The following is a 144,179-nucleotide window of genomic DNA, read 5'->3' as shown; positions in this document are numbered from 1 at the left end:
ATAATTTTATTTTAGGCTAATATAATTTTAATTCAAGTGATCGCCAATAATAGATTTGTTTGTGCATTAATATTCAACCAACATAGATTAAACAGGTTTAGGGTTAATATAATGATTGTATGTTAGTTAGAAAGCGCACATGAATATGAGAAGAATAAAGTAGAGGCCTATTTTAAGGGCAAGTTCAATCTATTTTAGGTTGGATTTTTACCTTCATCCCCTAATATCCAGTCATGGTTCCAGACCACTATGGAGTTAACGATCTATAGGATCGTGAAAGGGTGTAACCTTTACCCTGTGAAAGGTTTACAAGTTCCTAAAACTTGTTGGCAACTCTTTTTCTCTGGCTTCCTTCCCTTTGGACGCCACCATACATATGTGTATGATCACAGTGGGGCTCAAGTGTGGGATGCTTGAAAATATTCCCTACATTAGGGTATTTCATACACTATGGTTTTTATATACTATTACACTATTAATGTTAACTGCACTATCTTGCCACATATCATATCTTTATTTTAGACTTATCTTTATTTTGGAACCGATCATACAACCCATACTTCAGGTGTAGTAATTCAAGTATAATTAGCAAGATTTTATTTCAATGTATACACATAATATAACCAAAATGTATCTTCAACGCTATGCATCATGAGTCATAACTGAATACAAATCAAATCATAAATGTGCAACATATCTTGATAATATATAGACAAAAGTTGGCGTATAACTTTTCAAACTACCATTATAGGGATCATCAATTTATTTATTTATTTATTTTTAATTTTTTTTTCGATATTTCCAACTTTTGTTGATTCTTCTCCCCCTAAGTTGGTAAAATATCTCATTTTTAGGGGCATCTAATTCTATACCACCTTAGTATATAAATTTTCATTAAAATTCATTTCAAATTTATCTCTTAGAATATTTGTATCAAACAAGATTTATCTCTTATGGAGAACAATTTCAATGAAGAATCATTTCTTCATTAACTTTACATTGCATGTGTATTTATTATTACATTCCATAATATGTTCTCTTCTGGAGAACAATGTTTATGGGAAGACATGTGTTGTACAGTTGTACGTTTTTCCTTCTTCTCCTATTTCTTATGTGCTGACATATAATAGCCTCAATCAAAAGAATTGGTATACAAGCGTAAATCACTTGCTTGTAATTCTACTAGGTGGTGATCTTCTGGATCTGTGAAGACTTAAATTGTGTATTTGGTGAGCTTCTGGTCACCTAATACTTGACAATAATATATAAGTTATTCTGGTGAACTTCTAGTCACCTATTACTCTTTCATATATATAAAAATCAAAACTTATAAATTCTTTGAAATTTTCATCAACACAAATTATTATAGCTCAATCTCAATGTTATGTCTTGCCATTTAATTCATTTCATATATCTAACATTGAGATAGCGTCAGCACATTATCAAATAAAACTTCAAGTTTCTATAACGGGTAATTATTAAACCCGGATGGCCTAATTTAATTATCACATCCAATCACTTTTCTAAATTTGAACTCTGGTCAGTTTTCCAACACTAGTGATCACTTTATTAAAGTTATTTTATGCATATCTATGAATATGATGTGATATTAGAAGACCAATATGTGTTTCTTTATACAATTTGCAAGACGATCCACTAATATTTTATCAAATAATTACTCATACTCTGCTGGAGTTTTGACTATAATCTTAATACATGTTAACCTTGTTGGACATTTCATACTCTTCTAGAGTTTCTTATATAATCATGACACATGAATTTTACTAAAAGTGATTTCTTCATTGGATTTATCACTTCCTCAAATTTGTCATTGTCAATAGTGACTCCTTTTCTTTTCGAACATACTTAAATATCTTTATAACATATTGATCTATCACACTTCAAGCACGCTATAGATTTATCAGCAATTGGTGTTGTCCTTCGAGGACATCAATTTTAATTAGAGCATTTACAATTAGTAGCATTTACAATTAGTATATGATCAATGACATTTATTTATATCCATCTTCGGGATGGTGTCATTTCAAAATATTTAATTAATATGTTGCCATTTCTATCAAATAAATCGTTGATTTTTAAGTTAATGTATATACCAAACTGACCATCAATATATATATATATTATTATTTATGTGCAAGGATTACATAAAATAATGGAATGAATACAATCTCCCCCTAATCCTTGCATATGGGGCATAAAATGAATCCAACATTAAATCTCATCCAAATTTTAAGGCATAAATTCTTTTAGCAATGCATGTATCAAGCATAATAAAATTACTCTTATAATCTCAACTCGTAACTCTTGCCCAATTACATTAATCTCTTATAATTATGGGCATAATAAATATATTTTGTGAGTAAGTTGCTCATAATGTCATGATTAATTTCTTGAACTCATAACACTATTTCTTGTTCAAATAGATATTCTTATGAATTTTTCCATTAATAATATAATTAATTAAAAGAACATCATGCAAACATGCTTATTAGTTTTCTTTCAATCATGCAATTTCTCATTCACTTCTGGGAATGAGTTAGTGAGTCTAGTTAGCTATCATTCATCAATTTGATCTCACACAGAGTTTGCTATTAAAAATATTCAACTAAAAGAAAGATACACTCCTTAAAAACTTTATTTATATATTTTAACATGATGGATAATCTAGTCAGTATATTTTAGAAACTATTAGTTATTTTTAGGTTATATATATGTTATTGTATTATTCTTGAGGGTCTTTGACCATTGCCTTCATAAATTTATGTAACTTCGGGTCCATATATACAAGAATTAAATGTTCAAATAAATTCATCATTCCAATAATTCAATTTTACGTAGACATATAATATCAAATACTGTTGAATTCAATCACGCATCAAAATCATGACAATATATTTTATAATAATACTATCAATCAACTTAAATAATAATATGATCATGATACTAAGTTCAATTCAATTGTAATTATAATATATGTACATGAACAAAATCTAAAAATTCTAATAGGAGAATAATGAAAAGATGTATAATACAACCTGTTGTGATACCATGAAAGAGTTGGGGAATGATAATACTTTCAACAATCAAAGGAAACGTATTTCTAATACAAGCAAAGGCTAAGTCTGACTAGATATATTAAAGCTAATAATACAAAAGATAGCTAGATATACGCTATAATAGAAAATAAGATATGCACATAGATTCTTATACTTACAACGAACAGCTAGCAATAGGATTAGGATAGAGTTGAATAATTCATCTCTTATCGTTTAGAGTCTGCATGCAATATATTATAGATTACACTAGATTCCAAATTACTAGCAGTACATCATATATCTTTACCCACTTTGTTAAAAAGTAGACTGTAGTCATTATTATCAATTTATCATCACAATTATAATTTATTAATTAACTACTGATTATACATCATAATTTCCTATCAACAGATTAAAGCATCCACAAGGTCAACTAATTTAATTATGACATCACATATAAAAAAATATGTTACAAAAATAGTGCAAAGAATTTTAATCATGGTAGCATAAAAATATCACAAATTAGTCGCAAATACTTGTAATCCGCTATCAAATAATCAGCATATATAATATCTTGAAAAAATCGAATTATATAAAAAGATGTAATGATAAACCAATGTAAAATACAAGCTAGGAGTTTGACACAAAATATGCTAATTACTTCCCTGAATATACAGGATGTATATTGATTATCCTAAAAGGCTAACTAACAGCTAGTATTATGGTAAGTATACATTGACCAAAGATATATACAATAGATATGATAATTATAGAATAGTATATGGTAAATATATCCTAAATTCCTAACAGTAAGGTATGATTACATAGTCGTATCAACAATGGCTTATTAACTAATAAGAAGAGCATAATTCTTAGACCAAAAGTAATCCGATATTTACCTAACCCAGCTTCAATATGGCTTATTAACTAGTAGCCTATTTCTTAGGCCACAAAGCAATAATAAGCATTGTTAACTCCAAATTAATCTAAATAGTTTTACATAATCGGAGATTTGAAAATTAAAATAAAACCAAATCAATCATCCTACAATTATTCAGCTTGATGGCAGATATATTAAACGTAACGAGACATCTTGCTCAAAAATTAATATGCCCGAAAATCCATTATGATAGACCAGACGCATATTAATCAAATACTTTGACCGTGGTTGATTTCTCATGGAGCGTATTACATGATATTCCTATGATCTATCAATCCAAGAAGCAAAATATATCTATGTAATATTCCTATCATATATAAAGGCATAAAGTATGAAAGCATATATAACAAATTAATAAAAACAATCATCATTAAAGGACAATTGAAAAAGGAGATTTTTTTTTTCTTTTCTTAATATGACACAAATCACTCAATACATAATGTTAGATACATATATCAAAAATACAGTAGAATATAATAATAACAACCACAATACTCCATATCAAAATAAGTCTTCATCAAAATGCTTAATTAGAATATATACAACAAATATATACATGTCGATATGTTGAAGTATGTAAAATTATTCACCTAATAATTCGATAATAACAAAGTTTAGGCGTACCTTGGATTGTCGTTTTAAATCAGTCAATTATGGTGTTGTAAAATTGCTATTGAAATCAATCTAGAGTTATGGTGCTGATAACGTGTTGTGAAACAAGGACAAATATGAGAGATTGAGAGAGGATTAATCTGTATATTCTACTTGTATTTCATATGATAGAAGTATACATATACATATATATATATATATATATTAGAATTAATAGGGTTTGATGGGAGAATAATAAATCCTAAAATCTAGAAAGTTCCGGAATGATACAAGAGTATAATGGGCATCCACAAATATTTTTCATAACAATATATAAATAAATTTATTCATTTTAATCATATAAAACATATAAATGCAAGTGCATAATAACTTTATCCCATTACATGAGACAAATTACAATGCATGGTTCCTACACCCAGCATGGTACACTTGCAATGAACATAAGGCAAAAAGAACGTGTTATTTACAGAGAAAATATTTCAAATATAGTAAAGGTAATTACGGACTATTTTTTTACCCAAAAATAATGTGTAGATCAGATTTCAAAAATATTTACTTTCATCTCAATCATTTCCTTTTTTTTTTCCAAAAAACAAAGGTTCCACATTAGAATAATTGTCACTCTCTAAAATTATTTTCTCCCAAATATAATTTAAGATTTTCTTTTTAAAATTCAAAACTATGATTCAAAATTCAAAATTTAAAATTTTATTTTCAAAATTTTATTATCATGTATATTATTACTTGTGATGTTTTTTATATGATTTAATATTGTTTTTTTTATCTGAAAACATGACGTATCATAAATATTTTTATTTTTTTTTTGTGGAATACTTTATACTACGTATTTGTTAGTGATGTATAATTAATTATTAACATCATGTTATTTCATATGTAGTAATCATAATGATTATAATGATCATTATTATATCTTTGTAATAAACTATTTTATATGTTAATGTTCTTTATGGTCACATAATGTTCATTTTTTATTGTAAATGTTATTTGAATGTTGTCTTTGAATCAAGATGGGGTAAATATACATAATGTGCATAACATAATATAATCATGTTCTTCATTAATATAACGAATGTTCTTTATCACTAGAGAAGGTCCCAAAAGAATATCGTTATCAATCTTCGATCATAATCCTGATTTCAAAAATTCAATCATAATCCTAATTTCATAAAAAAAATAAAAATAAATAAAAAAAACTATTAGATGATTATAAGCACTCCCTCCATCCCATAATATAGTTCCTGTTTTCCTATTTTAGAGTGACAAAATCTTGTTCCTGTTTCTATTTTTGGATAAATATAAAGACCATTATACCCTCATTTTTTTTAACTTTATTCATTGTACTTCCTACATAACCTTTAAATTTTGCACATGACTCGTACTTTTTTCCACTTTCTCTCTCTAACTTTTCTCTATAATTATACTTTTCTCTTTTATTAATATACTTCATCCACTTTTTCCTCATATACCTTAAATACCGTGAAAAACACAAACAGAAATTATATTATGGGACCCAGGGAATATACAAAATAATACATATTAACAAATGAGAGTGAGAGATAGCTCAAGTGGTTAAAGTTTCTCCTGATAATCAAAACGAATATCATAATAATTAAAATTGTCATCTAAATCACTTGAATATAAGGGTCAAGTTCAACTAACATAAGACATAAATTAAGGAAAAACTATCATAAACTACTAGATTAACAAGTCAATTTGTGAACTACTCGCTAAAAAATTTTATCGAAAAAAACTACCCCTCAAATTTAAACACATTGGGTAGTACTACCTTTTTTCATCTTGCAACAACTAATTCTGGTGAGTGGGGCCTATTCATTATTTTTCCTCCAGAAAAAAACATAGTCACCCTCGTGTATATAAACCAACACTCCTTTTTTTTTTTTGTTGCAAAAACTCAATCTAAAAAACCAAATCTTTGTGAAAATTGCCAATTAACGAAAGAAAAACGAGTTGGTTTTCACAAAAAATTGGTTATTTGTGTTGAAATTTTGCAGAGTATAGGAGGGTTGGTTAATATATACGAGGACGAGAATGTTTTTTTTGGAGGGAAAATAACCAATAGACCCCATTCGCCAGAATTAATTGCCTAACATGAAAAAGGGTAATACTACTCAAACTTTTTAAATTTGGGAGGTCGTTTTTTTTTTTGTATAACTTTTTTAGCGAGTAATTGTTAACAAATTGACTTGTTAAGCGAGAAGTTCTTGACAATAATTCCATAAATTAATTCAAAGAACGTAGGCGTTAAAAGCTCATAAAGTTTTAAAAAAGATTATTTTAATCTACATACCTTGAATAATATAATTTGTAATGTAAAGAACATATAGTTTAGACCCATATAACATATTGATCAAACTTAAAAAACATACTCATTAAAAATATAAAAATTATATATATATATATATATATATAATTAAAAAAGAACATTCATCATAATCCAAAAACATCATCTTCAACCTCCGAAAAATAACACAAATTCAGAAGAAGAAAAAAAAATGTTAAAACTAACAATAATTGAAAATTAAAATCAAATTGATTCACATGATCTAAATTCCCAAAAAAAAATAACAAAAAAAAAAACCTAAATACGTAAATATATAAAAATTACCATCTCCCTTGAATTCAAACTCAACAAAATCACCATCATCATAAAAAAAATAATAAAATAAAATCTTCCTCGGGATCATCCATTGCAAATTGACAATCCTAATAATGGTGATTTTCATCCCGTACCGCCATTTCGATCTGTTATTAACCTTCTACTTCTCTCTCTAAATATTCAATTTCTCTCTCTACAATTTTCCTCTATGTTTTTAAAATTCAAAAATAAATGAATGTAGAAAATCTAATTTGAAAAAGTATAAATATGGAAGAGAATAACATGATAATTTAATTAAGGAATTAGTTATATTTTTTTAATAATAAAAAATAAAACTAAAATAAAAAACTGTTGGGTGCAGATTTACACAGGGTGCATGATTGAATTTTTAGACAAATTACATTAAAATTATTTATGTATTAAAAAATTACATGAAACTAGTTATGTTACACATTTTTTAAAAAAAATATAAATAGTGTAAATTACTTTATTGCTTTGAACTAAACTCCGCCACTAGTTACATAATCTGAATGTTCATCCTTATAGTGTAATTTATTAACATTTTTTTTCCCTTTTACCAAATACTAAGTTTTAATCCAATCCACCGTTTCACCCCATTTTACTTTAAACGATTTACCTATTTTTCTAGAAATTAATTGTAATACCCCGTATTTTGATGATACGTATTTTCTAAATTAAATAATTAATTATTATTTTCTACAAAGGGTATTTTAGTAATTTAATTTACTATTTGAATTTTGGAGCCAAAATTATATTAGATTTTGGATAAGATTTATCATCCATTTATTCTATTTTAAAAACCAGATTATTTATGTATTTCAAATATTTTAATTAAATAAAATTACAATTTATTATGTAAAATTGGAGGTCCAAAAGTTCCTATTAATTGGCTATTAATTTCGGATTTTACTAGTGTAGAAAATATGATCTTCTTAACTAAAGTAATTAGTGAATAACTGGAAGCTTTTTAATTAATTATTTTATACAATAAATATTATTTACACAATTATTTTTAAGACTTAAATCTAGCAAAATATTTTCCTAAACACTACTAATATGGTTAGAAAATTTGGAGCTATGGGAGCTCAAAATTTTCGGCCAGGCCACTTTGGTTGGATTTTAGGTGATTTATTTTGAAAATTGTATTTTAATTATCTCCTTAAAATCTTTTATTTTCCATCTCCTAAATATTTAATCATCTTATATTCCTACCTTATATCTTCCTTTATTATTCCCCAAATAATCTCTTTTGCCATATTATTTTCATAACACATTTTCCTTAATTTTATTATCCTTAATCACCTTAATATCAAAACTTTCCATATATTTTTATTCTCTTTACTAAGTAATTCCTTAAATCTTTTTACCATAATTCTTCCTACATTTTCCTACCATAATTCAAGCATGAGCTAGTCTATGAATACCCATTGATTCATGGCTAAATACTCACACCAATTTTCCTAATTTTCTCTTAATTCTCTTCTCTTTTTCTTTTCTTTTCTTTTCTTGCATCAACAACCACCACCAAATACCACCTTCCACCCCCGGTGCCACATGCCGCCGACGCCGGCCACTAGCCGTCAGCCCCCTTGACGCCACCTCTCTTAACCTTTTTCTTCAGTTTTCTATCTTTTCTTCTTCTCTTCTCCTTATTTAATTAATTATATTATTATGGGGGATTTATAAAAATTATTATGAGTAGTTTTAATTAAATAAAACCAAATTTTTATTCTTGTTTATGAGAAAATAATTTAAAAGGTTCATGTACATATAGTTGAGGTTTTAAATTTAATTGTTGTGATTATTTGTTAACCTTATATTAATTAAGGTTATATTTATTTGGAGGGTGTGTTTGACAAGAGTTTTTGAAGTTTCTTTGTGTAATACCCAAAATTTTTGAGTTATTAGTCAACGATTTTTCTATTATAAAGTGTTTAATCTATAATTATTTTCAAAGTTATATATTAGGGGAAAAAAGAGTAAATTTGTAATTATTATTTTTTATTTTCGGATTTAATTAAAAAAATGATTTCCTAGAATTGGTTTTATTGGATTGAAACCAACAACAAACTTGATTTGAAAGTCAATTCTTATCTTGTAGACCTTCTGGATAAATCCACCTTCACAACACTAAATTTATAAATTCCCAATCCCACCCTAATTGCTGTGAGAAACACTAGTTTCACGAAGTTTTTTTTTTCCTCAAACATATTCTTCTTTAAATTGTATCATCTGCTACAATACCAACCATAATTGATTGAGTATACTGGTAAGTCATGGTTATTCTTCACCTTCACCCTTCTTTATATTACTGTCAGCCAACCCACTACAAACTACGCCTTCTTTCATTTACCTTGAGTTATATTTCTATGGCTTCTTTCAATTCATAGTTTAAGGAGTATGGTTTTTTTAAAAAAAAAAAAATTAAAAAAATGGTATTTGTTTCTGGTTTTCCGTAACTGTAAGATGATTCTTACAATTACATATAAATGGTTATGCAAGCAAACAATGGTGGGAAAGATGAGTAATTATTTTAGGAAATTTTGTCAGAAAAAACCTTTTAAAGCAACTACTTTGTCAGGAAAAACCTTATAAAAATTTTTTGGCAAGGAGAAACCAGATTATAAAATTTTTTTGTTGAAGAAGACCAAAGGTGAGAATCCGGCATTGACTTAGTGTTTTCCGACGTTGACCTAACACGTGCCGGTCACGTGCTCGTTTTTTTACTAATTCCACCCAATTACTCCTAATTCCCCCCCACTAATTTCCCTCTAAACCTCACGTTTTTATTTACCCCCTTATTTCTTCTTATCTCCATTCTTCTTCTCTCTCCTCTCTCACTCTCTGAGATCTGCTATCTCCTCCCTCTAATCCCATAAATAATCTTGTTCAATTAAAGTCGAGCAAGTATACAGTGAATAAGGTGTTTAATTGTTGCCTAGTTCTTCGAATTTGCAGGTGTTTGAAAAATTAGGTCTTTTCCCCTCTTTTGTAATTTTCCCTAATTGATCTCAAATTCACAGCGTTCATGGCTCCATTGAAGGATATCAGATGTTGTTGTGGTTTTCCTGTTGCGAAAAGGACATCTTGGACCCACGACAATCCTGGTAGGAAATTCATTGCGTGCAAGCTCTACAACCATGAAACAGGGCAAAGGGGTTGTGATAAATTTGAGTGGGTTGATGATGGTATTGTTGACTGGCAGAGAGATGTAACTAATTTACTGGTAGCAGAGAAGCACCGGCTTGGCACTGATCTAAGCATTATGAGAACAAGGCTGGCTTGTGTTGAGCATGAAAAGGAAAGACTAGAAAAAGAAGTTGAGAAGATGAACATCAAAATTGGGAGAAGGAACACTGCAGCTGGGTTGAAAAAGGGGGGTGGGGTTAAGTATGGACACTTAATTTGTATTCATGTTATTATATCTGTTGTTTTGAGTTTCATATTTGTGAAACTCTTTGGCTAGAATTGGTTACTATTTGAGTTAGTTAGTTAGGTAGTTATGGAAGTTGACTACATGTATTGTCTAATTTTCATTAGACGTTTCAGAAAATGAAATGCAAGTTGCAGTTTGCCTACTATTGATTATATGTTTTAATTGTTATAACAAATGTAGCAATAACAACTGCATATAACAATAAAATAAGCACTATATTAAAGGTGCTAAATGTATTTAATAGGCTTACAAACAAGGATTTAGTTCACAAAAAGTAAGCTCACAAAAGAATATAGACTTAAGTAATAAGTTCATGTAGCAAAATACAGAGCAATGGACTTATAAATCATGGATGACTGCTCTGAGTAGGCTGTTCTTGGGACTGTGTAACTGGTGGATGTCCACTTGCAGAGGTTGTACTTTGTGATGCTTGACCAAGTTCAGCAAGAAGGACAAGTCTTCTCTTCTTCTTACACACAGGCTTTGTTGCAACTGTCTTTTTTTGTTTTGGTGCAGCAGCAGGGACATGATCCTTCCCCTTTGTCTTGGTAGTTGTAGCAGCAACTGTTTTCCCCTTTGCCTGAGTTCTGGTTTGGGGAGCTGTGACAGCAGCAGGAACATGATGAGCAAGAGAGGTGGCAGGCTCTGTTGGTGCAGCTTGAGAACCTGAAGCCTCAGGAAAAGCATCAGCATTTCTTCCCTTTCCCTTAGGCATTTTTTGCATGAGTGGATTGAAGCATTTAGTCTTGTAATGACCAAGACCACCACATCTCCCACACCTATTTTGCTTCTTTGCCCTCTTCAAATTTTTCCTCTCTTGATCCTCCCCGGGTTCCTTTACTCTCTTCTTCTTGCTAGGTCTGCCAGGCATAACTCTATGTGGAGGGGGCAATGGTTTTGGGTAAGCTGTGACTTCCCATTGAGATTGTCCTGGCATGGCTTTAAAGGCAGGGGCATAGGTTTTGGCATATGTTTGTACATGGTATGCAGGGTGGATGTAATCTTCATAGTTCAACCTTCTCAGTTGGATGCATGCAAGTGCATGCCAACAAGGTATACCCATAAGTGTCCACCTATAACAGCCACATGTCTTATTCTCCAAGTTGACCACAAAAGTATCATCTTCATGGTCAACCTCAAATTCATTTAGGTCTGCTTGATTAACTCTCATACCACTAGCTTCTTTCAAACCCCTATGCACCATTTTCAGAACACTAGGCATTATGTGACCCTCAAAGTGTTTTAACCCCTCCCTTTTAGCAAGACACCTCTGCATAACATACCGCCTAATCCACTCCATTAGTTGTAAAATAGGTTTTGACCTAGCCTCTCTTAACACATTGTTAAAACTCTCACAACAATTATTAAGAAGCATACCAGATTTACTAGCAGAAGTGAAAGCATGCCTAGACTAGTGTACAGCTGGAATTTCACTTAAGTACTTGAAGGCATCCTCATTGATTTTCTTAATTGCTGCCATATGTATATTGAAATGGTGTTGTATTGGAATTATTAATCAAGTTAATAAGGTAAATAAGGCCATAAATCAAAAAGAACACCCAACATATTTCAAAGGATATGCTGCTTACCAAAGTTGAAGATCTAGCAGCCTTCCAGAAGTGTTCTTTGTAGATTACACCTGGGAATTTGCCCTTAAAATTTGTCCAAATGTGTCTATAGCAGTATCTTGTATCTGCATTTGGCATGGTTGTCTTGAAAGCATCAATCAAACCCTGAAATGTACAGTAAGTTACAATATGTAATCAATTAAGTCATTCAAGAACAATCAAAATTGTAGCAAATTCAAAAAAGGGTTAGGCACATACTTTTTGCCTGTCTGACATATATGTTAGATCTTCCTTCTCATGCACCCATGTAACAGCTTCAGCAACCGACCCAAGGTCTTCTTTCAACAATGTCAAAAACCAAGTCCAGGTCTCTGAGTTTTCAGTCTCCACCACTGCCCAAGCAACAGGAAAGATGTTTTGATTCCCATCTTTACCTACTACTGTCAATAAGATACCAGGGTATGGACCTCTAAGGTGTGCCCCATCAACCCCAAGAATTGGCCTGCACCCCGCCATGAACCCCTCCTTACAAGCTTGTAAGCAGATATACAACCTCTGAAATAGAGGTGGTGGATTCTCTATCCCTGTCACCTTAACCTTTGCAGTAGAACCTGGGTTGTATTTTATGATTGTAGCAGCATAATCCCATACCCTACTGTACTCCACATTTGCATCTCCAAATATCATTTTGAAAGCCTTAGCTCTAGCATAGTATGCCATGTAGTACCTATCTCAACCCCAATCTCTCTTCTTGCTCTTTTCATAAAAGCTTGCAGCTTCATAGAAGGATCATCCCTCCAGTCCTCCAAATATCTTTCAGCCAAATATTGTGAGGATAGCTTGGTGTTATGGATCTGATGGCTGCATATGTGCTTCAATCTTAAACTCTTAATCTGTCATGTATCTTCATCTTTTAACTTACAAGCATACACCTTGAACCTGCACTTTCTTCTATCCTTACACTTACACTCTAAAATCCTAGCTCTCTTCCAAGGGCAACTACATCTCTTTGCACAAAAAACAGTGACCCTACTCCTATTATTATGCAAATAATAATAGTCATAACCATTTTCAATAGCATGGTGTCTAAGAGCCTTTCTGAATATGTTGTTAGAAGGGAACTTTAAGCCTTTACTGAGCTCAATCCTACCCCTGAAATCAGTCTGGGGGTTAAACACTGGATAATCAGGACCCTCCTCATCATCTGATCCAACTATGCTAACCACTTCACTGTCATTAAGCACAACATCATCCTGCAACTCAATACCATTATCATTATCATCCTCTTCATCTATCTCATCTGCATGTTGTTCACCTATACCACATACACTCCTAGTCACTCTCTCTGATATTTCACCATCTATGTACTGCTGGAACAAATCAGCAGCATCTATATCATCATAATCCTCATCAGTCAGATATGGGGTATCCTCACTGTCAGATCTGTCTTCATCACTTAGTACCCCATCCTCCCCTATAGGTTTCTCAGCAGCTTCTGCAAGCTAAGCTCATGTACATGCTCCTCACTTCCTTGTTTACTACACTCAACCTCTCTTTGTGTCAAGGTTTTTTTCTGGGCTGGTACAACTGGCAGCTTCTGCCTTATACCATCAATAATACAGCAGGTGTTGGCTATGAAAGAAGATTGTTTTAAAAGTGAAGGTGTATCTGAGTGAGGCTGTGTTTGAATGTTATTTAAGTTAGTTGGGAAATTGGTTAGGGAGGCTGTATTTGAGGTATCACTTGAGATAAGGATAATGCTTTGAGTTTCAGATCTAGGGTTTGTGTGGGCCCCATTTGAAGTGCTTGCTGACTCACCACCCTTGACCCCACTCTCAGCCAAGTCACTAGATACCCTACCTTCTGTCTTAGAATCTGTATACACCCCAACCCCTGGTCTATAAGCTGATGTGTCATAAGTCTCCTTCATAGTTTGGACCAAGTAAAGGTGGTACCACCCATCCTTTTCTGGTGCTTGCAGAAACTCGGGAATCTCCACATCACTCTTGATCTGTTTCCTACTACTAAACAAACTACACCCACGCTTCCTAAATCAAATTTCACCCACTTCCTTATATCCTAACTCACTCTTTATCCAGTGAGCAAACTCAAAATAACACACCTCACCTACATTAGGATGAAGTGAAACACCATAATAATCACTTTTCCCCTTTTCATAAGTAGTTTTCCTGTTCTTTGTCACAAATTCCCCACCATAGTAAAACCTAATACTAATGGCCTCCATTAATTTATACCAAGGATTAAAAATGTTATCTCTACCGTTAAACCTGATCCAATTAAAAACAAACCAATAATAATTTCAGATTCAACAACTAAGCACATGCAAAAGGAATTTCATATTATATCCAACACACCAAACAAAGCAAACATGCAAAACGAATTTCATATTATATCCAACACACCAAACAAAGAAAATTGTAGTCTGAGTTTCATGTTCCCAATTTTCAATTACTTTACTTTAATGAAAGATAATTAATTTATTATATAACCCTAACAATACCAATTGTTTAATAAGCAACCCGCAATTCCGAGGTGAGAAAGCGTACCTGGGTTTATAAATAACTTTGTAATTGGTTCCTTTTAGCTTGTTCGAACAAGACGCAACTCCAGCAATTCCCCCTTTCGTTGCTTTGTTCTTCACCATTGTAGACCAGAGTAAGAAAAAAAATCAGAACAATATGTTGCCCAAAAAAGGAAACCCAATTCAATTAAAACAAAGCATTTAGTGAACTTACTGTTAAAGGTGGGTGGAATTTAAGTTGTTTGACTGATTTCTTGCTAGAGGAGTGATGCCATGGCAGTAGGCGCAGATCAAATAATTACCTCGACAAAGGAGAGAGGAGAGAGAAGAAGAATGGAGATAAGAAGAAATAAGGGGGTAAATTAAAAGGAGAGGTTTAGAGGGAAATTAGTGGGGGGATTTAGGAGTAATTGGGTGGAGTTAGTAAAAAAACGACCATGTGACCGGCACATGTTGGGTCAACGTCGGAAAACACTAAGTCAATGTCGGATTCTCGCCTTTGGTCTTCTTCAACAAAAAAAATTTTATAATCTGGTTTCTCCTTGCCAAAAAATTTTTATAAGGTTTTTCCTGACAAAATAGTTGCTTTAAATGGTTTTTTCTGACAAAATTTCCAGTATTTTATAAAGTTACAAACAGTTGGCAGATGTCTTTTAATTAAAAAAATTTACCTTCTTTTTTACGTAATGATGCATTATTAATGAGCATCAAGTATTAATAATGTTGCCTAACTATTTCGATTAGTACACTAAGACTATTGTAGACCCGTTTATTTGTAGACGAAGGCTACTAGATGAATGTTTCAGAGGTTAATTGCCTTGAACTTTTACGCACGATCAAAATAATTTTCAATGTCCATCATCTTTAGAATCCCGTTAGGAAATTATTTTAAATTATTGTGTGCCAACTATGTGCTTATGTGATTATATGTGATGGGTGTGTTATCGTATGATATTATGGAATTATATCTTATACTAGTTTTCTATATTTTGTGTACTCTAGTATAGGTATTTTCGAAAATCTGATTGATTAGTATCGTATGAGTTTTTAATTAATATGATTAAGGTCTTAGGAATTGGATGATTAATTATATGTGATTGATGGTCTCCAAGGCCTATTGGGAAACGAGTTCTAATTGGTATGTCATGTAGAATGACTACATTCTAACAATACTGAAATTGAATTATTGTTACTTGAGATTAAATTGATTTGTGTATTACTTGTGTGCAATGTGATCGAGCAATTTAACCTATTAAAATGCACAATTAATTTAAGAAGAGAAATGAAACCCGAAAGGGTGAAGAACAGGCTGCCCACTAGTAGTTATGGTTGCTAATAGATGGTTTAAATTATTGTATATTGTTGTTAGTCTTCCTCCTAATCAATGGGTATTAGTGAGGGGTGTGCACATTAGGGACATTCTATTTTATTATATGGCCATTTGGGGTTACGCAAGACCCTCTGTAACGTAAGTGGTGACAGGGACTAGTCCCGGCTTATTGGCGTTCTCTTTCCCTTTCTTAAATAAAGTAATAAAGTGTTATGTAACAATTTGATTTTGGCTTAATATTATTATGTCAATGAAACTGTATTACGTATAAAATGTTTTCAACTAAAATTATTTATTTTACAGGATGAAGTTGGAATTACTCAATTTATCTGATTTTGGGAGTTTTCTCTCTTTTCTTGTTTCTGATTTATTTTGCAGGTTGTAAGAGGGTACTCGGTTACGTGTGAGGAGACGTTAGAATAATCACGTAGATGAGACAATTTAGTTTATTTCCGAATTTATTTATTTCCTTTTAACTATTTTTTTAAAAATAATTTGTAGTTTTGATGTAATGACTATTTTATTATGCCACCACTTAGACCACTTAGCTTATTACATTGTATTTCGTTTTGCTTTGCATTTATTTTCTACGGAAAATAAGTGTAGCAGTAACACTCCCAGGATTCGATGATTGGATTTGAAAGTTTAAAAGGTTACTCTTATTGCTTTAAAAGACTCGAATTTTGTGGGTGTTACACTTTGTGTGTGCTAAGCAAGGATCAAAGGTATGTTTAGGTGGCTAGATACCTTTGAAAGTTATTGGTTTGAATAACATGTTTTATATGATTTTATTGGTGATTGAATAATAATTGTTTAAATTATGATTTATGACATAATTTATGTTTGGAGGTATTGATTTTAGTATTTATTTTAATAAATGTACTTTTGAAGGATTGATTTTCATATCATGTTTTGAATGGTTTGAATTACTTATCATGTTTGAATAAAGAAATTGATTTGAAAAGTTTGATAAATTAAATAAAAAGTTTTTCAAAGGAAGAGTTATTGATTTTGAAAAGTTATTTCTATGAAATTTAATTCTCAAGTATTTATTAAAAGGTTGATCTTGAAAGTGTGTTGAATTAAATAAAAAGGAGTTTTGAATTAACCTGGTATAAAGGTTGATTTTATTCAAAGAGGAATTTTATGAGGATTTATTGAAATATTTATTAAAAAGCTTTACAAGCATGATTATTATATTAATCCCACTATGCGGATTCATTGAAGACTATGCACTTTGTATGACCTAGTCTTTCTCCAAGAATAGCCTTGAAATAGTAGGAGACTAGGTTGGGGGGTGTGCACACTTAGAGAGGAGATTGTTTTTGAAAATAATTAATTTTATTAATCATTATTATTGAGTTATTGGAATTGTTTGATGATATTGAGAATTGGTTTTGAATCATGAGTTATGGAATTGATATAATTATTGGAATTGGTTTTGAAAGCATGTTTGCTAATAAATTGAGTTTAATTATCTTGCACTTATCGTAGTTAGCATATTTTGCTAATCCGTATTTCTTATTTGTTTTGGTTCGCCCTACTTGCCTTAATGGTAAGCAGTGTTGACTAATTTAGGTGGAGTCAAGTATATGAGCATATGGAGTCCCAAGATTGTCTTCACCTAGATTAGGAATGTAGGTCTTTGTTTTTATCTATGAGTACTCATGATAATGGTTACTATTTATGGTTTTTATTAATAAAGAAAAAGTACTGAATTTTTCCGCTGCAAAGTATTTGTTTTCATTAGTAAGTTTGAGTAGCCTTGGGTAATCACGTGGCGGTAATAGGCCTAAGTCTATCTCTACGGTATAATCATACGTATTATACTATTATTTCCGTAGAGGGAGATTTGGGGGTGTTACAAAGTGGTATCCGTTTTTCCGATCCTAAAAAGATTAAAATTGGGATAATATAAAATTTGTGGGTAGACTTAAGAGGGCATATAGGATAGAAAGAGTTTCGCATTTGTGTGTGAAAGTCAAAAGCTTTATTTTACATAAAAAAAATTATTTCCCTATTTGTGGAAAGATGAATTAGAAAAGGATTCTCGAGTTCTCTACGGAGGCCTATAATGGGCACAACTCTCTATCTAAGAAAGACTCGCCTCGACGTTGTAGGTAACTTTCCTAGGAGACGCGGGCTTGACCATCCTACATCATGACTCAAGTACATTACTATTATTTTTCGAAAATTAAAAGAATTGAAATTATTTGAAACTTGAGTGTGTGATTATGTGTGCATTAGAGTTGGTGTTAAAACACCTTATTCTATGGTCTAGAGGTCTGAAATTTTTGGAGTTATTACCCATGGTTGGGTAATCTTGAGTTATACTTGGTTGATTGAGTTATGAATTGCTTATTGCAAATGGATTTGGAATTGAATTATTTATGTGATCTAGCATTGAATTGATTGTTTTGCCTGTGTATGTGAAACAAATGGAAAGAATTGATGATCTGAGAAAGAATTACTTTAACTTGCATTACTTGAAAGATGATGGAGTCACAGTTACTGAGTTCATAACTGGAATTGTTACTTTGGCTTTAACCCTTTATGAGAAGTATAATCTGGAAGTCTTAACCCAACCACCTTGGATGGTTCTTTTGGCCTTAACCCATCTACCTAGAGTCCCCAAATATCAACCTCTCTTTGACAAGTATGGGGATGTGATTAAGAAGAATGATTTGTGGAATGAAATACACCATCATGAAGGGAAGTGGTTAACAAGAATGTCTAGCCTTAAGAGAGACTTGCACTATGTGGAGCGTAAGTATGAACCTAGGAAGAGAATTGTAAAACTCCCAAAAAACACTACAATGAGAGAAGATGAGCAAATGTACTACTTGAATTAGGGGTGATCACGGATCGGATATCCGATCCGAAATTGGATTTCGGATCGGATATCCGAATCCGAAAATTCCTAAATCTAATATCCGTATCCGATCCGAAATTTTCGGATATCCGAGATCCGGATATCCGAAAGTTTTCGGATCGAATAGTTTGGATATCGAATACCCGATCATTTCTTAAAAGGTAATAACAGTGAACAAGATTAATTGAGAGTTGAGACCAAGAAAATACAGTAGGAATAATAATAAAAAATAAATAAATAATAAGTCGATGTTAGATTATCATCAAACCAAGATTAAAACGACAGTTCTTAAGCCAATTAGAACGGCCAACTGCTCATCAAATTATTTACAAATTGAATCAAAAAGCAATCCTAACTTTTAAGTAAAATCAAAACACAACAAAATTACAACCAGCAATAATAAATTAACAATGATACACTAAATCTCTAAAGTAGATTAATTGGGAAAAAAAAAACTGCTACTCAAAAAGTTCGAGAAAAGTAAACTGATTGAAGCCCCGCTCGTAATTTGCTATGAGGAGGAGAGAGGGAAGCCGCCGTGAGGAGATCTGAGAGGAGAGAGTCGATTGTCGGTGAGGAGGGAAGCCGCCGTGAGGAGATCTGACAGAAGGACTACCCGTGAGTATGAGCTCTGAAATGAGGAGAGAGAGTTAGAGAGAGATGGGAAGGAAGAGTGAAAGAAAGTGGCTGAGGGAGTGAATTGTTTTGTTTATATTTTAGGGTTTGGGTTGGTATTGGGCCTATTGGGCTGTTGGGCATCAGGTATGTGTTACGAAGTGATTAATAAAGTAGTTGTATATTTCGGATTTCGGATCGGATATCCGATCCGATATCCGATATCTGACTTTTTTTCGGATATTCGGATATCCGAAATCAGAAATTCCAATATCCGATATCCGATCCGATATCCGAAATTTACGGATCGGATATCCGATCCGAAAATTATTTCGGATCGGTTACCCTAAATTTTTGGATCGGATGCGGATCGGATTATCGGATTTTCGGATTATCAGATAGTTTTGCTCAGCCCTAACTTGAATGCCAAACTCCCTTTTTCATACCACAAAGACCCTCATGAATTTGTGGAATCTAGTGCCACCTCTTGGTAGGATCAAGAATTACCCCTCCTACTCGTACTCCAAGCTATGAACCTCCAAGACGTCTTAGCCCAAAAGTCCACTTCCATGTTACAAAAAGGCCCATAACTCATGCCCTAGTTTCTAAAGAGAAATCCTCAAGTCCAAAAGTACAAAAGCCCAATGCTTCTTCAAGCCAACCTCATGGTAATGTGAGCCCAGTCAAAAACCCAAGTTACACTCCAAGCCCGGACGGTAACCTAAGTGAATCTGGGTCAAGTTCATCAGGCCTTACTCCAAGCTATAGTGGCTATAACCCAACTTTCATGGCTAAACCAAGTGATAAGCGAGACGATCCTAACTATGATCCAATTGAAGATGGCTATGCTGAAAGTGTTGCTTGAATAATTGAACTATGATTATGTTTATTGCTTTCAATAATTGCCTTAGATGGCAAAGTTGTAATTTTATTTGACTATTTATGAAATGAAGTAATTTTATTGAAATTTTCTCTACGTTACTAAGTGAATTAAATGTTTATGTGAGTAGAACTTGTCTTAATTTTCAAAGTATGATAATTATACCCAGGAAGTATGTTTGCAAGAATATGAGACCACGTGAGAAGTAAGCGCACTGGTTCCAAAGCAAGAAAGGTGCTTAGAAAGTTAACCTACATCACTGAAAACATTACGAAAGTGGTGAACAAGGTAAACCAAAATCCTGACTTTGACTCTTACAGTGAAGTTTTTAAGAGAGTTGCTGCAACCAAAACACTTGTTTACTTGGGAAATGAAGACCCAGCCAGCCTTGAAAACTTGATTAGGGAGTTTGACAAGCTGTTTGATGCAATTAATTGCCCAAGTGGGCTAAGGGTGAACAATGGTGTTTACTACTTGAGGGAGGAAGCTTACTTATGGTGGGCCCAAAGATAGGTTGAGTTGTTGAAGAGACCAAACTTTGGGTGGGATGAGTTTAAGGAAGCCTTAAGGGAGAAGTTTTACCCTTCTTATCTAAAGAAGCAGAAATGCATGGAGTTTACCAACCTAAGAATGGGGAACATGTCTACCAATAATACTATAACAAGTTCATTGAGTTCATGAGATTTGCCTCAGAAGTAATCCCTACCGAAACCATCAAAGCTTAGAGATTTAAGCAAGGCCTAACCTTAACCCTCCAAGGGAAGCAAGGAGGGGTAATCTTTGAGACCCCAGATGAAGTTTATGGTCGTGCAACCCACCTGTACGGAATCAAGGGGAGGGAGATGGAGCATGTTATTGAAAAAAGGAAGAAACCGGATTCTTTTCACCGGGGTGAAAGAGCCATAAGGCCAATGGTAACTACCAAGGGAATTTTGGAGATAGGAGGAACAACAAGGGAAACTTTGGGAAAGGGAATGGAGGCCAATCGACCAAAAATAGGGGGAATGGGAACCAAAGGAATGAGAAGCCTTAGAGAAAGTATTTCTACAAGCGGTGTAAGAAAGACCACCTAGGGAAGGACTATGAGGGAAAGCCAGTAATGTCGTTACTGTTAGAAGTTGGGACACTGTGAGTATGAGTGTTACAAGAAGGAGGCTAACGTTAAGTCAGGGAAGGTGAAAGAGTTTAGTGTTCTTAATAAACCACCCCAGTCTAGTGGACCTACACCCAAGGTTAGAACCAGTAGCGATAGAGGAGGTGCTCTAAAAGGTCGTGTGTTCGTGATGAACAGCCGTGAGTCTGAGTCTGCTAATGATGTGGTAATTGGTGTTTTCCTTATAAGTTCTTTGGCTGTGAAAGTCTTGGTTGATTTGAGGGCATCCCATTCCTTTATTTCTAAGAGATTAGTTGGAAGTCTCAAGTTAGAAAGTCCTGAGTCGGTTTCTCTAGATGTGTTTATTCCGTTTGGGGAAGTGAGGAGTTGTTCCAAGTTGTTTATGAGTGTGCCTATTTCCATTTTAGGGGTAGATTTTCCGTCGGATTTGATCGAGTTTGATTTAAAGGATCTCGATGTAATTCTAGGTATGGATTGGTTGGGAAGGTATGAAGCAAATATTGATTGCCCAATTGAAAAGTTGACATTGACTAGCCCAAGTAAGGCTAGAGTGGTGTATAAAAAGGAAAGGAAAAGTTTAGGGTTGAGAATTGGTTCTGCAATGCAACTTCAGAAGCTGGTTAAGAAGAGTTGTCCTCTGTTTTTGTGTAGTGTTCAAGAGATTGGAAGTGAGAAAAAGAAGGGTGATGGAAGTATTCCTATTGTAGAAAAGTTGCTGAATGTGTTTCCAGATGAGATTCTTGGTATGCCACCAGTAAGGGATGTTGAGCTCACTATCGACCTAGTGCTTGGTACTGGACCTAATTCTAAAGCTCCATACAGGATGGCTCCAGCTGAGGTGAAGGAGTTGAAGACTCAGTTGGATGATTTGTTGGAAAAAGGTTACATTCGACCTAGTTCCTCGCCTTGAGGAGCTCTAGTGTTGTTTATAAAGAAAAAGGATGGAAGTATGAGGTTGTGTATTGATTATCGAGAGTTTAATAAGGTGACAGTGAAGAATAAGTCTCCATTGCCATGGATTGAAGATTTTTTCGACCAGTTGAAAGGAACAAGACTATTTTCAAAAATAGATTTGAGATCAGGTTATCACCGGTTGAGAATTGCAAAGCAAGATATTGCAAAGAGTGCTTTTATGACTCGTTATGGTCATTATGAGTTCACAGTTATGCCGTTTGGTTTAACCAATGCACTAGCAGTGTTCATGGACTTGATGCATAGGAATTTCAGGCAATACTTAAACAAGTTTCTAATGGTCGTGGGCATCGTTTGAAGTGCGCCTACGTTAAGCATGTGTGAATATGCTTGGCACTCACAGGAAGTGGGAATTGACGTATACGATTAGGGACAAATAAAGTAAGGAGTCGCCAACAAGTTTTTAAGGAACTTGTAAACCGTTCGCGGATCATAAAAGGGAACCACGATTAAGGGACAATGATATGCAACAACGATTGACCCGTGAAAGTTACACCCCATTCATAATCCATGAGATTACTAACTCCATATGGTTCGGAACCACGAAAGGAGGATCGGGGATGATGGCACGAAGTGAGTCATGGAGTCACATTCGCCCGTATTGGCCTGTACTCGATTCTTATAGTGAAAAGTGATTCCTGCGATCTCAAAGGCATGCAAACAAAGATTCAATTTGCTCCAAACTATTAAGAAGCTAAATTGGTTGAATATTAATGCAACATATAATTCTAAAATATCGTGATCACTTGATTTAATTAACAACAAGATTAAAAAGGAACCTAAACTGGTCGTCCAAATTATCTTATTAGGCGTGATTTTCAATTACATATTCTCTTTAAACATGCAATATGGTGATTAATAAATATATAATAGAATAAACATTAATATCGGAAGTAATTTAACAATAAATTGTTAGTCAAATCAAATATAAATTAACCTAATCATGATACTAGCAATATAAAAATAAAATAAGTAATTAAAATAATTAGTTACTCACATTACGCGTATTCCTTAAAATTGCTACATCATGAATAGATCGTTAGTAACTTCAATAAAAATGTAAATTAAATTGAATTAAAAATAGAGTTGCTTTGATCCAAACCCTCAGTTAATTATACCTTTCACGCCTTGGTTTAAGGACGGAACCTCGGGTGTTGTATGGACTCCTTGGAGTGCTTAGGGGAAGTATTATGGAAGAATAAGATGGCTAGGGTTAAGGCTAAAGCAAGAGAGAAAGAGAGAAGAGAATGATTGTTGGTGTAGAGGGAGAGAGAATGATTTTTAGTGCCCCGAACTGTAGAAAGGAGGGGGGTATTTATAGAGAAAATGAGTAGAGGGAACACACGGAACCCTAAAAAGATAAAACCCTAGTTTTGGGGTGCCGTGCCACGGCAGAGGTTGTCGCGACACGGCAAAGTCTGCCATGACACGGGACATAATACCGCGTCGCGGTGAAATAACGACCCTAAAAAAGATAAAACGAGTTCAGGTTTACAAAACACGGGAAATTCCCGTGTCACGACATGTGTACCGTGACACGGCAGAAAATGCCATGACGCGACAAAGTTCACCGTGGCACGGCACGTGACGCCGTGTCACGGTGTACTGTTTTTTTTTTAAAAGCGGCGGAAAATACACAAAAAAAAATCACCGTGACACGGTGTAGAATACCATGTCACTGCAATATGCACCGTGCCACGTCAGCCTTTGCCACGTCGCGGCATTTTAGCTATTGCGTAGTAATTCCAGTCTTTTACGTGTTTTTAAAACTACGATAACTTTTGATCAGTAACTCGGAATAAGACATATAATATATCATTGGAAATCTTATCAATTCTACTTTCCAACCCAATTGAAATCAGGTCAAAATCATTTTTTTATTTTAAGATATGGCCGCTTTAGTTAAAGGGTGTCGGTTTTGGGCCGAGTTTAGTATTTTGCTCATATCTTCTTCGTTTTAAATTGGAATTGGGCTTATGATATATTTTTGGAAAGCTTATTGAAAGGCCTATCCAACCAAATAATAATTGGATCAAAATTATTGGACCAAAAAATCAGGTTCTCTCGGTTTTGTGATGTGGACACGAAAAGTGGAAAGTAAGTTATGGTTTAGGGAAATGAGCTAGGAATTGGATTGGTTTATGAAATGTTTTGAATGGAAACATGGATTTAAGCACTCCAAAATTAAATACTCAACCCGACCAATAATGACGGTGAAAGGTTGTTCATCATCGGGTTTGGTTTTGGGGAGACATTTTTAGGTGTCTACAGAAGCCCCCACTTTGACTGAGTTTGTAGAAACGTCAATTTCGAAAACAATAGTCAAAGTAATCGATAGGGTCGTAGAATGATTTAAGATGTTCTGCGATCCTAAATCACTCTTTATACGCTGATACCTGCAGAAAAATGTTAGTTCCACAGATAAAAGAGTAAAGATAGGATGCTTATCTGTCACCAGTGTATCGGTGGCAAAAAAGTTTGGTAGTTTTCTATGCTTGAAGAAATCCACCGGATGATGTTTTTTGAGATACTTTCCATGCTTGAGGAAATTCGACAGATGATATAATCGCTTACTTCTTCGCCTTAAGAGTTGGCAACGACCGACAATTTTCCATGCTTGAGGAAAAACTTGTCTGATAATGAAATTGCAAGTCTATGTATATCGAGAACCTTACGCCGTGAATCGTCTTTGCTTGGGAGATGATCACTAAAATGATCATGGTTCGATTGTCCCCGAACGTGGGCTGTAGTTGGTTCGATTGTCCCCGAACGTGGGCTGTAGTTGGTTCGATTGTCCCCGAACGTGGGCTGTAGTTGGTTCGATTGTCCCCGAACGTGGGCTGTAGATGGTTCGTTTGTCCCCGAACATGGGCTATAGATGGTTCGCTTGTCCCCGAACGTGGGATATAGATGGTTCGCTTGTCCCCGAACGTGGGCTATAGATGGTTCGCTTGTCCTCAAACTTGGGTTGTAGATGGTTCGCTTATCCCCAAACGTGGGCTGTAGGTGAGACCTGCAAAATAAAATTTGCCAAAGGACCCGTATAGACTGCGATTGACTTAACCAACTAACTTGACCAAACTTGACTTGACATGACATGACATGTGTATGACTTGTGCGTGTGTATGTATGTGTATGATATGAGTGTGTGTGCAGACACAAGCAAACGAAGATGCAAAAGCAAAAATTTTCCGTCATTTTTTTTGTCAAGTGGAGGCTACCGACTTTCTCCTGAAAATGAAAGACGTGAAAAAAAAAGTTTTGTTTTTTACTTTCCCTCGATGAAAAAATTTTGAAAAAGTTTTTGAACTTCCTCAAAAGAAAAAGATGAAAAAAGGAAGAAGTTTTGAACTTCCTCGTTGAGCAAGACGAAATGAATCGTATGGATTGAATTTCTTGTCTTGAAAATAATGTATGCATAATGCATGTTCTTAGGCCAGGAGGCTAAGGAAAATTACATCATGTGACACAATAGATGAATGAACTTAGGTCCTGGAGCTAAGCATCATATATGGTGTAAAGAAACGATCTTGAACGTCACTTAGGTCTGGAAGCTAAGCACATATATAGATGAAGTGATTATTGCATAATGAACGTTGCTTAGGTCAAGGAGCTAAGCACGATATGCTTTGTATGATTACAAATCATTGATATATAAATGTTGCTTAGCACATTATGCGATGCGTGAAACAATGAATGTTGCTCAGGTCAGGAAGCTAAGCAAGTATATAATGTTTCTTCTAATGAATGTTGTCTTGAAAGATGATGAAGCATGCGCGGTAGGGAAACAAGATTTCATGATAAAGGGTTCCTAAGAGAAAGATGATATGGCTATGTATGTGTGAAAGAAGTGTGTGAAAGTGATACTAAGGTGAGGCTGCAAAGGCTATGGTGATGGAAAGAGATGTGAGAAAAGTCAAAATGGTGACTCTTTAGGCTAGGTAGGCTAAATGATGTGGGTTCAAGCCCCTAAATCTAGCTCTAGATGGATAGGGTCATAGGGATAAGCATTGGATATTCTTTGACTCAATCATGCATATGAATGTGGTCGCACCTCAATGTGAGGTTGCCTACGTATCCGTTAGGAATCAGGCCGAGCGTAGCTCTAACCGAACTTTGCACAAGTGTGTGTACACCTCAAGAGGTCTTTCAAGGGTTGTAATGTTTAAGCTGATGGTTTAAGGAGGAAAGGGGTCAAAGGCTCAAGACCCGAGAGAAGCCCCTTAGATATGCAATTATGTACTGGACTTTGCAAGTTTTATTTTTCTTATATTTTTTTGTTTTGAATTTCTTTTCTTTTTTTTCATTCTTTTAAATCAATGTAAGCAATCTCAGATCATGCGGTCCATCACTCACTTAGCAATCATGTTTCTCAAGCACGGTACTAAGCACTCGATGAGAGACGCAATTTGAGACGTGTTCATATCGAAGACATTGGAACACTTCCCTTTAGACATTGTTTTTTTTATTTACTTTTTTTTATTATTTGAACTTGCTTTCTGACTATTACACAAATTGCACACCTTCCCATTCTGGGGTTAAGTGAATGTGGGTTGAACAAATACAGTCAATCGTTAGACGAGTCTCAAAGTGGTTGACGAAGAAATGAACATGTGATTGAATGGTTAATAAGGAATGACAGGGTTGCAAAGGTGCTTCAAGTCATTGGTGTACCTCGTGTTTAGTTCGGTTATTGATTTTTTTTTTTTGTGAAAATGATCGAGATGTAAAGAATGATGAAAATGATGAATAAGCTAACAAAATTATCAAATTATAAAAAGGGAAATCTATGCTAGACTTGAATTGGGGAAAGGGAAACTAATAAAAATAAGAAATCATGAAATCTCGCGCGAAGGGCTCGCCGTGCGCCTTGTCTTCATTGCTGCTTGTCACTTCTTACCACCTGGAGGGACGGGAAGTTTGTTGGCATCTACTAAGTCTTGAATGGCGTCCTTCAAATTCCAGCATTATTCGGTAGAGTGACCTCTTCCTTGATGGTACTTGCAATGGGCATTGGGATTCCATTTGGCGCTCCTTTATTCAGGTTTTGGCTCTATAAATGGCCCAATAGGTGTGATCAAGCCTTGACCGTAGAGGCGATCAAAGGCCGCATCATAAGTCATTCCTAAAGGAGTGTAAGTTCTCTTTTTCTTGGGCAATGGAGAATCAAGAGCTAACACTTCATTGAGATCAACTTGGCTTATATTGTTGGTAGTATTTTCGTGCTCAGAAAACGAAGAAGAAGGAAGGTCGTTCTTCTTGTTTTTCCAAGTGTTATTATTGTTACTACCAGCAGTCTTTATTAGCTCATCCTCGATATTGATGTCGATGTCCAATACAGCTTCGAAAGTGTTCAGTGGAAGAAATTTGAGATGTTCCCTATACTTGTGAGTCAGATTTTGGATGAAGACGCGAAGCATCTCTCTTTATTTAGGAGGATCTACCAAGAGTGAAGTCGTTTCCCTCCACCTTTTCAGATAAGTGGTGAAGCCTTCGTTCTCTTTCTGTTTGAGAATGGAGAGTTCACGTTCAGAAGTTTTGGTTTGAATGTTACACTTGTAACGATTCATGAAACTGTCGGTGACATCTTGCCAAGTCGTAGTACGCTTGGCATCTAGGGAATAAAACCATTGTTGGCAAGCATGCTCTAAGGAGAGAGGGAACACCGTAGGGAAGAGTGTTACGTCCAATCCCTTGAGAGTCATGGTTGCAGAGAACGCCTTCAAATGGAATATTGGATTGTCAGTAGGCTTGAACTTTGGAATATCAGTAGTGGAGAACTTTTCAGGGAGCCTGTCTTTCACACCCAAAGGAGTGGGAGGTTGTTCCACATAAGTGAAATCCTCAGAAATCTTACTCATCTGTTCCTTCAATTTGTCAAGGGTAGAAACAGTGACCTTGTTTTGTTCCATGGTAGTGACCCTAGTGGTAAGGGTTTTCATCATGGAAGATAGTGCCTCTATGGATTTGTTGATGTTCTCAATATCTTCCTTAGTGGCCATTGGAACAAACTGAAAATAGTTTGAAGGTGAACGCCTCTTAGATCTAAGATATTTTTGCGGTGATGACTCGAACCGTATTAATGTACCCCTGCTCCTTGACCAAGTACTGAAATAAAACAATTCACTTAATTGTTTGACTCATTGCTCAAGATAGGAAAGGAAGGGGAAAAAATGGACATTTAAAAACATGTGAGAAAAAAAAACTCCACTCGTTTTTTTTATTATGACGAAAAAAAAGGGTGCATGAACCTAGTATACGATCATAAAGGACATGATTCACGACTCGAGTCGGAAAATAAAGAAAGTGTGTGGACTATACTTGAATCGTGAGTGATTAAGTTATGTTATAAGACTCGTGCTATGATCGTATGGCTAGACATGTGAACAATAACCAAAATGACTTATGCGAGGACCAAATTAGCACGGAAGACTAAAAAAAAGCTGACTGGACTTATTCCCTGGGCATCGTGACACGGCGAACTGTACCGTGTCGAGGTAAAACATGCCGTGACACGGCACTAATTGCCGTGACGCGGCATTTTTTCCGTGGCGCAGTGATCAGTTCCGAGGGTTTTTGTGTTTTTTTCAGTTTTATTTTATTTTAGTGTTTGCGCTAATTACTAAGTGAGTACGGTCCATTGGCATTATTAAGTCATAAAATAAACCACCATAGACAAAGAAAACTCGTTAAGGTTAAAATTAAAACGATCACACATAGGGCACGTAGGCACAATGATGCAAAGAAGAGTTCGCAACCTAAGGTCAAGTTCTATGTTACACTATGGTCAAGTTTATTTTGTGTCAAAAGGGTACCATGGTTAAGAGTTTAGACGCGTTGGCAAGGCAGCCTCCCTTGAGGGTGTATGCCAACGGACGGCTCCGCAAGTTCGTGATTAAATCGAACTTAACTCCATGGTTTGGTTGGATTTAATAACTCGGATGAACCCTTATTGCCATAAGCGTTTTTGGGTTGATAGAGCTTAAATCCCTCGGGGCTAAGACATATGTAGAACACACACATTTTTTCTGAAAAATTGAAGGAAGCTAACTGTGATAAGAGAAATAAGGCCACTGGAAAGATTTCAGGACTGCCGCAATACAGAAGAATCTATCGTGTCACGGTGCTGGACACCGCGTCACGGTGCCCTGCGCCGTGACACGGCAAGCTCTGCCATGACGCGGTAGTCAGGAAATCTGACTGGTACCCCTATTTTCTTCGTTCACGACCAGGTTATCCAATTTTTCCTACGGGACAGACCTGAAATACGACGTTAAAACGTCTATGCATATGCAAAAATGCCAATTTAATCAGGAATATTTTCAAGAATCTTTCAAGTCTTATCCACTCATCTTAATTAAATACCAATCACTCAAATCGATAAATAACCAAGAATCCTCCCCAGTGGAGTCGCCAAATTGTGGGCGTCGTTCGAAGTGCGCCTATGTTAACATGTGTGAATATGCTTGGTACTCATAGGAAGTGGGAATTGACGTATACGATTAGGGACAAATAAAGTAGGGAGCCTCCAATAAGTTTTTAAGGAACTTGTAAACCGTTCGCAGATCATAAAAGGCAACCACGATTAAGGGACAACGATAGGCAACAACGATTGACCCGTGAAGGTTACACCCCATTCATAATCTATGAGATTACTAACTCCATATGGTTCGGAACCACGAAAGGAGGATCGGGGATGATGGTACGAAGTGAGTTATGGAGTCACATTCGCCCGTATTGGCCTCTACTCGATTCTTATAGTGAAAAGTGATTCCTGCGATCTCAAAGGCATGCAAACGAAGATTCAATTTGCTCCAAACTATTATTAAGCTAAATTGATTGAATATTAATGCAACATATAATTATAAAATATCGTGATCACTTGATTTAATTAACAACAAGATTAAAAAGGAACCTAAACTGGTCGTCCAAATTATCTTTTTAGGCGTGATTTTCAATTACATATTCCCTTTAAACATGCAATATGGTGATCAATAAATATATAATAAAATAAACATTAATATCGGAAGTAATTTAACAATAAATTGTTAGTCAAATCAAATATAAATTAACCTAATCATGATACTAGCAATATAAAAATAAAATAAGTAATTAAAATAATTAATTACTCACATTACGCGCGTCCCTTAAAATTGCTACATCATGAATAAATCGTTAGTAACTTCAATAAAAATGTAAATACGGAAATTAAATTAAATTAAAAATATAGTTGATTTGATCCAAACCCTCAGTTAATTATACCTTTCACGCCTTGGTTTAAGGACGGAACCTCGGGTGTTGTATGGACTCCTTGGAGTGCTTAGGGGAAGTATTATGGAAGAATAAGGTGGCTAGGGTTTAGGCTAAAGCAAGAGAGAAAGAGAGAAGAGAATGATTGTTGGTGTAAAGGGAGAGAGAATGATTTTTGTTCCCCGAACTGTAGAAAGGAGGGGGATATTTATAGAGAAAATGAGTAGAGGGAACACACGGAACCCTAAAAAGATAAAACCCTAGTTTTGGGGCGCCGTGACACGGCAAAGTCTGCCATGACACGGGACATAATACCGCGTCGCGGTGAAATAACGGCCCTAAAAAAGATAAAACGCGTTCAGGTTTACAAAACACAGGAAATTCCCGTGTCACGGCATGTGTACCGTGACACGGCAAAAAATGCCGTGACGCGGCAAAGTCCACCGTGGCGCGGCACGTGACGCCGTGTCATAGTGTACTGTTTTTTTCGAAAAGCGGCGGAAAATACACAAAAAAAGCAACATGACACGGTGTAGAATACCATGTCACGGCAACATGCACCATGCCACATCAGCCTTTGCCGCGTCGCGGCATTTTAGCTGCTGCACAGTAATTCCAGTTTTTTACGCGTTTTTAAAACTACGATAACTTTTGATCCGTGACTCGGAATAAGGCACATAATATATAATTGGAAAGCTTATCAAGTCTACTTTCCAACCCAATTAAAATCAGGTCAAATTTTTTTTTTTTTTTAAGATATGGCTGTTTTAGTGAAAGGGTGTCGGTTTTGGGCCGAGTTTAGTATTTTGCTCATATCTTCTTCGTTTTAAATCAGAATAGGGCTTATGATATATGTTGGAAAGATTATTGAAAGGCCTATCCAAAAAAATAATAATTGGATCAAAATTATTGGACCACAAAATCTGTTTCTCTCGGTTTTGTGATGTGAACACGAAAAGTGGAAAGTAAGTTATGGTTTAGGGAAATGGGCTAGGAATTGGATTGGTTTACGAAATGTATTGAATGGAAACATGGATTTAAGCACTCCAAAATTAAATACTCAACCCGACCAATAATGACGGTGAAAGGTTGTTCATCATTGGGTTTGGTTTTGGGGAGACATTTTTAGGTGTCTACAATGGTGTTTATTGATGATATTTTCATTTATTCAAGGATAAAGAGGAGCATAAGGAGAATTTGAGACAAGTGTTATCATGTTTATGGGAGCACCAGTTGTATGCCAAGCTGTCAAAGTGTGAGTTTTGGTTCGAAAAGGTAGCATTTTTGGGCCATGTGATTTCCAAGGAAGGAGTTTTAGTGGACCCAAGCAAGATTCGAGCTGTCAGTGATTAGCCTACCCCAATAAATGTGTCGGATGTGAGAAGTTTCTTGGATTTGGTAGGCTATTATATAAAGTTTGTGAAAGATTTTTCAAGGATTGCAAAGCCCATGACAAGTTTGATGAAAAAGGAGCATAAGTTCTCATGGACTCAGGAGTGTGAAGAGGCGTTCAAGACCTTAAAAGAAAGGTTAACCACAGCACCTGTGATGGCTTTGCCGAATGGAAGTGATCTATATGATATGTATAGTGATGCATCAAGGTTTAGACTGGGATGTGTTTTGATGCAAAGTCGAAGGGTGATGACGTATGCTTCAAGGCAGTTGAAACCTCACAAAGGGAATTATCCAACCCATGATTTGGAGTTAGCTGTGATAGTGTTTGCTTTGAAGATTTGGAGGCATTATTTGTATGGGGTGACTTGTAGGATTTTCATGAATCATAAGAGTTTGAAGTACATTTTCACCCCAAAAGCATTTGAATGGGAGGCAAAGGAGATGGTTGGAATTTCTAAAGTGATTATACGTTGGATATTCAATACCAAGAAGGAAAGGCTAATGTAGTGGCAGATGCTTTAAGCAGGAAGTCAGAACATTCAATGAATGTGATGGTAGTGCCAGATCAATTATGTGTGAAATTTCAGAAGTTGAACTTGGAAGTGATGGAGCATGGTGAAGTGACTAAGATGTTGAATGCTTTGGTGATTCAACCATCAATTTATGATGAGATTAGGGAAATTCAACCGGAAGATGAGAAGTTAAAGGCGATTAAGAAGAAGATCAATGAATGTCAGTTACTGGATTTCACCATTGGTGATGAAGAAAGTATTCGTTTCAAGGGAAGATGGTGTGTACCACAGATTCGTGGAGATTTGAAGCAGATATTGACGGAAGAAGCCCATAATTCTCCTTATTCAATGCATCCTAGAGGGGATAAGTTGTATAAGGACATGAAGAAGACTTTTTGGTGGCCCAATATGAAGAGAGATGTAGCTGAATTTGTGGCCAAGTGTTTGACATGTCAGAAAGTGAAGATTGAACATCATAGGCCCCAAGGAAAGGTCCGATCCTTGGAGGTACCCAAGTCGAAGTGGGATTCGATTTCTATGGATTTTGTTGGAGCCTTGCCAAAGACCAAGTCAGGGAATAACACTATTTGGGTAATAGTGGACAGGTCGACGAATTCAGCAGCATTTGTATCCATGAGAAGTACTTGGACCATGGATCAGTTGGAAAGGGCTTATGTGAAGTTTGTGGTGAAGTACCATGGGGTACCCACGGATATCATTTCGGATAGAGATTCAAGATTCCTGTCTAATTTCTGGCAAAGTTTGCAAAAGGTGATGGGAACAAAGTTGTTGATGAGCACAGCATTTTATCCTGCAACATATGGCCAGACTGATAGGACAACTCAAATATTGGAGGATATGTTAAGAGCTTGTGTGATGGAGTATCAAGGGACTTGGGAAGACCACTTGGATTTGATAGGGTTTTCTTACAACAACAGCTATCATGCAAGCATTAGAATGGCATCGTTTGAAGTTGTGTATGGTCGAAAGTGTAGAAGCCCAGTTTGTTGGAATGATATAAGTGAGACAATGGTACTTGGGTTTGAGATGATTGAAGATATGGTGAAACAAGTAAAGTTGATCAAAGAAAAGATAAAGGCAGCCCAAGATCGACAAAAAAGTTATGTTGATCTAAAAAGGAGGGAGGAGGAATATGAAGTGAGAGAGAAAGTTTTGTTGAAAATTTCACCCATGAAAGGTATGATGAGGTTTGGAAACAAGGGTAAGCTAAGCACAAAGTACATCAGGCCATATGAGATCATTCCAAAAGTGAGAAAAGTGGCATATAAGTTAGATTTGCCCAACGAGCTAGAAAGGGTTCACAATGTGTTCCATGTGAGTCAAATTCGAAAGTATATTCCTGATGTGACCCATGTGTTGCAACCAGAAACCATTGAGATGGATGAGAATTTGACCTATGAAAAAAGACCAGTGAAGATTTTGGATTCTAAAGTGAGAAGTACAAGGAACAACGATGTGAATATTGTCAAAATGTTGTGGTCGAATCAGAAAACTGAGGAGGCTACATGGGAAGCTGAGGTTGAAATGAGAAAACGTTGCCCTCAGTTGTTTGCCTAAGGTTAGCGGTCGAGTTACGGGGGTGTAATTCCTTTTAAGGAGGGTAGAGGGAGATAAAGTTTCGCGCATTTGCTTTTCGAGCCATTTTTTAGTGATTTCAAGTCTTTCTTGAGTTTGGTTGGAGTCTTGAGTCAAGTTAGGATGTGCATGAATCAAAAATTTAAAATGATTTTCGTTTCTCTTTTACGTTGTGTTTGGATAGATTTTTTGGAAGGAAAGGGAAGGGAAGGAAGATGAAGGAAGGGGAGGGGTGAAGAAAACAAAATCCCTCTTTTGGATAACAAAGAAAATGTAGGAAGAGAGAGTGAGGGAATTTGCTTGTTCTTGTTAAATTTACCAATGACTGAATTCATTTTTTTGTTCTCGAGATAATATGAATTGAATTTTTTTTTTCAAAATCAATAATTCACATATCAAAATTTCAAAATATAAAATTCTTGAAATATAAATTTTCAAAAATTAAAAAAAAAAAAAAAAAAAAATGGAAATCAATTCCCTGTCAATTATTAAAACGAAATTTTTAGAAAATTGATTTTTGAAAATTAAAACCAAAGTTTCAGAAAATTGATTTTCGAAAATCAAAACAAAATCTTTTGAATGCTGGATTTAGAAAAAGAACACATTTTCTAAAAATATACTTCGTATTTCCTTATATGATTATATCAAAACCTTTTTTATCCTAGAAAATCTATTTTTGAAGAACCAAAATTCTTTTTTGAAACTTGATAATGAAAATAAAAATCGCTTTTTTTTACCGGAAATTTGTGTCTCAAGTTCTAACATTTGAAATTTTTATACTTAAAAAACAAATTCAGAAAACAAAATTTCTTAAGATTGAATGTGGCGGTGAATGGCGGTGGACATGGCGGCGGCTTGTGGTGGAGGCGTCAAACAATAGATGTTGAAGGAAGCAGAGTTTTCCTTCCAAATCTTCTATAATTTGGAAAGATTAGTTTCTTAATTGTGGAAGGAAATAATTTCCTTCCATTTCTCTTCCTCCCAATTCCCTCACCTCCAATTTTTGCTATCCAAATGGAGGAAAACTCATCTCTTCCTTTCCCTCCCCTTCCCTTCCCTCCATTACTCTCCATCCAAACAAGCTATTAGTTAAGTTTCGGGTCAAAACTTCTTTTAAGGGGGTAGACTGTAATACCCCACATTTTGATACGTATTTTCTAAATTAATTAATTAATTATTATTTCCTAAAAAGGGTATTTTAGTAATTTAATTTACAATTTGAATTTTGGAGCCAAAATGATATTTGAATTTTGGCGCCAAAAGTATTTTGAAAACCTAATTATTATTTTTAGATTTTGAATAAGATTTATCATCCATTTATTCTATTTTAAAAACCGGATTATTTATATATATTTCGGATATTTTAATTACAATTTATTATTTAAAATAGGAGGTCCGAAAATTCCTATTAATTGGCTATTAATTTTGGATTTTCCTAGTGTGGAAAATATGATATTCTTAGCTAAATTAATTAGTGAATAATTGAAATCTTTTGTATTAATTATTTTATACAATAAATAATATTTACACAATTATTTTTAAGCCTTAAATCTAGTAAAATAGTTTCCTAAACACTACTAATATGGTCTGAAAATTTGGAGCTCTGGAAGCTCAAAATTTTCGGCCACTTTGGTTGAATTTTGGGTGATTTATTTTGAAAAATTGTATTTTTATATATCCCCTTAAAATCTCTTAAATCCTTTATTTTATTTTTCCATCTTTTAAATATTTAATCATCTAATTTTCCTACCTTATATCTATCTTGATTATTCCCCAAGTAATCTCTTTTGCCATATTATTTTCATGACAACATACTTTCCTTAATTTTATTATCCTTAATCACCTTAATATCAAAACTTTCCATACTTCTTTATTCTCTTCTCTAAGTAATTCCTTAACTCTTTTTACCATAATTCTTCCTATATTTTCCTACCATAATTCATGCATGAGATAGCCTATAAATACCCATTGATTCATGGCTAAACACTCACACCAATTTCCCTAATTTTCTCTTAATTCTCTTTTTCTTTTATTTTCTTACGCCAACCACCACCACCACCACCACCAAACACCGCCTTCCACCCCAGGAACCACCTGCCATCGACGCCAGCCACCAGCCTCCATAACCAGCCGTCGGCCACCAACCGCCAGCCCCTTTGCCGCCACCTCTCTTCTCTTTTTTCTTCGGTTTTCTATCTTTTCTTCTTCTCTTCTCTTAATTAATTAATTATTATTACTGTGGGGGATTTATAAAAAATTATTATGAGTAATTTTAATTAAATAAAATCAAATTTTTATTCATGTTTATGAGAAAATAATTTAAAAGGTTCATGTACATATAGTTTGGAGTTTTTAATTTACTACCTCTAGATCGTATTATATGCAACTTTGGGGTATTATTTGTGAGATATAAAAAATTACAAAGTTGCATATAATACGATACGGAGGTAGTAATTGTTGTGATTATTTGTTAACCTTATATTAATTAAGGTTATATTTATTTGTAGGTTGTGTTTGACAAGAGTTCTTTAAGTTTCTTTGTGTATGCTAAGCAAGGATCAAAGGTACATTTAGGTGGCTAGATACCTTTGAAAGTGATTGGATTAAATAACATGTTTTATATGATTTTATTGGTGATTGAATAATATTGGTTTGAATTATTATGATTTACGAAATAAATTATGTTTGGAGGTATTGATTTTAGTATTTGTTTTAATAAATGTACTTTTGAAGGATTGATTTTCATATCATGTTTTGAATGGTTTGAAATAATTATCACGTTTGAATGAAGAAATTGATTTGAAAAGTTTGATGAATTAAATAAAAGGTTTTTCAAAGGAAGAGTTATTGATTTTGAAAATTTATTTATATGAGATTTAATTCTCAGGTATTTTTTAACACATTGATTTTGAAAGCATGTTGAATTAAATAAAAAGGAGTTTTGAGTTAACCTATTATAAAGGTTGATTTTATTCAAAGAGGAATTTTATGAGGATTTATTGAAATATTTATTAAAAAGCTTTACAAGCATGATTATTATATTAATCCCACTATGTGGATTCATTGAAGACTATGGACTTTATATGACCTAGTCTTTCACTGAGAATAGCTTTGAAATAGTAGGAGACTAGCTTGGGGGTGTGCACGCTTAGAGAGGAGATTGAGTTTTTGAAAATAATTGATTTTATTAATCATTATTATTGAGTTATTGGAATTGTTTGAGAATATTGAGAATCGGTTTTGAATCATGAGTTTTGGAATTGATTGGAATTGGTTTTGAAAGCATGTTTGCTAATAAATTAAGTTTAATTATCTTGCACTTATAGTAGTTAGCATATTTTGCTAATCCATATTTCTTATTTGTTTTGGTTCGCCCTGTTTGCCTTATGAAGGATTTATGTTTTCGTTAAGTGCAATTACTAGATATATAATGGATCAAATTATGGAGATAATTAAATTCGTTCTTTTGGGTCGTCATTATCTGTTACTAGACGTGATCAATGATCTTTGGGCTAGGCAAATAGTCTAAAGACCATAGAATGGATCATATAAGGTCACACAAAAGGGTGATGGATTGAACAAAAGAAAGAAGCCCATTATTGGGCCTCATGGAGTGGCCGGCCATATGGGATTGAAGAGGGAATAGTTTGGCCTTGGTTTGGACTCTAATTATACATATGATGTAAAAATAGAGGCCTTGCCTAGGGTTTGACATACAACACAATTAGCAGTCAATTGAGAATAGACTTGCTAGCAACCAAACCCTAATGCCTCACGCACATACTCTCTCCTCTTCTCTCATGACCGCACACGCTGGTGGTGCGTGTGGTGCACGGTGGTGGTCGTGGTTGTTCGTGGCTCGGTTTTCTCCTCCCCTCTCCGCAGAAGGTGGTTTGAAGTGTTCGTGCCCAACTACCTAGCAATAATGGAGGTTCAATCCTATCTCGTAGACTAAGTAGAGGAGCAACGCTTAGGGCTCTATTATCTTCCTAATTGACAGTCAATCGCTTGTGGAAATCACGCGTCAAAAGTATGTATTATGTGATTCTTTATGTGTTATGCTTGTAGATCCTGTTTAGGTGCGAATGAATAAGATTCGTGAAATTCCGCATTATAGTACCTAAAATTCTATACCTTAATGGTAAGCAGTGTTAACTAATTTCAGGTGGAGTCAAGTATATGAGCATATGGAGTCCCGGGATTGTCTTCACCTAGATTAGGAATGTTGGTCTTTGTTTTTATTTATGAGTACTCATGACAATGGTTACTATTTATGATTTTTACTAATAAAGAAAGAGTATTGAAGTTTTCTGCTGTAAAGTATTGGTTTTAATTAGTAAGTTTGAGTAGCCTTGCGTAATCACGCAACGGTAATATGCTTAAGTCTATCCATACAGTATAATTATACGTATTATACTAGTATTTTCATAGAGGGAGATTTAATTTGGGAGTGTTACATTAATTCCATCTTTATTTTCTCCGGCAATCATCTTGGACATTCTTAAAGTGAAACCAATCAATCATACCTATTAAACACAACAACCCTTACAAAATTATTCTTTAACTTAATCATATCGACTCCATCTCTCCTTGCACACAATAGCATTAATTACGGTAATCCTCATCAGTTTTCATCATAAGCATACCGAAAATCACCATTAATTGGTAATGTATTATTATCTAATTATTATTATTTTTACCTCTTCAAACATAATTAAATATATATATCTATAGGAATTGACGGCGACATTAACAAAATACTTGTTAGCATATCTTAAAGCCTGAGATATAAGACACAGTTTGAATTGCAGTGACCTTTGGATGGGTATGGGTTATGTGTACTAGGTTCAAGGAGTATGTCCAATGTGTAGAGGTTAAGAAGTGGGACAAACTACTAGTACAATAGTCATATCTCTATGAACAAATATTTTAGTAGACAGCCTTGGTGTTGGACCCTCAGACCCTATAAGCAGTTTTTCTATATCACTAGAATTTAAATCATCTGGTTGCAATAGCTAGCTTAATGTCAGCATAATATATTAGTTTAAATCAAAGTTGTCTTTGGAAAGGTTGTACATATTTGGTATAGGACGTAACGATTTGGCAAGAGCGTTTTATTCAAAATCATTCCATTAAATTTTGGCCTCAATCCCATACATTTTGCAAGGATTTTTAGCTAAAATAGAGGTATGCTCTTAAAGTGACTCGGAATATAGGGTGAACAATGTCGGTCAAAACTCATAAACATATAAAAACAACTTATATTGGCGAGGTTACTTTGGATTCACAATACTGGTCCACTAGGGTGCTGAGGAAGTACTAATCAAGGTCTGTGATGTATGAGAAAATATATAACGAAGGGTAATTCAGACTTTTCGCAAACCATAAATATGTAAAGTACTTCTGTAGATCGAATTAGTACCATTGTAGTTCTTAGTTGTAGTATTTTAATTCCTAATAGTACAAACTTGTTATTCAATAATATTAAGTTATTTGGTAGTAGTAGACAGCAGATTTCATCTTAAAAGTTAGAGAAATTTTTAAATAAGTTATTAAGTTTGTCAATCTTCAATAGTATTATTAATAGTCTCAGTGGTAGGAAACTACGGTTCAACAGTACAAAAATAGTATCCAGTGAAAGATCTTAAATAAACCGATTTTTCTTAAGCAAATTTTACTAGTTGCATTGTCTTATTAATAGCTATTTTAAGAATTTTACAATCTCAATTTTAGTAGCTGCGTCGATTTGGTATCAGAGTCATACGGTTAAATTTAAATTAAATTAGTAATTAAATTAATAATTAAGTAAAACTGGAGAATACTAGACCTTCTATTGAGTGTAAGAAACCTGATTTTAAGCACTACTATCATATTCCTGAAAATACTAATAATTTTGGCCCTGTCCTTAATTATATTGTAGATCAAATTGGTGAGCTTAAAGTAGAAGTTGATAGCATACATTGTCGTTGCATGAGCAGTGAACATAAGCTATTAACAACAATATCAGAGATTAATAAAAATTTAAGTGAGCTAAAAGAACAAGTTAAACAAGTACAACTTTCTTTAACAAACGAAGTTAGACATCAATTTAACAAAGAAGTATCACCTAATAAGGAAAAGATTGTTCCTTATAAATATAAGGAAAATTTGTCAAAAACAACCTTTTAAAGTGTCTATTTTATTAAAAACAACCTTTTAAATTTTTTTTTGCAACTTCAGACCACATTATAATTTTTTTTTACCAAAGACAACCTAATGCTAGTTTTCGGCGTTGACTCTATTTTTCCGATGTTGACCACGAATGTGTGAGGCACGTGACTTCATATATTGCTAATTATACCCCTTTCCCCTCCAATTAACTCCTATTAAAACCCTTCAAAGTGACAAATTACTTTGAGAGAGGAGGGGATTTAGTACGAGTGAATTGGAGGGAAAGGGGTGTAATTAGCAATATATGAGGTCACATGTCTCATACACTCGTTGTCAATATCGGAAAAATAGAGTCAACGCCGAAAACTAGCATTAGGTTGTTTTTGATAAAAAAAAATTATAATGTGGTCTGAATTTGTAAAAAAATATTTAAAAGGTTGTTTTAAATAAAGTGAACACTTTAAAAGGTTGTTTCTAACAAATTTTCCTAAATATAAATATCCTTTTCAAAATCTAGATAAAAATAAGAAGTTTACTGTGTCACTCCTTAAAAGACCTACTAGTAACCAAGAAAAGAATAAAGAAACTAAAGATGAGCCATCATCTTCAGGAGAAAACGCTTAACGAATTACAAATCTTATTTGATAGAGAAGAAGACCCTGATAAGCTAAATGAAATTATGGACTTAATTTCTGAAAAAGGAATAGATTCTGAAATAGAGGAAAATAATTATGTTTCTTTAGAAGAAGATTTATATCAACAAATGGGATTAATGAAGGTAGATGATCTAGATTTTCTACCTATAGAAGTTGTTCAGCAGAAGATTGAAAACAAACTAGGTAAAAGAGTAATGAATAATAATGATGTTGGAGAAGAAATTATTAATGTAAACAATGTTATCCAAAGACCTAGGTATCAAGGAGAAGGAATTTGCACACGACCAAGATACATACCAGGGAAGACTACCTGGTTTAGTGTCAAGGTTGTGCCTAACCAAATTCCTAAACAAGAAGAAGTAACTCTTGAACCTATAAGTCAAACTGGTTATAAGCTTAAATTTGATGGTGTAAGAGATAGACAAGATGTTTTATATCAGTGGAAAAAGAGTATGAGTAGTGTACTTAATCTAAACACTGAATGGACTTTTGAAAATTTCTTAAATTATATCGAACATAGTTTCTATGGCTGTGTAGAAGATTGGTATGATGGTATAGAGGAAAAGTCAAAACTACGTTTAGAGCTGTTTAAACAGCTATGTCAATACATTGAGTTGGAATTTATTGGTCCTAGAGCTGATCCTAATGAAAAAAGAATGGAATATCAAAGAAAGTTAAGTAATGTGTCCATCTGTAATATGAAATATGTCAAGAACTATATTATGGAATTTGAAACATATTATTATAAAATTGGTGAAAATGAAACAAATCTTGGAATGTTTTATGATAAATTACCAAGTCCTCTTAATGAAGAAAGTAGTGAAAAATATCAAGAATGGAGAGAGAAATTCTTAGCTAGAGATGCCCTAGGTAATAGAATTGCTTTCCTAAGAAAATGAATTGAAAAGAAATGTAGAGAGGTTGTAGGAACTCAACAAATAAAGAGATAATTTCTCACTTGTTGGGATTTCCCAAATAACTATGGATGTGAAAGAAATTCTATAATAAGAAAAAGAATTATAAGAAAAATAAATTCGACAGATCAAGAGGAGAAGCTTATAAGAAGAAGTACTATAAACACAATATAGAAAACCAAGTAGGTTTTTCAGAAAGGCAACATATTGTCCTGAGAAAAAGAAAACATGCAAGTGTTGGTCTTGTGGAGAATTAGGACATTATGCTAATCAATGTAATAAAGCTAATCATAAATTAATGGAAGCCTTAGGCAGTTGGGACTACATAGAAATACCAGAAGACGAGGCTTTAGAATTGGCTTTAAGTAATAATAAAGGAATAGTAGAAATAATAGAGGAAGAAAATGAGTATAATGAAGAATTTGAGGATAGAGAATTTGAAGAAGAAAATTATGAAGAAATAAATAATATGATGGATGGATAAGAGTTAGAAAATTCAAAATCAGATGACAATGATGAGGATAAAAGCAAAATGACTATAGGTCAACTAAAAAGAGATGAGTATCCATTTGAAGATAATGACCTAGGTCAGATAAATAAAGAAAGCTGGAATTTCCTTCGGATTACTAAGAATAAAATATTTAAAACTTCTTTCTTTAAAACTAGAACCAAATATGTGTGTGAAGAAATGGAAAAGAGTATAGTAATCGAATATTGTGAACAAAAGACAGCCGAAATTAATATCATAAACTGGAAAAGTATTAAAAAAACTATTTGTATTGGTGCAGTACAAGTATACATAACTCCTTTACAAGATTTTGGCAAGGATGTTAAATGCTTGAGTTTTATTTGTGATATTAGACATAAAGAGTTTTATGACCAAATAATTAGTGGTATCACATGTAACTTAAGTCAAGGAACGGTAAGCTATATATGTGAACCTAGATATTATGTGAGCTTAGAAGATTCATTTGCGTCAAAGTTTTTAGCTATCAAGCTATTAACAGAAGGAGTAAAATGCATAAAGGAACACGACCTATACAATTAAGATGGAAGGTGGTTTATAAGTTGGTAAACAATATAGACTCATCTTTTAAAAAACAAATAGTCGATGCCCAGAAATATGAGCAAGGAGGAGGTCCTAAGAAGAAAATTACACCTATAAAACTAAATCCTAACAAAATTGAAATTGAAAAAAGTTGGAAAGAATTCTTTATGAATCTTGTAGTTAGTAATAGATCAAGTAAGATGTTAATTGATGAATCAAGATTATTTCATATTGGGATGACTACAAAACCTAAAATACAGAGAAATATGATTCTTAGAACACCAATTCTAAGTAGACAAAATTCAACAATAAAAAGATGAAAAAACAAGGTGATGAAAAGCCAAAAGAGGATGAGGAAGAAATATTAGTTCTACTAAAGAAACTAAATGAAAAATATGAGAGTAAAAACGCCTTAAAACAAGCGGCAAGGCATAGCATTGATTTGGGTTCATATTCTAGTTTAGAGATAAATGAAGATCCAAATAATCCTATTGATAAAAGAAAGTTAATTGGATATAAGACCAAAACTGTGAGTGAACCAGTATATGAAGATGAAGTTAATATTCAAATGGAAGCTTGTAATGAAGTAACCAGTACTAATCCAAATAGCATTTATATTCCAATTGATATATGCATTGAGGAATATAATAAATATAAATTATGTGCATATATTGATAGTTGTTGTTCTATGTGTTTAGAAAAAGATCATTACTTCCAGAATTTTTATGGAAAAAAACTAAAAATCCTATGCAAGTTAGAATTTCTAATAATAGTGTCATGATGCATACGAAAATAATTGAAGAATTACCTATAGAAATCGGAGGAGTTCAATGTGTTATTCCTATTTTATGGCAAAGTGATCAACCTAGCCATGATATGATAATAGGAAATAACTTTAAAAGGTTATACTTTCCATGCACTCAAACCATTGATCAGATTATCTTTACTATTAATGGTCATCACTAAGAATCTCTAGGAGTGATTCATCATTAATAGATCAGATAAGTAAGCAGCAAGAAAAGTTATGTGAAAAATTATATTCTACAAATCCATTAGAACATTGGGAAAAGGATAAGACATTTGCTAAGATAACTCTAACAAATCCTAATAAAATTATTAGAGTAAGACAAATGGTTTATACCTACGAAGATATATTAGAATTCGATGAACAAATAAAAGAATTATTTAATAAAAAGTTGATTAGGAATAGGAAGAGTCCTCACAATAGTCCAGTATTCATGGTAAGGAATCATGCAGAAGAAAAAAGAGGAAAAGCTAGAATTGTCATTAATGACAAACTATTAAATGACAATATTGTTTTTGATGGCTATTACATTCCTAATAAAACTGTGTTATTTAATAGAATACAAGAAGCCACTTGGTTTTCTAAGATGGATTGTAAGAGTGGCTACTGACAAATTAAAATGGAAGAAGAAAGCATTTCATTAAATGCTTTTAGTGCCCCTCAAGGGCATTATGAATGCCTAGTGATGCCTTTTGGATTAAAAAATACTCCACAAATATTTCAGAGAAGAATGGACAATATTTTTAGAGAACTTAATCATTGTTGTTTGGTTTACATAGATGATATTTTATATTCTTAAAGATTTAGAACAACATAAGAATGATCTTAAAGCGATAACTCAAAAATGTGTTGAGCATGCTATAATACTTAGGAGAGATAAATGTGTTTATGCTAAACAAAAAATTGAGTTTCTAGGATTAGAGATTAAAGCAGGACAAATAATATTGCAAAAACATATTCTAGAAAAGATTGAAAAATTCCTAGATAAAATTGAAGATTGATAACAACTAGAAGGGTTTCTAGGATGTTTAATCTATGCTTCTGATTTCATAGAAACTCTTGCTCTATTAAGAAAACTATTACAACAAAAACTCAAAAAAGAAATAACTTGGAACTGGAACGAAAGTGATTCCAAAATTGTTCAAGATTTAAAAGCTATGTGTAAAGATCTTCCTGTACTAACACTACCTACTAGTGAAGATGATTTAATCCTTGAAATAGATGCTAGTAATGAGCACTAGAGTGCGATGTTAAAAATCAAAGAAGGAGAAAGACTATGTAGATACAGTAGTGGAAGTTTTAAATAAAGCTAAGTTAAATTATCCCACAATGCAAAAGGAAACTCTTGCAGTTATTAGAGGGACCGAGAAGTTCTTAATCTTCTTAGCCCCTAAACAATTCTTAATAAGAACAGATTGCAAAGGCATACTTGGTTTTGTTAAAAATAATTTGTCTAATATGCAAGCGCTAGGGAGACTCCTGCGTTGGCAATTATGGCTTAAACCAATTCTCTTTTACTGTTGAACATATTCAGGGATCAAAGAATTATTTGGCATACATTTTGACCAGAGAATTAGCTAATGTCGAAGAAACTCAAGGCAACACAAAAGCCTCCTGCACACCAACTTCAAAAGATGGATGTAGAGAGGAAAACTCTCATTGATGAAACAAAAAAAGCAATGGAGCGGGTTTCACCCTCCAGTTGGGCCTTGATGCAAGGCTTGATCATTTCATCAAAACAACGATCACGAGATGGTTTAATCAAGGGTTGCCACCGAGCAGTCCAAAGGCTATTGATGTTTGAAGTAACAGTCATTTTATTTCAACTCATCCCTGATATACAGAATATAATACTTAATAAAATAAGAGACAACGATTTCAGAACATGGTACGAGCTAGTAGTTACAAGATCCAGTCGATTCTATGATGTTAGAGACTTATGGGGAGAACGAGTAGAGTTTCCTACAAACTCTAAGGTAGCAGCATTATGCATCAATCCATATCCTCTTACTCAAAACGCTCCATTCATTAAGATACATTACCAAGCTTGGGATTATGGAATGGTATATGCCTTTCATGATTTCCCTACTCCTGATGACTCGTTCTATTCAAAGCTTACAAAGTTCCATCGATATATTTAATAAAGTCCGAAGGTTTTGTTATAACAAAAAAGATTATCTTCAGCTAGCAGCAAGGGTGCAATGTGCAAATATTGAAGTTGTGGAAGGAAAGGTCAGTCTGCCTCATTATTTGATAATGTTCGGGAAAGTGGCCTTTAGTACTCAAGATCCCATACTAATTCGTCAGAAGACTGTTAAAAATCCAACTGAAGCCAGAGCACTGGGATTTTTCTACATTTCACAATATCTTAACGATATAAAAAGGAAAGAAAATCCTCCTGTTATATTTCATGTTGGTAATACAATAATTGTGGCACCTAACGAGATAAAAGAATATTTAGTAGATGGCATAAACAACACCTACCGAGTCAATCTACAAATATTTAGAAGATGTTGAAAGTGGGAAGTTTCTGTCATTTGAAGGCCATGAGTATCTGTTTGAAGCCTTCATAACTTGGGATGAATCATATGCAGCCAAATGTGTTGTAGACTTTGGCATAGAAGAAAAGAATCCTATGTATGTCCATTATGAAGACAGCAAAGATAGTGAGGGGAGCCTACAAGATATGATGATGGATAAGATTATTAATGCTTGAGCCCACACCAGCAATAATTCAAGGAACTTTCACTGTAGCCACGTTTTATTAATTTTTCTATCTTAAAGTATCTTTGTAAAAAGCAATGGTGTATAATTGCTTGCTGAGTCAGGATAAGGATCCTATGTAGCTTTGCATCCCTATATATAAAGGTACTTAGGCCAAGAAGGAAGAGCAGAGTTGGAAGAGTTAGCTAGAGCATTTCTCCGAAAGCATTAGAGAGTCCTCTAGAGAAAAAACTCACCTTACAAGAAAGATTAGTACTCCATCTCTCTTAAAGTAGAGAAAACTCTAGTTCAGCTTATGTCTGTTTAAGCTTTCAGTTTGTTTGTTGTAATATATGAGTGTTGTAATCTTTTCAAGTTAAATAAAAGTTTCTTTCAAGAAGGGAACGTTATCCCCTTAAACCTTATATATCAAATGAATTATTTTTCTGTTTAAGAAATTCCATCAAAAACACAATAAGAATTGTTTGATTAGAGATTACGGTTTAAGGTAGGAAACGAATTAGATCTGTGTTGTGCTTGATCTAAGGAAAACAAGGTTGGTGTTAGCTATCTTGGTAAAGCCGGAAGCTCATAACGCCGGAGGTTCCAGTGTCGACTAAGTTCAGGTATTGGTCAAAACTCTCTAGTTAAATCAATATTATTGCGAAGCATGGTGGGCTATTAAACTAAAAAGTTAATTTATTTAGATATATAAGTAGTAGAGTTGTGATAATTAGTACCATTAGAAGTCATTAATCGAAAAACAAGTGATTATTATTCTTAATTATAAAACGTTATTACCAAGTGTGTTCTTTAGTAGTACTATTAATATCATCAGTTGTATAATATAAAGTGTTGGTAATATTATTGAAAGTTCCAGTAGTACTATAACAAGTCCCACTAATATTGTATAAAGTTGTTAAAAAAAAAAGGGACCACTTGTTATGTATATGCATATATCTATCTAACCTCCCTTTGGAAGCCCTCCTAGGGTGCTTGCCTCAATACATAGCCAAATTTGACACTTGATCAATCAAAGCTAGACACATTAGGGCGTGTTAGTGCACATAACCAAGCTACTCAGCTCTTCAATATGCAACTTCATGTTGTCAAGTGATTAGTATATTGGCTAAATAGATATGTGTACAAGATTTTTTTTATATAAAAAGGGTGTACATATTCACATCTCTATTAAGTGGTGGAGTATTAGGAAGCTGCAATTTATCACCTTCCTATAAATAAAACTTGTTTATCAAGTGACGTGGCAAAATCGTAAATAAAATGACAAATATTCTCAGTTATGGCATTTTCGTAATTATATTAGCTCTTGTGGGTCCATTTTTTTATAAAAATAAAAAGTTTTTGATTTATTTATAATTTTGTCACTTGATAAACACATTTTGTTTATCAAAGTGATAAGCTTGTATCTCTATTTATATAAACCAAGGGGGGAGATTGCCCCTTTAAGTTTAATAACATATTTTCTAATATTCCCGATAAAATTTTCAATCAAGCTATAATTGGAACATTGAAAAAATTAAAGTCAAATATTCAATCAATCAATTTCAATGAAAAAAAAAATTCTAAAGTGATACTTCCTCCGTTTCTTTTTAGTTGACACGTTTCTTTAGTCACGTTTGCCAATGCACAAATTCAACCATTAATATCTTTAATTGTTGATAAGCAAAAATAATAAAAAGTTGATATTTAGAAAATATATATCGCGACGATCTCATATCATTATATTTTTCATTACATATAAATCAAAAAACACGGTCAAACAGAAGTGTGTGAATAGTGCTAAAGTCAAAACGTGTCAACTAATAAAAAACGGAGGTAGTATAAAACTAACACTCTAAATTGGTAAAAGAAAATTAAGTATTATTTTTGAAAAAAAAAATCAAGAAAAAATTAAGTATTATTTTTGAAAAAAAAAAATCAAGAAAAAAAATCAAAAATTAAGTATTATTTTTGAAAGAAAATTACATATTTTTGTTTATCACGAAGATAAACTTGTATTTTTGTATATAATAGCTCTCATCACATTACATAGTCCCTGCTCTTATATTCAACTAACTTTCCTTAACCTACGTGATGTTCTAACCAGGGGCGGATTATTGTTAGGGCTGAAGAGGGCTTGGCCCCTAATAACTTGTGGAAAAAAAAAATTATACCGCACTTAGTTTGAAGGCCCATTAAAAAAAAAAACTGATTGTTTTTCTTATTTGCCTAGTAGCATAGAAAAGGTAAGAATTTTTTGTCCAAAACTACCTTTATTTGACAATTTTTTGTCCAAAATTGCCTCATAAAATTTTTTTTGTCCACAACTACCTTTAAAATGAGTTTTTATTGTTGACCACTACCTAATTTTTTTTCAGGCGTTGACCTTAATATTCAGGTCACTTAAAGACATGTGCAAGGCACATGTTTTATTTTTTAATGATTTTGTACAATTTTCCCCAATTTTCATCCATTTTCTCTCTATTCTTATTCTACCCATATCATCTCTTTCACTTTCTTCTCTGTTGTATCATACCCTAAATTTAGATATTGCAAGCACCATGAAATTACCCTAGTGAGCAATTGATGATGGATTCGAAATTCAGAGTGGTGCAAAAAACAATTTCACGTATCTTCCGTTTCGTCCGCGTCAAACCCTCGTTATAATTCCGTCTCCTCCACCGTGGTTGTGGTACGTTGTGAGCGCCTCCACCACTCTCGAACACTTCGTCCATCGTCTTTACGAAATTCAGGTAACAATTCAAACCTAATTTTGTCAATTTTCGAAATTTTTATGGGTATTTGAAAGATCCCTAGTTTTACCTCTTTTTTAAAAAAAAATAACTTTGAGGTAATTAAATCTACAAAATGAGATGTTTGCTCACATAATTCGAACCAATTAATGTTTTTTGGTTTGAAATTGAATATTTAAGTAGGAAATTCTACTTTGTTTTTATCTTTGTATGTTTAATTGAATTGTTTGAATTGTGGCTATGGGTTTGAGATGTACTGTTTTGATTTTTTGTTGCATGTTGTTTGGTTGATGACTGAAGTAGTACTTTATTTTCAGATTTAGGGCAATTAATGTTAGGTTGTATCATGGGGGTCACTTCCACTTACGAAGGAGGGGGGTTAAGTTTGCATTTGAATCAAGATGAACTATGTTACTTTGAGATTGTTGGATGGGTTAAAGAATTGGGGTATAGTGAACCTGGTAGAATTTGGTACAGGAAGTGTGGTTATACTTTGTATGCTGGTAGGAAAGAAATGAGGGATGATAAAGACTTAGCTGATTTTCTAGGTTCCCTAGAAGATGATGGGTTTTTCAATATTTATGTGGTCCATGAAAATACTCTTTTTAAAAGAAAGGGGAGTGAAACAAGAGTGTTAGGTTCTTCCACATCTAATATGCATGCTGACTTAGGAAACAAAAATATGGGCCCACCACTTCACCCACATCCAACTTTAGGGTTAAGTGCTGAAGATGCTCAATTTCAGTCACCACAACCTCCCAAAAAAATCACTTCTACCCATAAAAAATAATCCTTTCAAGAAACTAGATTTGAATCTAAAACACCTTCAGTTACTAAACCTTCCCCTAAAAAGTCAACTGAAAACTTGTGTGAAACTCATGTGAATGACATTGGTACATCTGAGGACAATGATAACACTGATAGTGATGTAGAGCTCAGTGATGAGGACTATGAGGATAAGAGTGATGATGACCTTTTTTCTGAAAATGTTGACTTAGACATCAATAAGAGAGTGACTAGGAGCTTGGGTGTCATTGGATCTGATAATTTGGACAGAGCTTTGGTGCTTTTAGGGGAGAACAACGATGTCGATGGGGGTAGTGAAAGTGATAATGACATCATTGTAGATAGTGATGAGGTGTTAGATGAGTCGGAAGAAGAACTTCACAGTACAAATAACTCTGATAATGAAGATGATGGATATAGGGTGTTTAACCCCTTAGTCGATTTCAAAGGTAAGATCCAACTCTCCCTTGGCATGAAATTTCCTTCAGCTAAGATTTTTAGGAAAGCATTACAATATCATGCTATTCAAGAGGGTTATGAATTTTATCTTCTTCATAATGGAGTTAAGAGGTTGAGTGCATATTGCAAAAAAAAGGTGTAAATGTGACTGGAAGAAAGGCAGATTTGTTTTGTGCACTTGTAATTCAAAGAGAAAGTGTAGGTTTAGAATTAATTGTAAGCAACTAAGTAGTGTGAAAGAGGTTCAAAATAAAACCATGAACCTTAATCATGTTTGTGGATTTCGAAGTTACAATAGTAAGGTGACATCGGAGTATTTGGCCGAGAAGTATTTGGATGATTGGAGGGACAATCCAACCTAGAAGTTATCTGCTTTCATGCTGAAGTGTAGAAGGGATCTTGGATTTGAGGTTAAGTATTACAAGGCCTACAATGCTAGACAGAGTGCTTTGTACATGATCTATGGGGATGCAGCCGAGCAATATAAGAAGGTGTGGGACTATGTAGCAATGGTGAGGAAGTACAACCAAGGTAGTAGTGTTTTTGTGAAGGTTGATTCCATTGAGAGACCACCTCCATTGTTACAAAGAATGTATATTTACTTACAACCTTACAAAGAAGGTTTTATGGCAGGTTGTCGGCCAATTTTGGGTGTTGATGGATGTCATTTAAAGGGTGCATACCCGGGCATATTGTTGACTGCAGTTGGCAAAGATGGCAACAACAATATATTTCCTATTGCTTGGGCCATTGTAGAGGTAGAGAATTCAGAGACATGGACATGGTTCTTAGACTTGTTGGTCACAGATCTTGGATCTGTTGCTAATGCAGTGACTTTCATGCATGAAAGAAATGAAGCTGTCACATACATGAGTGACAGGCAAAAGGTAAATATATGTTATCTATTTTCATTCATTTAGTGATGTGAATGAACAAAGTGATCTGAGTTTTTTTTTCTTTTGTTGTACAATGCAGGGTTTGTTAGACGCTTTTAAATATATTGTCCCAAATGCAGAAACTAGGTTCTGTTGTAGGCACATTTGGGATAATTTCAGGAAGCAATTTCCTGGTGAGGCTTACAGACAAGAGTTCTAGAAGGCGGTAAGGACTTCAACAAAGGTATAACAATCTCTTTTTTAAAAAAGGAAAATATGTATCACACTTTAATATCATTAAATATGTGCATATTCCTACATCTTTTATACGAGTTGCTGAAATTTTTTTTATTACTAGTGCAAGTTCAATCAGGCTATGGAATGTATCAAGATGTTGAGTGCAGATGCATTCAAGTACCTGAGTTCAATTCCTACTTCCAGTTGGTCTAGACATGCTTTTTCAAGCAAAAGCAAATCTGGTATGCTCCTTAACAACAGTTGTGAAAGTTTCAACGATGTTATTAGGGAAGCTAGAGCCAAACCTATTTTACAATGATGGAGTGGATAAGAAGATGGGTCATGAAGAGATGTTTTCAGAAAAGGGAGGGTTTAAAAAACTTTAAGGAACTCATAATGCCTTCCGTAGTAAAGATGGTAAAAAAACAAAGGGAATATGTTAGGGATTGCATTGTTACTCAAGCTGATTTGTGGGAGTTTGAAGTGGACTGTGATGAGGATACATATGTGGTCAACTTGGTGAGTAGGAAATGTGCTTGTTATAGGTGGGAGTTGATGGGAATTCCATGTACACTTGCTCTAGCTTGCCTAGACAAAAAAAGGTTGCCCTATGAAGATTACATCCATGAGGCATATCATGTGGAGGCATACAAGGCTACATATGCATCTGCTTTCCACCCAATGCCAGGTCAAAGTCAATGGGAGAAAGCTGGACAAGAAGAGCCACTTCCTCCTGCTATTAGGATAATGCCAGGGAGGCCTAGTCAAAAGAAAAGAAAAAAACAACTAGGGAAGGGAGAGTGGTAAGAGAAAAGAAGAAGAATAAATGCTCAAATTGTGGTGGTGTTGGCCACAACATCAAGAAATGCAAGAATCCTACCAAGGTAAATCCTCCTATACCCAAAGGCGGGAGACCGAAATCAAATGATCCACCAACTATGAATCAAGAGAAGAGGAAGAACAGAAAGAGAAAGGGAAACAACAATGGAGAAACCAGTGAACAAAGCAGCCAGCAACATAATCATTCAAGCCAAGCATCCCAAGCAAGCTGCATATCAATACCATGATGTCATAATTGCTGCATTTTTTTTTTTAGCAAGTACCTTATTGAAATTTTGTTAAGTGGTTCATGCTTTTTATTGTATTACGTTCGAACTATATTGGTATGCTCTTTTGTAATTGCCTTAACAACTTTAATTCAGGTTCGGTTTGTTTAAGATATTTTGTTAAAACAGATCAAAAAATAAGAAATGTTCAATGATATGCAGGTTTGCAGATTCATGATAACTTTTTTGTATAGTAAGTTATTTCAAATTAAAAAAAAAATTAAAAACAAAAGGTAATTCGTAAGTACCAAGTTCCATTTATTAGTAACAACTTACAACCAAAAGAACACATTATTTACTACTCAAAAGATCTAATACATTATTTGTTCATAGATTTTTCAAATTTCAACCATCATTAATCAAATAAAAATATACAAAATGATGATGCCATAGTAGCAGATTTCATTCAAGGTTCGTAAACCATTCTCCAACATCTCACTTCCTATTGACATATATGTTCTACAAAAGAAAAAAAAAATAAAAATTATGAAACATAAAATATTAAAGTGAATCAAAAATTATGCTAAAAGATAAACGTTTAACAATTATTAAACATAAATTTCAAAGAAAACCCACCAAATTTAAGAGAGAGAAAATAAAAGCAAACCCACCAAATTGAAGGAAGACAAAATCAAGGAAACCCACCAAATTGAAGAATGAGAAAGCTCATTTTTGTTGAATATGAGTTACAACAATTGGGGTTTTATGGGGCATTGATGTTTTCATGTGGTTTTGTTAATATTTCCCCCATTTTTTTCCTTTTCTCTCTCTTCCACAAACTTGCTACTCCATCCCTTTTAAATCTCAATACTCCATCCCTTATGTTAAAAAATTATTGGCCCCCGAAAGAAAAAGTTTCAAGATCCGCCACTGGTTCTAACCATTGCACATAATACTATTTTATTAGCAAACGTAATTTGGTTAAGCAAGCTAATGGCCTCCAAATATAAATTTAAACTCGTTCATCAATAAACACTTGAAAAAGCCGAGACCAGAACTGATACTGGTACTGATGGCCCACCAGGCTTCGAAAAGGTCAAGGCACAAGGTCAACATGGAAAAGATCAATTTTCTGAGTGTATCAACCTGATTACAGGTTATGGACACTGTGAACAGGCCATCTTGAGCATCAGTCAAGTTGGCAACAGGAAAGGTAACATCAGGTGGGGTTGGAAGCTGGGGAATGCAGGGATTGATCATGACCAAGGTAAGGTTCAAATGCAGCAGCAGGATGTCTGGAGTCAGTTCTCAGAGGCTTGCAAGCAGCAGCTAGGGTGAAGTTTTGGCATTTGAAGATTGAAACCACAGATAAAAGGGCCCTCACATGGATGCAGGGGGATAACATTGGCTTACAGGAAGGCAGAATGCTCACTAAGGAAATTAGTGATATGTTAATTAGGTTTCACTGTGTTTCTGTTAGTTGTATTTCTTGTAGGGGATAGCTACCCTTTTTCCAGCTGTCAAAAAAAAAAAAAAAAAAAAAGAAAAAGGTTATCAAAATAACTACAAGAAAATGTAAGCATCTTCAATGTTACACTCAAGAGCAAGCTTTGCAGTAGGTAGCTTCTGTAGCCGTTACATTTAGAAAAAGAGGAACTATATATATTAAAAAATAAAAATAAAATTACTGATACAATTTTTATTGGTACCATTATTATAACAGAGGATTATCAATAAGAGCACCTACTTCACTTAGAAAAGAAACAAAGCATTGGTCAAAAAGCACCAAAATTGTTGATCATCTCTCAGCATATGCAAGGGGGAAATAGCCCCCATATATGAATAACTGGAAAGTGAGATCCAACATCCCAAATATACACCACCAAACTCTTAAAATGGCACTAGTTGTACAATTACATCACCATCGAGGAACAAGAACTGAACCAGAGGATCCGAATTTGAGAATGTACTCAGAAGTTTTTACCCATTCACTTCACTGAAATCCTTTACACGACATCATATTACCTAGACTAGCAAAATACTTCTAGCCAGCAGCTTCAAGCATTGTTCCCTTCCGTAGCTTTGCCAACCCAAGTAACTAGTGAGAGAAACTAGAAAATTGCTGTCGAGTAACTTAGCCAAACAAGTCCTTGAACAAGTTGGGGTTTTGACTTGTTGGGGTTACACCCATCTGCCTCACCAAGGCATCCTTCTGCAGTGCATCCTTCAGGTTAGGGCCTTTGCTTTCTTGGGATTGTTGGACATGACCATTCTTATTGGTTGCATCTGATGACCCAAAATTAAGGTTATCGTCTTTACTGAGAGTATCAACAAAATCAGATTGTGTGCTCATTGGCATATCTCCATAAAGCGAAATAAGATCAGACTCTTTAGCAGAACTGATGGAGCTAGAATTAGCTGCAGATGATGCACCCGGACCAGCCTCTAAAAGGCCTTCCAACTGGGTGAAAGGATCAATTATTAATGAACCTCCCGTGTTATCAGGTTCACCGAAATCAAGCAAGTCAGGAGGGGGAGGTGGTGGTGGTGTCATCTCTGCCGCTGATCTTGTTTCTTGGGACTTCCCAACATGACTGGATGTTTTTGTAGATTTATAGCTGGTTGTAGACGGCCTTTTTTCTTCTTTTGAAAGACCACCAAACAGTGAAGCAGCAAGCCTCTGTTTCTCGGGATCAATTTCCACTGTCTGCTTCTTGTAACTGTAAGTATCCTTAGGTTTTGAGCTTACAGTGCCTACTTCATTATTCTGTGAACCTCCATTACTAACATTCTGAGAGGAAGAATTTGAAGTTGACGGTGGAGAGGAATAATTTGGCCTTCCCCATTTCTTTTGGACCCCATCAAGCCGTAGCTTGATTTCATTTGACCCAGCATCAGCCGACGGTCTCAGTGATGCAGCATGGTGGAACTCTTGAGTATATGATGGCTCAGATACAGAGACAAGATCTGTCGAAAGAACATGTGAAGCCAAAGTAGGCTTTGGCAGCTCAATAGGCTTTGGAAGTTCATAGGCCTCAAACCTAAGTCCATGAGCAGATGACTCATGGTGAGTTTGACTTCTAAAGTTGCTGATAATTGGCATTGCAGAATGTTGATTCTCAGAGACATAGGGTTGAGCCCCATTTTCTAGAGATTTTTGCACATAACCATTGAGGAATGAGAGGCTTTTGTCAACCTGCAAGTATATAAGTACCAGAATGGATGACACAAATAAGAATTATTGATGATACAAATGCAAATTGATGACACGTGTTAGAAATCTTAGAATCAAAAAGGAAAAAGCACACGTCAGAACCCAATGTTACTATACTTCCATGTAATTAAATATTTATGATGACAACATAAGTTAGGAAGTACTCTGTATAGATAACATTGCATAGTCAACAAGAAAACCCAAGAAATCAGCATACCCACAAACGTGTTCTTTGTTTAGAATATTAAAAGGCAATTTGTTTCCGCAGATTTGTCAAAAAACTTGTCCAACCCACGTATCTAGTATCTTGTCCTCTTTCTAGACCCTCAAACAAATAAAGTGAACCTGATCCCAGAATCTAGACGCTTTCAATATATTTCATATGAGACAATGTTGAGACTCTTGACAAATGCAGACTGTTTAGCTGTCAAGCTGATGTACCATGCACAGAAAAAATAAAATAGTAAGGAAACCCTTGCAAGTAATTAAAGCCTCAGCGTATAAAGCTAGAGTATATGACCTCAATATCTTCACAGCTTGCATCAAATGGCAGTATAGTTTCAACAGCTTGAGAATCCAAACCAATTACAGCTTGCAGTTCATATGCACGCTGCTGCAAATCTGTTGAATGGGATGCTGACAGCTCTTCAATCAATGACTGACACTGAGAGGAAGACCAAAAACATCAGAATGTATAGCAGTAAATAATTTGCAACGTTCATCTTTAGATGTTAAATAGAATTACCAAAAGAAATGCAATCCAAGACTAGCAAACTTTATAGTTTTTGCAAGATAACCAAAATATTGGCTCCAGAAGCATTAAACAAAAATTAAAAATAAGTAAAACTCATAATTAAAAAAAATAAATTAATGAGACTATTATATTCACATTCAGTTGTTAAGTATTAGTAGTCTCTCTCTCTCTCCTCTCCCTATATTACTAGCCTCCATTGTTGAATTTTGGAGGAGCTTTCATCGGTTTTTACCAATGGAAAGCCCCAATGTTTGTTTCTAGTGCATATTTTCTCTGTATTTTTGTTTGTTTTAATAACTCTTCCTCTTTTAGGAGAAACACTTCTCCCTTGAATGATAAGAGTTCATCTTCTTCTTTAGGAGGATTTTTCCCCTTCAAAAGACAGGGTTTTTGCTCTCTCTTTTGAAGGAAGATTTGGTTTTTTGCTTGACGGATTGCTGTAAAGTTGTTTCCTGGTAAAGATTTTGCAAGGTTCGAAAAAGAGGTTAAACCTTCAATTACAATCAGATAAATCAGGCAGCTACAACAAATTCATACAACCCTCGTCGAAGAAAGCTATAAATCACAGCGATACGAAAGAAGGTTATGAAGAATGAACAATTTGCAACAAAGATCATAGTTTTGATGAAAGGATGTTTGTATTTGAATCAATTGTCATGTATTTATGAGATATAATGAGATATAAATCTTTTTATAGACTAGCCAGGTTCTGGAATCTCTTTCAATTTGGTTTTATATCACAACTTTAGTTTTAAAGGGTATAATTGTCCAAACACTATTTATAAGAGTTATCTAAAATTTTTATAAAGTTAGGGGAAAAAAAAAAGCCAAAAAGCTATGATGGTAAAAATATAAGGAAAATAAAAAGAAAAGAATGTCACACATGTGATTTGCCTACATAAATGGGGGTCTATATGTAAATAGACATTTTAAGGGATATAGTTGGCATAACACACTATTCATAAGCTTTTGGTTAAACTTTTATAAGGTAGAGATATCATATGACTTTGTATTTATGAATCAATCTTTATTCAAAAAAAATTAATGAAAGAAAGACTTGTCTACAAAGAGTCAAAGACCAGTTATGCACATGCAGAAAAGATTTTTGATTCTATACAGAATCCCAAAAGCCCTGGATGCAAGTTGAGGATTATTGCATTACTACGCTAATTACGTGAAAAGCATGTAACACATAACTGGACCAAGCATCAACAAGTATGAAACAAGAAAAATACCCACAATAGTAGGAGACCATGATTCAAAAGTTCACATCGACAGAATGATCTGCCTTTGGTTGACATTTTAACTTCAAAGAAAATTATCCATCTATACACTAGAAGATAATGTTCATTCTTAACAACAGAAAACAAGAAGAACATTGAAGCCTTAATCCTAATGGCGGGTCAACTACATGAACCAAGATTCAACTCCAGTGATCGTCAACCATGATCCTCTCTCCCTCAACTCCCTTCTCTCAAGTGATATACACACCCAAATTTCTTCATATCCTTCTTAACTCCTTCCATCCAAGTCATCTTTGGTCTCCCTCTTAATTAAAAAGCACATCTAAGTGCCAGGCAAGTCAAAGCGCATATCAAATTTCCTTGACCTAATTAGACACAACGCATTCCAAAAAGTGACAAAAAGCACACGCCTCAAGCCACCTCAAACAAGGCACAAGGCAGAGGGCCTAGACCGCCTCATGTTACAATGCGAGAGACAGAATAGATCAAAGGTCAACATAGACACAATGCATTCCAAAAGGTGACAAAAGGGTGTGCCTCGGGCCACCTCAAACAAGGCACAAGGGGCCACCTCATGTTCAAATGCGAGAGAAAGAGTAGACCAAAGTTAGATTTTTTTAAAAAAAGAAAAAATATTAAGGTTTCTTTGCATCTTTCTCACCCAACTCATTCAACCCATGCAATGTGAGCCCTACAACTAACTACTTCACTCTCTTTTTTCTATTTTAGGTGATGTGGGGTCCTGCACTTGGTTTTTCTCCATCAATCTATTAATTTATTCGTAATTTTCCACTATCTATCAAGGAGCATACACCATCCTACTATCTTCTCTGAATATGCGTGCCCAAGCCCTAAGAAAATAATTTGAGGATGGAGGGAGTATTATTAAAACTGCACATCCAAGATACAACAGTAAAAGTATATTAGCAGGACAAGGTATCCTGGGAAAGAGACAGAAGATCATAACAGCAAGTAAGACCAATAAATTATTACACAATGATTATGCTTAGAACTCATGACAAAGTTTCCAACAAAACTCAACTTAAGACAGCAAATGTAGATACTTTATAGAAGGTCAGATAGAAAGGACATCCTTTTCAAAAAAAAAAGGGAAAATTCATTAGGATAGCATATATCCGCATACCAATAAATTTTAACAATGAATAAAATTGATTTTGAAGAGATGACACTACCTCAGGAAGCATGTCCACTTTCCTTCCTGCAGCTTTTTCAAACGCATAGATCTTCATAAGAGCTGTAAGTGCATATGCCTTCAAAAAAAGACAATAACATAAGCCATCAGAAGAGGCAAAACACTAAAACCTGTGCATATATAAAATCACATTATCATCGTACAAGAATAATTCAGTCAACCTACTTGGTTGCTTGGGAGAGTGGGGTGACCCCATTAGTATAGCTGGCCCCCAAGCAGCCAAGCCCCACATTGAGAGGGGATACATTAAGCAGCCTTTAGCCAGAATAAGAATTTTGTCAGAGTTTCTTGCATCAGTCAGATAATAAGGTAGTCTTAAGTAGCTGCATATTGAATCACATGTTTGTCGGGCTCTTTAGTAAATATTTTTGCATTCTTCCTAGATCTCAAGCTTTCTCCTGGATTTTATAATCCCTCCATTATGAATTATCATCAATTGGTAATCATCTGAAGCAAGAGAGCTGAATCCAATTGGCAACTGAAGGCTAAAGCCCTAATCTATGGTTTTGAAAATCAATCAATGCTGTCAATCTAAGATTTCTGATTTCTGATTGCAAATGTGAGATTTAAAAGAGATTGGACTTCTATCAAATCAATTTGAATATTATTGCCTGTGAAGTGTGAGCTGTGTCAAAGAGGTACCAAGAGGATAAGTTATGAATTTTGGCTTATATGTGAATTCAGTTTCATATATGCACAAGCAATGTTTCAATATGTCCTATTTGAGCTCAAAATTGTAGATAAGTAAACAAAAGGTTTCTGAGATGTATTCTTTTTAAAATATTTGCACCCTGTAGAACATCAACGTGCAGATGTATCTGTCCTTAGTGGAAATACATAATAATAATGCAGTGGGAAAAAAAATCATCCACGAAATTGAAAGCTCTACAAATGAAAAGAGATGACTTAGAGACCAAAAGGTTCAACTTTTTACCTTCACTGTGTCATCGGTCGAATAGGCTTCTGCCACATCACAGAGCTTTCCAGTAATGTATGAAGCAGAATATTTTCCATAAGCAATTCCATACTCCCCTAACACCCAACAAATAACCTGTAAAGGAATCAACAATAGAATAAAGTTAACTTTTAAACAAAAAAGACTATGTTATTTGTGGCCTTGTGGGATATTTGAAAGCTTTAGAGTTGTAATGCAGATCAAGGAAGTGGACGTTTATTGAGAAAAATACTTAACTAATTAGTGGTAGAAATAAAAAAGAGAGGAGGGCTTATTTTAACTTCAGAGTGGGTCTGCTGGCATAGAATTAAATTTTGCAGACACAAAATGCAGTTGTGTGCATTGTAGATGATAGCTTGTCTTCATTTAATTTGATAGCTGGTCTACAATTAATGTAAAAAGCAGCATCTCTGTCTAAATTTAGTGTACCTCCTTATCATGACAGTTTTAGGCAGTGAAGCTTGGACTCGGCCAAACACCCAGTCGTACCGGTGTCGATACGACGCGACCCAGGTGCGGACACGGAATCTGGGTCGGACCCTTGGGTGAAAAAGTGGACTCGTCAATCATGAACCCTAAATCTAAAATAGAAGGATAGATTCACCAAACCAAGAGCCTAAACCTTAGGGTTTTCGATCGAAAGTGAAAACGAGCAGTCCGACACCAAGAAGTTGCCAGATTTCTTTGCCGGCGACGGGAAACTGGTTCTTTGAGTCTCGACCATTCAACTTCAACTGCAATTTCTGTTTTCTTTTATTTATTTTTTTTAACGTGGGTGGGGTAGGCAGTCTTGAAAATTGAAATAGTGAATGTGGGGTTGGGTGGTTAACTCACGTGATTATTTACTGTTTCTTTCTTTTCTATTTTACAGTACTTCTTTTATATTTTTTTAAAAGCTGAACAATAATAACTACTCTAAACTTCTACTTTGACCTATTTTTACTTACCTTAAACTCTAATTTTTTTTTTTTAAATTGCCGTGTCCCCGAGTCCAAATTTAAAATATGGACTCTTTTAAAACGTGTCCGTGGATCCTTAATTCTATAATATTCCGAGTCTGACACTTGGACCCATACCCGAGTCCAAGCTTCCTAGGTTTTAGGAGGGTATTATGGGTAGTTTAGTATGTTAGTAGTTATCAAATGTAGTATGGGCAATTTGGTAAATCTAGTATTATTAGGTTAGTAGTTTGTACCCTTAGTATAAATAGAGGGAGGGTAGAAAGAAGAAGGCAAGCATGAATTGGGTTATTAGAATTAGAGAGTTGCAACCTCAAGTTGCTAATAGGAGAGTTGTAGGCTAAACCTACTACCTTTGTAACTTTCAGCCATTATCTATCAAATTATCAAGCTTTTATCTCTATTAATTCTTAGAATTCATACAATATTTACTAAGCTAGAATATCAGTCCAAATTATGGAGTGAATCAAATTTTTTTTTTAATAAAAAGGAAAATGAAAATGTTTATACAGTATTTAAAGGAGCAAAAATGCTAGAGCAGAAGCATTGATAACACAGAAAGCTTACTTGAAGGAAAGCAGATGGAAGCTTTGGTTCACCAATGATTCTTAAATAAGACTCAACCTGCAAATCCAAATCAAATGTACAGAACTTGATTAGCTGAGAATTACAGTCCTACATAACTCAGAATTGATATGAAATGCAAATCAATACATTCAATAATAATCTTAATTGAAGCATATTTTTCACATTGATCTAATCATCAATAGAGCATAATTTCTTTGGAAAACCATGTCTGGTTACTAAAGCAAACTTTTCACAGGAAAACACCTAAAAACTTAATAGCCTTTCCAAACAAACTGATAAGGGGATGTAGTTACAAATATAACAGTCTCTCTTGCAGATACATAAAAGAGCAGCAATAAACTGTATTAGGCATCCCAAAAGACTTCCTAGAAGATCCTATATTAAAAAGATTTTAAAAGTATAGCACATCATTTAAGAGCTCACTTTCAGGTATACCATCTTGATTATATTTTTTCACCCAAGTACGTGAGTCGTATAAAAAACTTTTGGTCCCAAAAGTTATTCTACCTACTCATCACATTTGATTTAGAAAAGTAATGCAGTTATCTGGACAGGCTAGCACCAAACTGAAAATGTTTAACATGGCCCGCTTAAATCCAGTACCCACTAAATATTTAAGGGTTTGGCTATGTGGAATTTAGCCAATTCATGTAGCATCTTCAATCCATAGAGTAGACCTAACAAACAGGTAACCTTACTTTGACCCTACATGAATCAAATCAACCCACAATTAATTTATATAATTATCTTGTTGAATACCCACAAAAAGCTAATTAACCAAATTTGAAACAAGAAGAACAAAATATGAACCAAGCATGTTCACAAGTATAGCAACTTCAGAATCAAGTCATTTGCAAACAAGGCCATACAGCTCTGAGATTCGAGAATTCGTTATCCTGCCCTTTGTTCACAGGTCGAGTAAGGTCAACCTGAAGAGCCAATAAATAATTTTTCTTTTTCATCTGTCCCAACTTATATGCCCATCTCTAAAATTGGCAATGACAAACTATATTTTTATTACCTCTCTCTTCCCAATAACTTCTGGTATCACACTCAGTTCAATTCAATAAATAAATAAAAAAAAAAAATTAAAGCAAACCTTTCTGCTATCTCCTCTAACATCTACCTTTTTATTAAGATAACATGTTATAACAAAATACCAACATACCTCTATAACTATTTACCATGATAAGTGAGCACACTAAATTGGGACGGAGGGAGTAATCATAAAACAAATTTCTTGAAGCTGTTTAAAGCCAGGTTAGTGTTTTCCAGTTTTGATCCTATACTACAGAGATTAATATAACAAAAACATTGCCCAGAAATCATCCCAACATAGAATATTGAAAAAAGTGTGTGGTAATTTTTTTTATTGATAAAGCAGGCAGAAAATAAGATTTAAACAGAAGAATATTAACACAATAGAATCAGTTGTAGAAACGCACAGCAGATAATCTTAGCTGCCCATCTGCAGTATCATCCTCCTCTCCAAATCCCTCTGCAATCAAACGCATTAAATTGTGCACCACCTTAATATTTACCAAATCGCCAGCATGCTCGAAAACTTTGTTCATTGTCTGGGAAAAGCCAAAACATAGTGAGATCGGTAGATGTCAATTGCTAAATAAGCAGAAGCACAAACTATGGATCTGAGCATACCTGAATAAACCACTGATTACTTGGGGCAAATTGCTCAGCAAGTTCAACACACCGTGATGCGATTTCAGTTTTATAATGACTATCATTAATACTTATCATATACTCAATCATTCGGTCAACAATCACTTCCACATTAGAGGACTTGGTCATCTTATACAGTAGTTCAAAAGTTTTTCGCTTCAGAGAATCATCCGGATCCTGCATATAAAGGTCAGCAAACATTTTGTTAGGTAGCAAATTAACTGAATTCTATGGAAAATGACTCTTTTTGAGAGCAAAAACATCATTGATAACATTTTTATTGTATTTCTGTTTTTGAAGCACTAGCATATTAACATGGCACCTACAATAACCAGTAGTTAGTTTACCCAGTGGCCAGCACATTATCCTGAAGCTGCTATGTGATGACCATCATCTACTTTATTTATACATAGATTTAACCACCAGCTAAGGCGACTACTGTTGACCAAGAAATTCGTCAATTGCAACTAATAACACTACAGTTTAAATGTACAACACAGAGATACTCAATGGGCAGGTTCAAGCCCAACCCACCAAAAACCAGCTTGTTAAAGGGCTGTCCATGTTTAGTGCAGTGGTGACCTGGCCCCAATGGCCCAAACTACCCACCTAATTATCTTTGATACAGGCAGGCCAATGGTTGAAGTTTAGCCAGATCAGCCAAAGTCCAACTAAATAAACAACTTAAAGGATCAAAATTTTGAAAAAGTAAATTTTAAATGTAGCCCTTAGGGCTATGCTGCTATGATTAAGATAGAATATAAAACATCCAATTATGATAAAAAAAAAAATGCTTGGATGCTTTTACAATGACCTAGATAAGAAATAACCCTTATTCAAAGAAACACTAACCCCTTTCTTTTTCCAGGAGCCACCATTTTTCCTCATTTCTCCCAAAACTCTTATCTTTCTCAAAGGTTGGATCAGTAGAGGCAGAGATTTAGAACTCCGCCCACCCCCCCCCCCCCCCAAAAAAAAAAAAAAAAAAAAAAGGAAGCAATAATCACTCATTTAACCTCATCCCCCACCTTCCAAAGTTCTCCCTACTTTTCCTCTTGTTTGTGACAATAATTAGACCATCAGCATGCCTGTCGAAAATCTAAGCGATGATCACTCATTTAATTTTATCCTTTTTTCTTCATTTCTCACAAAACTCTTATCTAAAGGTTGGATCTGTAGAGGCGGAGATAGAAACCATCCCCCCCCCCCCCCCCAACCCAAAAGTCCCAACAAAGCGATGATCACTTATTTAATTTCATCCATCCGCCTACATCTACAAGAAAATCTGCACACCTTCTGAAAGCCCCCCCCCCCCTACTTTTCCTCCTTATCTGTGACAATAATTAGACCATAAGCATACCTGTAATTAAGCTTGTGAAAAAATCCATATAAAGTGTGACTTGGACTATATTCTTTTTGTCAAGACAAGGAAGCATCAGATTGAGTGCACTTTTTAATGATAAGATTAGGGCACAATTGTTAGTGGAGGAGAGAGGAAGTTAAGGAGGCTCTAGACAACACTTGACAGGGCTATTGGCTTCAGTGTAAGGATGGGTACATTTTTCAAGAGGGAAGATTGTGAATCTTCTCTATTGTTGGCAAAGCAAGACAGGGTACAACCACTTTGCCAACAATAAAGGATAAGTTGATCATAGCATTAGACTAGCTGACTGCAACTGAAACGCGGCTAGAAGTTCAATTTCACTCTTTCTGATGATCAAATGACTGACCACTTTTACATTGGCAATATTTTATTTCTCGCTCTTCCACTCAAATACGAAATTGTGAAGCAATCTAATGCCTAAGTTCTGCCAATCCACCTTAAGCCATCTATGAGTACTAGTCAACCAATTATCCCTAGAAGCCTTGTAGATTATTTATGGAAAAAAAAAAGAAGAAGAAAAAAACACACAAATTAAGGCTTTGTTTGGTAACTAGTTGTTAATTGATCGATATAGCTGATTGTATTACCTAATTTGATTACTGATTCGACTAGCTAATTGTAAATAGCTTATTGTGTAGAAGTGTTTGGTAAATAGTTGTTTATTTTTAGCCGTTTCAGTGTATTTAATACCCAAAAGGCTAATTGAACAATAAGCTAATTTCAAAAAACTTTCATAATGAGCTTTTTTAAAAGAGCTTTTTCAGCCCAAATAGCTCTTTTAATAAGCTATTTACCAAACGCCAAAATTAGCTTTTATTAAGGTCAAATTTCTAATAGTGCTCAATAAGCTAAAAGCTTTCCAAAAATGCAAAAAGCTCTATATCAAACAAGGCCTAAATAGCTTTTCTAAACATAATAAAATATAGGACCGGATTCTGCAGAGCAGTTACATTCAACTGAATGCAAAATGGAAAATCAAAAAAAAAAAAAAAAAAAAAAAAAGTCCTCAAGAGAAACCAATGTTTCGGGGAAAAATGTTCTCACCTCCAGGCAATCAATCACTGCCAGTTGATGCTGTTCCGCGACTCCGGGACTTAGCTTTATCAATCTTCCAAGGGCATCAATGCCCATGTATTTTAAATTATGACTATCACTCTGCTCATAAGGTAAAGAAAGTTGCATAAGATCAGTTAAAGACTATCAGTAATTAAACTCCAATTAACAGCTTATCAGAGAATATACCTTCAAAAACTTCGATATTGCATCAGCTGCTGCTTCCAATAATTTTGTATTGGGATGGATAGCAGATGCACAACACACACTTTCATAGAGCACTGCATTTCCTATGTTGCTAGATGAATCAGACTTCCTAATTAAGTCACCCAGAACAGTATACATTTGTTCGCTTGCATGCTTGTCACCACTGCCCAACAATGCCAGAATTTTGAGCAACTTAATCTGTATTATCAAGATATGATACAAAGTCATCAGGTAGAGGAGATCACATGGTTTGATAGGGGAAAATAGCAGGATTCCATTTATAACTAAGACCATCAAGAATAGTAAGAGAACAAGGTGTTCTCACATAGAAATACAATACTCAACTAACCCCTGGTATTAATCTATTGAAAGCCTGAGCTTGTCAATAGGCTTTATCTAAAAATAAGCCAATGCTAGTACTCCAGTAGTCTCCCAGTCTTGAGGTTCAACTATCTAACCCTTCAAGCAGACACTGTAGATAGTATTTACCAATTCTCTAGCAAGGACCCAATTGTTCAAAAGGCTTTCAAGTTCTTGCTTGATCAGTTAGTGCAAGTAATTAAGGTTGTGTTCTATTCATCTGATTTTCACTTATCTGAACTTATCTTATCTTATTAGAACTAACCTGAATTTATCTGAACTTATTATACCTTATTTAAACTTATTTTACTAGTAGTTGTAATTTGTAGTTGGGTAACCCTTATCCTGAAGTGAACTTAGGTCCTGTTGTGTTCACCTTATTTTCACTTATTTCAAGCTTGATAAGTTCAGATAAGTTCAGATTAGGGTTAATAAGTTCAGATAAGTTGTGATAAGGGTTAACAAGGGCTACCCAAGTTTAATTTATAACTAAAATAAGTTCTAATAAGGGTTAATAAGTTCAGATAAGTTCAAATAAGTAAAAATCAGGTGAATAAAACACACCCTTATTTAAATAATAACTGAACTTATTACACCCGAAATAAGGTGAACAGATTGGACCCTAAGTTTGTTATTAAAAATTTAGAGCAAATAGTGAAAATCCCAACTTTTTAACAAAGCTAGTTAAAAAAGAAGAATGGGACCGCCAAAAATATCAATTTGCAAGTTTTCTCAATTCCTTTGTATCTTCTTGGTTTAATAATTTGGGAAAGCGCCAGCAACTCTAGCCCATAAAGTAAGTGTGAAAAATCACAAAAGTACAGTTGTTTTTAATCTAATCTATAATTCTCAGCATGTTTGACTCATTTCCTTTTTCTTTTTTTCCCATTTGCGGTCTATTTTGATTTTAGAAACAGTTGAATTTTCCTTTCTTTTCACAAAAAAAAAAAAAAAAATGTTCTTGGAAAAATAATCAATAAAAAGGATCTTACAACTTATTACTCTCAATCTGAAATTGATTCTACGAGAATGAGCTGATTCCTTTAACGAGAGACTTAGCTCCTATCATACTAAACGCACAATGCTTTTTAAAACTAAGTGATAGCAGATTTAAAATCATGTTCAAGAACAGATAAAGAGTACAACACAGCCTGCTTTATTATCCAAATTTAAGGTCTCCATACAACAGAATGAATTAAAATAGACATAACATGCCTGAATGAATGGAGCAGGCATCTGATGATAATCATAGCTTTTGGGCAATCTTCTTTCTGCTACTTGCTTTAAAATACTCACAAAGCTTCCAACTAGATCTTTATAGGAATTAGCATCTATCGTGATCAGATCAAAAAGAGGACATAATGCAGCACCCATCACCGAAGGGTCATTATCAGAAAGCTTCTGCAGAAAACAAAAAAATCATGTAACTAACACAGCACAACAAAAGAAGCAAATAAATATATGACAGCAAGCAAACATCATAGCAGAGCGCAGAAGCTACATTATTCGGACTCTTTAGTTCACCTCAAGTACCCATGCCAAATCCTCAACACTCTAACATGGGTAGAACCAACGTTACACAGTACGTGGGACGTTTTGGCGTGGGATGAGAACGGGAACGGGAACGGGAACGGGAACGGGGAACGCAGGCTTAAGAGTTCCCGGAACATATGACTCTAGTTCTCGAATTTTTTTTTAATTAGAATTTTCTTTTTTTATTAGGTTTTAAATATATTAGACTTTAATTGGAAAGTACTCCGTAATCAGCTATTAACCAAAAAATAAATAAAAAGTTATACTATGTAAAATTGTAAATAACTAAAAACTATGCACTAAAAATAAAATAATAATAATAATAAAGCTGTACATGGAGTAAAAACTAGGAGTAATAATACAGTAAAAAGAAAAGATAAAAAGGGAGGGGTCCACCATTTTGTTTTAAAAATTAGGTTAGGGTTATTTTACTCATTTACAGCCGTCAATGACCTTCTTCTTCCTTCTACTCACTTCTTTCTTCATTTTCCTCCATTAATGGAACTTGAAGCTTTAATTAAATCTAAAAAACTCAACAAAATAGAAGATTCTTTCGCCTATAAATGGGTACTCTATCAAACACGAACCAAATCGCGAACCACCACGAACCGAAACGAGTAAGTACCGCATTTCGGGACACGCGTCCTGGTTCGCGGAATACGCCATCGTCCCGCGTTCAGTGTGTCAATGGGTAGAACACTTGGATACTTCAACCAAATCATATACACTTTTCACGAAGTAGTTGAGCCCACCACTTGGACACTTACCTATGCCGGACACAAGTACCCAAGCCCCAGTAAGCAATTAATATAGGAGCAGATCATCCAAACAGCATAAGCATCATGCCATCACTAGACACTAAGACAGGCACCTTGCTGTTTGTAAATTATTCATCTAGTCATCTATTATGTCTAGATTATATGCCAGCCAAAAAGCAATAACAAATTCATAACTGAATTAAAAAGATAAATTACAATAACCAGGAACCATATGCCCTGTTTGGCTGTTTACAGATTCTCATCCATAAATATAGACCATAAAGAGTTCCAAGGCAGACATTGAAACTTGATAGGTAAAGCCAAGAAAAGTAGGAACCAGGAGGTTGCAATATATTAAAATGAGAGATAAATACTATTATTTTCCAGATTTGATTACAGCCAACCTGTGCTCAATCTTGGTGGAGTTTGTTAAGCAGTCAGATCTCTACCAATAGTAAATTCCTAGGAAAGCTAAGAATTCAAAATATATCTTTATTCTCTGTCAGTTATATCATAAACTTTGGTCCCCATACTAACATTTCTCAAATATCACCATTATTCAGGGATGCCCTATGAGAATCACCACATCCCTGTAACAGAAGACCTTCTCTTTAATTCAAATCAATTCAGGTTCATATTTTAACTAGGTATAATGTAGCTAGCAAATGTTCACCTGACCCAAAAACCCAATTAAAGCTCACTCTTGAGCACATTATTCAACTCAAAATTAAAAATTAACACAAAATCAATTACACGATATCTAAAAAAGATGACCCAAAATCAACCAACTCAACATGTACAGAACCAAAACTTATTCAACCCAGAACTAGACTGGAAGACAGGTCTAGAGGACTCTAGACTATTGTGTCACAGACTTAGCAAGAAGAATGATAAAAGGCTGATTGGAGATAACAGAAGTAAGAACCTTTGAAATGTTTGACACCTATGATTAATCCACAAAACCCATTAACCCTCTCCAGTTGTACAGTAAGTCTTAATAGGTCATCACTAATCCCTCCTTCCTAAAGCGTCAGTCCCTTATGAAAAGTTCAGCATTTAAAGAGAAATAATAATAACTGAGAACACATAGAGCTATATTGTTGTGACTTGAAAGAGTACAAAGTTGCCTCTAACAAGTAAGAAAATTAACTATAAGTAGAAGTGACTAGAAATCTTTTAATTGAATTTGAATCTTTCATTGTTAAGAAACATTTTTAAGGATTTACATTTTGCTTGGAAGTTGACTAAATTTATAACACCAAAATATATAGAGGGTCAGATTATTGGTACCGAGGAATAATTAGAAGGAAAAAGAAATAAATCAACTTCAAAATGGAAATTTAACACCAATAACAAAAGACTGGTTTTTATCCATTCACATAACCCACCAAACCACAAAGGTAGGCACTTCATTAATTCCTTATTGTCTGCTTCAATCAGGTAATACCATCTTCATAAAACAAGACTACCAAACCAATTGCTACAATGAAGCACTGAAAATTAAACACTTAATTAATCACAGGTAATGACAAGAAGACAGTTTGACTGTATTTGACAAGCAACACCACAATCTATCATCACTAAACCCCCTGTTTTCCTTGCATATTTTCATCCAACGAGATCTTCACGCTTAAGGGCCAAATTCAGTAATTTTTGTGCATATATGTGTAAATTCCTATCAAAGATTTTTAACCCAGATTCTTGGCACATGTAGCCGACCCCACTTATGGAATTAAGGCTTTGATTAATTGATTGATTGAATCTTGGCACAGCCTCTCCTTAAGGCTCATCAACAATCCAACATAATCTACAAACTAGTAGCACATATCTGCAACTTTATTAAATTATCAGACTATGTTACACAAAACATCACAATCCTCATAGGCCCAACAATTCCTACTCTCAACCAAATAGCCTCAAAACCAAACAATATTGACAAATAGTCAGATTTTGATCTGTAAAGAAAATTGTACTACCAAAAAGTCAAAACTGTCCCCAAAAAGCTTTACCAAAAATATATACATAAAACTCTTGATAGGCAAATATTAGCAGTGAAGTATGGCAAGAACAGCTACAGAGTGATGGTTAATCCTTGCCTTGTGGCCTAGTCTCTTTGCTTCAAGAAGTATAAAAGCTTACCAATATAACTTAAGATTTAGAACTCCCCTTCACTGGTCGAAACGGGGAATGGAAAGAAATATTTTAGATCAATAACCCTTTTTCCCATCTCTAGGAAGTCGAATATTCAGTTTTGCTCACAATTCACAAGTCCAAAGTTCCATCAGTCACATTCCTATTATAAAGATTATCGGAGCACTGATATTGAATCTAGAATACTGTGGATTGAGACAAAGATCAGGAAAAAAAATCTATTCCAAGGACCATACCTCATACTTTAGAGTTACCTCTACCTCTGTCTAACTTCATTTATCAGTGTTACAGTGGCACAACATATGCACATATCCAAGGGGCCAAACTAACTTAACTGGGGTGATGAAACTAAGAGTCATACTACATTTTTTTCTAATATAATGCTACTTTTCATTTCCTAAAACAGGAAAGAAGTTTGCTTTCACTTCACTTAATTACCATCACAAATTATCAAACAAAACTCTGCCAGGAAATATAAGGCATATCTACAATGCACAGCTCCAGAATTGCACCCTGAATACCCATGCTTTTGAGAAAATGATCAAACACAAATCTACTCTGAGGGCTTAAACTCACTACTTCACTACTTTAGAGTTATATCTTTCTTTGTCTAATTCCATGTATCTAGTCTTAAAATAGCAAATCATAAGCACAGAACTGACGGTCGAATCCTCCTAATTGTGTTGAATCAAAGGCATATTACAATAACCACAGATATAATGCTAAAACCAGAAAGAAGTTCACTTTCACTTCAGTTAACTAGGGCATCACACATTGACATGCAAATCCTTCCAGTAATTTCAGGGCACAAATTCTAACTATTACTACTACAATGCACAGTTTAAAACCCATAATAATTCAAAAAAATTACAAGTCATGAATAAACATTATAATCCACAACCCAAAACCCATAATTTACACAATGCAGAAAGAAAGAAATCCTTTCACCTTGCGAAAATTCGAGACGAGGTGCGAAACCGAAGATGGGGACTGCTGATAAAACCGATGCAAAGCCATAACAGCCTTCTTCTTAACAGCCTCTTTAGGGTGATTAAGCAAGTCAACAACCTGGGGCAAAACCGCGGGAATAGTCTCCTCATTGATCAACCGACAAACCGCATTCAAAGCAGCACAAACCACAAGATAATTATCAGACTTCAAATCCTTCTGAATTGTATTAACAATCAAGATGATAAGATCATGATCATCATTGAGGAAAAGGGTAACAGCCAAATACCCAGTTCGCTTAAGAAGAATATTATCATCATGAGTCATTTTCACCGCATGAATGTACCCAAAAGAGGCATCATGCCCAAGCATCTCAACATAGACGAGACGAATGATGAACTCCTTCATCTTTCGTTTCGGGATATCGGGTTCGATTATTCGGCGTTTTAGGGTTTCGATTTCGTTGAGAACGATGCGATCTTCTTCGGAACGAGATCGAGCTTCGCCGATTGATTTGACGAGATCTAGGAATTCTTTGGATTGGCCGAAACCGCCTTGGGAGCCCATTGCGAGCTCCCGGCCGATGGTCTTGAGCTGCTCCAGGTTTGCTCTGAGGGAGCGAGTGAGTGAGGAGAGAGAAAGTGAAGGGGGAGTTTGATCTGAGAGGAGAGAGAAAGTTGAGGAGGAAGAAGATGAAGAAGGAAGTTGTGAAAGAAAGTCTGGTGAAATTGGACTCTTATTGAAGGGGATGTAGACAATTTGATAGTAATGTGGAGTAGTACGAGTATTTGTTGGATTTGTTGATTTTTGGGCGTGTTAAATGTGGTATGAAATTAGCCTTATTCCGAATTGTACATGTAATTAGAGCATAGATATTAATGAGAATTTACAATAGAGTAGTACGAACTACGAAATAGGTTTTAGCTATAAATTACTCCGTACTCACTAGTTTTTAGTGATTGTTATTTTAATTTTTTTTTTATTACTCCGTATTATTAGCGTAAATTTACCTGACTCAATTTTACTATCTCTTGAGTTTGTTCGACGTACGAGCTTATTATAAAGATAATTTGTAAATATTAATATACTTTTGAATATTAAGTATTGAATTATTTGTGTCTAGAAGTGGGTAGTTTTGTCCTGCTAGAGAGGTGGTTCGGGTTAATTCAGATGTTCCTATGTTGCCTGATAGTCTCATGGGGATTGGTGTGGTTGTCAAGGATGAGAGAGGTGTACTGATTGCTGATGTTGTTCGAAGAGTACAGGACAATGGGTCGGTTGTTTTGGCTGAAGCACTTGCTGCCAGGTTGGGGGTTTTCCTTGCCCGCCAATTAGGGGTGCACCATATCGAGATTGAGAGTGATGCTACTACTTTGGTTCAGGCTATTTGTGTGCCGACATCTGAGGATAGGACGCCTAGCGCATTGGTTATGGAGGATATCAATTTAGCTAAGGGGAGCTTTGATAGTTTTGCTTGCAGTCATGTTAAAAGAAATGGTAATGTTGTTGCCTGTTGCGCATCTAGCTGTTAGGGTAGCTCCTAGTAATGGGGTTTGAAAAAGTATTTTTGAATTCCTTCCCTTAAGGTCTCGTTAGCCTCGAGGAGTTGGACGTTGTGTAATTTTTCCTTTGCTATGAATAAAATCCCTCAGTTTACTATAAAAAAAAGTATTGAATTATTATAATTGAAAATCATGTTGTAAGTGAACTTGCACCGGTTGATCTATTATATTAACTAGTGTTGTAATATTACGTGCAACAATATTAAAACGTTAGTTCACATTTTGTCTACCTCAGTTGCTAAGTCAACTTTAATGGAAAACTACCTGAAAATATCGTTTGTTAACTCCAAGCTTCTTACACTGAACCTTCCACTGACACCACAACTCACCACCATCTTCATGGTGTCCAAGCTTCGTCCATTGAACCTTCCACCGACATCACCATTTTCGCCGTGTCTAAGTTTCCTCCATTCAACGTGTAAGGTAGAGTGAAAGCTTTGTTGACGTGTTATTTTCCTTATCACCTTTATACTCTCCCCTTTAGATTGAATTGATAATGACCCATTGTACGGTATTTATAATCAACATGTAGTTATCAAAGTCATGGGTTGGTTCACTATCAATTTCATCTCCCAATTTTTTTACTCCTCTTACCCATTAATATCAACAATTGTGCTGCAAAAACCAATATGATCTTGTTGCAGCGGGTGTGGATAGAACAAATAATAAATGCAAAATAATAACACACAAATGTTTGTGGTTCACTAACGATGTGTTGGCTACATCCATAGACAGGTGAGAGGAAAAACTTAATTGATCTTGATGAATTCCATTTGCAATGAATATCACAAAGGCTAAGAAATACCCCTAAGGAGTAATATATAGTGCTACAAAGAATAGAAAAAATATATCCCACGGATAAAGAACAACCCCAGAGTGCAAACCGATTTATAATCAACCAAATTCACCAAGGCATGAACGTGCTATGCAGGACTCGTCCATGACCCACAACATAAAAACTTAGTGCTTGAGTTTCTCGATTTGGCGCAGGTGTGCCACAACGGACTCCTTACAATCCTATCGAGGCACGCCCATGGCTCCATAAAGTTAGGGTTAGGGTTTAGGGGTAATAATGATATAATGTCCAGTTTTATAACTAAACATTGTCATTTTAGGTAATTATTATGCAAGGTCATTGATAAAAATCTTATTTGATATTGAACAATATTATGAAATATAACAATAAGTGCGATATCCACAAATCTTAACCCAATTTCTTATTCTCATAATCGCAACTCGAAACAGAGCAAATATAATTTTCTTGATTCATAATTTTTATGCAAAATCATACATCGATGGATAGCCCTTGCAATAAAATATCTATAGATATATCATAAGCCCAATTTCGATTTAAAAAAAGAGAAAATATGATTAAAACACTAAACGCGATCCAAAACCAACACCCATTTCGGTCATATCTTAAGATCTACAAATGATATTTACCAAATTCTAATGAAAAAATACACTTTAATAATCCTAACTATGGACAATTTACTTCTAAGAATCCCAACCAAAGCTTATTATCTAATAATCCTAACTATGGGATCACTTTGCCTCCAATGGTCCCAATGACAAATGACATGCTGAAATAGTTTTTTTTTTTTTTTTAATCGCCACGTATCAACACATGAATGATCAAAAGAAAAAAACCCAAGTTCTAGCCACCCTTTCCCCACCCCCTAACCTCGCCGTAACCCTTTCCCCACCCTCTAATCTCGCCGGGAACCGGCCGGCAAACCCCCTATACCACAAAACCGGCCGACCGGCCTCTACCACCCATCCCCGACTTCATAGACCACCCACCCAGCCCTCCCCGATCCCCAAAATCATCCACCCACCTTTCCCCAATCAACGTTCTTTACTCACAATCCCAAACCCTAATTCAACTCTCTCAATTTCTCTCTCCTCATCAACAATGGCAACGACATCATTCAATCGGAGGAGACTCCAATTTCATCTCCACAACAAGCCGGACACAACATCGTCGTCTCACCACCGCCGGTCGCAATTAGGGAAAGTTGTGGCTGTTGTGTTGTTCCTGGTGGCTGAAGTTGCGGCTGCCGCTGCTGTGTTGGTGGCTGGAGTTGCGGCTGTAGCTGCTCTATTGGTGGTTGGAGTTGGGGTTGCCGCTGCTATGTTGTTGCTGTGATGATGCGATGGAGCTAATTGGTGGCATAATTACGCGAATTGGTGGCGAGAGGTGGAGATGGATGGTGGTGGTGGTTTGATGTGTGTAGCGGCTGCGAGGTGGAGCAGGGTTGTGCTCTATTGGTTAGTGCAGCGATGGTGATGGTGATGTATGAAGTCTGGGCTGCTGCTTGGATTTGGAGATAGCAGGGGATGGCGATATTGGTTAGTTGGTGCGGTGTAGGTTAGGAGTTAGGGTGGTGGAGGTTAAGGTAGGCAACAATTAGGTTTTTTTTTTTAATTTTTTTTTACTTTTTATTTTAAATTTTGGACCAATCACGTATTGACACGTGTCATGGTAACTTGTTATAATAGGTCATTGCCTTGGTGTTGACCGGTTGGGACTATTGGAGGCAAACACATATCATAGTTGGGATTATTAGTTAATAAACCTTATTTGAGATTATTAAAAAGTAAATCGCCCATACTTGAGATTATTAAAGTGAATTTTCCCAATTATAATTGGGTTGAAATTCTTGAAAAATAGACTCCTGTAGCACTCTAACAATACATTATTGCCTTAATTCGAGTTCTATGACGAAAAAAAAAAAGCGAGTACTGGTGAAAAACGCTTTGAAAATCTCAGGCGTTTTAGCGTTTTGCCTCTAAAACAAGATGAACTGCTAATCCACTAATCCAGTGACCAAAAATGGAGCAACAACTATGGCGGGAAACCCAGAGAAACCTCACCACCAACACTAACACCCTCTCTCTGCAACTCCTCTCACAACTCCAAACCCTCATCACCAACCCCTCAACCACACCTTCCACCATCTCCGCCATCCTCGAAACCTTAACCAACTTCCCTTCCGTCCTTCCCAACCACCACATTTTCTCTCTCCTCCACTCCCTCCATCTCCACCACCCTCCCTTCTCCTCTTCTCTCTCCTCCACTCTCCCCTCCCTCACCACCTCCCTCCTCTCCGACCCCACTTCCTCCGCCATCACCGCCGCCGCCGCACTCTCTCTTCTCGTCTCACTCTCCGCCGCCGACTCCCTCGATCACAGCCTTGTCATTTCTCTGTGCTTCCGCCCGTCTGTTTCGGCTCGGGTTTGGGTTTTGAATAATGTGATGAAGTTATCGATTCCTCCCAATTTGTTGCTGCCGGTTATGTTAGGGTTTACTAAGGATCCTTACCCTTGTGTTCGTCAAGCTGCGTTGGAGGGGTTGGTCGGTGTTTGTGATTCTGGGGTTGTGGTTGAGGATTCCGGGATCGTTGAAGGGTGTTATTTTCGCGCCGTTGAGCTTCTTCTTGATCAACATGATTATGTTCGCTTGGCTGCTCTTCATGCAGTGAGTTATTACTTCCTCCGTTTTTTTATTAATCGTGATAGTTTGACATTTTATTCTATTCACACACTCATTTGATCGTCTTTTGTGATTTATAAGTTGGAATAATAGTAATGTGGGACCGTTAGATTCGCTTCTAAAAATACACTTTCATAATTAGGTGCAAGACTCACAATATTCATATATTGGTTAAAATGTGGTAAATTAGGAGCCATTAAGTAAGTTGTGGAGAATTGAAAGAAAGAGAGCATAATTCAGGTGGGTTTTCGACTTTTCGTGTGTGGTAGATGTTTTCAGCATTTTCAGCAGTTCGGACACTGGTTGCCACAACGAAGAAGGGAGGGGGTATAGTGACAACTAACAATACTAGGAGTGATTGAATCCCATGAATAATATATTTATTTCTTTTTTTTTCTATGTTTCAGGTAAGAACATGGGGGTGCATGCTTGCTGCATCTAAGGAAGAGGAAGAAGATAGGAGAGACTGTTCAGATGGTGTATTTTTGCTGGTACATGACCTAAGTAATTCAATATGTATGTTTGCTGTATTATATATATATATATATATATATATATATATATATATATATATATATATATATATATATATATATATATATATATATATATATATATATATATATATGAAATTTGGTAGTCTTTGTGATGTTTACTTGGGTGTTCTGTTGTTGCTAGTGCTGCAGCATAGATTGGTGCAGCAGTAATGTGTGACATAGGAGAATTTCTTTATTATAAAAGCCTTTCAATATTCATTTGTTATGCTTGATTGGCTATCGACTTTATGTATCTTTCTTTGAAGGAGTTTATGATGCTAATCAAAACCATTTACCAGCCTCTGTATTTGTAAGTTAGTTGCATAATAACTTGGACTAAATAGGATATATGTTTGATTATTTAACAATAACTTTTATGAGGAGTATATCTACATAATGGGACATGAAATACCTATTTCTCCGCACTTATGATTGTAAACACATGTATTTTTCTATCCTTTCATCCACATCTTTTTATCAAAAAATTTCAAATGATTCTGAAATAAATGATCTACAGGTTCTTTAACCCTCTACAAGCCTTATCAAGAGTAGTCTATAGCTGCAAATTATAGATAAAAAGAAACAAAAATTGTTATATCTGGTTTGAGTTTGTTCTGTATCTGCTACAGAGCCATTTGATACGAACTTTGAAAACAGAATGGAAAGGAAACAATTAAGAGGGGGAAATAAACTATCAAACTCTTGCCTTTTCATGTGTTTGGTTTAATTGTGCAAATGAATCACTTAAACTGAACTCCCTTTCTTCTTGTGAAAGGGATCACTTGCAAGATAACAATTAATGAGCTAGAGAGCTGAGGAGAGAGAAAATGAAATTTTTGGAAGTGAGAGAGAGAAGCCGGAAATTTTTTGTGTTTGAGGAGGGTAATGGTAATTAATACCTTAGGTTTTAGAGAGGTAACAACTAGGTGGAAACTATTATCCCTAGGTAATGATGATTGTTACCCAAACCTTATTACCAAAACACTTGGAAACGGTAATGGTTTATTGAATCAGTTTCCAAACGTGCTCTACATGTCTTAGGTTGATAAAGCTGGAACTTTGGGGATATAGGACCCTGACTTCCTATATTTTTAGTTGAGATGCTTCTTTGAGATGAAAAAACAGTGAGGGGCTGTAATTTGGTCTTGGAAGTTGAACTCTACCCTGAGTTCTTAATGTACATGGTGCCCTACAGCATTTCTATTTGTAACTCCTGAACTCTGGACTAAAACAAAGCAGATTAATGATTTTAATAAGCTTAAATGGTTGGACGTTTAATCACTGAGGCATTTTAAGTTTCAACTGATCTGTATCATTCTATATCTCAACTAATTTGGTTTTGTTTTGCTTTAAATGTGTTTTACGTTGCAATACATGAATCACCATGTTGCTATCTTCAACAAATCTATTTCAAAGGCACCCCGATGCCTCATTGGCCTGATGCTGTGACTCACTGTGATGTAGTCAGCCCTTGCCTATTGTTGTTTGTGTTGTGGGCTAATGAGTAGAGGAATGCTTTTTTTTTTTTCCTTGTATTTGTGGTGATCATGCTACTCATCTCCTCATTATGTCTTTAGTGGGTGATTGGGTGCCATCCTGTAATTGCTATTAATTGCTTTCTTCATAGATCTGCTAACAAAGTTTTGCTTGGTTTGGCTTCACAGATATGTTCTATGGTCAGAGATATGAATGTGGGAGTCAGGGTGGAGGCTTTTACTGCCCTGGGAAAAATTACTTGTGTATCTGAAGATATTTTGTTGCAGACCCTTAACAAAAAGGTTGACGAAGCAATTAAAGTGAAACAATCCTTAGCTCTGTTTAGCTCAAAATCACATGAAATTCATGCTGGTGTTGCTGCTGGTGCATTTATTCATGGTCTAGAGGATGAATACAGTGAGGTAATTGCAAAATTTTGGTTGTGTTCTAATTCAGTAATTTGTATTACTTCATGTTTTTTTTAAGCTAATCTTAAACTAATGCATTTACAAACTTTAGAGCGTAGACTAGCCAAATGATATTCTATTCACCAATTGTTACAAAGGCATTAACGTCCATGAAAAACTAGTGTCTCTCTTTATATCATGCTATCTGACCTCTTAGCTACTACCTACTTTAATAATAACTTCAATGCTTCCCATTTTGGATTTGGTAAATGAAAGTTGGCATTCCTTTTCTAGCAAGTGGTTTCCTCTTTCTCTCTCTCCTTACCGTTTGGGAAAAATACCTCGTCGTTCTCTCTCTCTCTACTCATCACTGTGCTGTATAAAAAAGCATGACATTTCTCTGTGGAAGATATTGTGATTTGGTAGGAGTAACTTTTTTCATTCCATATTACACGTTTCTCAACTGGACAATTATATGTTCATTTAATATACAAATGCATTATAAATTGCCACTCTTGATTTCAATTTCAATAACCAGCTTTTAAAAAAAAAAATTGTGCAGTCTTAGACAACAGTGATGAAAATGGAATAGTGGGAATATATTTTAGGTTTTATTAATGCCAATTTTTGATGGCTTCCTTTTGTTTTTGTTCACTGTACTTCATATTTATTTATTTATTATTATTATTATTATTATTATTATTATTATTATTACTATTACTATTACTACTATTATTATTATTATTATTTTTTATTTTATTTTATTTTATTTTATTTTTTTTACACCCAAAATTACTTGGCCATTTTAAACTGCCCAAACAATTTTATCAAAAGTTGTAGAATTGGTTGTAAGACAATTGTTTGGGATGGAGGGACTGCACATTCTGATGTTAAATATGTTTCCCATCATGCCACTAGCTGACCCTGTGTAATATGTATGGCTATCCTGAAGGTACAACGGGCTGCATGTATCTCCTTGCAAATGCTTTGTGTCATCTCTGGTCGATTTGCTCCTGATGCGGTTAATATATTGAGCTATGTTCTGAATGATGACTCGGTTATTGCCAGGTTAGAGGCTTTAAAGACAATCCATTGCATGGCAATTTCTGGATGTGTAGTGATGAAAGAGGCACATATAGATATGGTATGCTTTTTATACTTACCATAAACATTTTAGGTTTTTTTTTAATTTTATTTATTTATTTATTTATTTATTTATTTATTTATTTATTTATTTTTTAACATGAGGTATATTGCTCTGAGATAACTTTCTTTTGTTTAAAATTATATTACTCTCCTTTTATGTAATAAGCGCACCTTAGCCCAGGCGTAAGGTGCAGCACCTGTAGGTATAGGTAAAACACTAGTTTCAGCATGGCGCAAACTAGACGCAAAACAGTGTCTTACTTTACTGGTGCTGCACCTTACGCCTGGGCTAAGGCGTGCCTGAGTGGCTGAGTGCGCCTTTTGTATGCGGTTGAGCCTATCAATGAAAAGGTGCAAAGGCTTGCTCTCTGGTACATGGGCTTTTTATAGGATTCAAGTTTTTTACAATGTAACATTACGATGTTTACAAAAGTTGAATGTGGAGGTCATGGATTAACAAGCTTGATAAACAATTTACGCTGTCTTGCAATTTATAGTGAATACCCTTCTCTCTAAATATTATAGGGAGTTCCACAAAATTTTAGTTTGTTATTAAAGCTAGGCAGCTAGCTAATGTTCCCTACAAGTTCTTAAAGTTTACTGCTTATGATATCAACTTTTCAATTTTGTAAACCATCATATGGAAATCATGTACTATTTTCTTACCAAAGCATGGACATGGAGTTACATCTAACGAAGGTCCTATTCTCAACGGAATCAAACAATAACATTATGTTTGGATAACAATAGTGAAGGGAAAGGGAGGGGAAGGAAAAAGAGGGAACGGAAAGGGAGGTGAGGGGAGGGAGAAGGAGACCTTCCATTTTCCTTCCAAATCTCTTCAACAATGGAGGGATTTGATTCATTAAAAGTAGAAGGAAAATGGATCCTTCCAATTCCCTCTCCTTCCCTCCTTGTATTAGATATCCAAACAAGGGAGGATGCATCCCTCCATTTCTCTTCTCTTCCTTTCCCTCCATTTCCCTCTATCCAAACATAGCGTAAATGAATTCTTAGTGCCAACAAACAACTTGTTTTGTGGGACAAATTTAATATAACTAACTTTTTTTAGCTTTCAGTGAGCAGCTGTTGTTCATCAACTAGTTGTGCTAACTAGTTTTTTTAGCAACCAGTCCTCACTTCTAGAAGACTTTTGTAGTAGTGGTAAAGTAATTCTGACGCAAAAAGCTTCTCTTTATGGATAACTGGATAAGTAACCACTAAAAACCTTTATAGTTCTGCCAGATTGACAAAAATATAGTCCATAACCGAAGGTCCGGAAGTAGTAGGCTTGGATCTTGGGCTTGGTTTACATTCTCAATCACCATTCGTAAATTTCGTGCTCTGACCCGGTTATTTGTCTGCACTCGATCTGGAAGGCCAAAAAAAAAAAAACACACTTAGTTATATTTAGAATTTTGACAGTTTTCCTTTTTCTTTTATAATATACGAAGTACTTAATTAAGGAAACATATACTTTCTCCGTTTTTTATTTATTGCACCACTTGCCTTTTAAGCAAGTTTCATAGATATTGCACCATTTCTATTTTAGGAAACAAAATATCTATGTTCACACTACAAATACCCAATATACCCTTACTTTTGCCACTTGATTCTTTAGTTTATGCTTACATTACATGGATAACTTTGTAATTTTACCCTTCTCTCTCTTCCCTTTTCCCACTACCAATAAAAAGTGTGCCAACCTCTATGGTGCAATAATAAAAGAACGAAGAAAGTATGATTGTTCCTTTACTGTCATGGCTCAACCAAACAGCATAATTGGGAATCAGAACTCATTTTTGAAATGTACCAAACATACTAATAAGAATCAATGTCCAAACCATACCTTCCTAATGTCATTTTTTTAATTCCAGACCCCGTAGCGTTTTTTGTACAATGATTACTTCTTCTTGGCCTATTGATATCTTATTTTTATTGCGGTGGGGGGGAGGGTGACTGAACTGTGTGTAATGTTTCTAGCATGAATGCTTTGTTTTGTGCTTGTTCTAGAGTTATTTGTTATTGGCACTCTATGCAGCTATGCTTGTTGCTAATCTCATTATTTTGTGTTCTATTGCATATGTAACTTTTCTGGCATGTATATTCTGTTTGCCAGCATATCCTGTTCCTTGTACTAAGTTATATAATCTGCATGTGTTTCTCAATATGCTATGCTGTGTTATTTATGGAATTCAGAGTTAAAACAATCTCTCCTTTGTCCTTATTGCAGGTGCTTGGTACCCTTGTTGACAGGAACTCCCAGATAAGATCCAGAGCCTTTGATTTGCTTGGATCAGTTAAATTGCCTGACCTGAAAGTGTCCAAATTAACTGTTGAAAGCCTCTTTAGAAGTCTGGACATCTATCCCAAGGTTGTTAAGTCATGTCATATTAACACTATGTATTGCTTCATTTGATTCTTCATTGTTTAATCTTCCTGTCATTCTTTTTTAATTTATTGGGTTTCCTGTAATGTTCCAGAGTGAAGCTGAAATCTTCCGTACATTGTTCAATATAGGTCAAAATCATGGCAAATTTGCAGTCAGGATTGTCAAGGACCATTATAATGAGGTTAGCATTTTTTCAGTCATCTTTATGCTTATCTTCTGTACATAGTGCTACAATTAATCAAATTTAGGTCCTTTCTCTTCACCTGATTCTCACTGAAGTGAATATGTTTACTAATGAATCTGATTTTAATTGAGCAGAACTGATTAAAAACCGAATAAGTGAAGTCACTGCTTTTTTACTGTGTACAATCTGTTACTTCATAACTTCTCTCTTATAAGTTGTTTAAACAAGTATTTGATTTTTGGTTGGTGGATGCATGTAAGGCGGGTGAAATTATGTAGAGGTTATGTGTAAGATGGTGTAAGTTATGCTGAGGTTTGATGTCCTCTTTAAATCCTGTCTAAAGCCACCTTATGCCCATGCATTCCTCGCTTGTCCGGTATTCTGTAATTGGATTTTATCTTGGTACTTTGGCCTTCGATGAGGAAACTAATCCTGTCTCAGTTGAAGCCTGATGTATTAGCTGAAAAATTCTCTTAGAAGTGCTGTGTTTGTTCGTCTATCTTCTTGTCCAGGATACAACATTAAAAGGCCAGAAGTTATCATCTGTGACATAAGTAGTAGGTTGGTGGATCACTGGATCATAAATGAGTGTATAACCATGTGTTTACAGAAGTGAAAATTGGTATTTAAGTAATATTTTCCATCAATAAAGATGATGTGTTGCCATACTTCTTTTTTTGCTTGTTACGGATGTGCTCTTGTTGGCTCTCATCATTCATTGCACATGGCTTATGTATAGGATGCTTTCCCCTTCACTCTCTTCTATCATTTTACACCACAACTACTTTTCTGACAGAGTGTGCTGTATCCTTCAGATTAAGCCTTCCAATGATGAAAAATCTGGCTGTTATGGTTCAAGAATTGCTGGAATGTCGGTTTTGGCTATTTCAGCTTCCCTCAAACACGAAGAGCACATTCATCAAATTCCACCAAGGATATTTTCGTATGCAGCTGCATACTTTGGGCGGATTGCTTATGCTCTTGGTGATATTCTGGATATTGATTCCCTTTTGGCCTACCTGTCTTGCTGCGGTATATCAAATTGTCATACTTGCTTGAACATTGGCCAATTTAGAATCTAAGTGATGCCTTGTCAATTATTTTTTTTAAATTTTTTAATTTTGTTAAATAGGTGAGCACCAATTTGAGGTACAGTCTGAAACCAGGGCTCAACCAGAGGTACTTCCAGCTGCAAAATGTCAGCAGGCAGCACCTGTGCATGTCCTCAGTGCAATGCAAATTGTTCTTGCAACGGTGAAGAGGTTATGGCCGCTGGTAAAATGTGGATATACAAATGAAGTGTTTAAGGCTTTAAGGTGTGTGAGGATGGAACTTTGTGCTTTTTGTTTCTTTGAGCTCTTTTCGTTCTGTATGATCTTTCTATTCAAGCTTAGTATGATGGAAATAGTTCAGGATTGAATGCTGATGGAAACAAACTATTTCAAGTACACCCTTAGAACAGGATCAAATGAGAAAGGATAGGGAGAATAGTAGACTGGCATCATTGTTGAAACATATAAGAGATTTTTTATTGGTGTGGGGAGTATATTTTGCCATTTTGAGTTTGAAAGTGTGATTTAGAAGTGAACAGAAGGGGATCACTCTTGTGCCTTTTTTTGACCTTGTATTGCTGTTGATTATATTATTTCTCACGCAAGCTAGTCTTTTATTTTTTTTATTTTTTTTATTTTTTTTTATTTTTTTTTACGTAGTATGTGAAATAGTAGGCTGGGGGAGGGAGGGGGATGGGAAAAGGGAATTAATTATATGCATGATCATTGATCCTTTCATCAGCTTAGTATATGCTCTCATCACCTGAAATAGGGTGTTTAGATATGATTTTGTTAAGGTCTGGTCTGGTGATCTGGTGTGACTTAATTCTTTGACCATATTATTACAACGCTGTAAGAAAAAACATTATAAATTTGGGATCTTGTTCGGTTCATCTCCAAGTATCTTCATATTTTTTTTATTAATATGCAATAAAAGATATCTTGTACTACCCCCGTTTATGAAAATTCTTGACACTGTATTCTTTCACGCTTGTCAATGTAAAACATAGATCATTAATATCTCTAATAATTTATTTGTAAATATTATAAAAGATTGATATTCTGAAACTTCATATTAAGACGATCTATGATGACCCCACATGTATATGTACGATGGTTAAGGTGATATTTGTGAGTAATGCCAAAGTCAAAAGTGTTGTGAACTTTCGAAACAAAGATAGTAATAAATAAATGGAACTAATGGAAGTGTTATCTGGTCTGAATATTTGATCTGATCCAGTCTGATTTTGTTTGGTTCTGACAAGTAATAATTTTTGTAAAGAGAACGTGTACTTAGATGACCTCTGCCATTTTGAGCTCAACTGTTTGAGTTCGAAGGAGATCAATAAGGCAATTGCTTTGTGCCATTTTGTAACCTTTTATTACTCTTGGATTAAAATTAAAATTTCTCGTGTATACCAACATTTAATTGTTATATGATGTGAACTTATAGACTAGTGGTATGAGCCACAAAAAAGGCACACATATCTTAATATCCATTTTTCCATTGTATCCACTTTCTAGGTCTATGTTATAGGCATGGGGATAATGGTATTAGTCACCATGGTCATTAATGGTTTTGTACTTGTTCACTTGTTGTCTAGGATTTGGATAGCTTGCATGTATTGACTTTATCGCACCCTTGTAATTTTGTGGTGTCTGAACTCTTGTGAATCTTCTGCAATGGTTTTGTTTTCTTTATTAGCCTGTCTTAACTTTTGGTTTTTTGTACGCTGTTGTAAGCAGTTTCTAGTTCTGCTGTTCATGCTCTTTCCTCTGTTGCATATTTGGCAAGTTTGCTCCTCTTGTAAGTTATTCCTGTACTTGCATTAGCAGGCACTCACTAATAACTAAGTTCACATTTTTTGTACTTTCTAGCATCAAGTATTTGAGGAGGTGGTATGGTGTTCACAAATTTACCCTTGTGATTGCATATTAGACTGTTTGTTGCTCTCTCACCCTTGGAATTGAGAACTTGGCAAACTTTGTGTTTTCTCAGGTGTTGTAAAGAATCTCTTGCAGCTATAAGGCCTGGCTCTTTTGCATATGCTGGTGCAGTAGCTTTTGCCTTCCAATATATTCATATAGTGAAGCTTCTCACGAGGGTATGGAGACACTTTGAGGTTTCCAAAAATTGTCATTTGTATCAATTGGGCGACTTGGGCTTGCTACTTGGGAAACTTGACAAAGCGATTCTAGTTATCAGATACGGGTTCATTGGGTTGAGTAAAGATGTCGAGCTTATTATAATGGAGTTGTTGCTTCTCAACTATCTGCTGCAACTTTCAAGCTCTCGCATGCATTGCAAAACCTTACAGAAATTATCTACTATGGTTGCTTCGGTGTGCCACTTACGGGATGCAAAATCCATTGCATGTTCGGACTTTGTGAACCTACTTGCAGAACTATCATCCAATGGCAGTTTCTCTCTTGATGCAACTGGTGATCAATTTCAGTTGAAAAAACTGCGTGACTTATTTATACTCAAAGACATGGTACTCACTGAAGAAATCAGACACATTAGTGCAGAGCTTGTTGTTCTTGGCTTTGACTCAGTAAGTCCTTTGCGCTTCATCTCAGGATTGCCTGTCAGTATACCCCTGGACATTACTCTCTATAACGTGACTAATGAGCATAGATTATGGCTTAAGATTGTCTTAGATGACAAGGTATCCGAGTTTGTTTTCTTAGACATGGAAGAATATGGAGGTCTTGACGAGGTCAAAAAGTTCAAGTTCACCGCACCATTTTACAGAACACCAAAAACAGTTGCTTACACATTGAGGGTTAGTATGGGTATGGAATGTATGTCTGAGGATTTGCATTTGGTTAGAGGTCATGGGGGCCCTAAACATGCCCTGACTTACATTAGCCCGGAAATTGAAGCTTATTTTGTAAATTTGAATGCTGATAATCTTTTGATACGTTAAATTGCTTCTCCTTAAGTTCCTTTTTGTTCTTATTGTTGCTTCCTTCTTGTTCCACTGCAAATGATAATATCTTATTTTCACTTTCAATCAATTCACCTTTTTTTTTTTTTTTTTTTTTTTTTTTTTTTTTTTTGTGTGTGTGTGGAGGAAAATTCACCTTTTAAGGAAAATGTTATACATAGTCCTAAGGGCTACATATAAGCATTAAATTTACACTTGAAAATCGCAAAAAGTTAAGAAAACATAAATATATAAACACTAATTACACTGATATACGCGTGTTTTTGTTATGAATTTCTAATTTTATACAATTTTCAAGAGTGTATTTAATGCTTATATATGACCTTTAGGGCTACATATAGCATTACCCTTTTTTTTACTATCCAACAAATTATTAACGCATACTATAAATGTGAATAATTATTATTATTATTATTATTATTTTTTTGGTGAAGATAAATGTGAATAAATTGTAATACCACAATGGAATACATTAAAATTGAAACAAACCGTCTCCCCAGTATAGTTAAAGTCATTTGCAACATTCATATCCCAATAGATCTAAAAATAAACTATTTTGTACTTCTAGTGGCAATTTTACGACCAAATCCTCAAATTATTTGCTCTAATCAAGACCCATCATTTAATACAAAAGTCTCATATGAATGGATATGGAGAACTAATCTCCCTCCAAAGTTTAAAAAAACTCAAATTCCCAAATTCCCAAACTCAATTTGTAATGATGGAATCCCAAATTCCCAATAAGAGAGACTTTTAAAAAGTAACGGTTACAATTTTCTTCCACTGTCAAATATATAATGACTAGTCATCACACAGAAGATGTAAATCACCTTTCTTTATATGCCCATTTTTCAGAAGACATTAACTCCCTTAATGCGCAAATTTTTAGCTAGTCCTACCACTGGCTGATCCCTTCACAAAACGACGTCGTTCTGTCCTGTTTAGGAAGTTTTGGCTAACTGATTTGAAAATGAACATTTACCAATTTATAAATGAACATTTACGTATTTGGAAATGAACATATTGCATATATATATATATAGGCAAAAACTAACGAAAGCCCCGGAGGCATTGAATAAGCTAGTTAAAAGTAAAAAGATCAAATTAAAATGAACATTAATTACACCGATTGACGTGTGATTTTGTCACACTTTCCCAAATTTATACCACTTTTGGTACTATTTTAAATGCTTATTCAACGTCCCGGGGGCGTTTGTTAGCGCATATATATATATATATATATATATATATATATATATATATATATATATATATGATTTTAAATGTTATTTATACAAATGGTATTGTCGAATTATATATTTTGATCTATTCATTAACGTCAGTTGAGTTATTTTCAATAAGAATTAGTTAAAAAATTATTACATAATATAGTTATTTATCAAATGAAAAATTGACATATTTCTACATAGAAAATTTTAGCCTAGTAGTCATTAGCCCATTACATTTGGAAAATTCAAAGTGAATTACAGTTTGTCATATTATCTGTATCTTCAACCTTGAATTTTCCTTTTGCTATTAATTGTAGTACAATTTTGACATATAAGGATTCAACGTCGTAGTGATTGTTGCAAGGTGCATAATAGTACAATTAGTAAATGTAATATTAGTGGTAATGAACATAATATTTATTATAAATGAACATACATAGTTTTATGATCAAATCATATTAAATGGATGATATATGAAAAAAGAACTAAAATGAACATACAACTTAAATATTGAGAATGAACATCCTATAGCATGAAAATGAACATACTATAACAAGTGAATATAAATAAGAAAATTCAAAATGGAAGTGAACATTTATTAGAATGAACATCCTATCAAATGAACATGAACAACCAGTGTTATGAACATCTTATTTCATGAAAATGAACATTTTTGAGAAAAAAAAAATCCTATAACGTAACATGTAAATTTAAATATGAAATCAGAATGAAAGTGAACATTTATCATAGTGAACATCCTACCAAATAAAAATGAACATTTAATTACTAACAATGAACATCCAATAACATGTTAATATAATTATGAAAATCAAAATAAAAGTGAACATTTAATAGACTGAACATCCTATCATATGAAAATGAACAACCAATGTCACGAATTATGAACATATAACAAATGATACCATGAATTGAGCATCCTTCAACAAAAAAAGTTAGGGTTTCAAATTTTTTGGAATCAAATAAAATAGTAAGTAATAAATCAATTATTGTTGTAATTTATTCATTTCTTGTTGTTAATTTAGACATTTATGTTGAATTTTTTGTTCTAAACAAAATGTAACACAAAATTGCAATTAATTAAACCAAGTTGAGTATGTTCAAAATCACAAATAAATCAACCAAAATTGTAAATATAGTTGACAAATTATTGGAATATATGTCAATTACAAGCTTCTTTTTTTTTTTTTTTTTTTTTTAATTTTTTTTTTTTTTTTTTTGAATGGACATACAAGCTTGTTTGTAATTGAAAAAATTTACACATAATAAATAGTATGAAGTTTAGAAACAAATTGTAAAATTACCTTTTCTGTAGAGGTTATCTTTCAAATTCTTTAAGTACGCCTTGAATTTCGTCTTTGATATCCATTATTTTTTTTTACAGCTTTTATGCTTTGATAATGGAGGTTTTTGGAGAAAATACAGAGAGTGAGGGTGGTTTTAGAGAGAGAAAATGGTACTGTGATTTTTGAAAATGAAAAAAAAAAAAAAATCAGTGTTTTAAATGCAATATTTATAGTGGAGTAGGTGGACGGGTGACGTCATCTTCTGCTAGACCATATATTAATGGCTGGTCACGAGACCAGCTATCAATAACTGCCTTTAATGCTTAGGAAGGCAAATTGATCAACCTGATTTAGTATATGGGTTGGGAACATCATAACAGCAAACCTGTCACATGTGGCAGAAAATATTTTTATAAGATGGAGGCTTATTTGGTACATAAGAAATTCGTTAATATCCTGTTCAAAAAAAAAATAAAATGTTAATACTTCGTACTTACAAATGAGTTATTCAATGTAGTACAACCTGCATACTAATCAAGAACTTCACAATCGATTGGATCAAAATTAAAAAGTTGATATAAGCAACAAAAATAACCCCAATGGTTCTTTCAAGTCTCCAAGTAAACCAAAATTGCCAGATTCAACTCAAACGGTTTGGTTTCTCTCCGAGAATTTTATTTTATTTTATTTTTTTGACAAGAAATTAAAGATTACATAAGGACATAAAGTTAGTTCTACAACTATTGGCTAGAAGGTGGGCTCTAGCCACTTGTTCTCTCCTGACCTTCCAAATAATACAACCCCGAAACATGCTTCCTATTTACTGTCCACAAGGGTCCAATATCCTGATCAGGTATCTGCAATCTATGCACTAGTGTTGCAGAGTCAGTGTAGATCTTTACCCTCTCAAAATTTTTCTGACATGCCCAGGTGAGCGTTTCTTGGCAAGCTTGGAATTCTGCTTGCACTGCTGAATTGGTCTTTCCATATGACCCGAGAAATTTTCACCAGTTGAACTATTATTTTTTTTTTTTACGACACCAGTTGAACTCTGATGGTTCAAATTAGGTGAAAATAGCTTTGCTTTTGGATTTGTAATTAAAAATCATAGTGGGATCTTATTCTTGCAGGTAGGGCTGTTCATCGGTCCAAGACCGGACCGAAGATCGAAAATTAGAATTTTAAGAACCGAAGACCGGACCGATTAAGCTAGGATCGAAAGAATCGGTCCAAAACCCGGACCGGACTGCTTTGGACCGATTTAAGATTTTTTTAAAAAAGAATACTAAATTTTAATAAAGTTATGGAAAACACAAAAAAAATAAAGGAAAAACTATATTTTAACATCATTTTTACGTTTTTTTTTTATATGTTTATTACAATAAAACTTATAAAAAAGACTGGTTTCATGCATATTTTTAATAAAAAAAAGACCGGTTTTAATAGGGTTTTGGACCGGACTGAAGACTGAAAAAATGAATTTCAAGACCCGAAGACCGGACCAAATAATTTGGTCTGGTCCGGTCCGGGGTGGTCCGGTCCATTTTTTCGGTCCGGACGATTTATGAACACCCCTACTTGCAGGGGCAAAGGCTCTCCACCCAAACATTGGGTCAAAAAGTTGTACGAGTAACTTGCAAGTAGTCTTATACACAGTGTCAATTACTCCAATACTTGAAAAATCAAATGAAAAGAATAACCTTCCTGCTTTAATATTCCCATTTATGTTCTTTAATTACTCGTGTTACGGAGTAAAGTATTGTGCTCAATTTTTTTTGAAGGATTACCATTAATCAAAGCGTGTGGCAACATATGTTTTTTTCCCTGCCATTCTGGTTTACTCTCTGCGTCATAAACCCGAGACCTATTTCCTGGTCAACAATGCCTGCCCCTATGACTGTCAACAGTACACGAGACAATGGATAATAATGAACCATTGTTAGCTGACCGAGTTATTCATAAAGAAAAACACTAATGAACATCAGCCTACCATCTTTGGCTGTATTGATTCATATATATCTGTCGCTATATGTGTATGAAGATTCATATCAATCATATGTACCTCCAATTTACAAAAACATAGCTGAGACCAGAGAGAATTGCTGGATTTTGTTTCTCTATTCTGCAAGAAGCTCTGTACAAAAGTGGATTAACAGTTACACTGTACCTCCTATAAACAAAATTACAGTAAGCTTTAATGAACCAGCCCTTCTGATATTCTAGCTTTAACATCTCCTAGCCCTTTCAATGCGCAAGCTGTACGACTACAGCTGGAGCAAAGCACCTTTTCCCCACAGCCTTGAGGTTTGTCACTTGCCAACCAAGACCTTCCTGGTATCGCTCGACCTGTTATCACATTTCATGACAAATCACCATACAAGTGTAAATAAATTAGAGAAGGAAAGGCATATAGGTGAGCACAGACATGACCAACCTACAGAAAAGCCTAATACAGAAAAGCCTAATGCAAGTTGAGGTAAAGGAAGTGAAAGCTTGACCACAATTCCAGCAAGAAACAAAATTCATTACAGGGGAACTACTAGTAATAGATATTGTAGAACGAGAAAGAGAGAAGGGAATGCACCTTATCCAGAACATTCTCATTTCCTCCCATTCCCCCAATTGCATATATCCTATCACTCAATACAACAGCTGCTGAATATCCCCTTGAGTGGTTCATTGGTGCCTCACTCACCCAGGTCCCTCGACGAGGGTCAAATAATTCAACACTGGCTACCATAGTTCTTCCATCAAAACCACCAATAGCATACCTGTGAAAAGAGTTCCTTGCATTTTAATCTTTACTGCAGAGTTTAATAAAAAGCATTGTCTATTTATCTCTATCACAATCTCATTGTATAGGGCAACAGGCATCCAGTGATAGCGTATAGCTTACTAATCATCACCAGCTTTGATATTTCTAATTTTTTATTTTTTGAACAAATATTTCAAATTATCAATAAGTGTAAAAATATAAAAAGTTCATAGTTTGAATATACATATTGATTGTGTCAAAAAAAAAAAAAAGAATATACATATTGAGAATTTGAGAGGAATATAACAAGATCTTACATGACTATATTTTTTAATTATTTATTTATTTATTAATCTATAAATCACAAAAGCTAATCAAACTTGAGTTTGTGAATAGTTTCAAAAGTTAAAAAAAAAAAGTCAACTAATTTTGGATGGAGAGAGTACTAGATAATTTCCGAGCAATCAGGTTTTCAAATTATACTGAATATATAAAATAACTTTTTTTAAAAGATCGGGACTTAAAATAATATAAATACAAAATATATATATATATATATATATATATATATATATATATATATATATATATATATATATATATATATATATATATATATGTGCTTTGGAAAAGAAAAGATATCTTAAATTCCAAAGCACATTTATCATCTTATACTCCGTACTCAATAACTGTTTTCCTATATTTTTCATGCCATCATTTATATAGGTTGATTTGATAGGGAATTTTGAAAGGGAAAACAAAATGAAAGAGTGGTTATTGCTTTAGTACTCTGTATAAGAGAAGAAAATGCTTTGTATATTAGTTGCTTCCCTTCAAAAAAGGGGGGAAAAAAAAAGGGGGGGGGGGGGGGGGGGGGAACTAAACTGGAAGGAAAAATAACCTTGTTTTACTGTTTCAAGGTCTATGGGCAACACGTCCACACCTTCTCTTCATACTACCGCATATTATGCTCATATAAGTACATCTCTCTCATGAGATATATGCCACCTTACATTCTTGCAAACACGAGTACCAGTAAGCTCTACATGAGAGTACATTGGTACCTTGCCTCGAATGTTAATGTGCTTAAGATCCAGTATACTCCCTCCATTCCTAAATAATTGACACAGTTCCCTCTTTTGGTCGTTCATGAATAATTGACATATTACTAAAATGGCAAGGACCTACTATATTTAATTTGTTTTTCTATCTTACACAATGACATTCCACAAAGGTTTATATTAAAATAATCCTCACCCGGTCACCCCCACTCAAACATTCCACAAACTTCACTTTGCAATGGCCCATGCACTATTTCTAGTTTTCTACGAATAAAATAATATTCCATTAACTTAACTTTACAATAAACAATTCAATAAAACTAACCCACTCAAACATTTCTTAAACTCCCTGCCAATGAGTCAATTAAATGGGAACGGAGGGAGTAAAACAGAATATTATGTGTACATTATTGTAAGTTATTACTGCTAGTTCCCAGAAACACATCAGCAAAGTGTACAATGACAAAGCATTTTGAAAGGCGACTAGTTGGAAAAGCAAATTCATACTTTAAATACTCCCTCCGTCCCCGAAAGAATGACCCTTATGGCCTAAATCTAGTCCCAAAATGATCATCCCATTTGCATTACAATACTCTCCAATTTGCAATAATATTTGTGCAAAGTTAGCTTCCCCATGTAAATTTTGTTTTTTCATGTACTTTTATTACTTTATCTCTATACTTTTTTGCAAACCTCATGTGAATTTCACTTTCCAATGTACTTTTATTACTATCTTTTTCACTTTCTTAATACTCGTGAAATCAGCCCAAAAGGGTTGTTCTTTCGGGGGACAGAGGGAGTATAATATTAAAAGGATAAGGTGCAAAAATAATTAAATATATAAATAAATCGATAACTTTAAAACATATTCTCCTTACAGTTTTTCGTTCAGTGCAATCAATGAATGACAGGCCCTTCTTGATTTCATGCTTTCAAGTCTGCTCCAAGAATGATCTCTTGGGTCAAATCGTTCGGCAGAACTGACAATAGAAGCATAGAATTAGCTAAGCAGTACGAAAACAAAATAAGTAAAGGAAAAGTAGGACGGGTGCACATAGAATGTCAATTCAAACATTAGAAAGCGTGGGAAATAAATAATATTAAGAACAAACACTTAACATGAATAATAGTAAATGAGACACAGCAATTACCATCATGTAACTTGTTTAACTATACATAAAATTCTTTTTACTCCCCAGTCCCCACCCTTTCCTCGGCATTTCTTTGTCAAACTCAACCTTCTCATCCCTCCCCCTTAGATACCATATTGGTAAGAGCTCTCGCCTCACTCTACGTCTCTACCCCCACCCCAAAAAAAAAAAAAAACAAAAACAAATACCAATAAATTGTTGTCCACGTAGCCTCCTGTAATCTCCCCTTTATTCTCATTTCCACCCTCCCTCTTAAATTTTTATTCCTTCTCTCTGTTCTGTGTCAAATAAGATCAGTAATAGTCATGCCTTCATACCACCCAGCCCTGCCACAGCTTTATGCTCCATAATTTGCAACAGGTAACATAGCAACATAATAGTACATTAGTACCTCCCCAATAAAAGGCCAAATAACATTTCTAGGACAACCACATTAGCCAAGATGTGAAGGTCTTCAAAAAATTTTAAAAAAAAAAAAAAATTAAAAGGGAGACAAAACATGCCCAATATGGAGGAGAGAAAGGGGGAATAGGGGGGGGGGGGGTGGTGTCATGGTTGTTGAATGTTCACGCTGTGTTTGGAGAAAACGAATTTTGTCAAAATGTTCCCTTCTCCTCCCAATACAAAAAAAAAATGATTTCTTACTCTTTCTCTCTAATTTCATCATCAATATAAGCTGTAAGGGGACTGAAAACTCATGACATTATACCCCTTCTATCAAAGAGAAAGTGCACCTCTAACCCTGACATACTTCTATCCACCTCCTGAATTAAGTTAAAAAGATTTTGCACGATGAAACATACTGCTTCAGTGCTTCTCGCTTAATTTTGATGGCATTAGCATTTCATAGAGTGAAATGGTACAAAAGTAAACAAACATTTGAATTAAAAAGGTTTTAGCAGAAGTGAAGGTATAAAAGGGAAGCTTTGGGAGATATATCTATCCTCAGTACATCCAAACTTGCTTGGGCAAAGGGATTTTAAGTGATAAGATCCTTGAAATTGGGCCAAAACAAATTTATGTGCAAGGAGTCAGCCCAGGCCCATAATTACTTATGCTCACAGGAAGGCCAAAAAGAATTCTCCAGCAACTTGATGCTGAGCTGGAATTCTGTTATGAGGTTGTTAGTGGGTTTGGGGTAATATAGTAATTTTGGGATTAGTTTGTTATTCCTTATGAGCGGTAAGAATTGGTTAGCAACTAAGCAATACATCATATCATCAGTTTGGCTATTTCTCGATTGAGCTTGTGTGTGTTTTCCCTCTGTTCTGATCCTAGCTCCTAGCATTATGTTGCATAATTTCTTCTAGGCCAGAAGGAGTGTTACATGCAGGCAAAATAAAGTGAGACTGCTTCTATCAAATCTTATGAGTTATTTCCTCTGAAGAAATAACTACTAGCTAGACATATTTCACAGAGTAACTTTGATTGCCACTTCAATTAAGTTCACTAATTAAGGTCCTGAGGCATTGGCTAAATTTGAGGATAAATGTTTGATATGGATAAGGCAAGTCTTCTGGCAGACAGATCAACTTAAGCAATTATGTTCAATGGACAATGGAATCAAAGTATTCAATATACTTCACTTAGGACCATAATGGACTACCAAAAACAGGTCATAAAGTTCTCCACTCACATATGAGAAACATAATAAAGAGGGCGTAGTAGGTACAATACCTCAAATACTCGCTCCCATCATAGCCACCAACAGCGTAAATGGCACCATGAAGGTCCGCTGCTGCAAGGTCAAATCTCTACAAAAGATTTATTGACAGAATTCTCATAACAATAAAGGAATGAATCTACCATTAAGTTTTTAATAACTGTACAACAGTTTGAATTAAGTTTGAAGTAAGCATTCTGATTGAAGCTCAGATGCAACATGCATTGTCACTATGAAGTCTATGATAGCAATCACTGACTCACTGTTTAGGTACTGTTTTTTTTCACCTTAAAATTTAAGTTTTTCAAATAACAAGTTCATATATGGGAAATTAAAGTAAATATTATGAAATCTAAGATCACGTAAATCATATTGTATATAGCACATGAAGTTGAATTGGTGCCAATTGGCTAATGAGTTGAATGCAAGTAACATACTAACATTAATTTACTGGTCAATTTGCCTATTAAAACTCTTTCACCCCCACCCAGCGATGCACATGCACAGAGTGGACTACAGGAAGACTCTCACACACTTCACAGTTTCATCTGAAAGCACATGTTTCAGCACAAATAGGATGCTAGTTACACGAGTTCCAGACCTTCCACCCTAGTTATAAGTATTCCACAGGTAACAACTAAAACAAGTTCCTTCAGTCTAATTCACTATCAAACAGATCCGGATCTATAATACTAAATAAAGGGACAAGTAGCAAGTTCACCTTATGCAGCATTGATCTAGCAGATATCCATCGTCCAACATCTATATCAAACATCTCCACATCAGAAAAGCAGTGAATACCATTTCCACCACCAATTGCGAATATTTTGTCATACAACGTAGTTGCAGCTAAGCCCCCCTTTTGCTTGTTCAAACAAGGAAGTGATGTCCAATCATTGTTTACAGGATTGTAGGATTCAACTTCAACCAAACAAAGTGATATATTAATAGGAGTATTGCAAGGGAAACACAAAAAAAAAAGGGAGAGCATAAAATACCTTAATACCTGTATTATACCATAAACCAGAATTCCCACCACCAATTACAAAAAGATCACCATTCAACATTGCAAGAGAGGCATGTGAACGAACAGAGCTCATTGGTCTCAGAGATTTAATTATATCTTTTGATGGAGAGTAGGAGTCAAGTGATGCTAGCCATGATTCCCCATCAAAACCACCTACTAGAAAAATCGAATCATTTGGGTCCAGAAGCTGCTCACTGCTAAACTCCATTGTTCCATGTGCATATGTCTCTGACTGGTTAGACAAGGCCTCTAGCCTTGTACAACGATCTTGTAATTGCTGGACTTTTGAAAGCTGTGAGAACAAGAACACCATTAAAAAAAGAAACGGGAGAGACTTACAGAAAGAAGGATAGCCCTGTGCAAAAATCACGATTCTTTAGCCATCTAATAGGTATTAACTTACAAAAATTGTATAAAAGGCTAAAAAGGCTAGTTAGGAAATGTATAGCAAAAGCTGCACTGGTTTACAGGTAAAAATACTCCTCTCATCAATAATTATCAGAGTATCTGCTAAGAAACTATGATAAGATCATAACTACCTACAGAGTTTGTTAAATTAGTCCACAAGTACAACGTCAAATTACTTAACAGAGCATACAACCATATACTCCAAATTTCCAAAACATAATTTAAAGGGAGGAAGTGTGAGGGACTAGATATAACTAAAGCATCCACAAATAAGATCAGGGAGGGAGTGTGAGGGACTAAGTATAAATAAGCCATTCACAAATAAGATCACAGAATTTAAAGACAAAGACAATGCAAAAAAAGAAAACACCAAAAAAAAACAAAAAAAAAACCAAGAGGTGAACAGAAGTGATTACCAGCTTCGTTTGGTTATCGATAACTTCTTGCTTGAAAGCCTTCAGCTCTTGTAACTACAGACAAGACAAGAAAATCAATCTATGCAGACTTATCTTAAAAATTGTTTATAATTATTTCAATGATTGAATCATAAATAACCTCAGCTATAATAGACTGTAAATCTGAGGGTAATAAAGAGTTCTCCTTCAGACTCTCCTCTTGAACCCTATTGCCTTCTAGTGAATCATCATACTCGTCATGCATATTGTTGTTACTTCCAAACTCCTGAACTTCGCTTGTGGGGCAGGAGTCTAAAGGTTCGCAATTCGCAGCCAACTTTTGCAATTTCACATATATCAGCTCTGTTTCATTCTTTTCCTTTGCCTCAATATCAGCTCCAATTCGCTGGGGAATTTCGTCAAGGCATGAAGGACCTGAGAGACCTGAATAGCCATTTGACTCACTGAAAGGAGTGGGATCAACATTTCCTCTAGTTCTTGGTTCTGATGGATTTTGATGTACTATCTGCCAGATTCCTGTAGATTTGGGCATCATGACAGATGGTGCAACCACTTGGGTTGAAAACAGAGCAATTAACTTGCTGACTTGAACATGGTCTAGCTCAAACCGGAAATGGGAGTGAGTATAATAATTCCCCTTAATGATTGACATAAATTGATTCTCCACCAGGTGATGGCAATTCTTTTTGACACAGATTTGGACCTATATATTAAAAAAAAAACACACACACACACACACACACACACACACACACAATAATTACCTAGAGGGTGAAGTTAAAGATAAAAAACTCCATCTGACAGTATCACATCTCACTTATCTCTAGATACAGAATGGCTGCAAGCAGCTTGTATTACCTGAGCAGGGAACATTGTTCTCTCCGAACCATCTTTCGTCCAACCATATGGATTTATATTCATTTGACCAGGGCTAGCAGCCTCAAAGATACCATGAAGTTGCCTCTTACTGTAGTTGAATAGAAACAAGGGCAAACCTGGATGAATATTCTTGACATACACAAAATGCTGAGCAGGCAAACCTGTCAAGAAAAAAAAAAAAGAATTTTGGGTAAAGAATCAAATCTACATGTGCTAAATGACCTAGGTAAACTCTCAGGATACATATAAATGCGCCAAATAGACTCTGAAAAACACTCGACAAAATAGATTACTTGAAGCACCAGTGTCCCATGGTATTATACTTTTATTTTCTTTTAAGAAAATGAAACGAGAAATTAAGACAGAAAGTAGCAATGTATGATCGCCACACACATGGGCAATGAAAGTTCGTGCAAACTAAGAGCTTTTATAAATTACAACTTTTCAAAATATAGAACTGTAGTGAAAAATAACCCACCAAAGAGCTGCTTAGTAAGACATTCATCGATCGTCGAATCTGTGCAACCAAATATAACACCGCCTAACAAAGCAGGTTTCAAATTTCTAGGAGACACTTGTGGTTTTTTCCCAGTACCCATCCTGAAAATTAGGGAGAGAAATGAAGCTCAAATTCATTTCACATGTCAGCTGATCAGCTACAATGAACAAAGTAAGCAAAATGACAAAGCAACAACAACAACAAAGCCTTATCCCATAATGATTTTAGGTCGGCTAACATGATCATCATAAGGAACCATCCGTAACGGAAAATGACAAAGCAACAAGCACCAAGAAAAATACGAAACCAGTCTTCCACATACAACAAACTTAAGAAGGGATGGATGTATAATAGAATTAGTTTCCAGCATACTTTTGCTAATACCTATAACATAAACTTCATAACAGGATTGAGGCCACACAATGAAAGTAAAGATAATAGTACAGAACTAAATGTGACATCTGATGTCATGGGTGGAATTGGGAATAACAAAATTTTGAGGCTCAAGTTGAGCACCAAATGATCAGATTCCATTTCTCACATGGCCCATGCAAGCAAAATGTCTTCTCAACCAAGATCAGCATTTCAAATGTGAATGAAGACGTAAATCTTTAAAGCTAAGGAACCTTACAAGAGGAGAATTCATTTCCCTAGAAAAGCATTTTATTTAGTCTTCACAGTATAATTTAATTTCCTAATCCAATCTAGCACTGTTCACATGGAACAACAAATTATAATTGAGGACTCAAACTCATCAAGGTCAATACACTCAACTATTTCAAGCCCACTCTAAACAAAATTGCAAAATTTCAACATAATGTTTAGAAACAATGCAATTCCAAATTTCCGAAAGGTTTAACACCTATGACGGCTTGCCTATACTCCAATAGATACTCCTAGTCCTAGCACTGATCACATGGAACAACAAATTATAATTAAGGACTCAAACTCATCCAGGTCAATGCACTTAACTATTTCAAGCCTCTATTAACTTCAGCAAATTCTTCATCACACTTTCACATCAATTTCGCTATAACTGAAGTTGAATTATGTATTGCATGCTTATGCATAAAAACTGGAGCAGGAAATTGATATAGCAGGATGTTTTTAACCACAAAACTCAGCGCACTCCAATTGAAGAAATTAAAACAAAAACAAGACTCAGAGCAGTCCAATTGAAGAAATTAAAACAAAAACAAGACTCAGCGCAGTCCACATATGAAACACTATAGAGGGTGTGTATAGAAACAACAACAACAACAACAACGTGTTAGTTCCACAATGATAACATTCCTCCAAAGGTAAGGCAGATTCATTAGTAACACAAGATGATCAATCAATGAACTAAATGTAGCAATTGAACCCATCTTACTGTAAAATTAAAAAATAATGAAAATAATTATCATAATAATATTATTACAATATAATTTCACAATAAGAACAAAATGAAGGCAAACCCAGAAAAATATGCAACAAAAGGAGCGGAACTGATCAACATATATCATATTCAAAAATATTAATCTGCATTTTGCTGAATTAAGAAAAAACTAATCAAAAAATCCAGAAATCACCCAAAAATAAAGTAACCTCATTTTTACATGGAGAATTGGAGGGTTTGAAGAAGGTGAGATATAATTGCACCAAATACTCAACTATACAAGAACCCATTAAACCAATTACCAGAAAATTCCAGAAAAACCCAGAAAGAAAAAAAAAAAAAAAATCGTCACCCTAGAATTAAACAAAACAATCAGTAATCAAACTATGACCAAAAAAAAGAGAAAATTAGAAAATGAAGCAAAATACAGTAAAGTAGTAGAGCAAAAATAGTAATTGGAACTGAGAATGAGAAGAAAAAAAAAAAAGTGAGAGAGAGATAGAGAAATTACAGGGATTAGAGAAGATGAAGAAAGCGCGCAAAATACAACAGAGAACAGCCTGAGTTTGAGAGTGAACAAGTGACAAGTTTTTATATTTTTGCTGGAAAGTGGAAACTCAAATGTTGTTGCTCATTCAACAGAACAACACATTCTTCCTCATTTAAGGGGGGAAATTATTTAATATATTTTTTTCTTTGGGGGAGGGGGGATTTTTTTTTTACTCCTTTTTTTTTTTTTTTTTTTTTAAGGAAAACAGAGCATATATTAATCAAAGAATGTCCAAATACTTCAAGGTTGTCAAGCTCTGCGGAAAAGGACTCAAACGAACATACTCCAAGTTCATACCTGTATCCCACCTTGCAACAAAATGGGCAAACGGTGTTACATGCTCTTTTAACATGAGAAAACAAACAAACACCAAACCATTTCTTATCTAATCTAATATCATCATAGATAACCAAAATAGGGGAGAAGCCTTGCATATTCGAGGAGACCTTCTACACCACATTCATAGCATATGACTCAACCCAAATCTTCTTATAATCCATCCTTCATGCTAATTGCAAAGCGTTCCTGACAGCTAAAGCCTCGACACATTCTGGTGAAGCTAAGGGAGTATTCTTCGTTGCTGCCATAATGATGTTCCCATCTACATTTTTGAATACCACTCCAAGGCCAGCCATTCCTTCACCGGGAACATGAGCATCCACATTGATCTTTACACACCCTTAGGGGACATATTCAAGAGCTGGCACTAGTTATTTGTTGCTGAGGTGCTGTGCTGTTCTGCAAATATGGGGGGAGTTGGGTTGAAATTAAAAAAAAAAAATTATATGGTTTAAAAAAAACAGAAAAATTATACAAAATAATTATTAAAATAAATAAATAATAGGAAATTTTAGATTTTAACTCATGCCAATAACCCGAAATTGGTTTTTAACACCACAAAATAAATTGATTTTACCACCACTTAACGGATTCCGTCCAACAATCCGTTAAGTGGGGTCCACATTGCCACTTGTTGTAATACTATTGGTTAAAAAAATAAAAAAAATAAATAAAAAATCTACAGCCACCCAAACACCACCACCACCACCACCACAACCACCACCACCACATCCCCACCCCACATGCAAGACTTCAACCCGCCGGCACCGTAACCCACTCCTTCCCTAGCCCAGACCACCGGAAACCACTCCCCTCCCTAGCCCCCGACCACCGGAATCCATTCCCCTCCCATCCCGCACTCGTAATTCCGTCCAAAATGAAACCCTAACTTCTAAAAACGACCACGATTTCGGCCACTAATGGATGAAATCGGCCGATTTTGGGGCTGATTTCGGCCATAAGTGGCCGGAATCATGGTTTTGGGGAAAAGAGGATGCGTTCTAGTGCTCGTGCGGTAGTTTTTGGCTACGGGAAAGGAAGGGTTGGGTTCCGGTGGGGCTGGGCTAGGGTGGGAGAGATGGCGGTGCCGGCAATAAGGCGGGGGCCGGCGGCTGCGCTGGTCAGAGCGGATATTTTTTTTCCTTTTTTTTATTTTATTCCCTAACCACAAAGGGGCATGTGGCAGTGTAGACCCCACTTAACAGATTCATGGATGGAATCTGTTAAGTGGTGGTAAATTCAAAATTTCAGAAAATTTTATGGTATTAAAATAATTTTTTTTGGGGAGCGGTGTTAAAAACCATTTTCGGGTTATTATCAGGTGTTAAAATCTAAAATTTCCTAAATAATAAGGAAAATGAAAATGAAATATTGGAAAGAAATTGGGGTAGTGAACTAGTACCATGGGAATATGGGATGTTTGATCAAAATAAGATGAATAATAAGGCATGACAATTATTTTTTAGGACACTTCAAATATTTGACATTATTACGAAATATATAGCAATTAGAGGATTAAGATAAGAAGGTAATAAGAGAAGTAGAATTACTACTTGTATATATTACTCTTGGTAATATTTTTATGTGCTCCATACAAGTGAACCTGCATGGGTATTTATAGTAGTGAAAACTAATATTACATTGTGAGCTACAAACATGGAGGGTGGCAACAAGGTTGTCTACTACATTAAATGCCATGAAGAAATTTGGAGTGTGGACATTCACACCATATTTGATGATCAAATTAATTAACTCTTAACACTCCTCCTTGAATGTCCATACAAAATATAGTATTTGTTGTTTCATTAAAACCTTGCTAGGTAAAACCCTTTGGGATAAAAGCCATAGTTAAGGAAAAAGAGTTCAACAATATTTTATTATATGCTTTAGTGTACTGCCTCATTAAAAACCTTGTCAGGAAAAACCCATTAGGATAAAACCTAATCGAAGGGAAAAAGAGTACAGTGCATATAATTCTCTCCCTGATTTTAACGTAGCTCACGAAGACGACATATTCCAATCTCGTGGACCAACCGCTCAAAACTCTTTGAAGGTAGCAACTTTGTAAACAAATCTGTGAGACTATCACATGATTGGATCTGATGGACATTTATCTTCCCTTCATTTTGCAAATCGTGTGTAAAGACAATTTTGGGGATAGATGTTTAGTCCTATTGCATTTGATGTATCCCTTCAGTTACTTGTGCGATGCATGTAGTATTGTCTTCGTAAATGATGGTTGGATTCTCAGTTACTCCTCTTATCCCACATTCTGCTTGGATATTGTCGATCATTGAACTTAGCCATACACATTGGCGTCTTGCTTCATAGAGGGCAATCAACTCAGCATGATTTGATGATGTCGTAGTCAGGGTCTGCTTGTTGATTTCCAAGAAATTGCAGTTCCTCCATAAGTGAACAAATATCTAGTTTGTGACTTGGCATTTTGTGGGTCTGATCGATATCCAACATCTGCATATTCGATGACGGTGGCATCTTGCCTTGATTAATTAAACAAACCAAGATCTTTCGTTCCTCGTAGATATCGTAGTAAGTGTCTTGCTCTTTTCCAATGCCTATTCGTTGGTGCGTTGCTATGCCTGGCAAACAAATTCATAGAAAAAGCTATGTCGGGTCTAGTATTGTTAGCTAGATACATTAAATTGCCAATTGCACTTAAATATGGTACTTCAAGACCAAGAACTTCCTCGTTTTCTTCTCGAGGTCTAAATGGATCATTTTTCATGTTCAAAGACCGAACAATTGTAACACCCCCAAATCTCCCTCTATGGAAATACTAGAAAAAAATACGTATAATTATATCGTAGAGATAGACTTAGGCGTATTACTACAGCATGATTACGCAAGGCTACTAACTTACTAAATATAACCAATACTTTGCAGCGGAAACTTCAATACTCTTTTATTAAATAAACCATAATAGTAACCATTGTCATGAGTACTCATAAATAAAAACAAGAACCGACATTCCTAATCTAGATGAAGACATTCCCGGGACTCCAAATGCTCACATATTGACTTCACCTGAAATTAGTCAACACTGCTTACCATTACGGTAAATAGGGTGAACCAAAATAAATAGGAAATACGAATTAGCAAAATATGCTAAGTACGATAAGTGCAAGATAATTAAATTCAATTTAGTAGCAAACATGCTTTTAAAACCAATTCCAATAATTAACCAATAATTCCAAGTCATGATTCAAAACCAAATTCCAATATTTCAACCATTCCAACAATTCAATAATAATAAATAAAACCAATTTCCTTTAAATCCAATTCCATTAAATATCCAAATTCCTCACCTAAGTGTGCACACCCCCAAGCTAGTCTCCTTATATTATAAGGCTATTTTTGAGGAAAAACTCGGTCATACAAAGTCCAAAGTCTTATCAAATAAACCAAATCCGCATAGTGGGATTACTAACATGCTTATAAAGCTTTAATAATAATTATTCAATAATTTAATAAATCCTTTTTAATAATTCCAATATAATTCAAAACTCCTTTTTATTAAATTCCACATGCTTCCAAAAATCAAACCTTTAAAACATGATTAATAATTTAATTAATCAATACATGATATAAAATCAACCTTTAATTTATTTATTAAAACCAATCCTTTAATCATACTTTTTATTTCATAAACCATAACTCAATAAAATCATAATATCAAGATTAATTTATTAAAACACATATTAAAATCATACTTCATTTCATAAATCATAGTTCAACTCAATTTAATTCAATCACCAATAAAAATCATATAAACATGCTATTCAAACCAATCACTTTCAAAGGTATCTAGCCACCTAAATGTACCTCGATCCTTGCTTAGAAAACCACACAAAAGAACTCAAGAACCTTGATTGAACACACCTTACAATTAAATATAACCTTAATTAATATAAGGTTAACAAATAATCACAATAATTAAATTAAAAACCCCCAACTATATGTACATGAACCTTTTAAATTATTTTCTCATAAACATCATTAAAAATCTGATTTTATTTAATTAAAACTAGTCATAATAATTTTTATAAATTCTCCATAATAATTATAATTAATTAAATAAGAAAAGAGAAGAAGAAAAGATAGAAAACCAAGGAGAAAGAAGAGCAGAGTGGCGGCAAGGGAGGTGGCTGCTGGCAGCAGCTGGCGGTGGAAGGGGGTGCCGGAGGTGGCTGCTGGCGGCAGCTGGCGGTGGAAGGGGGTGGCGGAGGTGGCCGGCGGCGGCAGGGGCGCCGGAGGTGGTGGTGGTGTACGGTGAAGGTGGTGGTGCGCAAGGAGGAGAAAGAAAAAGAGAGAGAAATAAGAGAAGAGAATAAGAGAGAATTATGAGAATTGGTGTAAGTGTTTGGTCATGAAATGAAGGGGTATTTATAGGCTAGTATGTGCATGAATTATGGTAGGCAAATGTAGGAAGAATTATGGCAAGAAGAGTTATGGAAATACTTGGAGAAGTGAATAAATAAATATGGAAAGTCTTGATATTAAGGTGATTGTGTATAATAAAAATATGGAAGGTGTGTTGTCATGAAAAATAATATGACAAGGAAGATTACTTGGGGAATAATCAAGGGAAATAAAAGGTAGGAAAATATGATGGTCAAATATTTAGGAGATAGAAAAATAGAATTAAGGAAAATACTAGATTTTAAGGATACAATTAAAAATATAATTTTCCAAAATAAATCCCCTTAAATCCAACTAGGATGGCCGGAAATTTTGAGCTTCCATAGCTCAAATTTTCGGACCACCTAATTGTATTTAGGGAAAGATTTTGCTAGTTTTTAGGAATTAAAAATAATTGTGTTAATAATATTTATTGTATTAAAATAATTAATTAAATAAATACCAATTATTCACCAATAAAATAATCAAGAAAATCAGATTTTCTATACATAGAAAATCCGAAATTCCTAGCTATTGTTGGGAATTTTCGGACCTTTTAATTAATTAATAAAATATAGTTTTTTCTTTAATTAAAATATCTGAAATATATAAATAATCCGGTTTTTAAAATAAAATAAATGGATAAGAAATCTTATCCAAAATCTAAAAATAATAATTAGGTTTCAAAATATTTTTGGCGCCAAAATTCAAATATCATTTTGGCTCCAAAATTCAAATAGTAAGTTAATTTACTAAAATACCCTTTTTATGAAATAATAATTAAGTAATTAATTAGGAAAATTCCTATGAAAATACGGGGTATTACAACAACCATCGGGGTGTTCATTGGGGTTGCTTTGTCCATGAAAAAGCGTTTTAACACTCTTTTAGTGTAGTTACTGGTGGACAAAAATACCATTATTTAAGTGTTCAATTTGCAACCCGAGACAGAATTTAGATTGTCAAAGATCTTTCATCAAGTATTTTGCAGTTCTTTCAAGTTCATTTGGAGTTCCAATGATATTTAAGTCATCAACATAAACTGCAATAATTGCAAATCCTGATTGTGATCTCTTAATGAAAACACAAGGATTGATTTGATTATTCTTGAACCTTTCTTGCATAAGGTATTCACTAAGATGATTATACTACATCCTTCCAGATTGTTTCAATCCATAAAGTGACCTTTTTAATTTTATGGAAAGTAAATGTCTAGGCTTGTGGTTTTTTAGTAATTTCAGTCCATCTGGGACTTTCATATAAATGTCTTTATCAAGTGACCTATATAAATATGCAGTCACTACATCCATCAATCTCACCTTTAGTCCTTCTAAGACTGTCAAACTTACCAGAAATCTTAACGTAGTTGCATCAACTACAGGAGAATATGTCTCCTCATAATCAATCCTAGGAATTTGAGAAAAACCTTAGGCTACAAGTCTTGCCTTGTATCCAACAATTTCATTTTTCTCATTTCGTTTTCTCGCGAATACCCATTTGTATCCAACTGGCTTTACACCTTTTGGTGTAAGGGTTATTTTGCCAAATACTTCTCATTTTTCAAGTGACTTTAACTCTGTCTGCATTGCCTCTTTCCATTTTGGCCAATCATACCTGCAATAACATTCTTCCATTGTTCTTGGTTCAATATCATTTTCATCAGATGCCACTTCAGTTGCAATGGAATATGCAAATGTTTCGTTTACGATAACATCATTTCCATTCCAATAATTCTTGTTAGAAACATAATTCATTGAAATTTCATTGTTATCGATGTCATGGTCATCTTGTTCACTCCCTTTCGGATTTTCATCGGTATTTTGTATTTCTTGACCTTCCGTAAGGGGAATATTGTTAACCTCATCAGGTCTTTTTAGTTATCTTGGTTTAGAATCTTTTGAACCAAGTGGTCTTCCACGCTTTCGGCGTGCTAGAGATTCATTTTCAATGATCTTATCACTAGATGGAGTTTCAATACGTGCAGGGGCATTTTCAGCTGGTATATGTGATTTTGTCACTTTCTTTGTATCTATAAATGCATCAGGCAGCTGATTTGCAATGCTTTGTAAATGAACAATTTTCTGAACTTCTTGTTCACACATATTTGTTTGTGGATCAAACATTGACAATTGTGTTACATTCCAAATGATTTCTATTTCTTTCTTTCATGGGTCCACTTTCTCTCCCCCTAAGGCTGGGAATACTGTTTCATTGAAATGACAGTCAGCAAATCTAGCCGTAAATAAATCACTGGTCATTGGTTCAAGATATTTAATTATGGAGGGTGATTCAAACCCAACATAAATTCCCAGCCTTCTTTGTGGACCCATTTTTGTTCGTTGGGGCGGAGAAAAGGGAACATACACCGCACAACCAAAGATCTTTAGACGTGAGACACTTGGTTCTCGACCAAAAACTAATTGTAGTGGTGAGAACTTATGATAAGCTGTCGGTCTCAATCTAGTTAGAGTTGCCGCATGTATTATGGCATGACCCCAAGTAGATGAAGGCAATTTTGATCTCATCAATAATGGCCTTGCAATCAATTGTAGTCTCTTAATGACTCAACGAGGCCGTTTTGTGTATGAACATGAGCTATTGGATGTTCTACAACAATTCCAATCGACATACAATAATCATTGAATGTTTGGGATGCAAATTCCCCAGCATTGTCAAGCCTTATTCTTTTTATTCTATGATCTGGAAATTGTGCCCTCAATTTAATAATTTGAGCAAGTAGTTTTGCAAAAGCAACATTTCTACTTGACAAGAGACTTACATGTGATCATCGTGTTGAAGCATCAATTAATACCATAAAATATCGAAATGGTCCACATGCAGGATTAATTGGTCCACAAATGTCTCCTTGAATTCTTTCTAAAAATGTTGGAGATTCAGTAGCAATTTTGTTAATAGATGGCCTGATTATTAATTTGCCAAGTGAACATGTAGAGCATGTTAATTCATCTAATCGAGGGATTTTGACATTTCTAATTGAATGTCCTACTGAATTTGCTATAATTTTATGCATCATTCTTGTACCAGGATAACCCAAACAATCATGCCATAAAGTAAGCAAATTCTTATTATCTAACTTCCGGTTAGATATCAAATTTATTTCAACTCTGGTCGTATATCTATATGATATAACCCTGTAGAATATGCTGGCAATTTCTTATATTGTAGAAACCTAATTTTGTCTCCCCAAAACCAAACCCAGTAATGAGTACCTTTCACGTCACTTGATTATCGAACGAAGTGAAAGTGTGAAAAGTCTTGTGATGAGGTTGTTTTAATGAAATAACTCTTCTTTCTATTTTCAAAATGTACTCTATTTATGAAAATGTCCAATCCAATTTAGTTTGGTCCATGATAAAGGCCCAATAATAGTGTAGTTGGATTGGGATCGAAAAGAGCTTTCCAACGATATATTATAAGCTCAATTCTGATAAATAATGAGGAAGTTATGGCCAAAATACTAAATTGGACCTGAAATGGTTTTATGGCCCAATGATCTAGTGGAGGGCCCATTAATTAATATTCCTAAATTTATTAGGATTGATTTTAATTTTCTAGAATAATCTAGAAGGTTATTTTGAGTTCTAATGAGATTAGGATTAATCATTATATCTTTTATGAAAATAAGAATTCTATTTGGCAGCACGGAACGACAAAACCGACGCTGAACGACAAGCCTGTCGCACAGCGACATGCCTGTCGCATTGCGTTGGACTCTGTCATTTTGCGACTGAGGCAGTTTTACTCCCAATAAGATTCAGTCTTTTTCTTATCGTCTCCGGGCTATTTTCTCTATAAATAGGGTCGTATTTCCCCGTTTTTATTCATCAACAATCATTCACAATCATCATTCTTCTTTCTCTCTCTTAAGCAATAGCTTTTCTTTCTCCTTTTTCTAAGCCTAGTCTTTTACAAATAAAATTCCACGTTCACGAGTCTTAGACACACCTAGCCAAGCTCGAAGTCGCCTTCGCCCTAAACGTGAAAGGTTGATAATTTCTGAGGATTTGGTCCCAAATCTCTATTTCAATTATTTGAATTAATTTTTTGGTTTAATATTTTTCTTGAAGTTACTAATGTGTGTATTTTGTTATTAGAAAGAGATACGAGTCAACAAAGTAAGTTGTTTAATTGCTCTATTTCTTTAGAAAGCATGCTTATATTATTTTAATTCCTAGTGTCATGTTAGGATGCTTTTATTGTTTTCTAGTATCATGTTTAGGTTGCTTCCTATTTCTTCTATCATGTTAGTATCATGTTAGGGATAAAGCTTTGATCTTTAATGTTTAGTGACATGCTAGGATTAGTTATTAATCTTGTTAGTATCATGTCTAGGATCTTGCTATTATTATTATGCTTTATTGAGATTATGATGATGATTTGTTGTTATTATGTTGCTTGATATATTATTGTTATTGCTTGATCACGCCCTCTCTTGCAGGATTAAAGGGAATTTGAACTTGTAATCACGCTTAATAAGATAACTAATAATCTTGTTTAGGCTAATGTGATTATAATTCAAGTGATCGCCAATAATAGATTTGTTTGTGCATTAATATTCAACCAACATAGATTATACAGGTTTAAGATTAACATATTGATTGTATGTTAGTCAGAAAGCGCACATGAATATGAGAAGAATAAAGTAGAGGCCTATTTTAGGGCAGGTTCAATCTCTTTTAGGTTGAATTTGTACCTTCATCCCCGGATATCCAGTCATGGTTCCAGACCACTATGGAGTTAGCAATCTCATGGATCGTGAAGGGGTGCAACCTTCATCCTGTGAACGGTTTACAAGTTCCTAAACTTGTTGGCGACTCTTTTGCTCTAGCTTCCTTCCCTTTGGATGCCACCATATTTAAGTGTATGATCATAGTGGGGCTCAAGTGTGGGATGCTTGAAATATTCCCCACATTTTTTGGCGACTCCACTGGAGAGGATTTCTATTTTAATTCCTAAAATTTATTTTGGCAATTATTTAGAATGAGTGGATGAGACCCGAAAAGTTCTAAGTATTCATGTGCGTAATTTTGATTGACATTATTGGCATATGCATAAAATGTTCCGCATTGGAAAGACCATCCGTAATGTGTCAAAAACATAGGATTTTTATACGTAGGAAATTTGGGAAATATCTTTCACAACTAGGATTGAAATAACGCTGCGAAAAACTGGAAAATTCAAAGAACAGAAAGCTGCTGAGGCATGTAGGAACCGGCGCTGAGAAAACAGAGCCTGTCGCAGTGTGATGGCTCCATCGCTGTGCGATAGCAATGTCGCGTGGCGACAGAGTCAGCGTCTGGCGACGAAATCTGTTGTCTCGCGCCGCGTTCTTTCAATACCGAGCCAGAAATCTACCGTCTTATTTTGCCCAGTTCTAGTACTGTTTGCTCGATTCTACTTCCTGATTGAGTTTTTCTCACTTTTCTGAACCCATATGTGTTCTACATATGGCCATAACCCTCTGGGGATTCACGCTCCATCTACCCAATCGAACGCTCATGGCAACAAAGGGTACATCTGAGTTTGTGAATTCACCAAACTGTGGAAGCAAGTTTAACTTGCGGGGTCCTATCCACACGCGCCAACCCTTCCAAAGGTAAGGCTTTCGCGCGGTGCATCCGGACTCATAACCATGTACCCTCTTTGACTAACCCTTATCCTTGAACTTTAGAGAACTAGAGCCATGGTTAGGTTGTAAACTCATTGCATCATATTGTGCTTACTTAACTATTTGTGCATCTCTTGTTTGTGCATATTTACTCTAACCGTTTGTTTGACTTGTGTTTGAGTTTAAATAAATTAATTAATGACTAAAGGACTTTGCTTAATTAATTAACCAATTAATATGAGTTTTTAAAGTCTAAAGAAAGTTATCGAACCTAACTTAGTACGTCTATAGGAATTTCCCTCTAAGCTAGAATACTGGAAACAGACCCAGACTGATGTTTCAATTATGACGCTAAAGTTTGGTCTGTGGCGCGACACGTTAGTATCTGGCGCGACGCGATAGTCCCGTCGTTTTAGCGATGGTCTAGTTTTCTGCTCAAGTCCTCACGCCGAGTCTGTTTAATCAATATATTAATATTATAAATTGTATTGAGTTCTTAATCGAGTCTAAGCACATAGTCCCATTGTCTAACACAAGAGTCGAATCATGTCACTTTCACTCACTTCTAAAGCACACACTTTATATGTATGTTACACCTTGACCATGTTTAGAGAGTCTTGTGTGCGCGTGTTTTCCGTCATTTTTTTGGGGGGGGGGGGTAAGTCGGATATTAATCCTCCAAACATAACCATGTTGTTTGAACCCTATTTTTGATTCCCAAATATATACACCCTATTTTTGCCTTTTTTCCTTTAAAACCAATAAAGTCAAAGTCAATTTGAGTCAAGTCATTAAAACAAATATGGTTTAAATTTACAGTACTTGGTCAAGAAGAGAGGGAAGATTAATCAAGGATAACACTTTTGTTCAAGTTTTACTTTTCAATAAGCCCATCAGACACAGAAAAAGGTTCATACTAATGGTAACCCAACAAGAAGTCGATGAGCTTAGGTAAAACCTCGTTAACTTGACCGAGATGATGAAGACCCTAGCTCTTCAAGTCAATGACCCTACGAGACAACAACAAATGGAGCGAATGGAGGAAAGCTTGAGCAAGCTCTCGAATGACCATAGGTTTCAGGGGATTAGCTCACAAGGGGTCTTAGTGGACAAGGAACTTCTTCCGCAGAAGTTCAATGCCAATGACATCCCTAAGTTTAAACCAACTGACAACCCCTACTATCATCTAAGGGCCTTTGAAACCATAATGAACATCAAGGGAATTGACAGGAAAATTTTCCACACTCTGTTCTCACTATCTTTAGAGACCGTTTGCCAACAATGGTTCTTCTCTCTTGAAAAGGAGAAAACCTCTTCTTGGGATGGTATAGTAAACGCTTTCATAGATAGGTACAAGTGTAACGTTCAAGTCGAAACTGATCATAGAGAGCTTGAGATGTTGATACAAAAGGAGAATGAAGGCTTTACTTCTTTCTTTAACAAGTGGAAGGAAACTTCTGCTAAAATGGTTAAGGTGCCCACTAAGAAAGAATATGTAAGGATGTTCATTAAGAATCTCCAAGAAAAGTACTCTAAGCATCTCAAATATCAAAGAAACTTGAATACTTTCAAGACTGTCTATGACGTAGGAATCAACATTGAGGATGACCTTGCAAAGCAAAAAGCTGCTAACAACTCCAACAGTGGCTGGAAAGGAAAGAAGAGCGATAATCCTTCTTCTTCCAAAACTACCCACTCGAATAATGTTAGCACCTTTAATCTAAATGAGGTCCTTGCTATGAACAACCAAGGACAAAAGAAGCCATTTAGGAGAAACTTTACACCTATTGGCATGAGTTATGACACCGTATTTGATCGTCTACATGCAAGAGGTCTTATAACTCCCATTGGACCATTTGGGGACCCACCAGTCGAAAAGAGAACGGCTAGTTGGAACCCCAATGCACACTGCAAATACCATCAAGGCAGGGGCCATCCTACTGAGAACTGTTGGAAGTTAAAGGAGGCCATTCAAGACCTCATTGATAACAACAAGCTTCCATTTCCTGCAAGCAAGAAGCCAAGTATCAATAATGCTCTAGTTTCGGACTCCTTGGCTATTTTTGATGAGGAAGATCATGTCGATCCAACAACCCTCATTAAACCAATTGAAGAGACTCTTGCCATTGAAGAAGAGGAGGAAATCTTTTTCGATGCCAAGAAACACATTATAGGTGAATCACCGGCTAGTAAAGAGGAGATATGGCACCTCATAAACACGATAAAAGAAGCCAATGATACCTGTCGTGAACTCCTCGACCGTCTAAAAAAAGTTCAAAGTGAGAGTGATGTGGAAAAGGCGATGATTGCTAAGACTAATGAGAGAAAACCAGTTTCTCTCCAAGTGGTCGAAAAACCTAAAAGGAGCAACAAGTCTTACACTCCAATTAGGACCTCTTATGCAAACATGTTTCAAAAGCTCTTCGAGAATGGAAAGATTAAACCTCTCGAGCCAAGACCTTTTGAATCATTGAAAAGGAAAAACAAATTCTATTGTCTATATCATCAAGGGGACATACCATTGAACATTGTTTTAAGTTCAAAGATCTTGTTCAAGGACTAATTGATAGCAAGAAGTTAGTCCAAATAACTCCAGAAAAAGATGCTAATATCAATGGAATCTGGGAAAGCGATGATGAGGATGTCTACCTCAAAGATTTGGAAGGAACTCCACTTTCCACAATCTATCCAGTAGACGACATTTGGGATGAAGAAGACTCACCCATAGATGTCCTCACAAGATCAGGGAGAATACAACCTCCCATTACAACACAACCTATTCCTACTACTCAACAAATTCCCATACCCATCATTGAAGACAATGATGTTGTGAAACAACTCAAGAAGACTAGGGTTGAGATGAATGTATGGAAATTATTAGCCACATCCCGAGAGCATAGAATGGCAGTAATGGATGCATTGGCTAAAGTAGGGATAGATTCTGAAACCACTCCTGAGGGGTTAGCTAATTTTCTCACGAGTGATCTTCCAAGTCCCATCAATCTAATCACCTTTTTTGACAAAGATTTACCTCCAGAAGGTGATAAGCATAACAAGGCCTTAAACCTCACAGTAATCTGCAAGAGAATGAATGTCCCAATGACTCTTGTAGACAACGGGTCAGCAATCAATGTTTGCCCACTTCGAACTGCGAGGATGTTAGGAATAAAAGATGAAGATTTGTCCTCATCTACACAAGGAATAAGGGCTTATGACAACACTCGTCGCCAAGCTCTTGGGACCATCACCATGAATGTCATGGCAGGTGTCATTGAACATGCTACTACTTTCCAAGTGGTAGATATCAAAGCTTCTTTCAACTTGTTGTTAGGGCGCCCTTAGCTTCATGACCTTAAGACCGTCCCTTCATCCCTCCATTAACAAGTAAAGGCCATAGTTGGAGGAATTCCTATCACTATCGATGCTTCTACAATAAGAATTAAGGTAATTGATAAACCAATTATAAATGTGGAGCACGATGAAAATGATGAAGACCTATGGGGCTTTAATGCAAAAGAGGTCTCTTTTATCGATGAATATGAAAAGACCCCTCTTCACTACGACCTCTATTCGAACATGATAGTTAACGACATACTCCGAAAGCAAGGACACTTTCCGGGAATGACTCTAGGAAAGAAGAAAGGAGTAGCAACACAAATGGGATCGCCTGACCTTCCTAAATTAGATACTTTTGGACTTGGTTTTGAACCGACTCCGAAAAACTATAAGCAAGCCTGGGAAAAGATTAATGCACGGAGGAATGCTCGTATTTAAAAGAAAGCAATCCCAATAGACCGATATCCTCTCACTCTAAATGGTCAATTCATAAGAGAGGGTGAGGACTACCCTTGTTACGAATTTCCTGAACCCTTTGTCAAAAATGGAATAAGACAAACTGGGTTCGAAATCTTCTTGGATTGCAATTTCTTGGATGATATCCCAACTCCTACCCATAAGGAGAAAGCACCTCCATGCTTAGACTTCAATGTCATGGGATTACTCTTTGGAAGAAGGATCTCCATAACGACAGGACAAGGACCAATGTTCGACGAGGCTGAGTTATCTGAGTCTGAGTCTGAGTTTGAGTCTGAATTCAAGTCTTCCTTAGTCAAGTCCTTCTGTAGTAGTATCTCCTTCTTCTCCTTCTACTTCAAAATCCATCCCGAGGATAGTTAGTAGTCAAATCCCAATGAACATATCTTTATTTGATGTATTGATTTCTGAATTTAATAATATGTCTTCTTCCGCTTACTCCCCGTGTCATTCCCTTACTCAAGATGATGAGCATTGCTTAGCTAACAATGAAAATGACAAAGAAATAATTGAGGCAATGGAAACACTTGAGAATAGAGCACCGATAATTGAAGAGACTGAAATGGTTGATATCTCAAAAGATCCAACCGTTAAAAGAGAAGTTAAAATTGGCTTAACGCTTAATAAAGAAGAAAAAACTGATTTAATAAATCTATTAAAAGAATTTATAGATGTGTTCGCATGGTCATACAAAGATATGCCAAGAATAAATAGAGAAATAGCTCAACAGACAATACTGTTAATCCCAGGAATGAAACCTGTAAAATAAAAGTTTCTTCGAATGAAACCCGACGTAGCTCTAAAAATAAAAGAAGAAGTTCAAAAACAAATAACAACAGGTTTTATAAGGGTATCCAAATACCCCAAATGGGTCGCAAATGTGGTACCAGTCCCTAAGAAAGATGGAAGGGTAAGAATGTGTGTCGACTACAGAGATCTAAATAAAGCAAGTCCAAAGGACGACTTCCCTTTACCACACATCGGTATTTTGGTAGATAATACAGCAAATCACGCGCTTCTCTCATTTATGGATGGATACGCAGGGTAAAACCAGATTCTATGGCAGAAGAAGACATGGAGAAAACTACAACACCATGGGGCACTTACTGTTACACAGTAATGCCATTCGGGTTGTAAAACGCAGGTGCCACTTACCAAAGAGTAGCGACTGCCTTACTCCATGACATGATACACAAAGAGGTAGAAGTCTATGTGGATGATATGATTGTGAAATCAAAAGATCGTCCAGGACATCCAGTAGCCTTAAGGAAGTTCTTCCAAAGATTAAGGAAATACAATATGAGGCTAAACCCATTTAAGTGCGCTTTTGGAGTCACCTCAGGAAAACTCTCGGGCTATGTCATCATCTCTAGAGGAATAGAGATAGACCCAACTAAGATTAAGGCAATCATGTCAATGCCACCGCCCAAGACCGAGAAGCAAATTCGAGGATTCATTGGCCGGTTGTAATATATAAGTAGGTTTATATCCAAGCTAACTACGATATGCGAACCAATATTCAAGAAGCTCAAAAAGAATGTACCAGTAATATGGGACGACGAGTGCCAAAAAGCCTTTGAGAAAATCAAAGCCTATCTCACTAATCCTCTCGTATTGGCGCCAGCACTTCCGGGAATTCCTCTTCGATTATACCTAACAGTCACTAAAGAGACCATGGGAGCTATGCTTGCGCAAGAAGTAGAAGGCAAAGAGAATGCCATCTACTACTTAAGTAAAAAGATGATCGAGTATGAAGTGCGCTACACACCACTTGAGAAATTGTGCCTCGCACTAGTGTGGGCCACAACCAAGTTAAGACACTACATGCTCGTTCATACAGTCTATGTAGTATCTCGAATGGACCCACTAAAGTATCTCTTCGAGAAATCTACACTTAACGGGCGAATATCAAGATGGATAGTCAACTTAGCCCAATTCGATGTAAGGTTTATGCCTCAAAAGGCTATCAAAGGATTAGTAGTCTCGGACTTTTTAGCAGATTTCCCAATAAAATATTCGACGCCAATGCATGAAAATGAATTTCCAGACGAAGACTTAATGCTTACAAAAGATGATACTTGGACATTATACTTCGATGGAGCTTCAAACCAAAAGGGTTGTGATGTAGGAGTATTATTAGTATCACCAAAGGAGGAACACGTTCCAATCTCTATAAAGCTAAATTTCGACGTTACCAACAATGCTGCGGAATATGAAGCATGTGTGGTAGGCCTCGAAACTGCTTTGGCATTAGGAGTAAAGAAATTTCGGATATTCGGAGACTCCTCTTTAATCATCAATCATATTTCCAAAAGATGGAAAGTAAGGAGTGAAAGCTTAGCTCCTTATCAAACATATTTAGAAACTCTTACTAATCAACTCGAAAAGGTAGAATACACATATCTACCAAGAGAGGAGAATCAATTTGCTGATGCCTTAGCAAGACTAGCCTCAATGGTTAGAATTCCCAAGGAAGTTGAACAAATGCCTCTAACAATAGAGAAAAGGCATAAGCCAGCTTATATCCAAGCTATAGAAGATGATGAGGTAGCTCAAGAACAAGAAGAAGAGGAAGAACCTTGGTATACTGACATCCTCAATTATATCACCAAGGGTGAATATCCACCTCATGCTGACAAGAGAACAAAGCGAGCTCTAAGACGTTTGGCTTCCCAATATGTACTCATAAATGATGAGCTTCATAAAAGGGTACCTAAAGGTAGAGCTCTCCTATCTGTAGGAAAAAAGGAAGCTCAAAGAGCAATGAGAATAATCCACGAAGGAGTATGTGGCACTCATATGAATGGAAAAATGCTAGCCCAAAAAGTAATGCGCCAAGGATACTATTGGTCTACCATGAATAGGGATTGCCATCAATATGTGAAGAGATGCCCTAAATACCAAATATATGCTAACTTGCAACATGTTCCTCCATCACTCCTTTACACCTATGCATCACCAAGGCCATTCTCAACATGGGGTATAGATATTATTGGAAAAATCACCCCTCCTGGGACAGGAGGTCTGTAGGGAATACTTCAAGCATTACCCCAAACTTGAACCCCACTGTGATCATACACTTAAGCATGGTGGCGTCCAAAGGGAAGGAAGCTAGAGCAAAAGAGTCGCCAACAAGTTTTAGGAACTTGTAAACCGTTCACAAGGTGAAGGTTACACCCCTTAACGATCCATGAGATCGTCAACTCCAATAGGTCTGGAACCATGACAGGAAGTTCGGGGATGAAGGTACAAATCCAACCTAAAAGAGATTGAACCTGCCCTAAAATAGGCCTCTACTTTATTCTTCTCGTATTCATGTGCGCTTTCTGACTAACATGCAATCAATAGATTAACCCTAAACCTGTTTATCTATGTTGGTTGAATTTAATGCACAAATAAAACTATTATTGGCGATCACTTGAATTATAATCATATTAGCCCTAAACAAGATTATTAATTATCTTATTAAGCGTGATTACAAGTACAAATTCCCTTTAAACATGCAAGAGAGGGCGTGATCAAGCAATAACAATGAATAAGCATCAGGCAACAATCATCATATTATAATCATAAATCATAATAATTATAAAAATAATCATGTTAAAGCATAATATTAATAGCAAGATCCTAGGCATGATACTACCAAGATTAATAACAAACCCTAGCATGTCACTAAACAATAAAAATCAAAGCTTTAGCCCTAACATGATACTAACATGCTATTAGGAAAGAAAATAGGAAGCATCCTAGAAATCATAATTGATATAAGAAAATCACCCTAAATATCATACAAAGGAAAACATCCTAACATGATACTAGGAACTAAAATAACAATCTTAACATGATTTCTATATCATAAGACCAATTAAACAATTAAAGTACTTACTTCGATGCCTCGTATCTCTTTCTAATAACAAAATACACACGTTAGTAACTTCAAGGAAAAGTATTAAAACAAACAATTAAATTAAATAATTGAAGTAGAGATTTGGGACCAAACCCTCAGAAATATCAAACCTTTCACGTCTAGGGAGAAGGCAACTTCGAACTTGGCTAGGGGTGTCTAGAACTAATGTATGAGGAATTGTGTTTGAAGAAAAGAATAGAGAGAGAAGGAAAGCTTCTAGCTTTAGAGAGAGAAAGAGAGAGATGATTGTAGATGAGAGTTGATGATTGGAAAAAGGGGAGATATGACCTCTATTTACAGGAAAAAAGAGAGTCGAAGAATAAGAAAAGAATCCGAATTCGAATCGAAATAAAACTCGTCGGTCAACAGTTTTTGCGAATTTTGTTTTTATCATAACTTTTGATCCAGAAGTCCAAATAAGTCACATAATATGTCGTTGGAAAGATCTTGAAGTCTAATTTCCAATCCAATTAGAATCAGATTAAAATATATTGTAGATAAAAAGATATAGCCGAAATAGTGGAAGGATGTCAGTTTTGGATAGAGTTTCGTATTTCTTTCATATCTTTTTCGTTATGGCTTGGAATTAATATTATAATATATCATTGGAAAGATAATTTCAAGATATATCCAACCATATAAAATTTGGATAAAAATAATGAGGCACGAAAATAATATCTGACTGTCTTTGAACATCTTTAAATTCGAATAGAATTAGGACTTAAAAAAGGAAAGTTTTAAAAAAGGAAAGTTTTTATTCAATTTCAAACTCTTTGATTTTATCTTTTCAAAAAAGATAATTAAGATATTTTAGAAACTTATAGAAGCTCCTAATTAATCCTAATTAGTTTAGGAATAGAATTAAACCTTTGGACCCTCTGGGTCGTAGGTAAAATCCGATTTGGGCCCGGTTTAGTATTTTGGCCATAACTTCCTCATTATTCATCGGAATTGGGCTTATAATATATCGTTGAAAAGGTCTTTTCAAGCCCCATCCAAATACACTATTATTGGACCCTTATCATGGACCAAACTAAACTGGATTGGACGTTTTCAGAAAACAGGGTGAGAAAAGAAATATTTTAGAAAACAGAAAGAAGAGATATTTTAATAAAAACATCCTCATCACTAGACTTTCCACACTTTCACTTCGTTCGATAATAAAATGACGTGAAAGGTATTCATCACTGGGTTTGGTTTTGGGGATACACATTTGGGTGTCTACAAGGTCACGAATACATCTTAGTAGCAATTGATTACTTCACAAAATGAGTCGAAGCAGCATCATATGCAAAACTCACCGCAAAACATGTAGCACTCTTTATTGAAAGAAATATAATATGTCGATATGGAGTCCCACATGAAATGATAATTGACAATGGAACTCACTTTCAAGCAGAATGTGAAGAATTGCTTCAGAAGTATGGTATTCAACACCATCATTCTTCCCCATGTAGGCCTCAAGAAAATGGTACAGTAGAAACAGCTAATAAGAATTTAAAGACTATCATCGAGAAAATGACAAAAAATTACAAAGATTGGCCTGACAAACTCCATTTTGCTCTTTGGGGTTATCGCATGTCAATCCGCTCATCCATAGGAAATACGCCATTCTTCTTAGTTTATGGAATGGATGCCGTACAACCTGTAGAGCTAGAAATATCTTCTCTACGCATCGCGTTAGAAAGTAAACTTGATGAAGTCGAATGGACTAGAGCAAGGTATGATGAGCTAATTCTACTTAATGAAAAATGACTAGAAGCTCTACATCATACTCAATGCTATCAAACTCGCATAGCTAGACACTTTAACAAAAAGGTCAAGACAAGAGACATTAAAGTGGGAGACTTGGTGTTAAAAGCACTAAGGAAAAATGTTCTAGACCCAAGAGGCTAATTTAGGCCTAATTGGTCCGGACCATACATTGTTTAAACTATCCTATCAGAAGGTGCCGCAACATTAACTGATATGGATGGTAATGAATTCTCAAACATGACAAACCTTGACCAACTAAAGAAGTTCTACACATGATAACTTGATTAACACACTCAAGAGAGCTACGTTTGGCCTGATTCCTTAGGAAAGGATACGTAGGCAACCCTTTACTGGGTGCGTCCACTTTAATTTTTACAAATCTTGCATCCCCGCATCAGTGCGTCAACGCAGAGCAAGTGGCGCACAAAATTCAAATCCAGCGCTGCCCAACAACATCTGTCGCGCAACGACAGATCCAGCGCACCGCGACAAGATCGTCGTGCCGCGACAAGTTCAAAAGTCCAACGCTAGTAATTTTTCGTCGATCTGGGCAAATTTCGGTGTACTTCAAGAATTTTCGACTTTCGTACTCGAACAATTTTCAAAATTTATTCAAGTCATTTTTATTGCTTTAATAATTAATTCAATGTAAAAAAAAGGGTTAATTTAATTTAAAAGCTGAAAATTGCATTAATAATAATAAAATTACATTATTGATGGAATTGAAATTAAAGCTTAAAAATAAAATTGACTTAAAAAAGCAATTCTCTAATCTGTCTTCTCTGCTTCTTCTTCATCATCCATCTCTTTTACCAATAGGGATCCCTTAGAAGGCCTACACACAATCTTAGAGTCGATAGTTTCTCCAATAGCCATCACATCGTGCTTCTTTTCAACCCATTTTTCTTTTCTGCAGAGTCAATCTTTCTTTTCTCCTTACCCTTTGTATTACTTTTCTTCTTAGGCATGACAGGAGTCTTGAATTCAACTTTTTCACCTAAGCTCCTTAGGGGGAAGTTGGTCTTACTCAACTTCCGGGGCTATGTTCCTGTCCTTTTGAGATCTACCAATTAACCATTGCTTCACATCCCTAGACATAGAAGGAGGAACCTTTTGGGTAACAACATCCCACAAAGGTCTAGCACACCAATAGTCATCAAACCTCTCTATATCTTGTGATACTTGAAATTCATAAGGGCGACGAAGATCTCCGGAGGGAATGGTTTGAGCAAGTCCATATTGTCTCTTCACTCTAGAAGGGTAATAAAAGGTCAACTTGGACAAGCTAAGAAGACGGCAAAAAGGTTGGCTATTGACACCAACCATGTTCTCAATTTTCCACTAAGGAACAACCCACTTGATAACAAAGTCGCAGGATTCAAAAATTCTACTCCACTCCCGGCGGCCTATCTTTATGGAGAAGCGTTTGTTCCTTCTTACAAAGCAATTTGGTGTATATTTTTCAATATTGTTAGGAGGACTGATTAATTCAAGTTTCTCCATTAGCCATATCTGCAAAAATTCAATGCAAATAATTAATATTACTATACAAAATTATATTTTTGATTCTCTAATTAAAAATATCAATTTTCTACCTGTAATAAAATTAGAGAACCTCGAAGAGGTGCTTTTGGATCTCTTTTTAACTCATCTAAGCTAAGCATTGTTTCTCCAACAATTAATGGCATTGGATTTCTCCCTAATTCAATTTGCTCCATGACGGACACTAATATCGCTTGACCCTCACAAATATTACCACTAGTGAGGAGATATTAGCTAACCATGCAAAAGAGAAAAGCTCTTCTCTTATACATGAAAAGACTCCGAACGTGGTCTATCAAAATAAAAGCGTGTAAATTCTTTCAAATTAACCACATTCCCATGCACTATATCTTTTAAATCCCTATCCCTAAGGTTAAGAAAATGCTCAAAATCTTTATAATAATATTCATTAACTTTAGGAATTACCGCAAGATTTAAAGACGGGAAGCCAAGGATGGCACCAAATTCTTCCGATAAAGGGCAAATTTCATCATGACCTAGTCTAAGGCAATGAGTGTCTGGGTCTCAATACTCTAAGGTGGTATGAATAAAGTCTATGTCAAGATCTACCCCTTTAATCCCAAGAAAACCCCCCAAGTGAAAAAAGTCAAGCGTTTTTCTCTCTTTAGCAGTCAAAGATCGGCACCATTCACGAGTAAAATTGCTAAAACTCTTAGACATGATGAAAAATTAAAGAAGAGATTATTTTTTCAGTTCAAATTATATGAAAATCGACGGATTTGGGGGCTATTTATTAACAGCGCTAACGAAAACCAAATTCCGAAAGGATTCGGAGAAATAAAACAAGCGCGCCGCGACAGGAGTCAGCGTGCCGCGATAGATTAATTTTTCCGCGTCATCATTACACTCTTTGATGACCATATGTCATCCGACTTTGACTAGTATCTGTACTTTGACCGTACGGTTTTGATTATTTTCAAAGCCTTATCCGAACATTATTGATGCAAATCTTATCCAAACACTTATCCCATATTTGATTATTTTGAGTTTACCTTTAAGCTTATTTTAGTCAAATTTGACTTTATTTTTCATTTTTTCTTTTTGGGGGAGAGAGTCGGATACCCTCCATTAATAATAAAAATGACGGAAATTTTTGCGTAAAAATTAGTCACAATTTTTCACACACTCATATGCACACAAAATGAAAAATAAAAAATGCAAAGATAAAATAGACATAGTAATCATAGGATATATTGATAAGTCTAATTTATATAGTATTTTACCCCCGTCCCTTGGTCATAATTAGTAGTGCTTTTGGTTCTTTAGAGCCACTTTTATTACTAATATGTGTTTTCTAGTGTTTTCGTAGTTTTGGTTGAGTTTTATAGGGAATTGCACTCTTGGAGCATTTTCCCGGGATTTTATGAAGCGGCTACGAGCATTGGAGGAGCACGACCATCTTTCGTAGCCCAAGATCGGTTAGAGTCATCGAACCGGTGATTAAGGGCTCGATTTATGAGAAGATCAGGCATTGGACCGAATGATTAAAGCCCCAAGGAGGATATTTGGTTTGGGCCGAGTTACAAGCCTAAACAAGGAGTCCAAGTAGCCCGAAGGGTCACCGCCCGATGGCAAGCTCACGAAGGAAAAAAAGTCGGGCCCGATCGGGCGGTGCCTCGCCCGATCGGGCGCGTGTTTCTGAGGAGAAGTTTAAGCGTCGTTTAAGTTGTTTTAATTTTCGAGCTTAGTTTTATATACACTTTTGTTAAGCGAGTTTAGTATTCTTTTCTCCCTTCCCTTACTCTATCTCTCTTTTCTTTCTCTAACTTTTCTCTCTCTCCCCTCTTAAACTCTAGTATTATTTTCTCTCTCTACAACTCTTTGTTTAATTCCATCTCTTGTTTCCTTCAACTTTGGTAACGATTTCTTCTCCTTTAATCTCAGCTATTTATTTTTATTTCTTCCATCATGACTTGTTTAATTGCTTTGTTTAGTTTATGTTCGATTACGTCTGAGTAGTTTTCTCTCTAGGGTTTATGCGGATCCATAAATAATATGAAGGGGTAATTTATTGTTGTTGATTGTCAAAGCTTGATTAATTTCCTATTGATTGATTTAATGCTCTGTGACTAGATTAGGCCTGATCTTTTATACATGAGTTTGACAATATTGATTCGAGATTCGAGAGATGAGAATTGATGTTTAGGTCTAGTTTCAACAGGCAGGTTAATTTATAAATGGTTAATTCGAGATTCAAGAGATGAGATTTAATACCGGTAGATTGATTCTGTGATTGTAATACGTAGCGAAAGCCCTTTATGATTTGATTAATTGATGCATTGATGATTGATTATTATGTTTTACCCTGGAATATTATTTATTGGTGAACCTATGCCCTAGGTATTTTATTCCTTGATTTTCCTCCTGCTTTTATTCCTTTTCACTTTTACTCCTAGTAGTTTAGTTCTCCTTTATAATAACAAATTGGTTACTTGATAATCTAGATTATATAGATTTATTAGGAATAAATTGACTTGTTTCCCTGTGGTTGGACCCTTCTTCCCTTTCTACATAGTTAGTGGATTTAGGTATAATTTTTTATTAGGTGATTACGACTTTAGCTTGTCAAAATTTGGCGCCGTTGCCGGGGAAACGGTTTTATTTTTATTTCTGATTGTTTTTATAGTCTAGATTATTTTCTTTCGTCCCAGAGAGCGTAAGTTCTCTGGGACAGTTCTCATTTTTGTCGTCTAGTTCTTTGTGTATGCCAGGTGTTCCAGATCAGGTTATATCCCATTCGACCCTGAGATCGAACGCTCTTTTCATAGACAAAAGAATCTTTACAGGCAAATCCTGGCGGGTTCTGGGGATAACAATAATCGCCGAGACCCTCCATCTGATTCAAGTGATTCAGAAGATCCTTCAGATTTAGAATCAGAGATGACGGCACCTAAGAAGCTCAGTGATTATTCGCAGCCGACGCTGACAGATTTTCCACACCTTACTCCCACTCCGGCTCTTGATGGGGTGCAATTCGAGATTAAACCCCAATTTATCACGATGATAGAAAGGAAGCAATTCAGTGGAGCTAAAGGTGAAGACCAAATCTTCATATTGCAGACTACTGTCAATATTGCAATACCATCAGGCAAGCTGGAGTCACACAGGACTAAATCAGGGAGATTCTCTTTCCTTTTTCTTTATGTGGAAAAGCCAAATTATGGTATAATGGATTAAATAGAACTGCACTTGGTACAACTAACTGGGAGACTCTTGTTTTAAATTTCTATAATAAATATTATCCTGCAGAGAGGACAGCTTTGCTAAGAAGCGCAATTCAAAACTTTGCCCAAGAGCCAGATGAGACTTTGTATGAGGCTTGGAAAGATTCAAGGATCTGCAGAGGGAGTGTCCCCACCATAATTTAGCACAATGGCAGTTAATCCAAGCCTTTTATAATGGGATTGGAAATTTATCTAGAACAATATTGGATTCTGCAGCTAGTGGGAGGTTTATGAACCTTAATGTTTTATGATGCAGGTTAAGTTATCGAAGATATGACAATCCACAATTCCCAATATGGGAGTCCTAGAGGGTTTGCTAACAAAGAGAAACATAGTGTCGACTCTGTGTCCTTTTTACAAGCTCAATTAACCTCTATTTGTCAAAAATTAGATAATCTTAGTACTGCAAATATAGCTAATGTTTCTGCAATTAATAATAATTCTAATGAGGCTTTCTGTGAAAATTGTGGAATTGTAGGTCAGAGGGAGCAAGATTGTAGGAGTTCCGTGGAGCAAGTCAATGCCTTTCAAGCTTATAGGCAGAATGACCCATACTCCAACACTTAAAATTCTAGGTTCCGGAATCATCCATATCTTTCCTACCGAAGCACCAATGTTCAAAATCCGCCACTTCCACAACAATCACATGCACCACAACAACCACAGCAGAAATACTACCATCCCAATGCTGGCCAGAAGAACCAACCACAACAACCCTCCTCATCTTCCGACCCCGCTTTGGTAGAAATTAGAACGATGCTGGCTAGTATGCAAAAGCACATGGAGAGTAGAGATGCCCAAATTGATTCGATCATAACACATAATAAAATTGTAGATAATCAAATTGCGTAGATTTCTTCTACTCTACAAGCCCGTCAACAAGGAGCCCTGCCAGCACAGCCAACCAGGCCTACGGATCAAGCTTTTGTAATTACTCTAAGGAGTGGTTCACACTATGAAGGGCCCCTTATGCCCAGAGATGATGAACCCGTTTTAATGAATAATGCTAATCTTGATTCCATTAAACCTGATAATGTTGCTAATAACCATACAGGGCTAAAGAGTAGTACTAATATTTCTGATAATACATTGCAAGGTACAACTCCAGGGAAAGTAGCAGCTCCAGATAAGAGCAGTAATACTCCAAAGCCGGTTATCAAACTTCCATTCCCCAATCGTCACTTAAAAACAAATTTGGATAAGCAGTTTAGTAAGTTTCTAGAGATGGTTAAAGATTTGCAGGTAACAGTCCCCTTCACAGAACTAATTACACAAATTCCTGCATATGCAAAATTCATGAAGGAAATATTGACTAGGAAGAGATCTATTAGTGAGGTAGAGACAGTCGCTTTTACTGCACGATGTAGTGTCGTACTACAAAATAAATCTCCACCTAAACTGAAAGATCTGGGTAGTTTTTCTATCCCTTGTCATATTGGCAATCTAATGATTGATAATGCATTATGTGATTTGGGTGCTAGCGTTAGTGTCATGCCATTGTTGGTGTGTTCCAAGCTAAATATGAGTAAATTAAAAGCTACTAATATTACTCTACAAATGGCAGACTGTTCTTTTAAATACCCCTTAGGTGTTTTAGAGGATGTTCCTGTTAGAGTAGGTAAATTTTATATACCTGTTGATTTTGTTGTTCTTGATATGGCTGAGGATATGCAAACCCCAATTATTTTGGGCAGACCATTCCTTAACACTGCAGGAGCAATTATAGACGTGAAATGTGGCAAATTGACACTATCAGTAGGGGATGATAAAATTACTTTCAATTTGAATAATACCCCTAAAAGCCCCATGACATAGGAGAAGTGTTTTAGTGTTAATGTGGTTCATAATTGTTCTAATAAGCCCCAAGCTCTTGTAAAAGATCCCTTGGAGGCGGTATCTTGTGTTGCACCTTCTACAGATGAAATAGACAAATGGCAAAAGGAAGTTGATGCAATAGAAAGAGCCCTCTACACTGTCGGTCTTGGCTTTGAAGATGAGAAGGTAGAAATAAACAAGCAAGTTGTGGAAACTGAGCCTATAGTAAGTGTTCCACCAGATCGAGTTGCAATTGAACAGTCCAGTGATAATTTGAAGCAACCATCGGTCAAGAAGAGGTCTCTTGTGAGTAGTAGTAAAGAACCCCAGTTCACGACAAGGAGGATCCACCAGATAAGGTGAATTGGCGACCCACAGGGCATGTCAGAAAGCCACGTCGTGGTCTAAATACCGCTCGACCGGGTGAGAAACCACCCGATCAAGCGGTAGGCCAAGGGTCCTAAATTTTAGTCTTGTGGCAAGAGGGTCGTGCGGGACCTAGATAAACCAGCGCTTTGCGGGAGGCAATCCGTATTTCTTGCTTTCTAGACTAGTTTTTCCTTCTTTTTATTTTTATTTTTATTTTTTCTAGAGAGGTGAGGAGAGTGCAATTTTACCTTTCCAAGGTGTTTTTGTACAGGTATTAGATCAATAAGTAAGGAGTTTTAAAGAGAAAAAGTTAGAAGAATAAGCATTCCGATTTGGGTACGGGCCCGATCGGGCGCGCACCTAAGGGTCGAAATCGAGCGAAAATGTGCCCGATCGGGAAAGGAGTCCTGATCGGGCGCGCAAATGAAGATTTGTTGGAGCTTTATTTCGCCCGATCGGGTGCGCAAGTAAGGAAGAAAATCAAGGGAAATTCGCCCGATCGGGCGGATTTTTGGAGAAATTGAGTGAAGAAAAATAAGATTTTTTGGGCGAGGCTCACCCGATCGGGCGAACAAAGGGCGAATTTTTGTTCGAGTTCGCGCCCGATCGGGCGGAGGTCGCCCGATCGGGCGCGGGTACACAACAGCAGAATTTGTCAACTTCGACAGGCCATAACTTTTGCGTTTCTTATCGGATTTTGGCGTGTGAACTATCATTGGAAATCTTTTGAAGTCTACTTTCCAATTCAATTGGAATAACTGAATTATCACTTATACATCAAAAGTTATGATCAGAATAGTGCACCTGACTCAATTTTTATATTTTTCCCACTAGCACTCTGTTTCTTTCTTGCCCAAATTTGTTCCACAGAGATGCTTTGCAATCCTCGAGGCTTTGGTGAAATTATTGTGGTGATGTTGAGGAGTATTCACCTTGACTACTAGCTTCCTCTAAGACAATGAGGACATTGTCTGATTTAGCTTGGGGGGAGGTTCTCGTGTTCGTATGGTATATCTTTCACTCTCTTTTTATTTTATTTATTTATTTTTTTTCCTTTTGGTGTGCTTAGTATAGTTTTTATTTCTTTCTTAGGTTAGATTTATTGCTTTCAAAAAATACAAACAAATGGAAAATAAATCCAAAAATACGTTCCAATGAATTGTAAATCATGCTTCCCCGTGTCCCATATATGGAAAATATTGTTTTGATTCTTGGTATATGATAATGAGCTTTGTGAATTTCTTGATCATGATTTGAAGTTTAATTGTTTGGATGCCTAAACATGCGTCAATTTTGCCAACCGCTTGTGAATATAGTGCTTGACTAGTTGATTTGGTTAGGAATGTGTGATAGTTCCTGGTATGTCAATGAATCTGAGTATTGACTTGTGACTATGAGTAATGTTTATATGGCTCACCATTATGCACATTGTGGAGGACGAAGGCGTTCATTCTTTTAGGTAGACTTCAGACGATATTAGATACATTTGTTCCCTTCTTGCTACCCATGTTGTTGCTTGTACCCTTTTGTTGTTTATTAGCCACATTACAAGCCTTTTTAGCCCCATTGGTTACTAGTCCCAAGCTTGGCTTGGGGGAGCTATTAGTTGGTGAGGTGAGGGAGTTGTGGTGTGTATATTATTAGCACAATGTGGGAATAAAAGAAGAGTGATTGTTCTTTTGATTTTGTGATTGGAAAAATTGTTGATAGTTTGTGTTTCAAAGTTGAAAATTCCAATGTGAGATAAAAAGAAAAAAAAAAGAGCAAAAAGAAAAAAATGTGTCAATGTTCAAGTGTAATAGTTGAAGGTTGCTCAAGAAAAAAATTCAAAAGAATTAAAAAAAAAAAGAATGAGTTCAAAGTTTGTTTATTCACTCAAGTTCTATATTATTATATTTTTATGAGTTATTTATTGTAAGAGTTGAAAAATATTATCGTTATGATTGGAGTTGTATTTGGTGAATTTTTGGTGGAGTTGAGTATGTTGGAGATGTTTGGTCATTATTTATTTTTGACCTTGGGTTTTATTAGGTTTTGGCTCCCTTTAAGCATTGCTTTTCTCTCACATTTTCCCAAATATTTCCTACCCTTTACCCTAGCCTTACATTACAAGCTTTGAAGACCTTCCGACCTTTGTGCATAGAGTTGTGTGAATGTGAAATTAGTTGTTTATCAATACAAAGAATGATTTGATATATTTCGAGTCGATTATTAGGTTGAGTGCATGTCTCTTTAAACACATGAGTGTTGTGAGTTTTGGAGGGCATTTTTCACAATAAAGGGGTGGTTGGAGAGCGATCGAGTACATTCTTTACTCGCCACATAAATGAGAGTTGAGTGTGTGAGCACTAGTCTTGAATTCTATATGCTCTTGTGGTTTGCTCTATTTGAAAATTGATAGGGAGGACGAGTGATTGGATGGATGAGATTGGTTGATGTTGAAGCATGATTATTAGATTTGCCTTGAATTGTTTGGTCTTGATTTTGACTATTTGGGGTGAGGCATGTATTTATTTATTCATTGATGAGATCTTTGCTTAGGGACAAGCAAAGGTTCGGCTTGGGAGAGTTTGATAAGTCTATTTTATATAGTATTTTACCCCCATCCCTTGGTCATAACTAGTAGTGCTTTTGGATCTTTAGAGCCACTTTTATTACTAATATGTGTTTTCTAGTGTTTTCGTAGTTTTGGTTGAGTTTTATAGGGAATTGCACTCTTGGAGCATTTTCCCGGGATTTTATGAAGCGGCTACGAGCATTGGAGGAGCACGACCATCTTTCGTAGCCCAAGATCGGTTAGAGTCATTGAACCGGTGATTAAGGGCTCGATTTATGAGAAGATGAGGCATTGGACCGAATGATTAAAGCCCCAAGGAGGATATCTGGTTTGGGCCGAGTTACAAGCCTAAACAAGGAGTCCAAGTAGCCCGAAGGGTCACCGCCCGATGGCGCGCCCGATCGGGCGCGAGAAGAGAAGCTCACGAAGGAAAAAAAGTCGGGCCCGATCGGGCGGTGCCTCGCCCGATCGGGCGCGTGTTTCTGAGGAGAAGTTTAAGCGTTGTTTAAGTTGTTTTAATTTAGGATTTTCAAGCTTAGTTTTATATACGCTTTTGTTAAGCGAGTTTAGTATTCTTTTCTCCCTTCCCTTACTCTCTCTCTCTTTTCTTTATCTAAATTTTCTCTCTCTCCCCCTCTTAAACTCTAGTATTATTTTCTCTCTCTACAACTCTTTGTTTAATTCCATCTCTTGTTTCCTTCAACTTTGGTAACGATTTCTTCTCCTTTAATCTCAGCTATTTATTTTATTTCTTCCATCATGACTTGTTTAATTGCTTTGTTTAGTTTATGTTCGATTACGTCTGAGTAGTTTTCTTTCTAGGGTTTATGGGGATCCATAAATAATATGAAGGGGTAATTTATTGTTGTTGATTGTCAAAGCTTGATTAATTTCCTATTGATTGATTTAATGCTCTGTGACTAGATTAGGCTTGATCTTTTATGCATTAGTTTGACAATATTGATTCGAGATTCGAGAGATGAAAATTGATGTTTAGGTCTAGTTTCAATAGGCAGGTTAATTTATAAATGGTTAAGTCGAGATTCGAGTTTAATACTGATAGATTGATTCTGTGATTGTAACACGTAGCGAAAGCCCTTTATGATCTGATTAATTGATGCATTGATGATTGATTATTATGTTTTACCTTGGAATATTATTTATTGGTGAACCTATGCCCTAGGTATTTTATTCCTTGATTTTCCTCCTGCTTTTATTCCTTTTCACTTTTACTCCTAGTAGTTTAGTTCTCCTTTATAATAACAAATTGGTTACTTGATAATCTAGATTATATAGATTTATTAGGAATAAATTGACTTGTTTCCCTATGGTTGGACCCTTATTCCCTTTCTACATAGTTAGTGGATTTAGGTATAATTTTTGATTAGGTGATTACGACTTTAGCCTGTCATATATACAAAGTGTCCAACACGAGTGTCAAGACAAAATAAGCAAAGTCCTACAAAGTCAAAACAAAAATATATACAGGTACATCTATGATGGCGGAGGACGCAAATGGGGAGGAACCCCAAACATATCAAAAAAATGTATAGTCCGTGGAGTCAACCCCTCACCAACAGCCTGATCACTGGTGGTCGGGATCGAGAGAGTAGGGCCAGTCCATCCTGCTTCACCCTGCGGCTGCACTTCTAACTGCTGAGGCTGCTGCAGCTGCTGCGACGATGAGCCGACCTTATACGTCCCACCAACCGCTGAAGGAGTCGATATCGCGCCTCCTTGGCCAGTCGTCCTCTTTAAAGCACCTTCAGACGAAGAGCCGGAATCCTCTACTACTATAGTGTGGTCCGACTCCGCTCGACCGCCCTGGCTTCCTGCCGAAGTACGGCGACGCCTCGAGCCAGATCCGGATCTCTCCCTTCGAGTCTCAGGTCTCGAACGATTGTGTGTCGGAGGAACAGGCTGAAATAGAAAGAATAAATTAAGTCAAGCATGGAAAAATAAATAAGTAAAGTAAGCAATAAGGTCAAAGGAAATACCTTTGTGCCATCGTCTCTATGACACCTAGCTCGGTGACTTAACCTCACAAACTGGTATTGAAAAGCGTCCATGCCTCTCTCCATCCTCGTAATCACCTCGTGGGAGAACTATCAAGCAATAAAGTCAGAAATAATCGAAGAACATCTACGTGAACAAGATAATGATAAAAGACTTACCCAGGTCTGGTGGCGAGGTATCGATTCCTCTATCAACCGCCAGGGCTCAGGGGCCAGAGGAATCATCTCCTCGACCTGGCCAAAAGACCCCTGATAGGAGATAGACACCGGTGGAGGCACAAAATCCCTAGCCGCTGCTGTAGCCTGAAACAAAATCTGAGCAATTAAAATCTGCTAGGGGGCTATTAAGAGAACAAATCAAAGGCACAAAATATACATATGCTTCCTCCGATATACAAGGAGGTGGAGCCAAACGCGGCATGTGACTCTCGCCATAACTCTGGCTCGAATGGATATGGCGCTACCAATCCGTACCAGCTGGCGACCCACCGAAATGGACTCTCATGTCCGTTAAGGTTCAACATATGCCGTGGGGGACGAGCAGGAACCACAAAAGACTCGGTAGAGTGCTGAATCGTAACTCTCTCGCCCAGATACACCACAACGTCGTACGCCCCTGAAAATAGCGACGCTGAGCTGTATACTGGTCAGCCCGTCCAGGAAGATCAAAATCAGCCCATGGTCGAAATTGCACCTCAGGCCCCTACAAAAAAAAAAAACATCCTTGAGATAGATTCCTACTAAATAGCAAAAAGTAAAAATGTTAAGCAAGGCATACTGAGAGGATCAACTCTCGAACACGGGCAGTAGCAGTCTGGTCATTATAACGGCCTCCCCAACTGGAAGCAATAAGGAGCCTACGAGGCGAAGGTCTTGCCGGTGAAAGAGACGGGAAGTACTCGTAGAACCAGACCTATAAATAACAGAGAAGCATCAGTGAGTGCTAAACACATGTCTGAGGTAAACCTTAATAAAGAGAAACAAAGTATATTTCTACGACCCTCCAGAAGCTAGAAAGAGTGACCTCCTCCTCAAACTTGCGATGGCGACAAGTGAGTCGCAATCCAAGCAGGAGTCAGCATAGGCCAAGCTGTCCCAATCATATGTCCCGACCATACGAAGGTCGCAAAGAGCAGGAAAATAGTAGAGTAGCACTCGGCTACCCTTGTCAGGAGAGAAACTCCCTGACAGAAGAATCAGAACAAAGATGCGCACCCACTGCTCCGGGGTGGTCGCACCATCTCGAAAGGCCTCCACGAGCATAGACCGCCGAATACATCGGCTACTAATCTGCATTGGCCGAGCCTCGCCGCGAACTCGAGTAGCGATAGGACCGAGTAGCTCCTCTACCTCGGGAGAGAAAATGGTGATATCGCTGCGAAATGGAACCGCAGCGGTCCGAAACTCGAGTCTAGTGATGAGAGAGAAGTCGACAGGAGTGACAGTCATCTCACCCCATGGAAAGTGGAAAGTGTTGGTGGTGTCCCAAAAGAACTCCACCAAAGCTCGAATCAGAAAACGACTCAAGGAAGAGGAATAGAGCGCCTGAGTGGCCTGCAACAGTGGAGTCAGACCACAAGACTCCCACAGCCCACGCAACTCCTCGTTGTTAAGGAAGTAGGACTCGTACAGCTGTCTGATAGTGTCGTTGCCCGAGCCATGGCAACGAACTCGCTCGTCAGTCATCCCACGACGAACTCGCTCCGAGATGTGAAACAAAGGCGCAAAGTATAAGGTACGCTTGTCCCACTCGGGGAACTCCCCCAGACTGGTAGAAGTACCCTCGTTGGCATCAACGAGCTCGTCCTCTCGGAGAGCCCCACGAGAGCATGAGCTAGAACCACGTCATCGAGACATGCTATTTATGCAAGCAAACAGTAAATCAAAGGTTCTATAGTATCTAAGGTTTGCTTAGCCACATGATACTATGTCCGTAAAAAAACAGAGTACGTAGTACTAAAACAGAGATGATTTCAATTCAAGCATAAATAGCGTTTTCAAGCAATCAAATAATTTCTTGAAATACTAGGACAAATATTGTGACAAATTAAGTGAAAATAACTAGCAAAAACATGAAGAACAAATCACATGGTTCTCGCGAACTCAAGGAGTTCAACAATGGCAAATCGCTCATTTCTTCACCAAATTGAGTAAAAAAAGTCTCAAAACACTCCTAAGGTGATACACAAGCATAAACAAGAAAATTCATGGCATAAAATTTGACAAACAAAGCAAATTGAGCAAGAACATTCTCGGTTTTTCCGGAAAATCGCGAGCAAACAAGCATGAAATTCGTGCAAAACAGAGTGAGTTTGAGCAAAACTTACATAGATCGACAAACTAGAGATCACAAGCTTTGATTTGAAAAAAACTTGAGCGAATTTCATTGAGAAACGAAGTAGAACGAGCAAGATGAAAATTTCGAGCTAAAATGAGTGAAAACGACCACGAACAGCGAAATGAAGGAGAAAGAGTTTAAATCCGGAAAATCCGACTCCAGCGCGAAACGACAAGTTTGTCGCGCTGTGACAGAGCGTAAGGCTCGCGCTGTATCCCTTTCCTCAGCGACATAGTCTGTGGCCCCCATATTGATTTATGCGAACCTCATGTAGCAATTGTGGGTTCCTTGGTACGCCAGTTAGCCCATATAAGCAAATTGACATGATTAGTAGTTGGCTCGATTACAATCACGGTAAGTGATCGACCTGATGATGATCGTCTCACTTAGCTTAAGCACCTAAGCATTGGCTCATCGCAAGCACCAAGATATTGGTTAATAAAGCAAATAACAAAAGCAAATAGCAAACGCAAACATCAAAGCACAGCAAAAATACAAGCATCAGCACAACAAGCATTACAACAAAGCACCAGCAACTGAGGATCAACAAGAAGTGATCTTCGATAGCTTTCCAAGGAAAGATATCAAGCTAAATAGAGGATTGCTACAAGCAGAGTAATCTTCAACGATAGTGCCTAGGATGTAGAAAATCGTCATAAAGGCTAAAGATGGTTACAAGTAGAGCTGTGTTAGACAGTTTATCCTAAGATGTGAGAAATTGTCAAAAATCTGAGGATGAATACAAGTAGAGTTATCTTCGATCGTGTTCCCTGCTTGCGGAAGATGGTCACAAAGTGGCAGAAGAGTGCTACAAGCAGAGCAATCTTCGATGGTGTTCCCTAGCTTGTGGAAGACTGTCACAGCGGAAATTGAAGGCAGCTACAAGCAGAGCAGTCTTCAGTTGATGTCCCTAGCTTGTGGAGGTCGTCACAACAGCATGCAGCAATAAAATCGGTTACCTCCAGTGGCGTGTGCTCGACGGTGCAAGATACGCGTTTCTTAACTCTTTTATCTGTCTAACTAAAGCTAGTTTGCAGGTATCGGTGTTACAAGAATGATTTAGAATCGCCGAACGTTTTGAATCATTCTCCGTCCCTATCGCTACTTTGACTTTTGTTTTCGAAACAAGTGTAATTGGATTAGGATCAAAAAAAGCTTTCTAATGATATATTATAAGCCCAATTTCTATGAATAATGAGGAAGTTATGGCCAAAATACTAAATTGGGCCTGAAATGGTTTTATGGCCCAATGATCTAGTGGAGGGCCCATTAATTAATATTCCTAAATTTATTAGGATTGATTTTAATCTTCTAGAATAATCTAGAAGGTTATTTTGAGTTCTAATGACATTATGATTAATAATTATATCTTTTTGGATTAAAACAAGTGTTTCTCAAAAGATTAAATCTGATTTTCAGAAGATAAGTACGGACGTTGTTGATCGAATTTAATTAGATTAAGGATTTCGTACAAGTTTTTAGAAAACGCGTGAATCAGCGCGGAACGACAAAACCGGCGCTTATGCGATAGGCTTGTCACATCGTGCTAGATTCTGTCGTTCTTCGACAGAGGCAGTTTTACTCCTAAGAAGATTCGGTCTTTTTCTGATTGTTTTCGGGCTATTTTCTCTATAAATAGGGTCGTATCTCCCCGTTTTTATTCATCAACAATCATTCACAATCATAAATCTTCTTTCTCTCTCTTAAGCAATAGCTTTTCTTTCTCCCTTTTCTAAGCCTAGTCTTTTACAAATAAAATTCCGCGTTCATGAGTCTTAGATACACCTAGCCAAGTGATGAGTGTCAATTCTGACACTATTTTATATATATGTTCCTTAGATTTTGGATAAGTTCCTTAGCATTTTAGTGTTTTTATTTAGGTTTTTGATATTTTGTGGCTTATTCCTCATTTGTGTGTTTTGATAGGTTCTTGAGTGGTTTTAGAAGGTAAAAAGATCAACCAAATGAAGGAGTCAATGCGGAGCACAATTGGAAGTTCCTGCCGAGGAACTTGAGAAACTGACGGAGATGAAAACAGCTTGCTGGGCACGTTTTGTTCGTCTAGGTTCATTGAATCCACGAATTTGGGAAATCTTGGGGAATAATTCACAAGATCTACAGCTGTTGGAAAAGATAAATATGAATGAAAAGAAGATCTTATCAATTGGTTAAGATATGGAAGAGATATATTTTTCACAATTTTATCTAATTACTTTCCTTATCTTTGAAAGATTCCCAATTATCTCTTAGCCTATTTAAAGCCACGAAATCATAGAGAAAACAAGCCAGACACTGAAGAAGAGACGAGAGAGAAGGGAGGCTTCACTCCAAAACCCTTCTAGGGTTAGGAGTCGTTGGTCACTCTTCGTGATACATTGCAGCGAAGGAATTCGGAGTTGCCTGAGAGGAACTCAGATCCGAATCTGAGAAACTTGATGGGTTCTTGTTTCGTTTTCTTTTCTTATCTTTGTATTATGAGTCCTTAGCTTGTTATGCTCAGTAACTATTAGTATGAAGCCATGTATTAAGTATTTGAGACGAGTATTGTTGGTTTTAATGATTAATGCTTTAGAGTATTCTTGAATTATTGTTTTGTTCATACGAATGATGATTTCTTATAAGTAGGTGTACAACTATTTGTTTGGGTCTGATTTCTTTTGCTAATTAATACTACTAAGTCCGTAATTGCTTGGGAACATTAATCGAGTAGCAAACAATTGTAGAGGAGGACGTTCCACTCTATTAATTGAAAAGTAATTCTTGATCGAGGCCAAATCACGTAAGTTCCGGAGTGTTGTGGTTGTCTTGGCCTGATGTTTTCCTAGTTCTTAATGCTGTCATCAGGTTAAATTCCTTGCTCGTAGTATAGGGGTTATCTGTTGGTTAGGGTTAGTGAAAGTCGTACGGGATCTAACCATTACTAAGGGAAAACAGAGGAACTTGTTCCATAAGTCAAGCTATTCTAAAGGGTTAAGTAATAAGTCCGTGATTATACATTTGCATGGTGGATTTCTATATGTAGTTGCTGAGTATCTCAAGTTCCTTATCTGTTCTTGTTCTTATTAGTTTAAGTTCCTAGTTGTTAGTTTATCTTTATCCTTAAACACCCCCCAATCATTCTTTTACTGTTTTGAGTCTTTGTTATTCTTAGTTATTTGCAAGCACATTCTTCGTGGGATCGACCCCTACTTCCACTAATTACAAGTTAGTAGTCTTAGGGTAATTATTATTAATTTGTATGCGTTTCGACACCGCATCACCAAGCTCGAAGTTCCCTTCACCCTAAACGTGAAAGGTTGATAATTTCTGAGGGTTTGGTCCCAAATCTCTATTACAATTATTTAAATTAATTGTTTGGTTTAATATTTTCCTTGAAGTTACTAACGTGTGTATTTTGTTATTAGAAAGAGATACGAGGCAACAAAGTAAGTTGTTTAATTGCTCTATTTCTTTAGAAAGCATGCTTATATTATTTTAATTCCTAGTGTCATGTTAGGATGCTTTTATTGCTTTCTAGTATCATGTTTAGGTTGCTTCCTATTTCTTCTATCATGTTAGTATCATGTTAGGGATAAAGCTTTGATCTTTAATGTTTAGTGACATGCTATGATTTGTTATTAATCTTGTTAGTATCATGCATAGGATCTTGCTATTATTATTATGCTTTATTGAGATTGAGATTATGATGATGATTTGTTGTTATTATGTTGCTTGATATATTATTGTTATTGCTTGATCACGCCCTCTCTTGCAGGATTAAAGGGAATTTGTACTTGTAATTATGCTTAATAAGATAATTAATAATCTTGTTTAGGCTAATGTGATTATAATTCAAGTGATCGCCAATAATAGATTTGTTTGTGCATTAATATTCAACCAACATAGATTATACAGGTTTAGGATTAATATATTGATTGTATGTTAGTCAAAAAGTACACATGAATATGAGAAGAATAAAGTAGAGGCCTACTTTTAGGGCAGGTTCAATCTCTTTTTGGTTGGATTTGTACCTTCATCCTCGGATATCCAGTCATGGTTCCAGACCACTATGGAGTTAGCGATCTCATGGATCGTGAAGGGGTGTAACCTTCACCCTGTGAACGATTTACAAGTTCCTAAAACTTGTCGGCGACTCTTTTGCTCTAGCTTCCTTCCCTTTGGATGCCACCATACTTAAGTGTATGATCATAGTGGGGCTCAAGTGTGGGATGTTTGAAATATTTCCTACACATATACATGTTTCTTGACATGGTTTTCTGCCGTGAGGCATAAATATTCTTTCTGATCCACTGTCATTGTTTCTAAATGAAAACCATTCTGGCACACATCTTCAAAGCTTATAAGGTTTCTTCAAGATTTACTCGAATATAAAGCGTCATTAATGATTAATTTTGTTCCATTTGGGATTATTATGCAAGCCTTTCCATAACCTTCTATTAGCTTGGCTGACCCATAAATGGTATTAACATTTGCTTGAAACATTTTTAATTTTGAAAAATATTCTCTATCCTTCAAAATAATGTGTGTTGTTCCACTGTCCAAAAGGCATTGAAATTTGGAACCAACTTCAAGCAGATCCATATCTTCATAAAATAATAAATATGAGATTAGTTTAGAATAATTAAAATTAACTTACTTTATTAATAATGAGAATTAAAAGTACATAACTCAAACATGAAAAACATAAAACAAAAGTACATAGAGAAAACATAATACATATCATAGTAAATGATGAATTATCTAAACATGATTATTTTCTCCAAAGATAAATTCACCACCAGCTTCACCATTGTCTATGAGGAAATCAGACACATCAAGGCTAGTTCCAGGGAAATTTTCTTCATTAACATAATTTTCTTCAGCATGTTTTTCTTTCCCTTTAATGGATGCCTAGTAAAGTTCTACCAAATGTTTGGCTGTACGATAAGTATGAGTTCAATGTGTTGTCATGCCACACCTATAACATGAGTCTTTTCCTTTGTGGTGACTTGATTTTTGTTTCCTTGTTGATGCCCCTTTTGAGTGTTGTTTCTAGGGGAGAAATAACCTCTACCACGGCCATGACCACGTCCACGTCCGCGGAAATTTCCATAACCTCTGCCGCGGTTATTATATTTTCCGCGTCCACCTCTATGAGCAACATTTGTCTCGGGTGGATTTGAGCTTTCTACATCATTTGTTTCATTAAATGCTTGAGACCCAGTTGGTCTTAGGTTGTGATTCTTCAACAGAAGATCATTATTCTTTTCAACAACTAATAATGTAGAAATAAGCTCTAAATATTTTGCAAAGCCTCTTTCACGATATTGTTGTTGCAATACAATATTGTTAGCATGGAATGTAAAGAGTGTTTTCTCTCTCATTTGTACTTCAGTGACTGGTTGATCACAATATCTTAATATTGATATGATTTTATAGAGTGATGAATAAGGATGACAGTGGATCTGGACCAGACCCGGATCCGTGGATCCAGATCCGTTTTTTCACGGATATGGGTCCTCAAATTTTGGACCCGACGGATCTGGGTCCTGCTGGAAAAAACGGATCTGGGTTCGAGTCTAACTCCCAGACCCGGATCCGTGGATCCGTTTTATAAATTTATTTTTTAAAAAACTAAAATTTCTAATACAAGACTTACAACTTTCGGCCCATATCAGAAACAAAAATCAAAACAATTCACAAACCCTAACTTTCTCTCTCTAGTTTCCATTCTCCACTACTCAGCCTACTCTCCAATCTCCACCCCGGTACTCCCTTTCAGATCGGCGGCGAACGAAACGACATCAAAGACCTCCATTCAGATCTGTAAGTCGTACTCCCTTCTCTTTTTAGTTTATTTGTTGTTTACCTTTTACAAGCAAATAAATTAAGGTAGTAGTTCAAATTAGTTTTTGATGTTTCTGTACAAGTTTGCATTTGATTTGATGAATTTCTATCATGTGTGTATGCTGCAATTTCGTGGGTTTATTTCTACAAGTTATTTGTACATGTTTTTGCTGCGATTTTGTGTGTATAATTATATGAATTATGCTGCAATTTTGTGTAATTTGTGTTTATTTTTTTGATTAATTTGTAATGTACTACCGTGAGTTCAATTAGGAACTGCATAGTTACTTATTATCAATTAGTTTCATGAATTAAACCTTAATTACTTCATAAAATCAATTATATTACCGATTTTTTTTAAATAGAATTATATTAATGATTTTATCCTTTATAATAATTTCAGTTTATGGATGCACAATCAAATTTTAAAGATAGTAATGATGAACCATTTACGGTCCCTTCTAATAAAGAGGAAGAAGAGAAAGGAGAATTTAAGGGGTTTATTGAGGTCCAAAATGACACTACTGAAGAAAGTGAGTATAGTAATACTAGGAAAAGTAAGAAACTAACTTCTAAAGCATGGGACTATTTTGATCTGACTACAATCAATGGTATACAAAAGGCAATCTGCAAGTTTAGTAAAAGTATGCTCTCTTACTCTGGAAATTTAAGAACATCTCACCTTCTTAAGCATGCTAAAAAAGTATGCTCAGGAAAGCATTTAAAGCTTGCCGCTGGTCAATCACAATTGAAGATTAAGACTGAAGTTAACGGGACTACTTCTTTGTCCGTTAAGGAAAAGCAAAAGAAAGTGTTATTTGATCAAGAAGTTTCAAGGCAAAGGTTGGTTAAGATGGTAGTAATACATGAGTATCCTTTGTCAATTGTTGATCATATTGGATTTCGGAGCTTTCTGGAGAGTTTAAATGAAAATTTTAAAATGATTTTAAGGAACACATTGAGGAGTGATGTGATGAAAATGTACAACAATGAAAGAGTTTCTCTTAAGGTTTTTTTAAAGGCCAATGATAGTAGAGTGACAATAACAATTGATATGTAGACCGCCTCCAACAAAAAAAAAAGGTGTACATGGCTGTGACTTCACATTTCATTGATCAAAAATGGAATTTTCATAATCGAACACTAAGGTAATTGTCTAATTAATTTATTTCTAATATTAAGGTATACATAATGCAATGTTCATATTTATTCTTTTGTTTTTTTTTTCTGTTTGAACTATGATATTATTTGTGGTGCTAGCTAAATGTCATAGCTTTTATTCATGTATTTGGTATGTTTATTTTGGTTGTAGGTTTTGTTTTGTGCCTTGTCCACATACAAAGGGGGTTATTGCTAAGATTCTATTAGATAGTTTGTCTCAATATTCTTTGGAAAACAAAATATCATCCGTTGTTGTTGATAATTGCACCACAAATGATGCAATGATTAATATATTGATGGAGAAATTAGAAAGTAGTTGCTTGGTGTTAAATGGAGAATTTTTGCACATGAGGTGTATTGCTCATATTCTAAACTTAATTGTGAAAGATGGTTTAGAAGTGATTGATCATGCAATTGGCAAAGTAAGAGAGTATATAGCATTTTGGATGTCTACCCCTAAAAGAATTGAAATATTTGAGGAAGCTTGTCGTCTTTTGAATGTGAATAAACCTAAAAGAGTGGGTCTTGATTGTAAAACTAGGTGGAATTCTACTTACTTGATGCTTGAATCTACTTTTCCTTTCAAGGATGTATTTCATAAGTTGAAGCGTTTAAATAAAAGGCTTAAGTTTTCTATTCCTAGTGATGATGATTGGACTATGGCTACTCTTGTTTGTCAAAAGTTGGAAATATTCTACAAGGCCACTAAGGTTTAATATATTAGAAATCATCTAACTGCTAATTTGTTTTTTCGAATTGTTTGTGAGATTAGACTTGCTTTGAATTGTTGGGTGCAAACTGATAATAATGAGGTTATTAGGACAATGGCTAAGAGTATGGTTGAAAATTTTGACAGATATTGATCACATATTGATGGGATTTTGGCTATTGTTGCCATTTTAGATCCTAGAAATAAAATGGATTGTGTGGCTCATTATTTTAGAAAATTGTATGGAAGTGATGCCCATGGTGAAATGGCAAGAATAAGAAGGACCCTTGATAATCTTGTCCATGAGTTTCAAAATAAGAATGAGGTAGTAGTAGAACAATCACCATTAAAGAGAGGGTTTAATGAGTGTGATGATGAAGATGATTTTACTAGATCAAAGAGACAAAAAGTTAGAACAACACTTTTGAGGAGTGAGGTAGAACAATACTTGGAAAGTGTCACAATGCCGGAGGATAATGAATTTGATGTTCTTAAATGGTGGGGTAGAGATCAAAATTATCCAACTTTGAAAAAAATTGCTAAGGATATTCTTCCAATTTCCGTATCTTCGGTTGCATCGGAAAGTGCATTTAGCATGGGTGGAAGAGTGGTTAGTGCTCACCGTTCTCGACTTCATTCTCAAACCGTAGAGGCTTTGATGTGCTTACAAAGTTGGATGGTCAATGATGTAAAGGGTAATGTTTTACTTAGTTATCTTTTTTTTTCCCTTACTTTATTATAGATTTCACTTCTAATTTTTTTTTATTTTTTTTTTATTTTTTTGTGAAAGATCACTTCTAATTCTAATACAAAGTAAATTATTTTATTTTATTTATGATATGAACTTTTGAAGGATCACTTTCATGTTCAACTATAACCGAAGATCGTGAGGATGATAATGATTATGATGCATAAGAGGTGGATATAATTGATATGGTAAGATTTATAAATTATTATTAATTAATATTAAGACATACGATTGATATGAAGTATAATTTAGTTTTTGCCAATTAATAATTCTTCTCTTTGTTTGGTTTGTTTCTTTATTCTAGGATGTTGATGATAATAGTAGTGATGAAGATTAGTCCTTTCGGGAGATGGATATTGGATGCTCATATGAGATACATCATTGTTATTTTTTTTGCTTGGTCATTTGTAACATCGTACTTTTTTTTAATGTTTGGAATTTTTTTTTTCAAAGACAATATGTGTGTTACTTTGTATTTTTAGTTGTATAACTCTAATTTATGTATTGAACTTGGTTGAAATGCGTTTTTCACTACATTTGTTTCAAAAAAGTAGGCAAAACGTGCAAGACCCGTTTTGGACCCGGACCCGAATCCATTGGATCCGTCGAATCTGGATCTGGGTCTTCATTTTCTAGACCCGACGGATCCGGGGCGGATCTGGATCCAAGGTTAAAAAACGGATTTGGA

At 35.4% G+C, this 144,179-nt stretch overlaps 5 protein-coding genes across 5 annotated transcripts; 2 read left to right on the top strand and 3 right to left on the bottom strand.

The window, feature by feature from the left end:
- Positions 1–11,049: 11,049 nt before the first annotated feature.
- Positions 11,050–12,991, bottom strand: LOC145566695 (uncharacterized). The gene is made up of 3 exons (XM_081626032.1): positions 12,530–12,991; positions 12,293–12,436; positions 11,050–12,114 (listed from the first exon to the last, which is right to left on the bottom strand). The coding sequence occupies exons 1-3, from the start codon at positions 12,989–12,991 to the stop codon at positions 11,050–11,052; spliced, it is 1,671 nt and encodes a 556-aa protein (XP_081482158.1).
- Positions 12,992–21,421: 8,430 nt separating this feature from the next.
- LOC145566694 (uncharacterized) lies at positions 21,422–22,534 on the top strand. Its single transcript, XM_081626031.1, has 2 exons — positions 21,422–21,565; positions 21,659–22,534. Exons 1-2 carry the CDS (start codon positions 21,422–21,424, stop codon positions 22,532–22,534), a joined length of 1,020 nt encoding a protein of 339 aa, XP_081482157.1.
- A 31,798-nt stretch (positions 22,535–54,332) lies between these two features.
- Positions 54,333–72,494, bottom strand: LOC145567612 (AP-4 complex subunit epsilon-like). The gene is made up of 11 exons (XM_081626930.1): positions 71,783–72,494; positions 67,608–67,793; positions 66,015–66,230; positions 65,817–65,927; positions 63,368–63,565; positions 63,154–63,285; positions 61,688–61,744; positions 60,141–60,257; positions 59,187–59,264; positions 56,516–56,659; positions 54,333–55,977 (listed from the first exon to the last, which is right to left on the bottom strand). The coding sequence occupies exons 1-11, from the start codon at positions 72,347–72,349 to the stop codon at positions 54,916–54,918; spliced, it is 2,868 nt and encodes a 955-aa protein (XP_081483056.1). The 5' UTR covers positions 72,350–72,494; the 3' UTR covers positions 54,333–54,915.
- A 3,576-nt stretch (positions 72,495–76,070) lies between these two features.
- Positions 76,071–86,982, top strand: LOC145567611 (protein SIEL-like). Its single transcript, XM_081626929.1, has 9 exons — positions 76,071–76,825; positions 77,248–77,331; positions 79,041–79,274; positions 80,212–80,403; positions 82,639–82,779; positions 82,889–82,978; positions 83,797–84,013; positions 84,114–84,297; positions 86,033–86,982. Exons 1-9 carry the CDS (start codon positions 76,181–76,183, stop codon positions 86,961–86,963), a joined length of 2,718 nt encoding a protein of 905 aa, XP_081483055.1. The 5' UTR covers positions 76,071–76,180; the 3' UTR covers positions 86,964–86,982.
- Positions 86,983–91,500: 4,518 nt separating this feature from the next.
- Positions 91,501–101,397, bottom strand: LOC145568956 (uncharacterized). The gene is made up of 11 exons (XM_081628334.1): positions 101,266–101,397; positions 99,356–99,477; positions 98,857–99,038; positions 98,138–98,701; positions 97,999–98,052; positions 97,154–97,466; positions 96,869–97,068; positions 96,162–96,238; positions 94,212–94,313; positions 92,102–92,288; positions 91,501–91,863 (listed from the first exon to the last, which is right to left on the bottom strand). The coding sequence occupies exons 2-11, from the start codon at positions 99,474–99,476 to the stop codon at positions 91,762–91,764; spliced, it is 1,902 nt and encodes a 633-aa protein (XP_081484460.1). The 5' UTR covers position 99,477; positions 101,266–101,397; the 3' UTR covers positions 91,501–91,761.
- Positions 101,398–144,179: the final 42,782 nt, after the last annotated feature.

Source organism: Chenopodium album, chromosome 11 (genome assembly GCF_948465745.1).
Source record: "Chenopodium album chromosome 11, dcCheAlbu1.1, whole genome shotgun sequence".
NCBI classification, from domain to species: domain Eukaryota; kingdom Viridiplantae; phylum Streptophyta; class Magnoliopsida; order Caryophyllales; family Amaranthaceae; genus Chenopodium; species Chenopodium album.
This window is presented reverse-complemented; position numbering and strand designations above follow the sequence as displayed.

What these genes read in the sequence shown, in the direction of transcription:
- LOC145567611 (XM_081626929.1), top strand. Translation starts at nt 76,181, where the DNA reads ATGGAGCAACAACTATGGCGGGAAACCCAGAGAAACCTCACCACCAAC. An exon ending in GTCTGGACATCTATCCCAAG is followed by an intron (nt 82,780 to 82,888) that starts GTTGTTAAGTCA and finishes GTAATGTTCCAG; the next exon opens with AGTGAAGCTGAAATCTTCCG. An exon ending in TCAAGGACCATTATAATGAG is followed by an intron (nt 82,979 to 83,796) that starts GTTAGCATTTTT and finishes TGTATCCTTCAG; the next exon opens with ATTAAGCCTTCCAATGATGA.
- LOC145566694 (XM_081626031.1), top strand. Translation starts at nt 21,422, where the DNA reads ATGGTAACTACCAAGGGAATTTTGGAGATAGGAGGAACAACAAGGGAA. An exon ending in AAAGTATTTCTACAAGCGGT is followed by an intron (nt 21,566 to 21,658) that starts GTAAGAAAGACC and finishes GAGTGTTACAAG; the next exon opens with AAGGAGGCTAACGTTAAGTC.
- LOC145566695 (XM_081626032.1), bottom strand. Translation starts at nt 12,991, where the DNA reads ATGGCATACTATGCTAGAGCTAAGGCTTTCAAAATGATATTTGGAGAT. An exon ending in ATATGTCAGACAGGCAAAAA is followed by an intron (nt 12,437 to 12,529) that starts GTATGTGCCTAA and finishes TGTACATTTCAG; the next exon opens with GGTTTGATTGATGCTTTCAA. An exon ending in CTGCTAGATCTTCAACTTTG is followed by an intron (nt 12,115 to 12,292) that starts GTAAGCAGCATA and finishes GCTGTACACTAG; the next exon opens with TCTAGGCATGCTTTCACTTC.
- LOC145568956 (XM_081628334.1), bottom strand. Translation starts at nt 99,476, where the DNA reads ATGGGTACTGGGAAAAAACCACAAGTGTCTCCTAGAAATTTGAAACCT. An exon ending in GAACAATGTTCCCTGCTCAG is followed by an intron (nt 98,702 to 98,856) that starts GTAATACAAGCT and finishes TTTAATATATAG; the next exon opens with GTCCAAATCTGTGTCAAAAA. An exon ending in TCGATAACCAAACGAAGCTG is followed by an intron (nt 97,467 to 97,998) that starts GTAATCACTTCT and finishes TTGTTCTCACAG; the next exon opens with CTTTCAAAAGTCCAGCAATT.
- LOC145567612 (XM_081626930.1), bottom strand. Translation starts at nt 72,349, where the DNA reads ATGGGCTCCCAAGGCGGTTTCGGCCAATCCAAAGAATTCCTAGATCTC. An exon ending in GGCAGCTAAGATTATCTGCT is followed by an intron (nt 61,745 to 63,153) that starts GTGCGTTTCTAC and finishes TTGGATTTGCAG; the next exon opens with GTTGAGTCTTATTTAAGAAT. An exon ending in TTCCATCTGCTTTCCTTCAA is followed by an intron (nt 60,258 to 61,687) that starts GTAAGCTTTCTG and finishes ATTCCTTTACAG; the next exon opens with GTTATTTGTTGGGTGTTAGG.